This window comes from Arvicanthis niloticus, chromosome 1, assembly GCF_011762505.2.
Source record: "Arvicanthis niloticus isolate mArvNil1 chromosome 1, mArvNil1.pat.X, whole genome shotgun sequence".
NCBI lineage: Eukaryota > Metazoa > Chordata > Mammalia > Rodentia > Muridae > Arvicanthis > Arvicanthis niloticus.
This window is the reverse complement of record NC_047658.1, coordinates 56,105,321-56,211,267: the sequence shown is the minus strand read 5'-3', so window position 1 is coordinate 56,211,267 and position 105,947 is coordinate 56,105,321. Positions and strand designations below refer to the sequence as shown.

The window sequence follows — 105,947 nt, the reverse complement described above, 5'->3', positions numbered from 1 at the left end:
ACTTCAACTTACGCTATTGAATGCTAGACAGCATAAATACTATATTAAATGGGTCCCTGGCAGACATGATGTACACTAGTAAAACAGTTCCCCTTATAAATACATAATCAAAGATGCTATGAAAGAAAATTACAGGGTGCTATGAAAGCATCACAATGGGGCCCTGCATTGGTGAAGAGACCAGGGAAGCTTTCCCTAAAGAGATGACCTTTGAGGAGGGTTAAAGGATGAAGAAAATAACCTAACCTAGGTGGATAGGGCTAAGCTAGCCAAAGGAACCAGTGAGTATGGATGTTGTCAGATAGGAAGAAGCAGAACACATTGGGAAAATCCGAAGTTTAGTACACAGAAGAGCCTATCCTTTGTATCATAATTCCAGGACATAACACAAGAACAGCATGCCTGGCATTCAGAAAGGGTCCCAATAGTTTACTAAAGGAGAAAATGGATGGATAGGTGGGTGGATGGTAGAAGTATATGAGCAAGGAGATGAAGCTGTAACTCATGGCACAACCTACAACTGAGAAGCAGAGCTACAGCCTCCCTGCTCTCTGTCACCTTTAATCTCTACCTAACCTGACAGCCACTTATGCCACACAGGCACTTATCACATTGTATATAATTGACCGGTTATTGTCTCCTCTTCCTCTGTAATGAGTGTTTATAGGCCCTTGTCTTGTTTACCAAGAAGCCCAGCACCTAACCCATTGCCTGCACAGAGGAAGTATTGCATATAAACATTTAATGAGTTGGTAGGCATCAAAGTCAGGAGGGCAGGAGAGGGTGGAGTTGAGAGAGTGAGTAAGAAGAGTCAGCTGCCAGCACAGGAGGGGCTGAAAGCCAAGTGGAGCACACACATGCCAGTGGCATTCAGCGTTCATGTCTGGAGACAGGCCCAGAGCCTGTGGGTGAGCAAGGAAGCAGGTGTACAGGACTCAAGGAGGAGCCACAGGGTGGATCCATGCCGTCCAGGTTATGCCATCCTTCTGACTGCTCTACAGGACCTGGTTTATAGCTTTCAGGTTATACCACAACCTTCAGGAGGCCTCACCATTGACATTTAACCTTCTGCACAGACAGAGGGGGATGGAAGAGATTGTGTGTGTACACACATTTATGTGCAGACCAAATTCCCCCCACACCCAGATCCTCTTGACCTGTGCTGCTACCGCCCAGCCAGTTGACTGGCCTATTGGAGGAATGAGCAATTATGTACTAGAGAAGCCTGAGCCCTGGAGTAGTACCCTGTCCACCTGGATGGAGACCCCTCCTCTCCAGACAAATTGAACCTTGCTGCGAAAGATAGCAACACCGGGTATCACAGATGGTTGTGACGTGTCTGAATGCTTCCTGTTGGGTTGCTCTCTATGCTGCCTATTCTGGTCCTCTTGTTTTGAATTAATGACTTTCAAAATTACCAGTACCACCTATTTCATTCTGCCTCTTTGGCTCCCTGTTTCTGCAAAGACTATCCTGACTCTTCATGTGTTATTAAGTAGAGTCCTGAGTATGTCTTAGGAACTAAGTCACCATATAAGGTATTATTTGTTTGTTTGTTTGTTTGTTTTATTTATTTATACAGGGTCTCACTACTTAGCCCAGGCTGGCTTAAAACTCACAATCTGTCTGCCTTAGCCTCCCTTAAGGCTGAGTTTACAGATATGATCCACTGTACCCTGCCTGTACTATTTAACATTAATGTTTTCCTTAAATGTATTTCCTCATAGATGAAAATGACTAATGAACCAGAATTAGAGGTATTTAGGTCAGAGATGCTGCTAATTAATTGCTTCCAAAATGCCCAGCCATGTGGTCCTTGAGAGGAGCTAGACACAAACACCAACTTGGCCCAATTTGCAGGGATGATGAAGCCCTAGGGCTTCATCTTGGCACCATCAATAGCTTACTTTACACATGGCCACTTTTTACTCTTGTCAAGAATCTCAATCCTTGAACCTCATCATTTTATTCTAAAGAGGTTTCCAGGGATAGTGATAAAAACCAAGCCAGTCCCAGGTAAACCAAGACAGTTGGTCAAACTGAAGTCTGTTCTTTTGAAGGGGTTCATCTGGTGCTGCTTCTGTTTAAATGCTAAATGAAATGGCTCCCAAGATCTGGTTGTCCCCAGATGAGCAGATCCTCATATATTTTCCAATTTAAAACTATTGGTTAAATAAAACTGGTGACATCCAATTACTGTGGGGACTACAGAGAGGTGGAGTTCGAGTTATCCAGTTGGGAGTCATAAGTAGGCACTGAGGAGGAAGGAGGTGGGGAGGGAAAAGGAGCACAGAGAAGAAGATGGGAGAACAGGAGGTCTCTCCAAGAGTCATGATGGACTAACAGCATGTGCCAGAATGACATGCCTCCCCAGGACACCAGACTGCTGGAGCAGAAATGACCCAGAGAATTTCAAACAACAAGTATTTGAGGAGCAGAGTTGAGCCAGTAGATAGACTAGGATTAAGAGATTTTGAAGGGGTAATCCCCCAGTAATTATGCAAAGCCTAATAAAATATTATAGTTTGGATTTCATTTATTTAAAGTTTGATGGGGATAAGTTTAATAAATATCATTTTATATTCTTTGTTGCAACATGTTCAAGAATAGGCAGTTTGGACCTGGCAGAGAGGGAGAGACAGTGTCTGCTGCACAAAGGAACTGGCTCTTCAATCAGGCACCCAGTCCACCCCTATATGCAGGCCAGGCCACTCACACCTTGGGACCTGCTGACTCAGCCACAGCTGGGCTGCCAAGTCAGTCATCCTGGCAGCAACAGGAAAGGCAGCTTTGAGCTCTGGAGAGTGGAGACAGACCTGCTACTCTGGTTTATTGCTGACTGCCTCACTCTAGCAGAGACCACTGCACAGTCGAGCTCAGTGAGCGAGCGAGCAGTAACCCTAGTCTCTCTCTATATATAGTGAGAGGCTTAGAGTAGTAAGTCCTCGAACCATGGCCTCATGTGTCACTCGCCTCAGTTTTCCTTTCCTGCCATTAAGCCTCATGACAGTCCTCTTTCATTTTTACCTCAAGGGTCAGCCTAGGAATTCCTTGTTGCCTAAAACCCAGGCCACCATAATTATCATAGGGACTCTTTAAGGCACAGGTCCTTTTGGCCAGAATCCAACAATTTCCCATTGCCTTTTACCCCTGAAGTGACTGTGCCCTGTGTCAGCCAAACTTCCTGTGACCCAGGGCTGAGATTTTCACATCCTAGTCAGACCTCTAGTTGGAGGTCAGCTTCCTCACTCTTGGTTTTCAGGATCTGCTTCCAGGCTATGCATGCCTAGGAAATCTGCATGTTGACTTTTCTGAATCTCTGAGCTGGCATCATTTGTAGATTCTATCCCAACCCCCAACCAGCTACAACCTCAGGGTCAGTCATAGTTAGCCAAGTCAAAAGGTGAAAATTAGGCCCCAAGGGAAGGGCCAATATTTCCTCTTCCTAATGAATACATTTCCCATCAGCTAGCTGCCCCACCCCACACAATCTCTCTCCCTTCCCTACTCTTTCTGAGGGTGCAAAATGTCTGGATCCTCTTGACCTGTGCTGCTACTGCCCAGCCGGTTGACTGGCCTATTGGAGGAGTGAGCAAGTATGTAGTAGAGTAGTGGCCTGTCCACCTGGATAGAGACCCTTAGACAAATTGAACCTTGCTGGGAAAGATAGCAACACCAGGTATCACAGATGGTTGTGACTTGTTTGAATGCTTCCATTCAGACAAATAATAGAACCCTGTATGGTAACTTAGTACCCAAGGCATACTCTTACTAAATACTAAATACTTACTAAATAGCAGGAGCTGTTTGCAGCCTTACAGCTTCAAAGCTGGAAGGAACTTGGTGGGTCACTGAACCCTGTTTCTTAGCTGTATGGGAATCTTGCTATACTATACTATACACACCAAAGAGCTTCAGATTTTGCTCATCTCTGCCTTGATGAGTATTCCTTTCTTTTCCCATGGCTAGTTGACACTTGGGAAAACCTCCAGTATCCCATATTCATCTCTTTGAAGGAGACAGATCTTTGTGGTATGTGTTGTGTAATCCAATGCTTGATTCTGGTAAGCCTTACCCTATTAGTACCATTAAGAGTTGGGGTGACATCTCTCTCCCATGATGCAACCATCTACTGCTATACCAATCAGGATCCCAGCATAGTTCACTCAAATTAATTAAGACAATAGGAGGCAGGGTCCTAATTACAGTTCTATTGCTATGAAGAGACACCATAACCAAAGCATCTTAGAAAGGAACACATTTAATTAAAGGCTTGCTTACAGTTTAAAGGGTGAGTCCACAATAATAGTTGGAAGAATGGTTGCAGGCATGGTGCTGGAGGCATAGCTGAGAGCTTACATCTGATCCACAAGTACTTGACAGAAAATGAGAGACAGAGGGAGGAGGGAGAAAGAGAAGGAAAAGAGGGAGAGGGAGAGGTAAAGAGGGAGGGGGAGAAGGGAAAGAGGAAGAGGAAGAGAGAGAGGGAGGAGTGGGGAAGGGGGAGGGGGATAGACTTGGCTTAGTTTAGGCTTCTTGAAACCCCACCCCCATGACACACCTCCAACAAGGCCACACCTCCTAATCCTTCCTAAACAGTCCATCAACTGGGAACCAAACAGTCAAATAGACGAGCTTATGTGGACATTCTCATCCACACCACCACAGGTAGATTTACTCTCAAAAGGAATAGTGGTCAAGTTGAGGGAAGGCTATAATGAAAGCTCAGCTACCTTCCTGAAGTAGCAGTAGTCCTCAGGTCTAAAACCAGAGAAGAAGGCTGGTTACAAAGCCTAGAAAGTGGGTTAGTGGAAAGTGGGTTAGTTAGAGATGGGCTATTAGTACCATCCAGGGGCTTTCAAATATACTCTCTCCACCAAACCTACCACCCAGAGTCAGAAGACAATGGTAAGCTGGATCTCAGCAGGGAAGGCCTTTCCAGTAGAGTTTTCTAGACCAATTGTACACCAGGGGTTATGCTCCAGGGGCTGTGGAGCAGGGAGATTCAATTTTTGTCATTAGATCTAAAAGCTGAGTGGGGAAAAAAGCAAGTGGGAATTGTGGGAGTTTCTAATTCCTAATGTGATTGGCTACGGCAGGAAACCTGGAAGGAGGGCACAGAAGGGTCCCTGCCTATGAGAAGAGTGCCTGGGGCTTACTACAGTTGGCCTTCAGCTGTGGTCTGGCTGTGCATTCTCTAGGATTTCTTTGCTGCCCCAGGCTGAGGACCCATTTCCTCACAGAGACAACCTGTCTGACTGGACTCTCCATATCAGAATAGATGGTGACTCTGAGCTGCTGAAGTTTCTTTGAGCCTGGAGCCTTGTTTAAGAGGTCTGTACACTGTCCAATCAGCAATTCAAGCCCCATGCCTCAAAGTAGAAGGTGCATAAAAATCCTCCAGGGGTCTTATTAAAATGACAACACTAATCCAGCAGGTCCTGGTGGACTAGAAGATCCTGTTTCCAACAAACCCTCTGATGGTACTGATACTTCCTGGCCACAAGCCATCCTTGAGCAGCAAGGCTTTAACAGAGCAGTTCTCCAACTAGATAGAATCTGAACCACCTCGAGCTTTGAGGGAGTGAAATACAACCAGTGTAGGATACTAGGCCAAGCTATAGCTAACAAACCTTCGATAGCAGCAGTCCTTGCAGGAACTCTTCTCCTACAGTATCCACTGATATCCTCCTTGCTTCCTTCCTTCCTGTCTTCATGATAGCACAGACAGAGCTGGCCCACAAGCTTGGACCACAGGTGCTTTCCACATGAAATAAACAAACATATTCTGCTTACCCACTGATGACTAAGGTTCTCAAGTACAATGCTATGATCAGCAAAAAGAGTGGGAAGAGTGAAAACGAAAAGAAGAAGCCCAGAAGTGGGTGGCAAGGCATCCAATATCCTCTTCCACATCACTGAACCCCAGGTGGGATGCACAGAACGACCTTTAGAGCTCCTTCTAGGCTTCTGCTCAACAAGGCCAGAGCATCACTGCCGTGAACAACCTTAGTCTGAGATAAGACAAACAACCTTAGTCTGGGACTTGGTTCAATCCAAGGCTTTTTCTGGGGGACTCAACTTGATTTCATGGATATCCCATGATAGTTCTTGTCAGCCTCTAACTCTGGTTTCCCTCCAGCAAAGGTCCAGCTTAATAGTGACATTGGTAGTTCCCAGTACCTATCATTATTACTATTATCATTACTATGTTGTGGCATTTAAACTCTTGCTTTTTATTTACAAGTCTAAAACCAAAACTTACATGTGAATAAAGCAAAGTTAGCTTTTATTAGATTTTTTATGGTAGTCATACTAGGAGTTGAACACAGCGCTTCATGCACACTAAGCAGATGATCTACCGTTGATCTGTATTCTTAGCTACTGAAATTTTTTCTTTCTTTAAAGAAATAGACATTGAGAAACTGAGGCGATGGCTAAGTGCATGGAGTGCTTGCTCTACAAGCATCAGTGCTGCCTCCAGCACTCAGATTAAAAAGCTGGGCATTCCTGGAGTAGTGGCACACACCTTTAACCCCAGCACTTAGAAGGCAGAGGTACATGGATCTCTAAATGTAAGGCTAGCCAATTCTACATAGCTAGTTCCAGGATAGGCAGGGCTACACAGAAGGACCCAAGTCCTGTCCCAAAACAAAACAAAACAAAACAAAGGCTTAATGTGACTTCATGTACTTTAACCTCAGCATTGAAGAGCAGAGAAACTTGGATCCCAGAAAGCCTCAGGCTAGCCAACAGAACCCAAACAGTAGGCCTCTGGTTCTGTGAGAGACCCTGACTTAAGGTGATAGAGCAGAGAATAGTAGAGAAAGAAAGCTTACATTTGGCTTCCACATTTGCGTGCATAGGTATGTGCACTTGTATATACTCACATGTAACACACATGTATATACAAATACAAACAAACAAATAAACAAACAAAAGTATATACAATTGAAAACAAAAAGCATTGCTGGTAGCTGCCCCTTGAGAAGCTCACAACTATACTGAGGTATGGGCCGTTCCTTCCTTAAGCAATTCTCTCTCACACTAAAACCGTGTTAAAAACTATGCTGTGGTCTTTGCTTGATAAATTCCAAGTTGGCTTCATAAGAAAAGAAGGGCAGTGTTATAGCAGCTTTAAATACTATTAGAACAGTCTTCTAGTTTTGGAGGAGAGACATGCATACTGTTTTCTAGTTCCACTTTCTTGACTAACCAGTAAGGTTGAATAAGTATACAACTTCTTTTGCCAACTTTTTTCTTTTGGACCCATGCCTTACATATACTAAACCAACTGTTTTGGTTGCCCATCAACTATTTATTTATGATCTTATTCATTTATCTATTGTAAAAGACAAGCAAATTTTAGCTATGACTGAACTATATAAAACTGATAAGCAGGGTTCCGTCGTCCCACCATGCTAAGCACTTTTTAGAGATTGCTCACATTTAATCAACCAAGGGAAGAAGATATCCCTATCTGCACTTTAAAGATAAGAAAGGTAAGTCTCAGAGAACTCAAATCACTTAAATTCACCTGGGAAGTTGAAAGAACCACAATGTGAGCCTAGCCCTGGCGGTCCACCTCTCTAACCACTTAGCAACACTGTTATAAAGGTCTTATAATTTGGATTATATGAAGTTCATTGGCTGACTCATTCATTTAGCAAATATTGAAGGCCCATTGGGGCAAGCACCTATCTGCCTGGTATCCAGGGTAATGGTGAGGTTGCTAGGGAGACAGTGATAAACTCTCCCCACAGTGCAGGGCAGGAGCTGTGCTTCAGACTGATAAGAGACATCAGACTAGGGGAGTGAGCTGCTAGTGGATCCTAGAAGAAGTAGATGAATGGAGAGGACTGCTAACACACGCTATGGCTTTCATAGGACAATGTCCCCAACTTTCTGTGAGCCAGAGGAGTTAGATGTGAGAACAAATAAGCCAACTTCATACACACATACACACACACCTCCTAGAGACTTTTCTATAGACCACGCTTAACTGGAGGGCAAAGGTCATTAGTATTCATTGAAGAACTCCATGTGGCTCAGCCTCTCAGAGAAGTTTTGGGGGAAAAGAGCATGGAAAAGTTACCTAAAGAGATGATCAGGCCAGGCAGTGGTGGCGCACGCCTTTAATCCCAGCACTTGGGAGGCAGAGGCAGGCAGATTCTGAGTTCGAGGCCAGCCTGGTCTACAGAGTGAGTTCCAGGACAGACAGGGCTACACAGAAAAACCCTGTCTCAAAAAAACAAAACAAAACAAAAAAGAGAGATGATCAGAAAATGTTGTCTTTTGCACATCAGCACCAGGTTCACAGCACTGGCTGGGTATCTATTGTCTTCCTTAGTGTAAAGCAGCATTCATTAGCTTGAGACCAAAGGAGGTCACCAATACACATCTGTAGGAGACAAAATGGGTTAGTGGTGTCTGAGGTATCACTTAAATGAGTAAGTGAAATAAATGCATTCTTAAATGAAAATCTTATTTTAGAGGAATTTATATATTGAAATTTATTTAAGATTTCTAGATTTACAGAAAAAAATGATTATGTAGAGTTCTCATTTAACCTATTATTACTATCTTGTGGTACATTTACCACAATTAAGGAACCTACATTGGCACATTATTAACTGGAGTTGCACATCATTCAGATTTCCTCAGTGTCAATTAACATTCTTCCTCTGTTCCCAGGTCCACTCCAGGACATCAAGCATATTTCACCATCAATGCACCCTCAGGGTCTCCCAGAGGGTAAAGATTCTTGTTTCCCTTGTCTTAGATGACCTTAACAGTTATCAATATCAGTCAGCAATATAGTAGAAGACCTTTTGTTGGGATTGGTTTTATTGTTTTCTAGTGATTAGAAGGAAAGAAAGACTATGGATATAAAGCCTTCTCAAAGGATGGACTACCAACAGTGACTTTCCTGATGGACCTTGGTCCATGGGTTTGACTTATTTATTCAAGGTTGCCCACTGTGATTTCCCCGAGTTCCATATACTACTGTGACACGGCACACATGAGGACATGGGGATCCTGCTTGATCTTCTTAATGGTCAAATATCTCTATAACTTGTTTGGAATGTTTCCATGGAAGATTTGTCCATTTTCCATCACTTATTTATTTAACTATTTTTATCAGTGTGGACTTGTGGATAGTTTCTACTTTGGTTCTAATTCAATTCTACACTACTCACTTTGTTACTCACACTGTCCTTGTCCTGGCTACTGAAGACTCTTTCAGTCAGCCCTGCACTCCCTCAACACTCCACTAAGACGGGGATTCTGTAAGTAGCTTTACTTTCTGACAATTCAAGATAATCTACAAGTGCTCTGTATACTTCTGGCTTCAAGCTATAAAGAGCCTTACTTCCTAGTCTCTTGCTTCCTTTTTTGGGAAAAGCACTAACATCTAAGATCTGGGGTTAACAGTCCTAGTGGTTATCAGGGTGTCATGACTTTTATGTCTTCTCAGGTAAGAGAGCAAGAAAATATGTGTATGCTAATGAATACACTCATTACACATATATGTATACACATAAAGATATATGACTTTCCCTATATGTCCATCTGTGTCTATATTAGACATAAGTACACACTGCGTCTTAAATTTGATTTTTTTTAAACTTTGTTTTTTCGAGACAGGGTTTCTCTGTGTAGCCCTGGCTGCCCTGGAACTCACTCTGTAGACCAGGCTGCCCTCGAACTCAGAAATCTGCCTGTCTCTGCCTCCCAAGTGCTGGGATTAAATGCGTGTGCCACCACTGCCCGGCCTTAAATTTGAAACTAATCTAGTTCCCTATGTATCATTTTAGTTATTTTAACAGGTGCACAGAAGTTCCTCATATTTTATGTTAACTTATGTGTTTACACATATGTATACTTGTGTTTGAAAAAGAATCTCATACTGTATCCTAAGTTGCCCTCAAACCACAACCATGTCATCTCAGTGATTGCTGTGGTGGCTACAGTTTTGTCTTTATTTATTTATCTTTAATTTTATATTTTATTGCATTTATTTACTTATTTCTTTATTTAGGAAAGCATGAATATGCTACAGCAAGCAAGTGGAAGTCTAAAGATAAACTTTTGAGAGTCAGTTCTCTTCTTCCACTCCATGGGGCCCAATGATCTCAGTTGTCTTCTTGGTAGTAGGTTCCTTTACTCCATTACTCTGGCCTGGTTGCTCTTGGTTTGTTCTGTTTTGCCAATCTTTTCTCCAGATCTGAGGCTTATTTCTTCATTCACAGAGCAAAAGCTAATTTTAATGAAGTCCAACTAATCTATTTTTATATATGGATTTTGCTTTGGGTGTTATATCTAAGTCCACCAGTGAAGCCATCTTTAAATGATTTCCTCTATTTTTTTTTTCTTCTTAGAAGTTGTATGCAATAGGTTTTACATATAGGTCTATAATCCATTATAAGCAATTTTTTTGTTAAAGGCATCCAATACGTACCTAGGTCCATTTCCCTGACAGATTCTTCATTATTCCATCAACATCTGTTGGAAAACTCTACTATCTACACTTAATTACTTTTTCACATCTGTCAAAAATAGTTGATTATATTTGTGTGGGCATTGAGATGCTTTATCAAAGAATATAATGAATAAATATAATAAGAATATTTATAATATAAACACAAGTATACAATCAGGCTTAGGACTTGATTTAGACTAACATTAGTATAGTGTTGGTTTTTGGTACTCAACAAGTCTATCACTTTGGCAATGTTTTCAAATTACAATAGAATAATACAATAAACCATGATACATATGAGTGATATTTGGCCAGATCCCATTTTGGACCTGCTATAAACTACTTGTAGAAAACTGAGGGCTAAGAGAACAGGGACTCCACAGGAAGACCAACAGAGTCAACTAACCTGGACCCTTGAGGCTCCCAGAAACTGAACCACCAGCTGAAGAGTGAGCATGGGCTGGACCTAGGACCACCACACATATGTGGCAAAAGTGCAGCTTGGTCTTCACACTGGTTTCTCAACAATTGGTGTTGGGACTGTCCCTGAGTCTGCCTATGGATCCTGTTACCCTAACTGGGCTGCCTTATCTGGTTTCAGTGGGAGAGGAAGTGTCTAGCCCTTAATAAGTAGAGTTGTGGGGGAATATTGGGTTGGAAGAAAATAGAGGAAGAATCTGTGTGAGGGGGTACTGGGAGGAGAGGGGGGTTGATATTGGGATGTAAAATGAATAAATAAATACATTAATTAATTAATTAATTTCTTAATTAAAATATCAAGAGCTAACCTATGGAGATGGCTAATCAGTTAAGGTGTCTACTATGCTGGAGTTCAGACCTCCAAAGTTGGACACACATATCTGGAATCCCTGAGCTTCGAGGGGTGACAGGCAGATTCCCTGGAGCTCACTGTCCTTCAAGTGCAGCTAATTGGTGACTTCAGGGTTCAGTATCTCAAAGGTACTGTGAGAGCAATTGTGGAGGAGCCTCATGTCAAACCTCTAGCCACCACACACTTATGAGCACATACGTATATCCATACTTGCGTGTACACTGACTACACATACATGTGCACACATGCACACACATGCACACACGCATACACACACTTAGTGTGATGATTATTTTTAATTGTCAGCTTGATGAGATCTAGAATCATCTGGAAGTTAGGCAAGCCAAGTGACATCTTTGTTTTTCATGCAGTGGAGTGCTACAGAGATGACAATATCTCAGGTCATTCCTAGTGTCTGCAACTATCTTTTTTTTTTTTTTTCCAGAAATTTATTTATTCACTTTACATCCCAATCCCGGCCCTCCCATTCCTCCCAGTCCCTTCCACATACAGCCCCTCCCTCACCCCCTCCTTTTTTCCTCTGAGAAGAGGGAGACACCCCACCACCACCGCACCCGTATCATACCACTCTGGTACATCAAGTCACTGCAGTACTAGATACATCCTCTCCTACTAAGGCCAGACAAAACAGCCCAGTTAGGGGAAGGGGATCTACAGACAGGTAACAGATTCAAGGATGGCCCCCGATCTAGTTGTTGGGGGGGATCCACATGAAGATCAAGCTGCACATCTGTTATACATGGTTGCCAACTATGTTTATGAGGCATACAATGCTAAGTATTTTGAAGGTTTTTGTCCAGTGAGATTTGATTCAGGGAAGTACATACAAGAAGAAATACAATTCTGAAAATACTGATGACAGGAAGTTAGTAAAGGAGGAAAAAGAAAGCCAAAGATCTTCATGGGGTTTTCACACAGAAGAGACACACTCACAGCCTGAATGACTTTATAGATGAGACTGTAAGAAAAAAACTTGTACTTCTTCATCTCAAGAGAAGTGATCAGTGGGTAGGTACACCTTTAATCCTAGTACTAGGAAGGCCAAGGCAGGCAGATTTCTGAGTTCAAGACCATCTTGGTCTTCACAGCCAACTCCAGGCCAGCCAGTGCTACATATTAGGATCCTGTCCTCCAAAAATGGGGAATGGGGGAATATGTTCTGGCGAAACCTTTAGGCAGAAAGTAAAATTAATACAAAAATCAACTGGAAGCCATAAAAAAGTAGACTATATAAATAAATACAACAAGACAACAGAAACAGTTAATCTCTAAACCCCGATTAAAACTGGTAATAGTCACAACTAGAGAGAAGAACAGCCTTGCATGGGCAGAGTAGGGCCTTACTGTGTTGAGGATGATTAACATGACCACTGGCTGGGCCTGGCTGGTGACTACAAAGGCTCCATGGAGCAGCTTTTATGTAAATACATCAGACTATTGTTCTTGTCATTAGATCCATTTCTCATCAGCAGACTCATTTAAGCCAAGTTCATAAAACCAAATTATAAATCTAAGTTCCAATTTATAAATTAAAAATGAGAAATATAACTAAGACGAAAACAGGACCCAATCATGTTAACTCACAGCAACAAAAGTCTGTTAAATAAATTAGGCATGTAATAACCAGGAGAGCCTCAGAAAATTGAAATTGGACAAACACTCTAGCTAGGCAGTCTGGAGCATTCATCTACTCTAGCACTGACCCTGCCCACCCTGAGATGACATTGAACTGGCTACAACTCTCCCTTTCTTCCAACTGACACATGCCATCTTCAGATACACTGTTGTATTCAAAAAGGATATATTAAGCATAGTGGTACATGCTTATAATTGACACACTCTAGAGCAACGGTTCTCAACCTATGGGTCGCAAGCTCTTTGAGGGTGGAATGACCCTTTCACAGGGATCACCCAAGACTACTGGAAACACAGATATTTATATCATAATTCATAACAGTAGCAAGATTACAGTAACGATGTAGCAATAAAGATAGTTTTTGATTGAGGGTCACCACAGCATAAGGGATTGTATGAAAGGGTCACCATATTGGGAAACTTGAGAACCACTGTTCTAGAGGCTAAAGCAAGAAAACTCCCACAATTTCAAAGCCAACCAGGGCTACACAAGAACACCTTATCTCAGAAACAAAGTGTATGGCAAGGCTAGGAGCCTGTACTTAGTTATAGAGTCCAAAGATAGGAGTCTAAATCCACAGACAAGGTCTTGGTAATCTAGGAATTTCTAACCTACATGGATTTTTTTACTTGTGGTTCTTGCCATTATCTGGGCAGTTTGCAGCCAAATTCTTGGCAGACATTTTTATATCTTAGTGCTGAGAGTCAACTCATACTAGCCATGGAGTTCCGAGAATACAAAACTATAGTAACAATCATATTTTTAAAATCTCAGTAATACTAGCAATGTCTTAGTACGTATCCATATTATCGAAATTTATATCCAGGTGAGGCAACACATATTTCCAACCCTAACACTAGAGAGACTGAGGCAAGGGAATAATTCCAAAGCCAGCCTGGCCTCATAGGAAGATGCTGACTTAACAACAATAAAAACATTGCTACTCTGCTAGGGCCTGACAAATACAGAGGTGGATGCTCCCAGCCAACCGTTGGACTGAGCACGGGGTCCCAAATGGAGGAGTTGGGGAAAGGACTGGAGGAGCTGAAAGGGTTTGCAACCCATAGGAAGAACAATAATATCAATCAACCAGACCCCCTCTCCCCAGAGCTCCCGGGGACTAAACCACCAATCAAAGAGTACACATGGAGGGACTCATGGCTCCAGTCGCATATGTAGCAGAGAATGGCCTTATCTGGCATCAGTGGGAGGGGAGACCCTTGTTCCTGGGAAGGCTCGATGCCCCAGTGTAGGGTTATGCTAGGGCAAAAAGGTGGGAGCAGGTAAGTGGGTAGGGGAGCACCCTCATAGAGGTATGGGGAGGAAGGATGGGATGGGGGTTTCCAGAGTGGAAACTGGGAAAGGGGATAACATCTGAAATGTAAATAAATAAAATATCCAATAAAAAATAATATGTGAAAAAGACATTGCTAAACACAGAAAAAAGCTGGGTGTGATGCTAGATACCCATCAACTCAGCAGTTAGGAGTTGGAGGCAGGAGGATCATGAGTTTATGGTCAACTTTGACTATATGGTATGTTTTAGGCAGTCTGGTCTACATGAAACTCTATCCTTAAGGCCCAAACCAACCAAAAAAAAAAAAAAAAAAAAAAAAAAAAAAAAAACAAGAAACAACAAACAAACAAAAATCTATGGAGTGAAAAAATCTTGACCACACCCAAATCAAACAGAGATTGACACATTTATCATGAATAATATTGGAAACCAATTTTACATGTGGACGACTGACTGTAGGTGTGCTGGAAAAGATATAAATAATAAAAACACTAATTTTTAAAATTACCTATGGGTACCTATATCAGGCCATGGGTATTCCTGCAAGTCGTCTCAAAACCCTTCCTAGCTACCTCCAAATTAAAAGAGAGGCAACAAGATAGCTCAGTGAGTAAAGGTATTTGCTGTGCAAGGTTGGTGACCTGAGCTCAATCAGCAGTAACCACACAAAGAGGAAGGAAAAAATCAACTCCATAAAACTGACCCCTGACCTCCACTTGTACACAGTGGCTTGTGTAATAATAATACTAATACATTATTTTAAAAAGAGGACTAGTAAGGTAGCTCAATACCAAAGTGTTAGCCTAGCCAGTCAAGTTCTAGCTAAACCCCAGTACTAGAACAAAACATAATAGGCATAATGTAAGTGAATTACTGATAAAAATATAACATTCCCAAATTGTTCTCCTTAACATTTTACTGAATTATTATCAAGGAAATAAAAATGCTTGAGAAACATTTTATTTAAAAATCTAAATACCTCTTGAGAAAAAAAGAGCAGATTTCTTCTTTTGTTGAGGCAAGTTTCACTATGTATATAGCTCTCTCAGCCCTCCAACTCACAGTCCTCCTGCCTCAGCCTCCTGGATGCTGAAATTACAGGTGTGCATCCTCAGTCCTGGCCATGAAATAGAAATTATTTTATTTTATTTTATTTTATTTTAAGGCGGTCTCTATATAGCCCTGCCTATCCTAGCACTTCCTTTGTTGATCAGGCTGCCCTCTAAAACACAGAGATCCATCTGCCTGTGCTCTAGAGTGCTGGGATCATTGAGTGTCCCATCACACCAGCTGACAGAAGGTTCCTTAACAAGTTGTTGACATTCTGTGGAGGTGTAACTATTCCTCCCTGCTCACTAATTTGTTTTCAGCAAATGCAATCTCAAAAAAACTCAAAATTATTCTTTGTTTATTTAGTTGGGTCTCCCCAGCCCTACCCCCAGGAGGAACAACATAGGGTCCCATATAGCCCAGGCTGGCCTCAAATTTGCCACAAAGCTTCTCCTGACCCTCTTGACTCCATTTCCCAAGTACCTGGATAGCAGGCACATGGTATCATTCCTGGCTTTCAAACATTTTTGTGAAGTTAACCTAGAAACATAAACAGATTAAATATTCACATAAGGTACAGAAGAGCAATGGGTGGTGATGTTGGAGAGGTATCGAGAACATGATTAAAATGTCATGGGTGATAAGGGGGAAATGGCTGCAGCAGAGTACCAAGGCTAGAATACCAAGGTAGCTTAGTTTGAAGTTCATGATAGATAAATGTTACCATATGCTAAAGGCCTTGCAGGAAAGCATGGTAACTGAGACACCTGTTAGTACTGTTGACTAGAGACTTGGAAATGGACCATATCGCTATCATTACTTCACAACCAAAAACCCATCAAACTTCAGAAAGTGATTTCTGCTACATTAGGAAGGTGACAAATATACTGACAATTTTTATTTAACTCAGTAAGCACTACTGCATAAGAAAAAGAAAGCATGAGGACAATCAGGCCAGAACTAAAAACTTCTGCCCTGCTGACTAGCCCCCATCACACTGGCAGGTGCTTTGTAGGCTACTCAGGGACTTGTCATCAACAGTCTCACTCGGATGTGGACTCGGAATACTACTTTACCAATTGACCAGGAAGGTTGTGCCTACTGATGCAATAGTGGGAAGTCTGTTACAAGGGAAACAAACACTTTCTTCTTGGACTTGATGACCACTCCACTGGAGGGAATCCATGCTTAGCACTGAAGACCTTATAGTGGGGTAGGTGATAAGTCTTCATGAGGAAGTTACTGATATTGTTTTTTTTAATGGACATGCTATGCCCATCAATTTGCCTTCTAGATAACTGTATTGTATGGTCATATAGATTACTATTACTATTGGCTTTGGTCAGAGAAGCTTCTTTTAGCAGTGTCAGTGGTAACCGCGGAGACTCATAACTGGTCAAAGTGATGATAATAAGTGACTGTTGAAAATACAGGCATAAATGGGATATCTATAGCACCCTATAGCGATTTTAATGAGAAATGTCCTGTAAAGACTCAGATACTTGAACATGTATTCCCTGGTTGGGAGAGTTACTGGTGATGGGCTTTGAGAGATTTTTTGCTTCACCCCATTTCCTGTTCCATCTCTCTGTTTTGGTTTCTGTTGGGAATGTGATCTCTCAGCTTCCTGTGCCTGCTGTCATGTCAGCTGCTTGCTGCCATGCCTCCCCTGATCTTATGGACTCTCCCTCTAGATGTAAGCCAAAATAAATTCTTCCATAAGTATTATTGTGTTTTGTAAAAAGATAGAGAGGGAATATGGTTGGTGGAAGTGCAGTAAGGTGTGGGGAAAGGGGGTGCCTCTGTGGGGCCCATGCTGATTCCTTCCCCCTGAGGGACCAGCCAGTATAGTATAGAATGAGTTTGTTCAGGACATGGGGGGTGGGGGTAAGGGAGGAAGTTGAGAGGGTAGTTGAGACAGAGAAAGGGAGAGGGAAAGTGAGAGGGAGAGACAGAGAGAGAGAGAGAGAGAGAGAGAGAGAGAGAGAGAGAGAGGAGAGGCCAGCCATGAGCATGTGGAGAGGGGGGAAGGGAATGGGAGAAGGGGGAAGAGGGTAAGGTAGCAAGGGCAGGAGAATAAGAGGAGCAAGAGAGTGAGTGAGGAGGGAGCAAACAGCCCCTTTTATAGTGAGTCAAGCATACCTAGCTGTTGCCAGGTAACTGTGGGGCGGAGCCTAGACTAAATGCCAACACGTGTCTTTGGACATGATCTTTTATCACCAGATATCAACAGAAAAGTGATGAATACACACTCCCTCCAAGGATCAGGGAATATCTTGAAAGGACAGGTGAATGAAGGGAAGAGCTGGAGGAAAAGAGAAAGAAGGATGGAAGACTGACTTCTTGGTACAATATGGCTGTTGTGCTCCTAAACTCACTACAGCTGTGATCACCTGCACAAGAGCTAGCCTGTCAACATCCTGTCATGGGGTGGGTGAGGGCTCCTGGGCCACAACCCTACCTGAGGGTTTATATATCACTAATAATTGATGGTAGAGGTAGATGAAAGTCTTTTGACTTTCATTTAAAATTTTATTTTATTATTATTGTGTTTGGGTATAGGTTGGAGATTGGTGTGCGTGCATGTGTGCTACTGTGCACACATGAAGATCACAAGGCAACTTTATGGAGTTGGTTCTCTTCTTCTACCTTTATGTGGGCTCTAGGGATGAAACGCAGGCTTACACAATAAGAAACACTTACTGACTGAGGTATTTCACTGGCCCTAGGGCTTGAAGAAACACTTTCTTCAATGGTATAGCATAAGCTCATGATTCTTGTAATGGCTATTTCTTGTTGTCAACCTGACTATATCTGGAATGAAATACAATCCATAATTGGAGGACTCACCTGTGATCCCTATCTTGAGGCTGGAAGACACAAGTTTCTGACCTGGATTTTGGCATAGAGATGTTGAGGCATAGTGTCCATGAAAAGCTTAGGCCCAGGCAAGGTAATACACATCTTTAATCCCAGGAGACTGAGGCAAGGAGATCTCTGAGTTCAAGGACAGCCTGGGGCAAAGTCGTGGTGGTATACATCTTTAATCTGGACCACACCTTCTGCTGAAGGCCTACATAAGGACATTGGAAGAAGAAAGACTCACTCTTCTTCGACTGCTTGCACCTACTTGCCAGCACATTTGTTAGAACCTACTTCTAGAGAAGACCAGCTGAAACACCCAGCCTCATGTGACTGAGCAACTACTAGATTCTTGGACTTCCCATTCACAGCTGCCCATTGTTGGGTTAATTGGATTGTAGACTGTAAATCATCACAATAAATTCCCTCAATATAGAGAGACATTCCATAAGTTCTGTGACTCTAGAGAACCCTGACTAATACACTTCTATAACTAACACTAATGAAACTGATCAGATTACAAAAACAAACAAAAACCTCACCCAGAAGTGGAAGGTGGTTAGTTGGGGAAAGAAAGAAGGAAATCAGTAAGAGTGGGAGGAGGACAATGGGGTAATGGGAGAGGGTGACTATGACAGCAATACATTAAATACATGTATGCAAATGTCACAATGAAACCCATTATCCTCCACATTATCTATATATGATGATAAAAAACACCAGGAACAAAAATAAAATGTGTGAAAACAGGTGAGAAACCTTAATTTTGTCTATAGAAGTCAAGAAATTCTTCATCAAGGAACATGCGTTTACACTGGGTTTAGAGGAAAGCATAGGAGTTTAGTGGGAATAAGTAGATGCAAAGCAGTAAAGTCATAAAAAAGAGCAGCATCTGGAGTCGGATGAGCTGATGAGCAGATGAGCGGCAAAGGGTAGGTATAAGCACCTTACTTAAGTATATTGCCCTTCGACTATTTCAAAGTAGTATGTCAACAATGGTGGCAATTTAAACCAGTGGCCATAAATACCAGGGGTGGGGGGAGGTGTCTTTGAAAGATCAAAGTTAGCTGGATAAGGTGGCTCATGCTTAATTGCAAAACATGGGAGGTAGAGGCATGAAAATTGGCTGCTAAAGGTTAACCAAGGCTGCAATCTATAGTATTTTCTTTTAAGATTCATTTTATGTGTTTAAGTATTTTGCTCCCATGTACATCCATGCACCACATGAATGCCTGGTACCATCAGAGATCCTAGCAGACCTGCAGTTATGGACAGTTGTGAGCTACCACGTAGATGCTGAAAATAAAACCAGGTCCTCTGCAAGAGCAACAAGTACTATTAATGGTAGAGACATCTCTTCGACTCCAGAGAATATATATATATTTAAAGTTCACAGTTTGTCTTTTTTTTTTTTTTTTGTTCTTTTCATCTCCTGCTATTCAATGGTGATTATCAGAGGCTACATCCTATGTGGCACCATAAGAGAAGTATATCAGAAATTGCTGGCTGGAGAGAAGCAGAATGGTCACTAGAGCCCAGGAATTCCAGACCAGCCTGGGCAGCAGTTAAGAGATGGCAGCTCAAAGTTAGTTAGTTAGTTAATGAATAATATAAAAGCCAAGCTGTCTTATGTTCAATAGAATACAGGAGACAGAGATGCTCCAACACAATGGCATTCTTCCTACTAACATAGTCTAGAAAGTCATAGTTATGTTTCATTTTAAAATGTTCCTTATGTGAACACATAAATAGGCTATTGTTGCTTTTAAATGGATTAATATTTGAAGTAGAATTGATAGATATCTGTATAAATAAAGTGGGGTTGTTATTGTTTTTCAGTTCTCAATAATTTTTAGGAATATGAGGGGATTCTGAGAGTGGAAAGTTAGAGACCTGTGGCAGAAAGCATTAGAGGAAGTGAGATTGCAAGGTAGGTCAGGAAAAAGCTTTTTTAAAGGACAGCACAGGCTGAAACTATGCTCTGGGCACAGTCCTCCCTGTCCAGCCCTATTAGAAGTAGCCAGGCCCTTGAACATGACTGAACCTGAAGATAAGCAGAATAAATTAACATGCCCACAACTCTGTAAACTCCTGGCTTCAAAGAAGGGGTTCATCTCCCTGCCTCTTAAATCTGGGTCAGTCTTGTGCTTCTGCCCTAGATGTTGACTTGTCTGAATTAGAAAATTCTATATCCCACCTAGTAGCTCTTTAACTTCCTTAGCTGAGATGTCCCCACAAAATCAGTGAGGACTGGACCTCCTATTCTTAGAGCAGTGGGCTATGTCTCACATTGGGAGAACAATGCTGTTTATGTGCCAATCACTCAAGGGTAATAAAAGAATCGATACCTTTGGTTCATAAAAGGTTACAAGAGAGTAAGAAAGACAACAGGTCCAGAGCTGGTATGAGTCCTTCTTCAATTGGTCTCCATGGCTCACGACACTTGTTTCTACTTTAGTCAGACCCTTGGTTCTATGCATACTTACTCTGACATGTGGGCTCTGTGTTATTAATGCCCTGGTAAGATTTGTTAAGGAGCAAGTTTCCATTGTTCAACTCATGGTCCTAAGGTCCCAATACCAGCCCTTAAACTACTCAAGGATTTGAGATGGTCCCTTACTCAGTGGGAGGGAGGGGGGGAATGAGAGGACCTAACTCATTCCACTTTAGAACAGTCTGCTATGTTAGGCTTTTCCCTAGAAAGGACAATTTCCTAGAAGAACAGCCCAGGCTTCTCAAAAAAAAAAAAAAAAAAAAACATAGTTAATCAGTAACTGCCCAACATCTGGCCAGGGGCTTACAATAGATACAAAAAAGTCCCTATAAGGTAAAACCTATCTTCCTTGAGGTATGAGCAAATCAAAAGTGTACTATACTGTAAGCTCAACCAATCCTGATAAAGGTGACCCACAGCAACTGGAAAACCTCTAATTAGCTTTAAAAGGGGCCTGTGAGCTTTCTTCATGGTTGTCATTTTGTTTAGATGGTTGCCCTTGACATGTTGGCTGCTTCTGCAGAATAAACACTCTTTGACTTTGCACACTATTTGAGTCTGGGGTCTTCTTTCAGTGACTCCCGGACCTTCATACAACAACAAACATAACCTTGAAGACTGGGGATAGAACTCTACTGTGCTTACCTAGCATGTACAAAACCCTAGGTTTGACCACCAGCATCATATAAATTGGGCATTAGTACCCAGGATCAGAAGTTCAAGATCATTCTTGGCTACAAGGCCAGCTTGGAATACAAGATGCCTTGTCTCAAAACAAAACAGCCTGACATAATCTAGCTTAAAAAGGAGCAAGACCTGAAAAGACATTTCTTCGAAGGAGTTAACAAATAATCAATCCATAACTATGTTAAAAGATACGAGCATCATTACCCACTAGAGACCTGAAAGCAAAGCTACAATAATATGATATCACTTCATACCAACCTCGATGGCTAGAGAAGATTACACAGAAAGTGTTGGTGAGTATGTGGAGATACTGAAATTGTTTTGCTGATAGAAAGCGTAAAGGGGTTTGTGTGAGTGAAGATAAACCAACAAAAAGGTACCTGTGGTGGTTTGAATTTGCTTGCCCCAGGGAGTGGCACTATTAAGAGGTGTGGCCTTGTTGGAGAAAGTGTGTCACTGCGGGGGTGGGCTTTGTAACCCTTCTCCTAGCTGCCTGAGGACAGTCTTTTCCTGGCTTCCTTTGGATGAAGATGTAGAACTCTCAGCTCCTCCAGGACCATGCCTGCCTAGATGCTGCTGTGCTTCCTGCCATGATGACAATGGACTGAAACTCTGAACCTATAAGTCAGCCCCAGTTAAATGTCCTTTATAAGAGTTCCCTTGGTCATGGTGTCTGATCACAGCAGTAAAACAGTGTCCTTGGTGGGTGGAGGCCAAGGTATGCTGCTAAAAGACCAAGTCATACAACGAATCTAACACATGAAGTTTACAAGGGGAAAAGGAGTTCAAAAGGCCATCTTAGATGGGGACATGAGAGAGGGAGGAAGGGAGGGAGGGAGGGAGGGAGGGAGGGAGGGAGGGAGGGACAGAGACAGACAGACAGGAAGAAAGAGAGAATGAACAAGAAAGAGAGAGTGATCTGGGGTGGTCAGGACCTTTTAAGAGCGCACACTTCCTTCACAGTTCCTAAGGACAGTGGCAATGCACCATATCTGGTGGTGGTGGGTAATGACATAAACCCGATGAGTTACTGAAAAGCAGGCTGGCAGAGTGGACTATGCCTATTTACAACAGTTTGGTCCTTATGGAAATCATCCTGATAGTTCTTAAATGGTTAAAAACAATCTTACAAAAAAAGCAGATAGGCTGACTGCAGATCTTTACCTCTCCCTCAGCTTCCTCCAATCCAATCCCCCAGTCTCATCCTCATTGCTACAGTGGACCACGTGCTGTATCACCCCCACCCCCACCTCCAGTGGATCTTTCCCTCCTTGATTCAGTGCTTTATAGCAGCCCCCAACTCCAATGGGCATTCCCTGGGAAGCCTTAGGCAATTCCAGCCAGAGAAACAGGTAGTTGACTACACAGCACACCCAAACTTATGAGACACTATAAAAAGCAAACTTTTTGAGAGGGGAATCAGAAGAGGGCAGCATTTGGGATATAAGTAAACAAACAAGTAAATAAATAAAGCAAGTTCATATAGCACTAAGTGCCTACATTAAAAACAAAAACAAAACAAAACCCTGGAGAGATCTCATCCTAGTAATTTAACAGCACACCTGAAATCTCTAGAACAAAAAGAAAAAAAAATTACACCCAAAAGGAGATGGGAAAAAAATAGTCTAACTCAGGGCTAAAATCAATAAAATAGAAACAAACAACAAAAAGTTGGTTCTTTAAGAAATTCAGTAAGACTGACAAACCCTTATCTAAATAAACTACAAGGCAGAGAGAGAACATCCAAATTAACAAAATCAGAAATGAAAAGGGGAAAATAACATACGACATACTTTGAAAATCAGTATTCCATCAAATTGGGAAATCTAAAAGAAATAATTTTCTAGATATATAACACTAACCAAAGTTAAATCAAGATCAGGTAAGCAATTAAAACAAAGCTATAACCATTAGTGAAAAAGCAGTAATAATCAAAAGCATCCCATGCAAAGGAAATTCCTAGGCCAGATGATTTTTGTACAGAATTTTATCAGACTTTCAAAAAAGAGCTAATGGCAATACTTCTCAAATTATTCTGCAAAACAGAAACAGAAAGAACATTATCAAACTCCTTTTATGATACCAGTCACTCTAACCTAAACTATAAATAGACTCAAAACAGAAAGAATTACAGACCAATTTCCCTTATGAATATACAAACAAAAAATTGTCAATAAAAAAGTTACAAACTGAATCCAAGAACATATCAAAAAGATCATCTACCATGATGAAGTAAGCTTCATCCCAGAGATGCAGGGATGGTTGAAGATATAGAAGTTGATAAATGAAATCTACCCTATAAATAAACTGACAGACAAAAACCACATGAGCATCTCATCATATGCAGAGAAGGCCTTTGACAAAATCCAACATGGCTTTATGATAAAAGTCCTGGGGAGATTAGGGATACAAGAGACATCCCTCAAATAACAAAGGCAAATTACAGCACAACCATAGCTACCATCAACTTAAATGGAAAGAAACGCAAAACAATTCTACTTATATTAGGAATAAGAGAGGTCCATCTATTTTCTCCACACCTGTCCAATATAGCACTGAAGTCTTAGCTATAGCAATAAAATGACTGAGGGAGATCAGAAGGATATAAATTAGAAAGAAGGAAAAGAAACCATCTTTACTTGCAGATGCCATGATGTGTATACATAAGTGACTCTAAAAATTCCACTAAGGAACTGCTACAGCTAAGAAATACTGTAAGCAAAGTGGCAGCACACAAAATTATCTCAAAAAACCAGTAGACCTCCTCTAAACAAATGACAAACCAACTAAGAAAGAAATTGGCTAACCAACACCTTTCATAATAGACTCAAATAATAAAAAAAATATTTTGGGGTAACTCTAACCAATCAAGTGAAAAGCTTGTATGATGAAAACTTTAAGACATTGAAGAAAATTTCAGAAGACAGAAAGATTTCTCATGTTCATGGATCAGTAGGATTAATATATAGTTAAATGGCCTGGTCTACAGAGCAAGTTCCAGGACAACCAAGGCTACACAGAGAAACCCTATCTTGAAAAACCAAATTATATATGTATGTATGTATGTATGTATGTATGTATGTATGGTGAAAATAGCCATCCTACCAAACACAATTTACAGATTCAATGTAATCCCCACCAAAATTTCAGTGCAATTCTTCATACATCTTGAAAGAACAGTGTTCAGCTTCAAACACAAGAAACACAGGATAGGTGAAACAATCCTGAGCAATTAAGAAACAGCAAGACAACAGTATCTCTTATTTCAATTTGTACTATAGAGCTATATTAATAAAAACAGCATTCTATTGACACAAAACAGACACATGATCAGTAGAATCAAATTGAAGACATAGACATAAATCCATATGCTTATAAACACCTGATTTTTCATAAAAAATCAGAAATATACAATGGGAAAAAACCCAGCATCAACAATAGGTGGTCAAACTGGATGGCTATATGTTGAAGTATCCAAATAGCTCCCTCCATACTTATCACCTCGAACAAAACTCAACTGCAAATGGACCAAAGACCTCAACATAAAATGAAGTACACTGAACTTGAAGAAGAGAAAGTGAGGAAGAGCTTTGAATGCATTATGGAAGAAAATGACTTTGTGAACATATCACCATTAGCACAGGCACTAAGATCAACAATTACTGAATGAGACCTCATGAAACTGAAAAGCTTCTGTAAGGCAAAGGATGCCATCAATCAGACAAGACAGTAACCTCGAGAATGTGAAAGGATTTTTTTAATCAATTCACATCTGATAGAGTGTTAATATCCAAAATGTTTAAACATCTCAAGAAATTAGGTATCAAGAAAGTAAATAACCCAATGAAATCTGGAGTACAGATCGTAACAGAGAATTCTCAGAAAAGGAAACTCACATGGCTGAGAAACACTTAAAGAAATATTCAACTTCCTTAGCCATTACAGAAACACCAATCAAAACTTCTTTGAGATTCCATATGACGCCTGTCAGAATAACAAAGGTTAATAAAACAAGTGACAGCTCATGCTGGCAAGGACCTGGTGGGAACCTGTGGACTTTCCTAAAAATGGTGAAAATAATCTACCTCAAGATTCAATGATACCACTCTTATCTATATACCCAAAGGACTCTACAACCTACTACAGAGATAATTTATCATCCCTATTCATTGCTGCTCTATTCATATTAACCAGAAATTTGAAACAACCTCAATATCCCTCAACATATGAATATGAAAATAAATGTGGTACATTTGCAAAATGAAGTATTACTCAGCCTTTACAAAAAAATGACAACATAAAATCTGCATGTAAATAGATGAAAGTAGAAAAATATCATCCCGAGTGAGACAAATACAATATTTATTCACTTATATGTAGATATTAACTATTGTATATGAGTACACTGTAGCTGTCTTCAGACACACCAGAAGAGGGCATCAGATCTTATTATAGATGGTTGTGAGCCACCATGTGGTTGCTGGGAATTGAACTCAGGACCTCTGAAAGAGCAGTCAGTGTTCTTAACTTCTGAGCCATCTCTCCAGACCAGATATTAGCTATTAAGTCAAAGATAATCAAGCCACATTGCATAGAACCAAAGAGGTTCGGTAAAGAGTAAGGGACTAGGGAAATACATATCTCATCAGCAAAGGAAGATAAACTAATTATGGAAATGAAGGGAGGGAAAAGTGGAATAACGGAGGGAATATGGAGAGTTAAAATGAAGGGACATTTGAGGGATAGCCTGGAAACCTAGAACAGTACACATTTTCATATATATATATATATATATATATATACATATTACAAAGGTGATCTAAATGAAATCACTAAATAAAGGGGGAGTCTGAGTCCAAATGAGACATTTCTTGTCACCAGATGAGGCTTCACCAGTACTAGGATTAGGTTACATCTATTTGAGTTGGCCAAAGGGGTCTCATGGTAATTCTCATGCAATCCAGGACTACAGGTTGTTCTCTACAAACTTACAGCAAGACTCCATTGCTGAAGTCACCTACACAACTCATTGAGCATGGAGAAATTGAGATGGTAGCTACACAGAGCCTTCACCATTACATGCTTAGCATCTTTGGTACAGAAAGGTACTTTGTGCACTAGTAAAAAAGAAATGTAAACACCAAGCCAGCCACAAACCTCCAATCTACAATGCTGTCTGCCTACAAGATATGCTAGGTCAATGGTGGCACAATGTTTGTGGGAGTAACTGTCATAGTTAGGGTTTCTATTGCTATGGAAGACATCATGACCATCGTGACAGCTCTTATAAAAGAAAATATTTGATTGGGGCTGGCTAACAGGTTCAGAGCTTTAGTCCATTATCATCATGGGAGGAAGCTTGTTAGCAAACAAACAGACACAGTGCAAGACAGAGTAGGAGCTGAGAGTTCAACATCTAGATTGGCAGGCAGCAAGAAGAGAAAGAGAGACTAGGCTTGGCTTGATTATTTAAACCCTAAAGCCCACCCCACAATGACACACTTCCTCCAACAAGGAGTGCCACTCCCAGGTGACCAAGCATTCAAATATGAGTCTATGGGGGCCATTTTTATTCAAACCATCACAATAACCAACCAATACCTGATGTGAATAAGTCCCACTCCACAAGATGGAATCCATAACGAACATTGCTTATATGACCATGAACCTGTGACTAGATAGCCCACAGACCTAGCAAAACCAAATACTACCATTCAAATAAACAAGCAAACAACAACAAAGTAGCAATAAAATGACTCCTAATGACATTCTGCTATATTCATGGATCAGTGTCTTGCTCAGCCACCAGCAGAGAAGCTACATCCTACAGCAAATACAGAGAGTCACAGACAGACATTATGCAGAGAATGAAAGAACTTGCAACACTCAGTCAACATGGGATGCCAATGTCTCTCCAAATTCCTTTCTTCAGAGCTCAGGGAACTGTGTAGAAGAATAGACAGAAAAAATATAAGAGCCAGACAGGATGGAGGACACCAAGAAAACAAGGTCCTCTAAACCAGCACAATCAAAGCTCATTTGAATGCACATAGACTGAGATGCACGCACATGCACAGCACCTGCATAAGTCAGCACTGGGTCTTCGGCATATTAGGGCTTCCAGTTTAGTGTGTTTATGGGATTCCTAAGTGTGCCAACAAATGGGTCTCTGTTTCTTATGCCTTTTCTTGGGCTATTTTTTTTCTGTTTGTAGTTTTGCCCAATACCAATTTGTTAGTGTTTATCTTATTTTATTTTATTATATTATATAATTTATTATCCCTTAGAAGTGTGTTTGTTTTCTAATAGACAGAAAGGGACAGATCTGGATGTAAGGGGGTTTAGTAAGCAGGAGGAGGAGAGGGAGGGGAAACTGTAATTAAGATATACTATTTGAGAAACAATTAGTTTCAATTAAAAAAAAAAAAAAACTCTTACCATATGACCCATGAATTTGACTCCTACACTCAAGAGAAATGCATAGCAGGCCAGTGGAGACATATCTCTTTAATCCCAACACTCCACAGGCAGAGACAGGTGGATCTCTGAGTTTGAGGGGAAGTTTGCAGAGCAAGTTCTAGGACAGCCAGAGCTACACAGAGGGAAACCCTGTCTCAAAGGGAAAGAGAATTGGATATATGTTCCCAGTAAAACTTAGAAATATTCAAAGTGGCACTATTTATGTTGATTCTGAATGGAAAGAAGCAACTCAAATGTCTGTATGTTGATTAGTGGATAAATAAAATGTGGTATATCAACACAATGAGATATTACTCAGCATTAAAAAGGACATTTAGCACTGATACAAAGCATGAATGGACCTTGCAAACATCATCCTGAGTGAAAGCAGCCACATATCATATTATGATTCTTTGTTTCTGAAATATCCAGAAAAGCAAAAGTATAAGGACAGAAAGTAGGTTAGTAGTTGACTAAAAATGGAGTGTGGGAAATATTTGGAAAGAATTACAATTAGATTACTTTTCATGCTATGGCAAAAATACATGACATAAACAGATCCAGACAATGCCTTTAATTGACTCCTAGTTTCAGAGGGTTCAGTTCCTGATGTCTTGACCCTGTGAACTGGAACCAAATGATGTGGTGGTGGGAACATGTGGAGGAGCTTCATCCTCAGTGTGGGCACAAATCAGAGAAAGACATGAAGGGGGACAGAGGGCAGGGTACCCTCAAGGACTTCTCACCTCTTCTACTATTTCTAGCTGGGTCCCTTCACCTAAATATTCCAGAACCTCCCAAAATGCTGTTACCAGCTGTCTGTGAACTCTCAAACCCAAGCTTAGAGCTCATCCCTTACTTTTCTCCTCGGTAATTTTTCCATATCACATGGCTTAACTACTATGTTCTAATGACATAGGAATTTCTCTGACTCGTCTGTGAACCCTAGTTTCAAATATCCAACTACAACTCTCACCTTTCTACTTGGATGTGTGGCAATGCCCAATGCAATGTCTGCAAAAAACAAAACCACTGTCTTGCTCTACTTCTCAGTTACCCAAGCCAAAACCCAGTTTCACCCGATTCATCTCTCTTTCCCTCCACATTCCACATAGAGTGAAAATGTACCATCCAATCAGGAAATGCAGTTGCTCTACCATTAAAATGTATCCCGAATTTGGTCTCTTCCTGTGGCTACCCTTGTTGCCACCTAGGTCCAAGTCATCATTATCTCTTACATGGAGTCAAAAAGAACCTTCCATAGAGCGGTTTTTGCTGCTAACATTGGTGTTCTTGAGACTACTTCCAACATAGAATTATCCTTTAAAATCTATGGTGGTCCATGTTACTTTTCTGTTTAAAACCCTGTGCTGGTTCATTTAACTTATGGTAAGAGCCACAGTATTTACACCACCTCACAGGTCCCTTTGATTCCCAACTTCCTCATCTTCCCAGATCACAGGATCCACTAACATAAGCCTTTTCTATGCTTCTGGCTTGAGGAATGATGCTTATCAACCCGCTCACGCTGGAATCCCTGCCAGGATACTCTCACTACTTATAATTTTATTTAAACTTCCTCTTCCCCATGGGACCTATCCTGACTACTGTGCCTGGCCCAACAGCCTTCAAGCCTCTGTTTATATAGTTACCTTCTACATCTAGGTTACATATCACCTTATGATTCAAAGCATACAGATGTCTGCTATTAGGTTTATTTGCATGTCCTCCATTAGAATTAACCCTATAGAGGTGGGAAATCTTTGCTTCACTCAGAAAACTTAGGAACCTAGAATGATTAGAGATGGCTCAACGTAGTAAGTCAAAAAGTGCCTAAGCAACAATTTAAATTCTAGATAGAATTCTACACTCTTCTCATATAATTTTCCTACCCAATGACCAGAAACTAGTGAACCCTAAAAGAATCCCAGGCTGCAAAAGTAACTTCTGACACTTGAGGCATCTTTGAACAGTTAGAATCCATCCACCTTTTCCTTTCCTTCCCTCCTCAGTTCTAAGAAGTTTTCATTTCAGCCGGGCGGTGGTGGCGCACGCCTTTAATCCTAGCACTTGGGAGGCAGAGGCAGGCAGATTTCTGAGTTCGAGGCCAGCCTGGTCTACAGAGTGAGTTCCAGGACAGCCAGGGCCACACAGAGAAAAAGAGAAACCCTGTCTCGAAAAACCAAAAAAAAAAAAAAAAAAAAAAAAAAAAAAGAAGAAGTTTTCATTTCTTACTAAAGAAAGTAACTACTCACTTTGACCTTTTAGGCCTGCGATAATTCAGCCTAAAACAGTCCCCAGTCTATCTTATAGCCTTGTCTCCATCATTAAAGATCATCTTCTTGGGCAAAATCCTCTTAATGTTTTAGCCCACTGTTTCTAAATGTGTGTGTGTGTGTGTGTGTGTGTGTGTGTGTGTGTGTGTGTGTGTGTGTGTGTGTGTGGTGGGTTGTTCTTTTTGTTTTTGTACATACCCTTGCCTGTCTGGGAACTCGTTATGTAGATCAGATGGGCCTTCAACTCAGAGATCCACCTGCTTCTGCCTCCCTCATGCTGGGATTAAAGGCATGAGTCTCCACACCTGGCTTTAAAGATTTATTTTTTTCAAGTGTGTGAGTGTTTTGACAGTTGTGAGCCACCATGAGGATGCTGGGAACCCAACCTAGGACCACTGCAAGAGCAGTATGTGCTCTTAACTGCTGAACCATTGCTCCAGCCCTAAATATAGATTTTAAATGGAAGTTGAATGTGTCTACCCTTAGGCACTGGGTAGGGACTTTCTGTTCTGCTCTGATTTCACACTGTAAGCCTAGCTTTATTTATATTTATTTGGCTCTGAGTTTCACTAAGTAGCCCTGGCCAGCCTGGAACTTGGTATACACACCAGGCTGACCTCAAACTCTCAGAGGTATGTTTAGCTTTGCCTCCCTATGCTGGAAGTATAAAGGCCTGGGTCGCTGTGGCTGGCCAGGCTTAGCTTTGGTGATCTATTTTAGAATATCTTGCCCGAGAAACTTGTCTATCACCTCACAAGAGCATTGTGTGTTTCTCTCAAACCCTCTTCAGGAACACATCCTTTCGTTTTCCATGAAGTCATAAGAATTTTTCAAATGCCACCTCTTCCTCAAAGAATTCTACCTGACCTCCATCATGTCCTCTATTTCAACTGTCTCCTTCTTATTCTACAGGACTACAGAAAGCAGCCCAAACCACACATGGTCAGCTGTATCCCAATCCTCTGACCATGAGCCCCTCTTACTGTAAAAATAGGGCAGAAATAGGTAAGGGGGCACAGTGACCAAGATAAACATTTTAAACCACCCAAATTAATGCACAATCCCACGACTAACAAAACAACATAATTTCAGATAAAGACAGGACTCTGGGCACTCCTGTCTGGGTTGAGGAAATCTCAGGCGAGCTGCTCTCCACACCATGCTTGCCTGATCCCACTTCCCCCGCACGACCTGTGCAGATAGAATCTACGCTTCCGCGAGAAGGTCCAGGGGGCTTCGCGAGCCCAGGCGTGTAGATGTGCATTACACAAGGGAGTACACACGCCCCAGGTCTCGCTGTCTGTAAACTGTGGCTCAGGACAGGGCAGAGTTCAGACCTTGCACTTTGCGCTGGCCCACCAGATCTCCTAGGGGCCTGGGCAACAGAAGCTCAATCTATGTCATCTCTCAAACTACGCAGGTGGTACAAGAGTAGTCTCTCCCAGGGACGCTGCAGAGCCAGGAGCTACGTCATCAGACCACCCCCAGGTCTGCACTGGACCCTTCTGACCCTGAGGCGACCACAGAACACTAACCTTGCCCGCAGACCTCCCAGAGGCAGGGGCGTGGCCGAGAGAAGAGCAGCGCCTCTGTGCCACGCCCCTCCAATGCCTTGACCAATAATAGCACTCTCCGAGCTCCGGCCCCGCCCCCACGCCGCCTCCAGCCCGCGGCCCCGCCTGGGCCGGTCATAATTAGGCAGCGGGCTGGGACTGCCGCGTCAGCGCGCGTTGCGAGCCAATCGCGGGCGCTCCCTTGAGGCCGCGTCACAGGCCGAGCAGCCAAACAGAAAAGTTTAATAAACAGCGGACGGAGGGCCGGCGGCGGCGGGCCGGGAGCGAGTGGGGTTTCGGCGGCCTCACCTGTCCTCACTCAGCGGCGGCGAGAGGCGGCGGCGGCAGCGCGTCCGGCGGAGAGGGCCGCCGCCAGGTGAGGAGCGTGGGCAGCGGTGGGCGCAGCCTCCCGGCGGCCTGGGAGCCGGAAGCGGCGGGCGGCGCAGCAGGTGGCCTCGCGGCGGCGAGCGGAGGGCGCGGTCCCGGTGGGGCGCGGTCCCGGGCTCCCCGGGCGCGCGCTGAGCTCGGGGTCGGGGTGGGCGCGCCTGGGGCCAGTCCGGAGCCGCTGCCGCAAGCCGGGCTGCGTCCCTACGTCTTTTTTGTAGGCTAAAGCTAGGGAAGGCTCCGCTGGAGTCTCCGGGATTCCAAGCTCTCTGCTCCTCTGAGAGCGTTTTCAAGTTTCTCACTGTTTGATGCGTAAACAAGCTACACGGAGTGTGGCGTCTGAAGTCAATTTAACTATATCGAAGCTCAGTGATTTGCCGTCATCATCCAGAGTTGTCAGACATTTGTGGGAACTGGTGCCTCGGGGTCACCTCCAAGCCGTGCATGCTAACTAGCTTGGTAGTCAGCACCTAGGGGCTCCGAAAAAACGAAATTAAACGCCACTTTCAAACTATATTCGAAATTTATCTTTTCCTGATTAAAATGCCACGTAGGCTTTTGAGATTATTTATGAAGTATTTTGTGGCAATTGCTGTTTTATATATTATCTCTAGGCCTGCGGGGTAATTTTTTGATAAACCATGAACATTTAAATGGAGAAAAGAGATTTTCTTAATTTTCCTTTTTTTCTTAACATTTAAAAAGCATGTAAGAGGGGTAATAAGCACAGATAGGAAAATTTCGGGCTTGATTGCCGTATTATTCTGACTGCAGCCATACTTTCCTGTGTTAATTAATGTCAAAACTTTTAAATCTGTACAGTTTATTAAATATGAATTAGATTGCAAAGTTTTTAAAGTAATGGTCAATCCCGGGAGAGTACACAGCACAATGTACTATAAAAAGAGAAAACATGAAGAAAATTTCAGACTCTTCACTCCAAAGCCAGAGCTAGAACATTACCCAAAGTTGTAGTGCTCATGAGTTTCTTATCTGGCCTAACCCAGTTTACTGTTTCTTACTGAGGTAAACATTCTAGACGTGGTGGAGATGATCATTCTCTGGCCTTTTTAAAATTAGTTTTGTCACACACTCATCTTTTCAAACAGTATTATAATTTTTAGGTTCCTTTCCCTTTAAACTTTGGACAGATAGTATATGGTTGTGGTTCATACGTTTCATTGTTTTCTAATGCCGAGTTCTTCTCTTAACCCCCGCATTTCCATAATGTTTCTTGTTTTGCATCTAACAAGTGTACTCTGGGAACTTGTCGCAGCTTTTGTTGCACAAGTTGTCTTGTCTAAAAGTAAATACTGTAGATCCTCGGAGAATGTTGTAGTCATTCAGTAAAGTAGAAATGAAAACGTTACGATTTTGCTTCCATTAATCGGGAAGGCTCGTTGTTCTTGTGACTGGTTCCTAGTTGCTGTGTTTGCACGAGGAACTAAGATTTCTGTTAATCTCTACAAGGAATCCCTTCAAGCCGGTGTGGAAAGTCTAGCACTATTTGGTACTTTTCAGGGCAAAACCAGCAAGTGGGAGAAAACACTCCATGTTTTGTAAAGCCACCCTTTCTGTTCTCCACCACTCCTTCCCTTCCTGCAGTCTTTAGTAGATTACTGAGGTGTCTTCTTTGCCTTAAAACTCTCTTGCAAAAGAAACTTGTAGTAAGCTTTCTCTGCCTAGCTGGCACAGGCTTTGTTGGAGGGAGAGTCTGTCAGAGGGCAGATACTTTAAGGGAAACATTAGGGGCCGCTTGTTTCTCTGCCACTTTTGAGACGGACTTGTCAACCATACATTGAAGTTTTTTATGTTCCAGACAAAACACAGAGAAGTATTTTCTTAATTTCCCAAAGATTGTGTGTGTGTGTGTGTGCGCGTGTGTGTGCACGCACGCTCGTGTGTTTGTTTGTTTTCATACACTTTGAATAACTTGTTTTGTTGAAGGCATGAGAGAGGAGCTCTTTCATTTTTTTAGATAGGGTCTCACTATAAAGCCTAGAACTCTCTACATAGACCAGGCTGGCCTGGAACTCACAGAAATTCCCCCAGTCACTGCCTCCAGTGATGGGATTAAAGGCCTGTGCGACCACATCTGGCTGAGGGGCATTTTTGATGTTTAGCTTGCAGATGTTTTATAGGGTAGTTGATTCTACTTTTAAAACTTAGTTTTGTATTTTATTATAATCGAAGTGGCAGAGAATTTGGGGATTTCTCCCACAGTTTGAAGATGAATAGGAACACAAGTACTTCCACAAATAAGCATCATTAATTAACATTTTGTCAAGCATACCTGTGGTCCTCCTGTGTATTTTGTGTCTCCTGAGCTATTCATGTTTTTTTAGGATTCAGTCTTGGTACAAATGCTGAGTCAAAGCATATGAACATTCATTTTAAAGTTATAACCATTTCAAAATTTTTCTTAAAAATTTTATCAAAGTGTGTGGGTGTGTAGGGGTGTGTGTGTGTATATATATATGTGTGTGTGTGTGTGTGTGTGTGTGTGTGTGTGTTTATGCTACTGTAGTCCCAGCCACTCCAAAGACTGACACAGTACAGTGTGAGTCTAGGTGTTTTAAGAGTTCTAAATGTGGATAGGCAGGTTCTACTTTCAAAACTTACTCCAAATACAATGTCTCAACTCCTTTGTTTTATAGAAGATGATAACAGTAGTCATCTAATTATTACCCTTCCTTCAGGTTTTGCTCCCTATGGTCTGTGCTGGCTGCTCCAGTATCTAGAAGATGTGTAAATGTGGTTTTGTTTTTTGTTTTAATTCTGTGTGTGTGTGTGTGTGTGTGTGTGTGTGTGTGTGATGTGAAATGTGTGCATGTCGAGGTCAGGACAACTTTGTAAAGTAGTTTCTCCCTTTTCTGTTTACATGGGTTCTTGGGATCAAACTCAGGTCTCAGGCTTGCACTACAAGAACTTTTACCCACTTAAGCCATCTTGCCAGCCCTTACTGTGTTTATAGATTACAGTAGTCCTAGGCTCAAAGTCCTTCAGTCATTTTTCGATCTATGAGATAAAATTCAGACACAGTTTTACTGTGGTTTATATAACCTATACTGGTTGTGCCAATAGAAATGAATGCAAATTCATTTCAGAGCCGTGATAATTTAAAATTTTCTTGTGGCCATAGGACAAGAGAAAGGCAGTAGACTATATTTTTATTTAGCCTAAGATGCAGTACTGTCAGTATGTGAGAGATTATTTGTGGGATCGCTTGCACTTTTGGAACTGATGTGTACCATCCACCTGCAGTGTGTCCTAGTTCAGACTGGCCGTGACTCAGTGTTTATACTTGTAAGATCTTTTTTATTGTGCCTTTTATCTGTCTAGGTTAGCAGTCTTTTGCTCTGTATTGCAAATATTTTTCCTGGCTCTTCATTTCCCTTGTATTTGCTTACAGGCCTTCCTCTTTTCTCTTCTAACCCCTGTTTCATTCACTGAATTTTTAAAATATCTTGGTTAATACTTATCTTTTAAAAATTTATTTTGTTTGAAAAGTGTGTGTGTGTACATGCAGTGAACACTGGTTCCTTGGGGGTCTAGAAACGAGTATTGAACCCCTTGGAGCTGGAGTTATAGTCAAGTTGTAAACTGTATGATGTGGTTGTTGGGATCTAAAATCAAGTCCTCTGAAATTCATTCCTAGCCACTGATCCATCTCTCCAGCCCATTCCTTATATTAAAAGAAATTATTATTGCGTATATGTTGCGGGTGGTCAGTGTATGCATACATGCATGGTATAAAACATTTGTGGAGGTCAGAATATGACTTTGTGGATCTGGGGGATCAAATTCAGACTATCAGAATTATATAGTCAGTGCAGCACCTACATTTTTATGACTTTACTCTGCTTTTATATTAAAGTAGTCTCGCTCCCAGATAACTTTCCATTCTTTCCAAGTATCTATTTTTATTATGTTTTGTTGGGGGGAGGTATGTGCATGAGTGTGCAGGTGTCATTGGAGCCAGAGGCATTGCATTCCTGTGGAGCTGGAGGTACAGGTGGTTATGAGCTGCCCACTGTGGGCACGTGTGCTGGAAGCTGAACTCAGATCCTCTGTAAGAGCAATACTGGCTCTTCACTTCTCAGTTATCTCGCTAGTCCCTCTTTAAAGTTTCATTTTTTTTTCATTAATATTTTTGTTGTTCTGAGATGTGTTATTTACATAAATGTGAAATAACTAGATGTTTAACTAGTTACTACAATTCTATCAAAAATATGACTGTGGGGTCAGGCCACAGAAGTCTGGTGATCAGAGTTCATCATCTGTTTCCATGTAAAGGTAGAAGGAAAGAACTAACTCTGTAGAGTTGTCCTCTGACTTTCAGAGGTGCCCTCTGGGACATGCACCCCCAATCCCCACCCCACTTTTGGATTTGCACACAAACAAAAACTTTGCAGCAACACCTCACCCCCATGTTTCTCTATAAATAAAACACCTTTATTTACATGCTAAAATGAATACATACTTGTTTTGCTTTGTTTATTCAGTACCTCTGGTTTGGTACTCTCCCTCCAAACACTTGGTTGTTGGGTGTCAGACTCTGGGTCTAACTTAGTGGGCAAATGCTTTCCCTGGGCTTACTCTCAGCCCTGTGTTTAGAAAGTTCCTGTACTTGCGTTTTCTCCCTTTCAGCACTCTGAGCACCTGATACACACCAGACTTTGTGTTTAGTGTTGAAAGTACTGCTATGACAAGGATGTGTTCCTTGCTTTCCTGGAGTTTGTAAGTATAAGAATGGTAGGCAATTAAAGCAACAAACAGGATGTTTAGATTTTAAAAGTGTTTAGAAAGTACTAATTGGTACTAATTGGATACTTTTAATATGCATCACTACAGAGGTAACAGTTGATCAATGTTACCCACCTGGCTTTGGTAGTTGCATAGTTTCACCAACATGATTAGAACTTTTTAAAATTCTCCCTTTAAGACATGCTTCCTGCTGTGGAACCCAGGTTGGATTCCAATTTACAATCCCCCTGCTTCATCATCTTGAGCGCTGGGTATGTGTCATTGTACCTGGCAAAAGTTTTAAAAACTGATAACAATTTTATTTATTTATTTATTTTTGCCACCTTGATTCTTCAGCTCTGCCCTAAAGCTTGTCCTGTGGTTCTGAGAATGAGAAGGAGTTAGAGGAATCCCCAAGGAAAGGAATGGCTAGTGTAATAGATATAGATATAGATATAGTATTTGGCTTGACTTAACACTTGGGAAAATTTAGATTATCAGGAGTCTGCTGGTTGAGGGGTGAGTGGGACAATTCTTATTTTGGAGAACTCCATTAATCAAGGATGTCATTTTTGCCCTAAATGTTTTTCTTCATCATTTCTCATGAATTATCTGGTTGTTGTTGTCATTTGTTTGTTTTGTTTTCCTACTCAGACCTCTGCCCACTCATTGCTTCATTGTGATTTTCTTGAGAACCCTTTTCTGTTATAGGAAATAGGCCTTAATCTTTCTGTTGGTTGTGTGGCTTATTCAGAGTAGGCATTTGTTTTGAATTCAGTTAGCAATTGGAGTCCATTGACTAGGCATGGTTCTAGTGTTTGTTTCTTCCACCAGTGCTGTGCATGCTGGTCTGCTAACTCCCAGCTGCTCTGGCTGTTTAAGCATTTACAATGATGTCATAATAAACTGCAGTCCCTCATTTATATTGGTCACATGGTAGATGCTCAGTAACCATTGACTTACATTGGATAGGAGAGATAGGGAGTCTTTTGCATTAATAAAAATTAATCTTAATTTATAAGGATGTGGCTTATGGCCACATTATTTTAATTAAAATAACCATGCCTAGCTATTAAAATGTGGCAAGTCAGAACTGAAATACAAAATTGACATTTGTTTTCAAACAAGAATGAAAGTTTAAAACAAAATGTGATGACACATGATTTTAATCCTTAGCACACAAAGGCACAGGCAGGCAAATCTTTGCAAGTCCAGCATGGTCTATATAGCATGTTCCAGTATAGCCAGGACTGAGACTTGTCTACAAACAAACAACAAAAAAAGTATGTATTGAATAATATATTTTACAAATGTAGTTACAATTTTTATATTTTAATCTTTGACTCATAGAAAATTGGAAATGCATACTCTAGTTATTTTTATTTGGACATATTCTCATTCTTGACACAAGTTTCTAAAGAGGTAGAGACTATGTTCATTTTGTTGACCTTGTCATTCTCAGCAGGCAGTGGTACCCAGGATGATGATTAGATAGTGGTGAGATAGTAAGTGGACAGACAAGAGACTCTTTTAAAGATTTATTTTATTGTCTAATTATGTGTATATGTGTGCAGCAGGTGTGAGTGCAGGTACCCATGGACTCTGGAAGAGGATGTTGGCTCCCCTGGAGCTGGAGTTACAGGGATTTCTGAGCTACCCAATTGTGGGTACTGGAAACTGAATTTGGATCCTCTCCAGAAGCAAGATATGTGACAAGAGACTTATCTGTTCAATTTTTACTTTTCAAAAATTAATTGTAAGATTACTTTGTTTGTAGCAGTGATTTTTATTAAAGTCTTTTTTGATAGCTATCCAATAATTAATCTTTGTCTTTTAATCTTTTACTTATATTTTCTGGTTGAGGCAGCAAAGTGGGAAAAGAAAACAAAAACAGTTTCTTTTTCTCCATCTGCAGTTTCATTTAGACCCAGGAAACATTTATTTTGTGCATTCTTCTGTTTATTAAATAATATTGTTTGCCTCTAACCTGGACAGTATATCCTAATACATGAACTTATGAATGCTTTTACCTTACATTTTTGTTTTCTTATTTTGATCTTCATTTAATTTATGCTTATTGGTGACCTTGTTTAATCCTTTTACAGACCTAAAACAAAGCATGTTACTGACTCCTGTAAAAGAGTTCATTTCTATCAGCTTGGTTTATTCTTTCCTATCTCTAGTTTGCCTTAATTTTCTTAATGTCTCCATTGTGTGCAGTGTATGGTTGAGTGGGCCATGGCCAACCTCTAAGCATATACACTTTGTGCTCTCCTTCACGGCCAGTAAGAAGATAAAACCACACCAAGAGTTGCAAATTAAAGCACATCCCTCACTGCTGGGATTATATGTGTCTGCCAGGGGAGTATGTTTTGAAAATTGTTTTCCTTGTCACTTGGATAGTTGATTTCAATTCTATTCTCACTGATCCCAGCTTGTTACACTTAAGTCAAGGGTGGTCTTTTTTTTCCCCCTGACTTTGTAAATCACCAGCTCTGCCCAGAGAGAATGACAGGATTACTTTTGTAAGAACAACAAAGGATACAATTTTTTTTAGGTTTGTTTGTTTGTTTCGGTTTTTTTTTTTTTTTTTTTTTTGAGCATGTCTTTTGCTGTGTGGGCAGGCCTAACACTATATATTAATAGCCAAGGCTGACTATGACCTTCTGATCTTCCTGTTTTCACCTTCTGAGTAGTAGGATTGTTGGCATTCTTTGTATATAGTGCTGGAAGTCAGATTCTTATGGTTCTGGGGATCAATTCCAGGGCTTTGTGCATAGTGAGCAAGTACTTTCCAACTGTGCTTTTAGCCTCTCCCCACCCCCAAGCCCTGTGTAGGGTTGTTTTCATCAAAACAGGTCTGACCAAGTTGTTTATTTTATTCAGTGGTGGCTTAATGTTTTATATGTATATTTGAGCTGGTTAGGTTTGGAAAAATATCTGGACTCCTATAAAGAATATACAGTATATTCTCTGACTACTAGATATTTAGAAAATGGCATGGTCACACACAAAGCTTCTCAAGAGCTTCATGCAGACTCTTTGTTCTAACCATGCAATATTGTTGTCATGTAGTTTAGACTACATAGTTTCTGGGTTTAATATGGCTTCCTTGCACTTGTTTTGTGACCATCTGCTTTTGGACATAGCAGAAAATACCTTCATTTTAATCATGTACCTAGAATGATGATTATCACCTTGATGTTCTTTCTCTTCTTGATCACCAGGTCTACATTTCTCTTCTTTTTTGTTTTTGTGGTTTTGAGATAGAATCTTGGTAAGTAGTCAAGGCTGGCATTACACTTATGGTTAGCCTATTGGCTCAGCCTCCCTGATGTTGGGAGTACAGGCATGTACCAACCCAATTAGCTCACATCTCCCCTCTGTTGTCTCGGTAATAGACTAGTGTTAGTATTAGTGCTGTGCTAACATATGATTAGTGTCTTTCTTATACTTGAAGTGAAAATTGTCTCAGAGCAGTAGTTTGTTTGATGCTCACAATTGTTTACTAATTTCATTCTTGCCAAATTGTAAAAAAAATAAAATAAAAAAATAAAAAATAATCTTTGTTTATTTTATGTGATTGTATATCTTACTTTGTACATATGGAGGCAGAGTACTACTTGTAGGTGTCAGTTCTTCCTTCCACCATGTAGGTCCTGGGGATCAGACTCTGATGGTCAGTCTTGGGGCAGGTGCCTTTATTTTCTGGCGTATTTTACCAATCTGATCCTGCTTGCCAGTTTTTAACTTTTTTTTTTCTCCAACTTGTAAAAGTTTTGGTCTGTCTTCCTCAGTCTGCACTGTAAATTGGATGCGTTCTTTTTGCTGATTGTTCCTGTACTTCTCTTCCAGTGTTGTTTTGCAAGAGTGTCACACACTAGAAAGAAAACCTGAACTTGACTCATGAAGTGCTAGGCATTCAAAGCAATGAGTTGTTGCAAAGAATCTTGGGACTAGACCTCTGTGAATTGGCTCTTTCAGTTTGTCCACTTAAAGGGCATAATAGAATATGCAGCTGTTTGGGCTTCACCAGGGTATTGCTCCATATTCATGTCTAGTTGCAATTATGTGAATTTTCAGTTTGTTACAAAGACTTCTTTTTGTATTCAAAACAATTTTATTGGCTTTCTGTTCTAATATACAATTTTTTCTCTGAGAAAAAAATGTTGAAAGATTGTGAACTTTGAAAACTGCAAATTTAAATTTAAAATTCTTTAATATGTAAGCTTGTTGAAAACATTGTAAGACCCACTGTTGTAGCAGGCATGGTGCTACTTGCTTGAAATCCTGAAACTCAGGAAATAGGGGTAGGAGGAGGAGTTCAAGGCCAGTTTCACTTCGTTTCATAAAACAAATAAGAAGATCAGAAGGCCCCCCTCCCCGAATATGCTTTATTTTTATATATTTTTATCAGTTATAGTTAAAATATTGGTAGAAGTGAAAAAATGTATTTTACTAAACATCTTAAATGCTAGTTATTGAATCAGGTAGTGCTTAGAATATCAGAATAAAGTTTGGGCTAAGCTTCTAAAATGTAAGTAATTCTAATTAAACCATAAAAATACAGCAAATGTAGCCATGTATAAGTGACAGCAGGTCTTTTTTCTTTAAAAGTCAGGATCTCTGTTGTGTATGTCTCTTAAGAGTCTAGTAAAAATATCATTATTCACAGCTTCTTGGATAGTTTAAAGGGAACACACATTTCATCTACATTTGGTAATAATAATTTCCTTCCTTCCCAGCACTTGGGAGTCTAAGGCAACCTCCTCTTAGAAGACAACTTAGTGACTTCTGGGCCAGTCTGAGCTGTATAGTAAGGACTCTGTTCGAAACAAACAAAAAAGAAGTAAAAGCAACACTGGAGAGGAGTGACATAAATCCCCTGAACTTTCTCCCTGGGACCCATGGCAGGGGGCTTGCCTTGAATGTTTGAGGCTCTGGGGTAGATCCTTAACACTGAAATAAACAAATTAACTTTGTTCCTAAATGTGCCATTAGACAAATTGCCTTATGTCTTTAGATCTCCTTTTGCCGTGAATAATCAGTTTTCACAGGAAATAGCAGTCTTTTGGGTCATTGAGAACTTTATAATGTGTTGTGATACCTGAGACTTTGTCAGTGAATTTGACAGATAGCTTAGAAGTGACTTTTAGCATTTAGGGTTTATCTTAGAAATGAGTGTTTAGTAATTAGGGTTTGTTGTTAAATGCTGTTTCTTTTTTTTCTTAAGTTAATGGTACTCTCACTATGTATGTCTTAGAGACTTTGTTCTTAGCAAAATTTATAGTGAATTTTGTATAGATCTTTACCATTTTTCAGACAAAATGTGAACTCTGTTAAAAGGGAAAATCTGTTTAAAGCATAACTTTATATCCGTGGTTCTGTAAAAATGCCACATTATTTATATTAAAAATGTGTATCTTACGTAGCTTATCCCTGAGTAAATGAAAGTTGCGTCTGTGAATTTTCATTGTACTTTAATCCAAACAAAAGAAAGCAAATTGCTTATGATGGGAAAACTGAAACATTACAGCCTGTTTCTTTAAGAAACCAGCTTATCCAGGGGTTTAGTGTGTTTAACCTAACCTGCTAGCAAGGAAAAGTTCTTTAAAATAATGGATATTAGTCGTATCCAATCACAGTTATCAGCCTTACTAACAGGGAGGAGATTTGACTCTCTGGCCACTAGAATTGCGGGAGGTGGAGCTTGGTATTCAGGTTTGGTTGCTTTGGAGTACAGCTTCAAGTGAAGTTAATCTGAGGTGAAGCAAACAGAAAATTGTGGAGGTTTTGTTGGTAGGATTTTTGTTCTAATCTTTTAATAATCTTATATTTTATACTTTGGCTCCTTTATGCTTTTGTGTATACTCGGCTTTGTCATTGTTTCTATTTTCTGATGCAAACTGAACATTAAAATGAAGCCGGGAAGCAGAACAAAAGGGCTGTTTGAACAGGAAATAGGTGCTCAGAGCATCAAACTTGACTTTATTATTATTTTTAGTTTAGATTGTGAGTGCCAATAAAAACCTTTGAATCAAAATCATCTTCATTAACAGGCTTTTCTCTTGAATCAGATGTTGAAGCAGTCATTTGTCGGTTTTTATAAATGACATCTTCAGGAGGTCTATTTGATGTCATTTTCCTTCAATCTAAACTGTTAATTTGCTAAGAGAATGAGAAATTTGTTCTTTTTAAAAAATTGCAATGCCAAGTGTTTGAGTTTTTTACTTAGTGTACCACTCCTCCTTTAACTCCAGTTTTTTTTAATTTAGCAGTATGCTGACATTTTAGTATCTCACAATTTTAGCTTTGTCTGTTCAAAAGTCATTGATAGATGTTACATATAGTAAAATAAAACTTCTTTCTTTAGAATTCATTTTTTGAAGGCTGAAGGGATTAGTATCCTTTTAAAACAGGAAACAGATAGTGTTTTATTTCAACAGCTATAAATGGGCTATCAAAACTTGAAAAAAGTATCTGTGGATCTATTAACCTTTTTTACCTAAATAATTGGAAGTACCCTTCAGTATTTTTTTTCTTTCCTCTTGTGCCCTTTGCTCTCAGGAATCAAGGTGTAAAAAGTCCGCTTTAATAATCAGCACAGGTGCCAGCCCAGCCCTCCTAGCCAGGGTGTTTGTGTTTGCTATGCTGTTCGTTCCAGATCATTCGAAACGTTTAAAATCAATGCTTTTCTCCTATGTCTATTGCTAAAACAATACTGTAGTATAATACGGAAGTCACATGTATGCTCACAGTACAATGCATGGCTTCATTTTCCCTCTATGTCTGTAGCATATATTCCTGCATTTTACAATAATTATGAATAATTATGTATACATCTTATGTTAAAACTATTTTAGTTCTAATAGCTGTATAGACATCTAGAGTTGGTATGGTGTTAATCTAGTCTTTTATCTTTTCCTTTAGATTGTTGTTAATTTTTCATTATCTTAAATGGTATTGCAGTGACTGTATGTCTGTACATACTACAATGCTTTACTTCTTGCAAAATAGTAATTTATTTAGGAAAAAGTCTCCCGTGGAGTAGGCTTACATAGATAATGGATGTCAACACTCACTGGCTAAATTGCTTTCCAGGAAGATTTTGCTTTTTTTCTATTGCTGCCCACAGGACATCTTCAGAGATCCCTGAGAGTAGCCCCTTAATTTTTTTGTTATATTGTGCCTTTGGAGCTCTGAGTTGTTGGTTAGTTTTTGTCTAAGCAAATAGCCTATTTTAAACTCCATTTTTCAAGACACAGATGAATCTAAGCCCATTTTCTTGATATTGAAATTAGCTGAAAGAAATTGGGAACATTTTTGCCCACTTTGGTGAGCAATTGTATATCTCTGTTGGCTGTTTTATTTATTTATTATGAGTCTTGCTCTCAGCATGTTTGGAGCTTAATATTTTATACTGGCTTTGTTGGTGCTAGCTCTCCTGAGTATGTGCTGCTTCTGTAAGCGTATACCAAAAAGACCATTTTCTTCTAAGAAAATATACCAGGAACATTTTTAGAGAAGGCCTTGAGGAGAGCAATTTTTACCTGTTTCTGAACTTGTAATAAGTAAATAGCCTTTGTCACTGTGTTTCTGTACTTGGAGACTTTAAAAGTACATGTAAGAAGAACTATACTGTATAGTTCCAGGTTTTAAAATAATGTATCAACACTTCTCCAGCATTTACGGGTTTTTAGTGGAAGGTAAAGAAGAGAGTTGTTCACACACAGTGGCTTCAGACATGCCTGTGCTTAGAGCAGGCTTTGTTTTCGAATGGTGCTGATTCTTGCTGTCCTGAGCTGATCTGTAGGTGTGTTAGCTTTATATGCTTTAGGAGCTAGTAGACCAATGTTGCAGAATAAAGTTGTTTTAATTCAGAATTACTGACTTAATAAGGATAATGATAGCTGTACTTGAGCACATGCAAGCTTGACTTAGTCAATTTCATTTTACATTGTAAATGAACTGATTTTTCTCTAAATTTTTCTTATACTTTACTGATGACTTAGTATCATTATTTTCACAGCTGCTAGTGGTATTCTTGTTTCGTGTTTGTTTCCAGAAAGGTAGAAGTGTGCTGGTGTGGGGGTGGAGAATGGGGGGGAAGGATCAATGCCAACTTTTTTTTTGTTATGGTTGGTGAAGAATGATTTTTTTTCCCCAAACACTTTTTATTTCTTCAGGTTTGGAGTTAGAAGAAAAAACTTTATATTTCTATCATAAATATTTCTCTTATTCTGAACTAGAGAAAAATTTGATTTTCTTAAAATGAAACCATACCACATTAAGTAGAGATGAACATAATTATATACATAATAATTTTACTAGCAGCCATTTAAGCACTGCCTGTTGATTACATTTTAATAGTTACTAAGGTAAGGATTTACTCATTTATGTGCTCTGGGGAACACTGAAACTTCGAGAAATGATTACCGTGAACGGTTTCTCAGTTTCTCTCCTGCATCTCTGCTCCATTGGTCTCTGGTTGACAAGAAGGGACTGCCCTCTTCATTCAGTAGCTTCAGAAGAAGAGTAAAATTTTGTGACTACAGAGAAAAGAATTCTTACATTGACTTAGATGTTGGAGAAAGATGATCTAAGCCAGTAGTCATATTTTATTCTTTTAGGATAGAAGGAAAAATGATTAAAAATGTAATGTTTTTTTTTCCTCAATGATACATAAGGAAAATTTTAATGGGTAGTAAGTTAGTAAAACTTGAGGCAACCTAGAAACTCGATAATTATGAGGTTTCTTTGTTATGTATTGATTTTAGAGTTCTGAAATGTCTTTCCTAGGTGGCTGGTAGGAGGTAAGCTTCCTGTTAGTAACATAGGATGTATTTGTTTATGAGCTGATAACTGAGTCTACTTGATGAATGAGATTTTTTGGTGTGCATGTATTAGAGTTCACTTGAAGCAGTTTTGTGGTTAGTGTTTTTGTACATGAGAGTAGATCCATCTGTTCCTCTCTGTACATTTCCCTTCTGCTCTACACAGGCACCTGGATCTAGTCCCTTCCTAGATTTTTGTCCTGTACAGTAACATTTAGCACTCTTGACAGCTTTGGAAACCTTCCCATGAGTTTAATGACACTATCTAAGCTATTTGTGAACTTCTGTGTTCTTTGCAAATGTGTCTCTTTATAACCATCAAGTAAATAATAGAGCATCCTAGGATTCTTAACCCTTTACTCATTCTAGCCCGTGTCCTTTCTGTTATTGGTTCCAAAACCTGAGTCTTTAAAAACTGTGTGTGTGCCTATATTTGCGTAAGCCTGAATGAAGTTCTTGAGGCCCCTTGTCATCCAGCTCATCAAAGGTACCACCTATGCTAGCTAGAACCTGTATGTCATTTTCTGATCATGTCTTTTACCCAGTTAACCACAAAGTTTAACTGTAAACCTGTAGTCATCTCTAGGATCGATCCACCTATTTTCCTTACCTCTTTAGCACAAGCCACATTGATTTTTGTATAAATTATTAGAATAGCTACCTTGCCAACCTCTACATCATTCTTTGCAGTTAGAATATATGATTGAGTGTACAATCTTGTCTAGCTGGGGATTCCTTCTTGCCTTTGAAGCTGTAACTACCTAGGAATAATAATAATGCCAGATAGTTCTCTGGGTTAAACATTCTCTCTGGTAGTCTCTAAGCAACCTTAAAAGCCATGGATATTTAGAAAGGTTAGCTATTTTGTCCAAAGTTGCCTTAGTTAGTGAGTAGCTAGCACAATGGGATCAAAACCAAAATACTTTCCCACCACTAAGCTGTGTTCTCTTGTTGTTTTGACTTAGGGTCTCATTGTAACCCAGGGTATCTGTGAACAGTCCTCCTCCCTTGGCCTCCAGAGTGCTTGGGGTTAGAGATGTGAGACACCATGCCTTGCTGAGTATCTCTTTGTAGAGCATGTAAGTGTACCTTCGAGACTTTTTTTTCCTCACACTACTCCACTATATCCTTTAACTAGCCATTTATAGTTCTACCCTTTAGGAAAGGGTAGATCATCCCAAAAACATCCCAAGCCTAAAAATGCCTTAAGGAAAACAAACATTTTCAAAAAAAAGTATTTTTGACATTTTTTTGGAGGAACATTTCCAAGAAAGACATGACACATTAGTATCTCCATGATATAAGAAGAACCAAAAAAAAAAAAAAAAAAAAAAAAAGGGAAAAAAAGAGAGACATAGGAAAGGTGTAAAGATAGTTTTCCATATGTGGCCTGTTTTGAATTTGTAAACTGTTGAATTCTCACATTTAATAAAAGCTTGAAACCAAGCTGTGTTAAGGGAAGATTAGCCAGAGTGTGAAAGCCCTGTATCTGAGCTGTGGAAATGCTAACGACTGTTTCTGAAGCTGATAGACTGGGCCTTGTATAAAAGTTTATCATGCACCCAGCTGTGCATAGTGTCGTTTGGAAGCACAAGGGAAACAGCCTTACTGGGTAATATACTGTTGGGTAGATGAGGCTTCCTACCAACTTTTCTGTATCAAATAAGACATTGCCACAAACAATATCACTTTTAAAAATGGAAGCAGACTCCAAACAAATGGAATAATTTTCATTTCAAATATTTTTTCCTTTTACCATACTGTGTCATCTACCTTACAATGTATATATTGAAGGCAAAAGGTCCTTAATTGAGGAACAACAAAAAATAGCTTTTCTTTCCTAATTAGTTTTGAAAGAAAAGGTGAGTGGCTAGTACTTATTTCTTTTAAAGGAAGTGATTTTTAATTATTGGAAATAAGGTGGTTACAGTAAATGTCCACTATGAAAGCCAAAAGATTTTTGCTTTTACGTACTCCTTAATTTTTTTGAAACAGAAACTACCATACTGCTCTCCAAAATTTTAAAATAGCATGTTTACTATCCAAACTAATGTTTAGCTAGTTTTTAATAATAAAAATGTAAGATAACACTATATATTATAACAATATGACAGTATTTATGTTGTAATATATTTGATGTTATATAATAATGTAGTATGTAATTTGGAAAGAATTTTGTGTAGATAAGTAAAATACAAAACCTTTAGCCAGTTCCTTGAAGTATATATAGTTACAGAATTTTGTAAAAGTATATTTTATAAGGAAAAATATTCTCAGACTATCCTCTGAGTGATGGGATTGCAAGCTGCCCCACAATGCACTCAGTAGCAGATTTGACTGAGTAGCTCTGAGAGATCTTAGGTCACACAAACCCAGGTGAGTTTGCAAATTGCGAAGGTTTCCTAAGGAAGTGCATGTTGTTTGACTTTGGAAGATACAAGAATATTTCTCATTCTGTCATTATTATATATACCAATTGTGGCTTTAAGTTACTGCTGCAGCATCTTAGCAGAGAAGGATGGTTTTTAAGCCAAGATGACCAGAAAATTAGAAAATGGGAAATCTGACATGCCTTGATAGTTTGTTATATCAATTTGCCTCTGTCCAATATCAGGGACTCTCCTCTTTTTTATAGTTTGACTTATAAATCAGATGCTCTGTGTTACCTGAAAAGGAGTGACCCTAAATGGAGAAAAGAATAGATTGTGTTTTAGAAAAAAATAGCTTGTTTTAGCTTATTCCATCTCTTCTTGTTGCTTAGCAGATGCCATCTGTATTACATTTGCCCAGTAGCTTGCCTCACTCAAGCAATTCTTGGCATAAGGAAGAGGCTCCTGAGGTCCTAGGATAATGGATGGTGTGAGCCATAGTTATCTGTGAGAGCTTCTATGCAGAAAAGTAGTGAAAACAAGATTAGGAGAATTGGTTCAGTGATTGCAGCTCCTCTATTGAACACTGAAACAGACACATTTGTTCTGTTTTTGCATGCTGCTAATCTAGCCACAGTGCTTTGAGCCTGCAGGTTAGTTTTCTGCCACTAGCTACATAACCAGCCAGCCCCAGAAATCTCTCTTTTTAATTTAATTTAATGTGTGTTTTGCCTGCATTTGTATGTAATGTGCCTGTTGCCTGAGGAATTCAGAAAAGGGCATCCGGATTACATAGCTATCATTTTTCTGTAATTTTTAGATATTTTACTCAATGTAAAACTTTTTGTTCTGATTGTATTTCAGACTTTCATGCAGAAGTTGTAGGGAGTGTTCAGGAGCTCTGCTGGCCTTATGTTCTGTCCTCTGTTCAAGTTTGTCTTGCTGTGTCCTATTCAGCGTGTGTGTACATGGGAATCATTTCTCAGCAAGTTAAGATACATGTACCCCAAGAACTTTGTGCTGTTACCTATGAACAGAATATTCTCTTAGTGAAATTAAGCTATCAAAATCCATGAGTTGGTGTTTGTGAATAGTTTTACCTAATCTCTATTCAGCCTTGTCAAGTATCCCAACAATATCTTTTATAACTTGTTTTATTTATTTATTTATTTATTTGCCATGGATCTGAAAGAAGGAGGGAGAAATATTGATCTAAATAGGAGAGCAAGATTTTGACCAGGGAGAGAAGTGGGGACATTCTGGCCAAAATACATATATGTATGAAATGGTCAAAGGATAAAGTTACACTGTGAACTTTATAATTCATACCTCATCCTTGGTCCTGCTTTTTCTCATCCTACTGTTGCTGCTTTGAAAGACTTGACCTCCGTAACGTCTCTCATTTTATAGTTACTGTCCAGATTATTATGGGATTTTTTTCTCAGCTTTCTGACCCTACCATCCTAATTCAATACCTGTACCTTAACTTCATCCCTTTCATATGGGAGATACCCATTCCTGTTGGCTAAGGAAATTACATGTACAATAGGCCAGTGTTGCTTAACACTGTAAGTAATAATAGCTTAAATTTAAATTAATTAAAACTAAGTGAAATTGAAAATCTTCGAAACACCATGTGGCTCATTGATAACTGTATTTGACAGCATATATTTAGGTTCCTTTATTTGAAGGATTTTAGACTTTTTCATCTATTGGCTTCATGTGTCAAACGTGTCCGTGTGTGTGTCCGTGTGTGTCCGTGTGTGTGTGTGTGTGTGTGTGTGTGTGTGTGTGTGTGTGTGTGTGCGTGTGTGCGCGTGCGTGTGCATTTTAATCAATGAATTATATCCATTCTTTCCAAATACCCTGTCTCTTGTCTTAATTACCTTTACATAGTTCTGTTGTATAAATAGACCTTTAATATACTCCTGACAGGAAGACACTCAGATTTTACAACTTTTTTCTTCACTCATCATACAGGGTGGTGATAACTCAGTACATTGCCTTTATGCTAAAGCATAGTACAATAGAGACCATGCAGTACTTGTATTTGTTTACTTATATTTCACATTCAAATATATATTGAGTTGAAATTAGTCTCTACCTCTAGATGTTTTCTTTGGGTTAATATGCCATTTATATAGCTGTGGAAGTGACTAGTCTTCCCTGTAGCTGCCTGAGCTCTGCTTTTTACCTGGTCTCCTTTGATCTCTAGATGCTGATGTCTGCATAAAGGCTTGAACTGTATTTTACTACTCTTTTGGCCAGCTAGAATCTAGCCTGTAGGTATTTATGCACCAGAGTAGCAGGCCACTGTGGCTCTGCTTACACTCAGTTGAATCATAGCATTGTACTTTCTTAAGTCCAGAATGTCTATTTTGGTTTAAAATACTAACCAGGCAGCATCCTTCATAAACAAAATAATCCTCTGCTGTGACATAGCAAGTCATTATGTTCTGCAGCTTCCCTTCCTTGGTTAGGTTTATGTGGGTTTGTTTGTTTGTTTGGTCTGGTTTTGTTTTTTTATATTGTATTGTGGTTTGCTTACTTTCTTATCAGAAGATAATTGTGACTATTTCTTATTCAAGTTACACAGCTCTGAAACTTTTTTTTAAGTTGCTTATCTATTAACTGGTAGAGTAAGAATTAGAATCAGTGCTTGTGTGCACACACACTCATTGGTGTGTGTGTGTGTGTGTATGTGTGTGTGTGTGTGTGTGTGTGTACAGTCAACCCAGGGTAAGCTTAATATTTGATCTTCAGAGAAATGTCTCTTGAAATGAGTAATTAGTGATGACCATGATTCATGTATCAGAATCTGTGTCTCATTCTTTAGTTGCTTGGTCATTTAGATGGAATCCTTGTGTTCAGCTCATTGCTTGCCCCTGCAGTGGTTGGACTATTGCTTGAGTTCTACAGAGGTTCAAATGTAAGAAACTTAACGTGTACCATACTGAGAAGTGTTAGATTCTTTAGAAATGAGGGATTTGTACAACGTAATTGGGTCACTGAGGTCATAATTAGGTCAGAAGGGAGTGAATTGATCCGTGGGAGTGAAGTCCTCTGAGGGTGGTAGTTATAAAAGAGCAACCATGGCTTCATAATCTGGCTTCCTGTCTCATCATGTGATTTTTTTTTTCTGCATGGCTCTTGCCGGTTGTTGTGCCATCTGCCATGAGGCCCTCACCAGAGGTCAAACCTCTGGGGTCACCTACTCTTGGACTGTTGGACTCACAAGCTAAGTAGCCTCTATATAAAGTGTGCATATATTTTGTTACAGGGACAGAAAACTGACTACTACAGTGGTTTGCCAGCTGTGTGACATGAGCCAGTTCTATGATTTCTCTAATTTCCTCACCTGTGAAGTTTCTACCTCCAAAGGACATTGTGAAAATTAGAGGGACCAATTCAGGCAAAGCATTTATCTTGAAAGTCTTCTGTTCTGATCTTGTCCTGCTATGAGTTCACTGGTAGCTTCTTTAGCCTCTTCTATCTGATTGTCTTTTTAGTGGCAGAAGCAGTAAGATAAGTGAATTTCTAGAAAAAAGTTTTGCAGAGAGAACCCAGCCAGTCAGACATGGAGATACATCTGTAATTCTAGTATTGGTGTTATGTAGTGAGAGACCCTCTCTCAACTTCACACCCCAGGCACACCCCCCCCCCAAAAAAAAAGAACCTGGAGAAAAAGGATTTAATAGAGATCTATTGGAGAGGTACTTGTTCCCAGCTGCTAGTTAGAACACTGAAACCGGAGCATGGAAGCATAAAATGACAAGTAGTAGCAGGTGAATGGGGTGTTTGATTTTTTTTTTTTTTTTTTTTTTTTTTTTTTAAGTTCTAGGAGCTGTATCTCTTTGGACAGCAGAGTCTTGATTGTTTATGTGTATGAGTGTTTTGCTTGCATATATGCTTGTGTAATATGTGCGTACTTGTTGTCAAGGTTGGAAAAGGGCATTAGTCCCCTGGATCTGCCATGTGGATGCTGAGAACTGAACTTGGTCTCTCTGCAATTGTTTGTTTGTTTTCTTGGTTTTTGGGGTTTTTTGTTGTTATTTCTCAACATATTTTTATCAATTATCTGGGAATTTCATACCTTGCACCCTAATCACATTCACTTCTCAGTCCTTTTATGTTTGTGTCCTACCTTTGTGATCTCTTCCGCAAAAAGTAAAAATAAGAATAAAGAAAAAAAGTTCAATTTGTATTATCTATGTACTCATTGGAGTGTGGTCAAATTCTCATCTGGCTGCCGCTATAATAGAACTGAGTCCTTCCCGACCCTGCACTCCTGCCAGATACTGTCAGTTCTGAGTTCTTTTCAAATACCATTCAGGTAAGGCTGGATCCTTGACTGCAGTAAGAAATTTGAGGATGGACTAATATGAAGCTGGTGTGGAGTTTATTCAAAGGATATTTTTTGTTTCTGTTTTTTAATGTGATTTTAAGCATAGAGAAAGAGACGCACTCAGGGAAAGGATAAATCACACCTAAGTGTATGTATGAGCTTCTCAAGGTAAAGCTGTGCTTTATTGTGTTCACAGTAATCATACATGTGACTCTGTGTGAGTTTTAGAGCTCTTGGTCTTCAAAGGGTTGCTGAGATATGGAAATGAGGCCAGATGGTGGAGGTGCTTCCTGCCAAGGCTGCTGATGTGCGTTTGCTTTTCAGGACCCACATGGTAGAAAGCGAACTGACTCCTCTGACTTCATAAGAATGTGCATCTACACACCAAATAAATGTAATACCTACATACAGAAAAATTCCTGAGGTAAAAGACAGGATTAGAGTCGATAAGGTCACATTCTAGATCACAGGGATGTTAAAAGTTCAGCTGTCATTACTATAAACAAAAGTTAATAGTCTTAGTGAAAGTCCCAGAAAATATCCAAGAATAGAGTAAGACTATACCTAAGGTCCTAAATTCCTAGACAATAAATCTGCCTCCGTGATTACTGCTTTAACATTATTTGAAAATATATCTGTGTAAATCGAATGTTGTCTGCATAGCAAATTTTGTTCTGTGTGCTGGAATTCTTGATTCTTGGCTGACAATAGACTTCACGTAGTCTCCGAAGTAAGGGACTCCTTTTCTTTCCCATATCCCCATAACTTCCCCTCTCCTTCTGCCCTACCTCAAACCCACCACTAAAAATTTTTGGGTTTCCGCTGAAGTATTCTTTGATGTTAGGTTACACTTCAGTAGGTTTTGATTTAGAAGGCCTTCTCCTCATATCTCTGACTCTATTTGGCAAGCTGAAGCAAGCTGGGATGATGGTTTTCTGGTCCAGTGACTTGGGAGGTGGGCAATGTAGACCCTATTTCAGGGATTGGAGATAGGCTCAGAAAGATTTCACTATTGAACATTAATGTTGTTCTAAGTGTCAGGTGGTTTTATGTCAGAGGAGGGTGAGGAGGAAGATGTTGCATATGAGCTAGAGAAAGGAGGCATTCATTGTAGGTGCTTAGTGACTCACATTTTGTTATAACAAGTGGAATAGTTTTCTTAGAGTAATCAAATGTCCCTTAAAACGAAATAGGTTACCAGGATCTTTTTGTCCATTTGTTTTAAGAGTTCCATTTAGATAAAACTATGTTTTTAAAACCAGTGTTACTTTGAAAATCAAGTGAACTATTTTAGATAAAAAATTAACATTTAATGTTACAGATTTGTCCTCAATATACTTGATTCATTCTTCTTAGTAAGAAACACTCCAATTTTAATACATATTTAATTACATCCTCAGTATAACCATTAGTATTAGCAACTGATTGCATTCCTGAGTTTGAAACTTTGTTCTGATAGTGTAGAAATCTTCTCAGACTACAAACAAATCATTTACAGAGACTATTTAGTTGACAGATTAGAAGCTAGTTTGCATTTTCAGTACCTTAACTTTTTCAGAGAAAGCACTAAATAGTTTCGTCAGTATAGAGAGAATGATAATCCAGCTCACTTCTGTGTGGTTATTTGATCTAGATTTATGGTATCTCTTAAAATAAGTTATGTTCGGAAGAATATTTCGTACTGGCCAGAACTTTTGCATGTTAATTGAGAGAAGGGATAATGTTGATTGATAAAAAAGAGGAAAGATGATATTGTACTGCAAGTAAGTTTGTTAGGACCTTAAACAGAGTAAAAGAGATGAAAAATTATTAAATAATGTTCCAGGTAAATAGAAAGTGGGTAAGATAGGTATACCCTTAGCTAACATGTTATACATGACTCAGCACTTTTATTCCATCTTTTTGGATTTTTGTGGGTGGAACCAAGGGACTTGTACATGCCGAGGAAGTGTACTGTGCCACTGATTCACTTCTCCAGCTGCACTGAGAATTTTTCTAAAATCATGATCTCAAGAAATCTGAATTATTTCATCATGTAGTTTTTATGTCAATTTAACATAAGCTAGAGTCATCTGAGAGGAGGGCGCCTCAATTGAGAAAATGGTCCCCATAAGTTCAGGCTATATAGGCAAGCAAGCCTTTAGGGCATTTTTTAAATTAGTGATTTATGTGGGAAAACCTGTCCATTGTGGGTGATGTTACCCTTGGCTGGATGCTGTAAGAAACAGGCTGAGAAAGCCATGGGGAGCAAACCTGTAAGCAGCGCTCTTCTATGGCCTCAGTATTAGCCCCTGACTCCTGTTGCGTTTCTGCCCTGATGTCAATGTTGAACAGTGATGTAGAATCACAAGCCAAATAAACACTTTCCTCTGCACCTTGCTTTTTGGTCATGGTGTTGTTCACAGCAGTAAAGCCCTAACTGAGACACATCCTTTACATCCTTTACTTTATCTGAAGGTGATTTCTGACTGGAGCAAGCAACCTTCTGATGGACTTCATGGGAATTGATTTTAAAGTTCAGAAAGACAAAAAGTGGGACACGGAGTGACTTAAAGATAGAAGTTCTCATTTCTGCAAACAGTGAATGTCTTGAAATAATCTGAGCACAGTCCTTTTGTAACTTTGTTCTGTGAAATTCTGATTTATTATGCCAACCAAAGAAAGCTGTGAGAGTGGAGTACCCATGGAGCTCCCAGCTTCAGGCTACCTACTTGGTGTATATGGCAGACCTTTCTGGGTTCTTTACCCAGTGTGGGAGAGAAGCATGGGCAGAATTCTCATGTGGACCAGGTTCTCACCTTTGGAAATAATTAGGGCAGAGAGAGTGAATGAACCTAGGAGTTTTTTCCTTCCTACGAGAGGTAAGGGGTGTGTGTGTGTGTGTGTGTGTGTGTGTGTGTGTACCACAGCTTTTCCACTTAACCTTAGAAGTAGGACCAAAAGAAGAGTGAAGCCAGAGAGTCCTGGCTTCACTGGTTATGTTACACAATAGACATTTTCATAAGTGCAGTGAATTAAATATAGACCAAAGACTTAAATGTGGCATGTTGAAAATTGTGATTCCTCAAACTTTAGGTGATTTTGAGAAGTTTTCCAGGTATCTGTTATACTACCTTTACAGAGAAGGCTATCAGAGTTCTGTATTTTCACTAAAATCACCACCTACCTTCTCATGGGCAGCTGATTTCACAGTGATGCTATTTGCAGGAGACCATGTCTTTTATAGTCTCTAACAGTTTCTTGGAAATCTGTTTCCTTGCTCCATCTATTTTGCCCAAGAAACTTAACTTTTGTTTGTTCTTTAAGTCATTTCACGTGAGGAGAGCATAGTGAACAGAGGAGGCCTAGGTTTTCTATATACAAACTTCTATTTTTCTGGATTAGAAAGGAAAAAAGGACTTCTTGCACAAGCAGGAGAAATCTGATGTCCAAGCACCACATAAAATAACAGGATGCAGCAGTCCACCTGTAACCCCAGTGCTCTAGAGAGATGCAGTCCCTGAGGTAAGGTGACTAGACAGACTACTCAAATAGACAAGGCCTGAATTTTGCTTTAATACTAAAATGGAAAATGATCAAAAGAAGCATTCAGTGTCAGGCTTTGGCCTCCATGTGTGATGTGTACACAAATGCACACATGTGTATTTATACCCAAACATGAATGTGTACCAACACATGCACCACACCACATACATACATATATATCCAAAGGGGTGGGAGGACTTTGATTTTTTTATTTTATTTTATTTTATTTATTTATTTATTTATTTAGACAACTTCTGAGTGTGTGGAAATGGCTTACATTATTTTGGGTACCTTTCTGCTCATTCATTGGCTTACGTTTGACTTTTTTTTTTCCTTTTGCCAAGTCATTTGCCATCCTTTTCCCTGATCGTGTACATGATTATGTTTATTGGAGATAAAGCTTCTGCTATTATTCTGTGTAGCATTATGTAGAGGTCAGAGAACAGCTTTGTGGAATTGATTCTATCCATGCATCTTTATTTGGATACTGGGGATCACAGCCAGGCTGACTGTCACTGGCTCTCATAATTTTTTTTTGTCTTGTTTCATGAATTTAAATTTTTCCTATTTTGATTCTGTGAGTTTTGAGAGCAGCATTTTCCTCTATCATATTGAAATTAGAAATCCCTGTGCCCTTTCATTTAATGTTACAATAAATGTCCAGCAGTTTAGAACAAAGGGTAAGAAATGGACCATTATCACCTAGGAGGAGAGTACTACTGCATTAGTTCAAGATAGACCATCTTAATAACTTCTTCATGCATGCTTTAATCTCCGCCTCCTTGAATTTGTACCTAATTTCCTCTTAAGTTTGAGTATTGTTAATTTGAGCATTATCATAAAGATTTAGTTATCCATCTAAACAGTAAGATGGTGATAAATACTGTTTGGTCCCTATTAGCTATTGATAACTAATTAATAACCATAGTTTTCAAAGTAGAGTCTTAGGTTCCCTCAAACTTGCTGTCTAGCCCAGGAATGGCATTGAGTTTTTCGTCCTTCCTTTGAGTATTGGGGTTTCAAGTGTGTGACCCTGCCCATTTTATGTTTTGCTTGATGTTGAGCTCAGGGCTTCATATCTGCTGGTAAGATACTTTACCATTTGAGCTACATCACAGCCCCAGCACACTTTGTTATATTTACCTAACTAAAAGTATTTATTAGCACTAAAATTGCAAATACTATTTCTCTAAAGTATACAGTGGGGTTCCCACCTCCACCCCCTTGACAGAAGTCTTTTGACTCAAAACTCAAAGAAACAAGTCTTAAAAGCTGGCATTAGCTAGGCATGGTAATTGCATTCCTATCTCAGAACTCTGGAGGCTTAGTGGTTTAGTAGTTCAAGGCCACCCTATGGTACTTATCGAGACAAATCAAAAAACAACAACGAAAAGTTGGGAGTTTTCCTGAATCACTAAATTTGGGTTCCTTTCACTCTCTCTTCTTGTGTTTTGTTTTTGTTTTAAGACAGAATTTTACTGTGTAGCCCAAGCTGGCCACAAACTTCTGGCAACTTCCTACATTAGTCTAGCCTCCCTGATAGTGTGAGCTAACATTCAGCAAACATCAGTTTTTTAATATTACATCTACATAAATATGTTTGTTTTACATTTTACTTGTTATTTTGTATGTGATGTGTGTAAAGGTAGGTGCCCGAATACTGTGTGTGAAGGCAGAGGAGAACGCTCAGTTCACTCTGTCCACCAAATTTGCATCTGCAGGCGTGTACAATGGCTTTACACAGTGAACCACTGTTCTGTTCCTATATTGTTTCTCAAACTAAGGATTACCAAAGGAATTCGTTCTTGTATTAATGTTTTTCAAACTAAGATTATACCAAAGATATCAAAGAAGGGTATCTTTTGGAAGTGTACACTTTGGTCTTTTTGTAGACTGAAATATTTTGACGTTAACACCTTTATGATAATTTAACACCATTTTCATTTCCACTATAAATATGTACTTACTGTGTTCTGTGGTAAACATTACCTTTCCCTTTTTATAATTCATGAAGAGTCTTAAGCATCCCTGAGAACTAGCTAGGAAGTGCTAGCTATGAATGGTTTTCAGAAACCAGTTCTTTAGGAATAGAGTAGGTAAGGGGTTTACATCTCTGATGCTTTTGATTATGGGCTTTGCAACACCTATCTCAAGGTCACATAGCAAAAGATGTTCAGTGATCATTGCAAAAGATTCCCAGTGTTTTCAATTTTATCTCTTGAACTTTGACTCCCATTCTAATTTATTTTAAATAAAAAACTTTGTTTTGACTTTGGTTTTTCACTTACTTATTGGTGGGCAACTGTGTGTAGAGGTCAAGAACGTTTTAGGAGTTGATTCTTGTCCACCTTCTTGAAGCAGTCTCTCTTGTTTCTGCTACTCTATACTCCAGGCTAGCTGGCCCATAAACTTCCATAGGAGTGCTGGGATTGTAGGTATATGCTATCATACTCAACTTTTAAAATGTGGGTTTCAGGGATTGAACTCAGTCTTGAGACTTGTACAGCAAACACTTTTATCCACTGTTTAATCTTTGGTTCTACCCAATTTAAAGGTTGGTCTTTAAATTTGGTCAGACTTTAGCATCCGTGTATTTAGGCCAATGCTGGAGTCCAGTGGATTTCAACTTTAAGACCAATAAAGAGCTATTCCTCAGCCCTGAGCTAGAGAAGTAGAAACTGTGTGCTAGCTGACTGGAGAAAGCCCAGCACCTAGCAGTTCATGTTGTGGCTTTTCAAACCACAGACAAATCAAAAGAGAAAAGCCTGGTTTGGGGGTGACAGAGTTAGACATGTTTGGTCTTCCTACTTTAGGAACTTGAGTTATCAAGGTTGTGGCCTTGCAGTATAGAGGTCAGGTCAGTTTAGATCAGTCTGATTGACTGTTAAGTAGTTTCAGAATTAATGTGTTTCTACTTTTTCTCCTGGTTAAGGGAAGCTTCGAAATTGGTAAAAGTGGCAATGACTTTAGCATTAAAAATAGTGAAAATATACACATTGTGCATCGTAATTGGTTGGGAAGAAGAGACTGCCTTGTCCCCCACTTGTAATTTTTGTTAATTTCTTAAACGGCTTTTGAGTACCATTAAGTCCTTGAAGAGAATATAGTATAGACCAGAAAATCTTGTCGATCGAGGACTTGTCATCTACTGTACTACATTTAGACTATCATAGTTTAACTTTCTGCTGATTATTTAATGATCCAGAAAAAAGAAGGAACTAATTTAGACAAGGTTAGTGTATGTTGTACTGTTACATCATTTTGTCACTGACCCTACAAAAATTAACGGTGGGAAAGACGTTGGTAACTTGAGTTTTGTGAGAGTGATTGAATTTGGTGTACTTGATGTGTAAAGGGAAAGAATGTAAATTAAGTGTTACTCTATCACATAAGCCCTCCAATGTGTGTGTTAAAATGCCTGTTTGAAACTGATAGGCTAGAAATGCCACACAGTGATGAACAAGACAGAGTGTAGTGGGTTGAATTGTAGAATACAACGTATTGATCACTGCTTTCTTTTTGAGAAATATCTATAATTCTATATTTAGTTTTCTCCATAAATATTTATCCCATTCCCAGAACATAGCATTTGTGAGATAACTGTCAGCCAGGATGAATGGTGAGAGGGACTTAGAAGTTAAAAAAAGTTTAGTAATTGTTGGAAGCTTTTAAGAAACCCAACCATGATGTTTAAGGGCACTGTTACTGCCTTCTGTTGTTGCTGTTAGGTAAGTGGTAGAGTTTCAAATTTATGTGGTGTCCTAATTGGTTAAGACTTGGGTAGGGGCTTATTGTTCACACAACTGGATTGGTCTTGCAGTTTATTTACTTCAAGACTGCACATCTTACATAATGAGTGATTTATGTTCAGGAAGGTGATGAACCTGGTATGTATGTATCTGGGCAATAATAATATATTCATAATTTGGAGCTGAGAAAACTTTTTGAGCTCAAAAAAACCCAACTGCTGTGATATTTCCATATCTCTTGCTTTTAACCATTTACAATGTTCTGTGTGTAAGTCATATTTTGAACTTTTTAAAAGAATTTTTAAGATGCAAATATAATCATAAAATACAAGAATTCAAAGTTCAGTTTGTTTCATATAAAAAGATGGAATAACCTAATTAAACATGTATTATTACTCCTTTCAAATACTACATGTACAAGAAACAACCTCAGTTTTTCTCAAAAAATATATTTTGAAAATTTTAATATGAGTATTATATTTATATATTTCCCTCCTCTTCCTCCAATTTTTCTGCTCCTTTCTCAAATTCATGGGCTCCTATTCTTTGATTGTTATTGTTATCTATACATAAATTTATAAACATAACCTGCTGAGTTCATTTAGTATTTAGCTCATGTATCCGTATTTTGGACTGATGGGTTGGGACTAGATCAGCTATTAGGGGCTTGTCTCTTGACAGACAGAGTCTCTCTCAGTCCTTAATTACCTGTAGCTTTTCAATTAGGGGTGGAAACTTGTGAGATTTCCCCATCCACATTGGCAAAACACCTTGTTTTTAAAGTTTAGTATTAAGGATACAGTAATCTTATCATTTAGAAATGAAGTTCTCCTTTAAAAAGTAAAACACGTGATTAGTAAAGTCCTATCTCTCCCCATTTTTTACTTTATTTTTATTTAATTGTAAATTCATAAGAACATAGCTTGTCATTAGCATTAAAATCTTAGGAACAATAATTTATAAGTATACAATTTTATTTTGATAAAAATATTTTCTTCCTAAATATAAACATACTAGTAAAATGATACAGCAACACCAACATTTCTCCTGTGAAGGAGATCTATTTTAGTATGTTTGATGATTTGTTATTGTCTTTTCCCTATTCTAAAGTACTTCAGCAAAAAGGCTAAGGCTTTTGTTACTGAAAACTTAATTCCTTCACTCCGATACCTTATTTTTAAATAGAAAACCATTAGTTTGTATAGAGTTTTGGCTATTGGAACAAGCCACACAATAGCCCTAAATATCTCAGTCATTTGACTACAGGAGAGTTTTCTTGAGACCGGAGGCAGATTTTTTTGGGGGGGGGTGTGAGTTTGAAGACATTCCTCAATGAGCTTTATCTCTGCAGTCTTCTGAGGAAAGACAGAATTTGGACTTGGGAATGACTTATCTAACTGGAAGCTCATCCAGCAGGACCTCTATGTAACATTCTGCATGCAGTACTCTTAAGTTCTACAGCTCCCTGAGAGACTTGGATCATCTCCAGGTTGACTCCTAGTTTGAGCACAGGCCACTCATGTTAACCCCAAAGGACATAGTGTCAGAGCTGGAATTTGCCTCTTGCCTTAGCCTCTTAGTGCTTTGGATATACAGGTATGGAACTTCATACCGAGAGAGGGGGAGGGGGAGGGGGAGGAGGGAGGAGAGAGAGGGAGGAGAGGAAGAATGAAGAAAAGAAGAAAAAGGAAGAAGGAAGAAGAGGAGGAGGAGGAGGAGGAGGAGGAGGAGGAGGAGGAGGAGGAGGAGGAGGAGGAGGAGAAGAGGAAGAGGAAGAAGAAGAAGAGGAGGAGGAGGAGGAGAAGAGAGGAGGAGAAGGAGGAGGAGGAAAGAGGGAGGAGAGGGAGAGGAGAGGGAGAGGACAGGAGAGGGGAGGAGAGAAGAGGAGGAGGAGGAGGAGGAAGAGGAGGAAGAGAAGGAGAAGAAGAGGAGGAGGAGAGGAGAGGGGGAGGAGAGGGGGGAGGAAGGGAGAGAGGGAGGAGAGAGAGAGAGAGAGAGAAAAGGAGAGGGAAAGAGAAGGAGAGAGAGAGAGAGAGAGAGAGAGAGAGAGAGAGTTAGTTTTGTGTGTGTGTGTGTGTGTGTGTGTGTGTGTGTGTGTGTGTGTGTACACACATACTTGTATTTCTTAAAATCTGGTCTTTTGGGTTACAAAATAGCCTAAATTTTAGGTTCGAGTTGGTCTGGTTTTATTTATGGTGTATTTTATTCTGATTATTTTAAGATGACATCATCTACCTGCTGCATTCAAGAAAGTGATCATTAAATTTAGATCTTAGAGAAAAAAATATAAAACCTGATAGAGAGGTCTGGCAGAGATAGCGGATTTAACCTGCTTTTACTACCTGGGATAGGAAGAGAAGGCAGAGATTGGGATGGGAATAAAAAAGTTTTGCTATTGAGTATTCTGTAAGAACTGGTAATATGCAATGGACACATTAGATCAGATCAGTCTGTTATAGACCTGCCTAAAAGAAGGCATGGCATAGCTGTAAAGCAGCAGCCTGAAAGTAGCTGAGGTATTGGTAAATGCTCTTGTCCTAGATGGCCTGGTGAAAGCTGGATCCAGTTTAGCCCAGGAAACTGAATGCTCCCCATTCTTGTCAGCTAAGTGAGATCTAGTTCTTGCCTCTCTTTCCTCTATGAAACAAAGCAGGGTACACAGTTTTACTACGCTCCTGTCTACTGTGTTCGTTGGAAAATCTCACAATGAATACAGCAAGTTTTAAGGGAAAGGAATTATGAGCAGTGTGGTCATACATACTGTCTTTGATGCTGAAGATTGAATCTGCAATCTGGCAAAGCAGCACTCTACCTGGGCTATACCACCTACCTACCCTCCTTCACTTTCACTCTTTTTTTTTTTTATGTCACTGAAATGGTTATGATTTGTCACTAGTGTTTTTATGTCAATTATCAACATTCTTTGTCTTTCTTCTCCAGATGCAGGATGCTCTGTAGCGAATGTGTGTTCCTCAGTCATTACTGGTATCATACAATGTTGTCTGTTAGGTAAAAGGTGTGTCTTGGTATTTTCCAAGCTGCTCTTGATTGATCATTAGCTGTTGCTTTGGTTCTGCCTTGCTACCTGGCAAAACTAGAAATTAGCTGAATTTAGAGTTTTTAGCAAAGGAGACATGCTTGCAGATTATGAAAGGCAGCGCACTGGTAGAGAGGTTTACCTCTTGAATTGTGACGTATGGGCAAGGTTGCACCAGTACAAGAAGAGAGGGAGGAAGGGAATTCCAAATCTGTGCATCATAGTTTGTCTTCATTATGTGGCATGGTCAGTAAGCACTCATCTGTGGTGTTCTCTCAGACTGTTTCCTGTAACTCATTGAGTGATGATCTTAAGTCAGCTCAACTTAGATGAGTTTGAATATAGTTGTAAGATAGGAAATCTGTTTTTTTTAAATAGATGCTTGGGATCATTAGAATATCTCGTTCTAATATTTTTTAAATATTGTGAAATTTAAGCTTATAGAAAGTTACAGCGACCTTGTAAATAATTGCTGTGTGTCATTTAGCAGAGTCTGACCTCTGCTAAATATTTTTTCCAAAGTATTGTAGTATTCTGGTCAGAATGTTCTTTGATTCTGGTTGTTGGTTTTTGTGGTTGTGTATGCCTCACAGTTTGTGTGTGTGTGTGTGTGTGTGTGTGTGTGTGTACACACATATGTGGAGACCTGGAGACAACTTCAGAAGTCGTTTCTTCGGAGACATCCACCTTGTCTTCTGAGGCAGGGTTGGTTTCCCCGACTTCAGGACCAGCCCAATGAAAGGGGCTGTCAGGCCAGAGAGGTGTAAGGGTCCTCCTTTCCAGCTTCCCATCACTGTGTCCACTCTTTCCTGTTATTTTTGGTTTGCGGATTGGTTGGTTGGTTGGTTTATTTGTTTGTTCGCATGGATTATAGGGTCTAACTCAAGTCCTGTTCTTACATAGCAAGTATTTTCCAACAATTAGTGTTTTCTTGGGTTGAGAATTGACTTAAGCACATCATATTGTATTCTTTTATTATTATCTTTTAGCATATGAATATTATTATAAACACCTAAAACAAGGATACCGTATTTTATAAGAACTTTACTGTTGCCAGATTAAGAAAACATAAAACCAATATTCTCTGCTTTTACTGGTTTTCTCAATATTGTTTATTTTGGGTTTTGTTTTGTTGTTGTTTGTTTGCTTGCTTGCTTGCTTGCTTGCTTTGTTTTTTGAGACCACGTCTCACTCCTAAGCACAGACTGGCTTGAAACTCATTACAGTTGCATGCCTCCATGCAAACAAACAACAAACAAACTACCCTGAAACCAAAAATAATAGGAAACAGTGGAACATAGTTCCAGGACGCCAGACAGAAGGATCCCTACGCTTCTCTGGCCAAGCAGCCTGCTTTAATGGGCTGGCCCCAGGTCAGGGAAACCAGCCCTGCCTCAGAAGATAAGGTGGATGTCTTCTAAAGAATGATTTCTGAAGTTGTCTCCTGGTCTTTACATGTGTACATATATGTCCAGTTGTACAGCCCAAACAATAAGTTGGTGCTAGATGTATAGGTATGGACCCCACATTCCCAGCTCCAGTAAATGTTCATTAGCTTGTATGTTTCAGTCCAGGAAATCTAACCTGGACCACTCCATGTGACATTTTCTGCCACGTCTCTTTGTCCTCACTCATGTTCTTAGGGACATTTCTTTCATTTTTATTTGCTTTTACAGGCATTGAGGTGTTTAAAATGTGTGGCAAACATTTTTAGTCTATCCATCAGATTGGGCTCATCCGTGTGTTCATGACTGAAGTTAGGAAATATCTGTGGTATGAGCTTCTCATTGCACCATGTCAGGAGGCATGTGTCCACCTGTGTCAGGAATCAATTTTTATTGTCTGATTAGTATGAGATCTGCTGGGATCTCATACTAATCTGCTGAGAACTTCTTCAGAGTTCTAATAAATCACCTGTGGAGATGCACCTTGTTACTTGGTGTGTAGCAGCCCTCATATAACATTCATCCACAAGCTTTAACCCTCTCTGATAATTTTGCCTGAATTATTAACTATAGTTGTAGTGATTCGGGTGATTAGTCTCAAGTCTTTAATTGTATGAGCTCAAAACTGCAAGAGGGTGTCTCTTTGATTTGAAGAGTTTAGTGTTGGACAGGAAGCTGTCAATCAACTTGTAGTTTGTTTTAAGCACTTTTGCACCCTCTGAGATAAACTTGCTCTCTTCCTTTCTCTTCAGTTGTCTTCCTTTTTTTCCCCTTTTTTGAGGTTGCTTTTTTCAGTTTCCCATAATTGTTATTCCAAAGACATAGCTTTCTGAATTTATAACCATCCTGTCATGTTCTTTATAAAGCTAATTTATTTACTAGTGTTATACTTGACTATATGATACTCAATTCCAGAAGTGGCTTGCTGTAAATACAGTGAATCACTGTGGCCTGTCATCTAATCAAACCTGAGGCTCAAGAGTACTGGGTTTAGGAGACAGAGAAAGATCCAGCCTCACTTTCATTGTCTGTAAAGAGTGTGTAATGTACAGATGCTTGTAGGAAAGGGAGGGGAGTGCATCTGCAAAACTCTTGTATAAAAGGTTTTCTAAGAAGTTACAAACTTTATGAAATGTTGAATTATTTCTTAGAGCTTTTGTGTTTATATATGTAGATTATAAATAAGTATTTGTTTTGAATAAACTCATTTAGTCATTTTTATAGCATAGCATATGTGCAGTATTTTAGCATTAGATAATATAAGTATTATCTAATTTGTTGGTAAAAATTACCAACCTTAAAAGTTATTATTGCTTGTGGTTTTTTTTAAATCATGCTGCATCTGTTAAGTATTTATCTTACATTCATGAAATAGTAAAGCTTGTCCTAAACTCTACTATAGATAATGAGAACAGTATAGGTATATTGAAGCCTGTGTGCATAGAAGAAAGATAGTTATCTGGATTTTTAAGGACAATTTTATTGAAATTTATTTTGCTTAAAGATTATTGCCAATAAGAAATAAAAGCATTGAGCCATATAAGCCTAAAGTCTGCCCATGTGTCATAGAATTTTTTTTAGTACTGTAATTACTAATTTTATTTTATTATTCAATTTCTATCCTGGTCACAGTCCCACCCTTGCAAATCTCTTTCCCCATTGCCGCCTCCTCTTTAGAGAAAGGAGCCCTGCCTTGGGTACTATCCCTTCCTAGGACAGACATCTGGTCTTAGCAGAACTGAGCATATCCTCTCCCACTGAGGCCCAACCAGGCATCCAGGTAGGGAAAAGAGACCAAGACAACCCCAGCTCCACTTGTTAGAAGACGATGACCTGCATGCAGACCAAGTTGAACGTTTGCTACAAATGTGTAGGGGTCTAGGTCCAGCTCTAGCGTGCTCCCTGGCTGTGTGTTCTGTTAGCGCCCATGGTCCCAGGTTAGTTGACTCTGTAGGTCTTCCTGTGGTGCCTTTGACCCTCCGGTTTGCCCAGTTCTATCCCCCACTCTTCCACAGCCTGATGTTTGATTGAGGGTCTTTGCATCTGCTTCCATCCCCTGCTGGATGAAGAGTAAGGCTAGAATTTAAAAAATAAATTGGATAAAGATATGGGCAATAATGCCACTTAAGAGTACTCTGCTTCAGTTTTCTTACATTCATTTATTTATTGTGGGGAGCACGGGTGGACGAGGAGTATACATATGTCAAAGCATGCATGTGGAAGGCCAGGGACAACTTGAATCAGTTGTTTTGATCAATGAGTTCTGGGGATCAAATTCAAGTCTTCAGGCTTGGCTGCAAGAGCCCTTACCAAGTGATTCATCTTACCAGTCCCTGCATCAAATTTTAAAGTAGTGCTTTTTTTTTTTTTTTTATCTAGAAGAATAGTTTTTTTAAAATGGAATCTTCTAACTAAAATATTTCTGTTTGTTTCTGCAGTACAAACTGTCATTATGACTGCATATATATATATATATATATATATATATATATATATATGAATGAATGAAATGGAGATAGGATTTGATCTTAGCTGTAATTCCCTCCTAATTTGTAAACATTGTGATTTTCTTGTGTTTATTTGAATGGTTCAGTTTGAGTAGGATTATGTATTTCTTACAGAAATGCAGTCTTCTTTTCCAGAGAAGCCTTCTCCCACCTTGTTCATCTGCAGCAGTGGTGGTACTGTAGGACAGAAACTGGAGACCTGTGCTGCAGGTCTTCATGGCACATGGCAGACAGAAAGGTAGTAACTCCTGCTGTAAGAATAAGACTATGACTTCTGTCTCTTAAGAGCTGTTACAGAGCTGTCTGTCCTTGGAGCACTGAAGGCCCTTGACCACTTGTAAAGATGTGGCAGTTATTCTAAACAAACTAATGTGGCAGTTATTCTAAATAAATTGCTAAGCTTCAGAAAAATTAAGGAATACCTAGTTTAACTTTGGGTCAAATGATTATTAAAAAGTAACTCTCACTTACATAGCCTCTGTTAGGTTATGGTTATGTATTAACTACATTCTTTCATTAGTGTCAACAAGCCCTTTGGTGTCCCTGAAATAATGAAAGCATTCCTTTAACTTTTAGATGATTAAAATGTTAATTTACATTATAAGTTTTAACTGTCTCAACTCTGTTTCATGTTAAATGTGTTACAGGAATGAATCTGAAGTCTGCTGCAGTAAAACACTGAAGGCTTTAAAATGTTTTCTTGCATAAAAGTCAAACTTTAAGTAGCTGCTTATGAGGATAGGGAAGGCAGGAAGCTAATGTCTGTCTCAAGACACAGGACAGCTGTTTGCTCATCAACCTCAACTGTGTGAGTAGAGACCTAAGCCTGTAACCTTATGTAAGTGGGCATAAAACTTAATTTAAAAAAAAAATCTAAAGTATGTGAAGATATACCTAAGTCAGCATGATAAGACTTCAAGGCCTCTTATTTCTGGTAGGTAGGATTTGAGGGGTGGAGTGGGTAGTAGGTATTTAGTCATAAGATACTATTAACAGTAACACAGTGCTAGTGACCATACATCTTTAAGAGATTATCCTAAGTTAGCGTCTGCATGATTAATTTTCTTGTAAAGAAAAACATGATGTTTTTTATATTGCTGTTTATTTTACAGTTAATTTCAGCCAACTATAAATAAAATTTATTTTAGGAATTAAGTGATATTAATATGGAACTTTTTCCCTTATAATTTAGTAATATAGAGAGAGCATTACCTAAAACTAAAGGAATGCTTATTTCTTAAATGCAGTTTGAAATGTTTTAATGTATTTTATTATTAAAGTACTTAGAGAAGTTAAATTCATAGTGATAGGGAAAAGGAGTTCTGACTTTTGCTGAAAATCATCACCTCAAGAATCCTCTTAGGAAGACACCTTTTTTCCTACTTCAGTTTTTGTTGTTAATGATGGATTTTAGGAATGAGGCTCTAATTTGGATTTCCCTCTCTTCAGAAGAATGTGTGGTGTGTGTGGATGGGTTTCTGGAAGGATGCAGGGACTGAGCAGGGTGGTCAGCCTGTCCACAGACAGCGTTTATCTGTGGGTGAGGCAAAGAGCATCAGCAGTTGTTTGCTTAGTGTATTTGTATCTAAGATGAGTCACTTTCTCTTTAATGTCACAAATGGCCTATCCTTCAAAGCAGTGAACTAGAAGACACAGAAAGCAGTGATGAATGCATACTGAATATGGATAATTCCTTTGAAAAACAACAAAGGTTTCTGTTTGCTGATTCTCTTTTTTATTGGTTGGTCAGGTGATACACAGATGTGTGCGTCTGAGATGCTTCAAAGGAATGATATAATCCCTTGTTTTAAGAATGACAAGCCTCACTGTCCTGATGGTCTGGCCTATTAAACAGACAATTTAACTCTTTAGCCAGTCGTCTGGTACTTCACTGGTAAAGCTAAGATAAATTATTTGGTGTTGCACTTTTAAAAGAAAAAGGGAGGGGGGAATCGGGAATCCAGCACTTTTTCCTCTCTTTTTAGAGCCAAAAATAAAAAAAATTAAAGGCAAAAGAAGCTTTTGGGGCATGATCTCTAAAGTAAAATTAGGGAGAAAGGAGAATCAGTAGGAAAGCATGTTGGAACAAAGTGACTAGGTAAATGAGTGTCAGGTTTCCCTGTGGCTTCTGCCACTCTGGAGTGAGTCTCTGATCTGTAGTTCTCTTATCAAGGGTATGCAGGGCAGAGCTAAGGAGCTGTACTGTCTATTTCAACCAAAGGTCTGTGCAGAGGATGTGCACGTTCTTCTCTTTCTCCCCTGCCCTGCCCTTTATCTTACCAGGAAGGTATATAGGCTTGTTGATCCTGGTCTCTCTTACCCAGATTTATTTACTTTTACATTTATTATGCAGTGTGATTACGATGGAGTTCTGGCTACATGAGAATTGAGTGGTCATTATTAAGTGCCAAGACTATAGAGTTAGGCTGTCCTGGATTCACAACCTAGGTATCACTTTTAATAGCCAGATGTTAGTGAGGAATCACTTAACTTCTCCATGCCTCTGTAAAACAGTGATAATTTTCCACCAAACACAGTGGTAAAGTTCAGTGAGTCACAGCACTTACCAATAATCACCATCAATACTCTGAAGCCTCTGTTTCTTCTTTGAGAGGAATAATACTAGGAAATATAAATCCTCAAAATAATAGTTTGGTTTTCTTTGGTTTTTGTCATGTTGAGGATTTAATCTGGGGTATCATTCATGCTAGGAATGTACTCTTTTCACAGCTACATTCCCAGCCCCCAAATAATAGACTTTGGAGGGGGGTCTGTGTGTGTGTGTGTGTGTGTGTGTGTGTGTGTGTGTGAGAGAGAGAGAGAGAGAGAGAGAGAGAGAGAGAGAGAGAGAGAGAGAGAGAAAGAGAAAGAGAATAAGAATGTGTGTTTCATGTGTTTCTAGAGATCTAACTCAGGTTGGCTGCAAGCTCCTTTATCCACTGAGACATCTCTTATCAACCCAATATTAAGAATTCAGAAATGATGGACATATTCAGCTAAGGTTCCGTAAGAAACACCCCAAGCACAGTGAGTGATGACCTTTACTCATCTATCCCCCATTCTGAGCTGCTGCTAGTATCCACCCATTTCACACTCTCAAGTCACACAAGGATTAGTGATTTACTGTTTCAAACAGTGTTCTTCTATAGGATAACACTGGGTGCAGTGTTCATATAAAGTCTGATGTTTATTGATGGTGTCATTCTGTTTGTCTTGCCTGATGTGGGTGCTGGAAACTGAACTTGGTCCTCTGCAAAAGCAGTATACCAATGCTTGTAACTTCTGAGCCATCTCTCCAGCCCTGCAGTAATAGTTTTTAAATGTGAAATTGGTAAGTGAGCAAGCAAGTACAGCTACTGAGGTTTGTTAGTGACTATATTTTAGATTGACGTTCACCACCTGACTTCTTTGTGTTATGAAAATGAAGGCTAACCACATCCAGGTTGGGTCTTAGGGGCATAGAATAGTGTTTCCAAATGCATTTTAGCCATTTGAACTCCTTTGTTCAAATAAAATCATTCCTAGAAATTGGACATTGTGAAAATACCAAAAAGGAACTATTAGAGCAGATCTGTGGTGCACTCTGCCCCTTCAGTGTTGTTTTTCTGCACCCTTTTCCTCCAGCTGCCGATTTGATGGAACAAAACATACTGAGATCATGTAGACCTAAGGAAGAATTCCCTAAGTGATAAGAATCACAAAAGCTATGCACATTGTTGTGTTTTTAAAATTTTTTGAGTTTGTAACTCTGGCTCCTAATAAATGGGCTGAAGCTAGGTATGATACTATAGATATGAAATTGAAAAAAAATGATATCAGAAAACAAGAATTGAGTCCCGTGTTTCGTTTTATAGATTTGGCCATATTATATTTTTTTCTACTTATAGGCTACATGAAGTCTGCTGTGTTATCTGGGTAAAGGTTAAAGTTTGTTTCTCTTGAGTAATTTGTTTTTCTTTAGAATACTGTGCCTATTAAGTATTCAAGTAGTAGTTTACTAACTGGTGGGAGGAATAACACCAAGTAGTTTCAAATTAGCAAGTAGATCATATTGACTTCATTTTATTTAGTGACAGTGTATTGGTTGCTTTTCTCATTTCTGTGGGGAGAGGGAAAAATCCTTAGGCAACTATTGCTTAGCAGGTAAAGACACTGCCAAGCCTAACAACCTATGTTTGATCTCCAGGATTCACATGGTAGAATGAGAAAACTGATTCCTATGAGTGTGTCCTCTGGCCTCCAAACATAAGCTATGGCACACACTACTCTCTTTTTCTTAACAAATACATAAATACTGTCCTAGTTAGGGTTACTATTACTGTGATGAAACACCAGGACCATGGCAACTCTTAAAACAGACAGTATTTAATTGGGGCGTGCTCACATTTGGAGGATTAGTTCATTATTGTCATAGTGGAAGCATGGCAATATGCAGGCAGACATGGTACTGAGAGGTAGCTGAGAGTTCTACATCCGGATGGGCAGACAGCAGAAAGACACTGGGCTGGCTTGAACATTTGAAACTCAAAGCCTACTTCCAGTGACACACTTCCTTCAGCAAAGTCACACCTAATAATGCCACTCCCTGTGAGTTTATGGGAGCCATCTTCAAACCACCACAAATACATTTTAATATTTTAGGAAAGTAAGTTATCAAATCTTCCCATACTCCCTCCTTTCCAATTTCTTCCATTCTCCATAATTATTGTCTCCAATTTCATGTGCCCTGCCACTGATTTAAGTGTGTGTATGGGGAGGGGTATGAGAATGTGCATGTGTTCACAGGTATCCAGGAACCACAAGAGAGTATTGCAGTTCCTGGAGCTGGAGTTACAGGCAAGAGTGAGCTGTCTGATGTAGCTGCTGGAAACCGAATAGAAGAATAGTACATGATTTTAACGATGAACCATCTCTCCCTTGTACCTTTTATTTTTTATAAACTCAATGAGTCTACTTAGTACCGCCAGTATCTATATATGGATAGCCTCTTAGGGGCTACACACATGGGATGAATAAATGTTATGTTTTATAAATTGACAAAAGCAACTTAAAGGTCTATTTTGATTGACAGTTCAAGGGTACAGTTATGATGGCAGTAGTGAAGTGCAGCTGTCACATTGTATCCATAGGAGATAAACAGAGAGCAGTAGTGCTGGTGCTCTGGGTGTTTTGTTTTGTTTTGTTGTTTTGTTTTTTTTTTTTTTTTTTTGGTTTTGGTTTTATTTTTTCCCTTTTTATGCAGTTCAGGATGCCAGCCCATGTGATGCCTCTACCAGCTTTCATGGTACATCTTCCTTCTACTGAAAACACCCTCGTAGATATACTGGGAGGTCTATAAGTGCAGCTGTCACATTGTATCCATAGGAGATAAACAGAGAGCAGTAGTGCTGGTGCTCTGGGTGTTTTGTTTTGTTTTGTTGTTTTGTTTTTTTATTTTGTTTGGTTTTGGTTTTATTTTTTCCCTTTTTATGCAGTTCAGGATGCCAGCCCATGTGATGCCTCTACCAGCTTTCATGGTACATCTTCCTTCTACTGAAAACACCCTCGTAGATATACTGGGAGGTCTATATGTCCAGGGTGATTCTAAATCCAGTCAAGTTAACAATGAGGTTTAACCAACACAGATACTATCTCTGACTTCCTTTGATAGCCATTTTTATTTATTTTTGATGTCATGCAACATTCATTTTTTATCCCTGTGAACTCTCTTCAAAGTAATATGAAATATGTAAGTTAAATGGTAATGTGTAGTAAGCAGTACTTTTTAGAGCTCCTTCCAATATTAAGTTGGTAGAATTCCCTGTTTTCTGATCATTTTACTGCAAACTCCTCCTTGACATGGATAAGCTTTTCACAATGTTACCTTATTCTGTTTCTAAGGTCATTTCCAGTGTTTGATATTCCAAGTACATAGAATTTTCCCCCAGTAAGAATGCAGTCGTGCATTTGTTAGCCATGGACACACATGAGCATATACTAGTGAAAACTGAGACAGCGATGGGATCGCCAGGCAATATAACCTATGGAAGTACCAGCCATTTACTGAAATGCCATTGTGTGGATGTGTCTGTCCTTGTTTTTATCCTTCTGCAGTGGCAAGTGCCAAGTGCTCATTATAAACAATTAGTTTGTTTTAGCAAAATAACTCACACATTGTTTTATGATCTTTGGTTGTAAACCATTCCCTGATATTGCTGACTGAGAAAGTAGTATCATTTCAGGTAGAGGTGAGGCATTTTCAACTAATTCCTAACAAGTGATCTATTATGTGGTAAGCAGGCCTTTGAGGCAGTGTCCTTGTTAAACCATGGGCTGCAGACAAATGATCTTGGAGTAACTACTGCACTCCTCCCTCTAATTATGAACTGCAGTTGCTAATGTAAAAGTCACCCAGTTCTAATGTGAGTTTTGTACTTCTTTGTGTTGTAGTGTGTTTTCATCATTGTCATCTAATGGGCTCTTTCTGAGAATCCTGTGGGGTAGAAAAAGACAGGTATCACACCTACCTCTGTGTGAGGGGCTTGGACTAAGCACTAAGAAGACAGTGCCATAATCAAAGCTGGTTTTAGAATCAAGCTAAGCCCGTTGTTCTTTTCACTGTGTTGCCTTGTACATAAAGTTGACCCTTTATATATAGTTGTTCTGCTGAGAACTATAGTCAGGCCACTTGTTAGGATGTTTGTTATCCCTTACTTCAAGTGACTGCATCTTCACCGAAAGAAAAATCAGCCTCTGAAATGCCATGCACTTGTTATTTGCCTGCTTGTGTTGTGGTGCTAGGGATCCTGTTAACAGGAACTCTACTACTCTTTTCAGCCACTGATCTTCATTTTGGTCTTAAAAAAAAAAAAAAGACAAAAACAAAACCCCTCTGAAGTTAGAATGATTATATTTCTGAATTTTGTTGAGTACTTGTTAGTACTTTGTGGTTTTGTAGCTGTCTTGATTTTGAAGGTAGATGGCTGTGTCTCTGTAGTTACATGAAAATCAGACATTCATGTCTGTGTCCTTGTACCTATGGGATTGAATCCATGCCAACCATATGATCTGCCATAGAGCTACACTCTCAGCTCTCTACATTGACTCTTTTGAGCAGAAGCTGTGGCATAAAACTTCTATTATAGTAACCAGCAGAACAGTAGGCAACACAGGTCAGTGTATCATCCTTGAATAAAGCTATAACAAAAGATAAACTGATTTGCTGTCAAGAGTCTTGCTGTGTTTTTCCTAATAACATTTCTAACCAAAGAAGTTTTGAAAGCATTCATTTATTCATGGCTTTTACTTGAGTACCTAAGTGCACTGAACCTGAAGCAGGAATTGGCAAACCCTGGCCCACTAACCCAGTCCTTCTCAGTCACCTTTTTTGTAAGTACATTCATTTGTTAACATTTGTGTATGGTTTCTTTTCATTACCAAGGTAGAACTTGAGAGTTCCTGTAGAGACTGTATAGCTCACAAAGCCCAATATATTATTGGTGCTTAGAGGAGAAGTTTGCCAACCTCATCCTATAGTAATTGAAAATACAGCTCTGAGAAGAAAAGAAAATGCTTTGTGTATTAAATCTGATTTTTCTCTTTTCTTTCCTCAAAAGACAGATTGTCTATCATTCATCTTTCAATGTATCCTAAAGGCACTGCTGCTGATTACAGGCAGCTATAGCTGTAACAATCTGCCTCTGGGTTTGTAGGAGTCTCTTTCCTCAGCAAGCAGGCCTGTTCTCTGAAATGAAAGCCATGAACCTTAACTCTGTCCAAAGGGACTTCCGTTGGTATCATTTGGACAGGAAACTATCATGAAGAAGGCTTTATTCCAAGGTGCCATTACCTCAGAAAGGATCAAAGAGGAATGAACTAAGGCAGAATCTGCACCAAGATTAAATATAGTTAATAATTTTACTGTTTGATTAGAGACTACTGTTTGGAGATAGAGAGAGAGCGCCCAGTGGTTAAGAGTACTTGCTGGTCTTGCAAAAGACTCAGAATCAGTTCCCAGCACCCACATGGCAGCTATCCTAGTCACTGTGGAATTATGAAGAGACACTATGACCAAGACACATAAAAAAAGAAAGCATTTCATTGGGGGCTTCCTTACACTTTGCAAGGTTTACTGCATTTTCGTGGTGGGGAGCATGGAAGCATAAAGGCATATATGGAGGAGCTGATCCAAAGGCTGAGACAGACAGACTGGGCCTGTTGTGGGCTTTCTAACCCTCAAAGACCATCCCCAGTGGCACACTCCTTTCCACCTCCTAATCCTAATCCTTTCAGATAGTGCCATTCCCTGATGATTAAGCATTCAAATATGAGCCTATGGGGATGATTCTCACTTAAACCACCACAGTGACTCACAGCCATCTTGAACTCTAGTTCCAGGGGATCCAGCATTCTCTACTGGCACCAGACATGCATTCAGAAATAATTCCAGGAAAAGCACCCATCTACATAAAGTAAATGAACCTTTAAAATAAGAGAAATAGATTTTTTCCTTTTTATTGTTGAGATTATAATTACATCATTTCTCCTTTTCCTTTCCTCCCTCCAAACTCCCATATTACCTACCCCCAACTCTTTCGAATTCACGATCTCTTCATTAATTGGTATAACATGCATACACACACATACACACACACACAATCATATATTCATTCCTAAATATAACCTACTCAGTGTATATGATGTTACTTGTATGTATGATTTGGAGATTAATCATATGATATCCAGTAGTCAGTTGGTATGTTTTGCCCTGGGGAAGACTTATTAGTCCTGCTTATTAGTCATCATTTCTTAGTTGAGAACTAACACAAAAGTAGTTGTTTATGTAGGATTAAGGCCTTATGAGCTTTCTGCCATTCACGTTGGTGAGACTTCATGGGTTTAGCTTTTGATATTACTAGGAGACAGGACAACCTCTATGATCCTCTAGCGCTTACAGTCTTTCTGCCTCCTCTTCTGCAATACTCCTTGAGCCTTAGGTGCAGGTGTTTTATAGATACATCCAGTGGGACTCCGTGACTCTACATTTTGATCGGCTACAGTTTTGAGAGCATGTAGCTAGCTATTGAATGGAGTTCTCAACTGCTTACCAATGAGCCTTTCTTTATGATGCATCAGCCAGTTTCTTCACAGTAGCATGCATATGGATAAACATTATGACCTGCAGTAAGCAGAAAAATGGTCTTTGGGTTAATTATAAATGAGAAAAATATGAATCTTAATCTTGCATTATTTTACATTTTTTAAAAATGTTAAATTCAGATAAATTGCCAGTGAAAGAAAAAATAGCCAAGTTCAGCCAGAAGTATGCAATATCTTCATTCTTTTGGAATAAACAGTGGCTTATTAAATAGCACCTAACTAAATAAGGACATTGTTAACATAACTAGGTATCACTATGATGAGATAACTGATAGAGAAGCTTTCAGTAAGAAAATTTAGTTTGGCTCACAGTTTCAGGGCACCTCAGTCCATCATGGTAGGGAAATCCATGGGATTAGAAGAGTGTTTTAAAGACCCCTCATATCACAATGGACCAGGAACAAGAGTATAAGCCTGAAACCAGGGTATCACCTTCAAAGGCCTATTCCCAGGGAACCATTTTTCCAGCTAAACTCTATTTCCTAAAGGTTCTACAGCCTTCCAGAACAGTGCCACCTGCCAGGGAACACACATTTAAAGCATCAGCTTGTAGAATCAAACTACACTTAAAATAGAAAAGACAAGGCACGTAGAGGGGAAAATAAGCAAAAAGATCATACAACAGAAAACAGGCGGTGAAGATGAAGAGGATGCCTAATAGCCATTCAGAGCATCCAATGATGGTGAAACTCCAGGTGGCTCTGAGATAAGACATGGAGGCACAGAGTATTTAAATAGAAGGGTTAATTTCTCAGGGTTTCTGAAGGCTGCTAATACAATCCAGGTAATAAATAGCAAAGAAAATCATTCTCTTGATTTTAGAGTCCAGAAATCAGAAATGAAGTTGTTGCTGAGCATCTCAAAGCTTGCTGTGCCTCTGTCTTTTAAGGCTCGCCTGATTAATCCAAGGTGAGATCTCCTCAGATTCTTACTCTGTGAAAATACTTAGAGCTTCAGGGAATAGGGTATGAACATCTTTGTATTGGACATACAGCCCAATACAGGAAACAGTACTGAGGATGGGTAAGCTCAGGAATAAGCTGGGGCTTTTACTTCCAGGAAAATGTAAAGATATGTAACTGCTTTGCGACACTGTTTAATGGTCTCTGCTGAAGTTGAAAGTCTGCATTCCCAATGATACAACATTCCCACTCTTAAGTATGTACTCAGGCTAAGTATGGATGCACTTTAGCCAGAAGCTAAATAAATAATATTCCCAACAACTGTGTTTCTGGAAATCCTAAACAAAAAAGTTTCAAAATCCCCATCAACATTAGATAGTCCTTTACACCATGTAACATTCTGTGTAGGGATGAGAATAAATACACCACGATTACATGAAGAGCTTAGTTGAATATCAACAATATTAGATACTATATAATTCCTTTACAGAAGTTTAAGAGCCAGAAAAGCTACTAAGTATAGCATGTACTCAGGCATGAACATACATATACACTAGACACTTCCCCACTTTACCCCCTACTGTTGGCCTTGAACTTGCAGAACTGGGAGTAGAGGTATGTGTCATCATGTGGAGCTACAGTGGCCCCTTTTGATGAGATTTATCATCCAGGCCTGTGGAAACCTCCCTGGAGCAGTAGCTGGGTAAGAGGAGGTTCCACTAGAACACGTCTAACACTGATGTAATGCTGTGCTTTATGTTTGCTAGGAAAATAGCCCCAGAGCTCTTACCCATATGTTAGATAGACTCAATGGCCTTTTTGTTTTTCAGTGCAAGCAACAGCAGGAAAGACAACTCGACTTAGGGATCTGGGGACTGCTATGCAGAGAGTTATCAAGCCTACAGTACAGTAGGAACTTTAACCTAAGTCCCTGTTCTTTCATCTGAGTGAGCAGCTTTCTTCCCAAGTGCTTTCTGTCAAGGTGTGTTTTCCATTTGCTTTGTGATCTTCCTGGATCTACAGAATATATCAATAAACCAATCTCTCTCTTTCTCTTTCTCTCTCTTTCTCTCTTCCTCCACCTCCTCTCTCTCTCTTTCTTTCTCTCTTCCTCTTCTCTCTCTCTCTCTCTCTCTCTCTCTCTCTCTCTCTCTCTCTCTCTCTCTGTGTGTGTGTGTGTTCGTTTGTTCGTTCATTCTCACATGGATTTGGAGACCCTGATGCTCAGAATTCACTCACTGTTAAAATTCTTATAGTAAGGGGTACCTTAGATTCTATTTTGCTATGTCCTAGGATTCTCTTTCTTATACAATAACAGAGAACTAGCCAACTCTGGGTGGTTAGCTTTCTAGTGACTAAAGAGAGACAGCTGGGCGTGGTAGTGCACCTTTAATCCCAACACTCAGAAAGCAGAAGACATGGATCTCTATGAGTTAAGGCCAGCCTGGTTTACTGAGTTCCAGGCCAGCCAGAGCTATAAAGTGAGACTATCTCAAAAAACAAAAACAGACAAACAAAAAAAGATGCTAGGAGGGACTTCAGGAATTTGTACTAGAATGATAGCCTACTGTAATTGGCATTTTTATTTAATTTGCTACATTATATATGCGCCCCCCCATGCCTAACTTTTTTTGAAATTACTAGTAAAGGTTCCAAATTCAGGAAATCAAATTCTGCTTCAAAAACTCTGATCAGGGGCTCAAGGGATGACTCTGTTTTAAAAGCCTCCAGTTTGGTTCCTAGCACCTATGTGGTAGGTCTGGAACCCCATCTGTAACCCCAGGTCCAGAGGATCCCTTCTGGCCTCTACAAGCACCAGGCACACATATCTTACATGTACATATATCTAAGTGTGTCTATAATTTTTTTTTAACTACTCCTAGGAGAGGAAAGGTCCAAAGAGTATGTCTATAGCATCTGATGAGTTGAGCATGTTCCAGTGGATGGCCAGCACAAGTTGGCCTTGATGAAGTGGAGTGGGAGTGACTCAAAGTAGAGTTGGGTGGACTTCAGAACAGTTGGGGAAGGAGGGTGAATATGATCAAAACACTCTGTCTAAATTCTCAAGGAACTATATATATAATCTGACAAACAATAAGACTGATGAGCCAGTGGGCAGACATATAGAGGTTATCCTAAAGAGTTAAGCCTGCCTAGCGAGCTTCAGTTTTGAGAACATGAGCTCACTCTGTGAGGTCTTCCTATTTTACTTGGAAACCTGAAATTTTTATGTGACATTCACCAATTTTTGAAGATTAATAGCTAAGTAATTTTAATATCTGCTGGTCAACCAGACAGGGCTGAGTGACATTAAGTTGGCATTTTACTGTTTTTCTGGACAGACTCCTCACTGTAAACTATTTCTAGTTTCCTTTAGATCAAGGTAGGAAAAACAGTAGGGGTGTGTGTGTATGCATGCATTTTATAACCAATTTATGCTGCTAGGCATCTGTTCTGAATAACATTTCCATATTACTTTCATAATAAGATGTGGTTAGTCAATAAATATTTCATAAGATTCATATGGGCATACAAGGGATTTGAACACGCTTCCTATAGCTGAGATGTGAGTTGCTATAGGTTGCCTATGGTAAGATGTAAGCATCCTAAAGAGTACCACAAGCAGCTTTCCGCGGAATCCAAGAGAGACTGATTTCCTGAAATAGATAGGACTGTTGGGCAGAGTGCCACAGCAGACAGCATCTACAGGAAAGGAGAAGCAAGAGGTAGGAATGAGCAGTCTGGATGGTCTGCCCCTTCTACTTCAAGGCACAGCTGAGTTAGAGCAGTGATTGAGCTGTAGGTGTGTGGTTGGCACTGTATGCATCATTTAATGTGATGGATAGGTAGTGCATGTATTCTTAGAGCATCAATCCTAGGGTAGCTTAGTGACATGTCCAAACTCTTACAAACAAGAAAAGGGCAAAGTTGGTAATTGCACTAACTGACTGCAAGAGTATTCTTATTTTACACAGTATACTTTGTGTGGCAACTAGGCTGAGCTGGGTATATTATGCAGAACATGTATGCTTGGTTGAGTACTCTTCAAGGGCAGTTACTATACAGTTAACTCAAACTAGGTGTTCCAGGAGAGCTAAAGTCAGAAGAACTGGAAGCAAGGTAGTAAAACAGAAAAAAAATAGTGCAGCTGTTGTGTACATAGAACTTGATCTCCAGGCTCCTCCCCCTCACCCCGCTTAAAGGAATGAAAATCAGCATTGGAATGGGAAGTAAAATAGCATGAGATTCCCAAGTGAAATCACTGGAACTGGTGAGTTCACTGTAGGAAATGAAACAAAGACATGTCCTTAGAATTGTCTCTTGCCTTCATTTATTGCTGTTCTTTTGTAGGAATTTTAATTTCTAATGAATTTTCTTGCATTCTCAGATTATGCAATCTTGAATTTTTATACAAATAAAGACTTTGTTAGGGAAAAAGACAAAATGGAAAAATTAATTATTTTGAGTACAGTAGGTTGTAGCTAATTAAAGTTGCGTATTAAGACTGAACAATTGAGTAAAGTTTAAGCTGATTTTTAAGTGCAAATAATAAAAATTCATGATAGTCTCAAAATTAAGTTTGTTTTAAATACAACAGACTGTCATTCTTCTAAATTTTTTAATATTAAAAGACTGATGTGTGGGCTGGAGAGATGGGCACTCACTGGGGTCTCATAGCACCATTTTAGAGAGTTGTTTAGAAATAAATCTCATAAGGACAAAACAACAGTCCTATAATAAGTGCTGAATAACTGAAGTGTTAGAGAGCATAGGTTGTGATTTTGACCAAGACAAGTCCGTTCAACACTTTGGAGTCGGTTCATGAGCTGTTTTATTACTAAACTGTGCTAGGCAGTGTTCACATTTATGTCTGGCCTTTCACTGCTCTTCTCCTTGGTTTTCCATAGTACCCTTGCTGTGCAACTGCCTTCATAGAAATTGTTGCTCTTGGGGATTTTTTTTTTTTTTAGTCATTTTGAATCTTTACAAAAGGTACTTTTTCAATGTTTTGAAAATGAATAAGTAATATTGAATCTTTTTATAAGCAGTTCCCTATATCTCCTGAATTCTGAAAAATTTGCTACGTTGCGGGACAGTTTGGCTTAGGAAATAGCTGGAGTTAGATGGGCATTGAGTTTTCATGTTGGTTTTGAAGTTAAATGTGGCAGAAAAGCTTGATGGTCATATTTTACTTTTATCTGTCTCTTTACCTAAGTATTCATAGAAATATATCCCTCTCTTTTTTGGGTGTTGTGGCCTTCAGTTATACTGGCGTGCTTGTCTCTATCAGGAGGAAAACCTCCTTTATTATATTTTACTTTAATCTGTTGCTTAGTGGCATGGTATAGTAACAGGTTGAACCTGTATTTCTAAGTCATCTTTTCTCTATTAGCTATCCCAGGGAATCTTTTTACGTGCTCTCCCCACCCCCGAGTGATCTCCACTTACATAAAATTTAAGTCCAGAGATAATGCTGTACAAATCAGTTTTGTGCCTCTTTTAACAACAACAACAAGAAAAGTCTGTTAGCCCTCTGAAGTGCTGTGCCCTGTGTTGAGAAATGTACCATTTTCCATCAATGAATTCTCAAAATGGTGGTTCCAGAATCTTAACGTTTTTCTGAAATCAATGAATAACATGAAGAGATTTTGTTTTAAATATTATTTTTAGTGCTATTTAGCATATGACAGGTAAAACTGAAGGGAAATTTTAATACTAACTCATTTTAAACGTTTTAATGGAAAATACACCTGCCCCTCCACACATTTCTTAGTGATAAAAGACTTAATAAAACAAGATTTTAGTGGTTGCTTTGAATTTAATATATACAGTGCCGTAAAGAAAATCTGGGCTCCTGCAGTTGAAAAAAAGAATGTTTTACTAATCTTCCCAGATGATAAAAGATTGTGACTTTAATACTACACAAAAACTTGACAGTTGATCGTTTTTTTCCGGGATAATTGCAGCTTAGACTCTGGTAACATATAAAACCTCTTTGTCTTCTTGTTGGTGTGTCTTTCCATTTGAATGGTTCTTTTGTTCATGAGTGATTTTGTACTGGCATACATTGGGTACTTGATTCACTGATTTAAGGGGGTCTTTAAATGTTGGACCAGTATCATTCAGTTAATGCCACTAATCTCACTAAAACATTCAAAATATTGGAGACTTGTGTAAGCCCTTTTCTCTCTGAATGCTTAAATGCTATCCGTGGTAGTGGCTACTTACAGTTGGTTGTTTGAAGTAACAGGTGCACTTCCTTTGTTTTTAGAAAATGTCTGCCATATACTCATCTTAATAACCACTTTATCAGTCATTCTTTTAAATAAAATTGTTCATTGAAAGGATAATTCAGTTACCTCACAATTCAAATGGTTGCATAACCATTTTTTTTCTTTAGACATATTTCTCCAAAATGTAGAAATACTCCATAGGTGACCCACACCCCAGTTGGTTATACAAAACATATTAAAAAGTTGTAGTGTCACATGCTTGTAGCCCCAGAAAATCCATTCTCAAGGAAAAAAAAAAAAGTGTGTTGGGCAAGAGTTAGCAAATCAATTGCTTTTTGCTCTGGGTGTAGCATGATGATGCCTGCTAGTCCACTTTGTTCCACTGCCTGTTTGGCTCATGGAAAGAAAGGCTCTGGCTGAAACACACCATTGCTTTTGCAGCACTGCAAAGGGATCATTGACAGTATGTGTTGTGTTGTGCTTTGCTTTGCTTTGCTTTGCTTTGCTTTGCTTTGCTTTGCTTTGCTTTGCTTTGCTTTGCTTTGCTTTGCTTTTGTTTTAAGGCAGGTAACTGGTTAATGTTGTTTTGAGAACAGTGTTGACCTTCATACAAGCTCATGGACCACACTTTTAAAACCACTAGCTTAGAACCTGGACTTTGGTAGAGCCAGGATATCTGGATGAATCCCAGCTCCATTACTATCATGGTGAGCAGTCAACCTGATTTTTAAAAACTAGACAAACACAAAGAACGAGCATAGGGCTAGGGAGATGGTCCAGTGGATAAAGTATTTTATACGCAGCATAAAGATCTGAGTTGAGATCTCCTGCAGCCACATAAAAAGGAAAACACTGCAACATGTGTCCTATGTAATCCCAGTATAGGGAATGGAAAGACAGAAGGATCCCTGGTGCTGGTCGGTATTGGTGAACTCCAGGTTCAGTGAGGAACTGTTTCTAACTGTAGGGTTAAAAAAGTGTCTGAGGAAAACACTCCATTTTAGTTTTAGCCTCTGGCCTGGCCTCAACACTGATCTACATACAAAATAGGCATCCACCTACACACATATATTAACACATACACACTCAAAAGAGAATAGAATAGTGTCTCTCAGGAACATCTTGCCATCAAACTGCTTCTCTACATCATAATTGTCTATTAATTTGACATATGAATATACAGGACTGCAGGAGAAAGATGACTGATACAACACATGATATTCTGTGTCTGTCTCTCTCTGTCTGTCTCTGTTTGTCTGTCTATCTTCTCCCCCCTCCCCATTAATTCAAACTAAGGGCCTTGTGGTTATTAATTATTAAATTTGATATATCTTTACCCTCATTAATATATATTTAGCTTAAATATATATTTAAACCACTCAGGAGAAGAAAACTCTAGTTCTTGTGAACAGTGAATGCTTTCCTTAGGTGTTTACCAAGTCAAGGCAATTTCAGTGACAAAGTGTTTTCTCTTTTGAGTATCTATTCTTCTTTGGTCTGTAATAACCTTCCTTTAGAAGGGGTTCTTTTTAATAAGCTCGCTGTTACTGTTTGCTGCCATGGCTTGTTTGTGCCAAGTCACCAGTTGCTTTCTGGAAGAAATAGCATGTGAAATTCTTCCATCTGCTTTGATTGATCATCACCTTCAAGTGGTTCCCAAATACTTCCTGAGTCCCAGCATGCAGTGACTAATGTCTCTGTCCTATTAGATTTTAATTTTACTCTTTAAAATTATAAATGCTTTAAAAAGTAAACATTTTTCTTAGGCAAATAATATCGTCACAATTAAGAAAAAAATTAAAGTCAGGCATATATCAGGGAAAACAGTATTGCCATTCTTGGATATGTTTTCTACTTATATTTTATAATTAATAGCTGTTCCATTAGCACTATTTAGCAACATGCACAGTTCACTGTGTACGTTTTCTCCTTGAGAAAGTCATTTGAAATGTTAACGATTCTGGAAATTTTTGTCATTAATATTAGTATTATAATGTTGGACATTCAGGGTTTTTTTTTTCAGTTTATCTACATTATAAGTATGCCATGAGCCACATCTTCATGTAGTCTTCTTTTTCTGGTTATATTATGGATATTCTATAGATTATCATGGTTAAGGGGGGAAATTGGCTGGTTCAGATAACAGTATTTGTCTTCTACAGGACTTTTGAGATGAATTGCTTAATTCCAAAATGATTAAATCTCATTTCTCATTTCAGCAACCTTCTGCCCAGTTCTCCATATTCACCAGAACAAAAATTACATTAGGTGGTAATCTTTAAACATAATAAACCACAAGTTAGTGCAGACTTGAACAAAACTTTAAATAGCTAGAAATTAAATAGTACACCTTATAGCAAAACTTAAAGTGTTGCTCATTACTTTTAGAGTCCAGACTAAAGTTAACCTTAGAGTGGTACAGACTCTTCAAAAAGAGGTGGAAAGCTTCCACTGGGGAAGTTTTATATATTCTGAGCCAGCACAGACCTGCTTACAGAGAGTAGCTTGAAGTAGGAGTTCACCAAGTGTCCTTTGCTCTTTACTTTTGCCTTGTGCCTAGGAACAGCATAGCATGCTTAGGGAAAGAGCATATAGATGGTTTTCCCATCTTTATAGAAGCAGGTTTGGATAATGCAACATTGAAGTCTTATGTTGGAATTCTTTACTAATTCTTGGCAAATTTCAGGTGTGCAACAGAAGAACATGGCTCAAGAAACTAATCACAGCCAAGCACCTATGCTTTGCTCCACTGGCTGCGGATTTTATGGAAACCCTCGTACAAATGGCATGTGTTCAGTATGCTATAAAGAACATCTTCAAAGACAGAACAGTAGCAATGGTAGAATAAGCCCACCTGGTAAGTAATCCAGTAAAGCACAGCAGTATTCCTTATAACACATGAGGTATATGTAATACTTCCGTTCACTTTCTGTCATACGTACAATGCTACATTCATATCACTAAAACAAAATTAAAAACAAAACAAAAACAGGTAGAGATACTAATGAAGGGAAACCTATATACTATGTTTTGTGGGGAATTGATCTTCCTTTGCTTTTATCAGGCCTTGGGCTGCTAGAGTATTAACCTGCAATGTGGTTGTGTTACAGCAGCTTCTGTCAGCAGTCTGTCTGAATCCTTACCAGTTCAGTGCGCAGATGGCAGTGTCCCAGACGCTCAGTCAGCGCTAGATTCTACGTCTTCATCTATGCAGCCAGGGTAAGGTGACTTTCTGAAAGATAACTGAAACTGAAGAGTATTGATCTTATGATAGTTTTTAATCACTTCACTAAGGAATGCTTTAAAGCTACTGCAGGATTTACTAGCCTAGAATTGTATCTGACTGCTTGCTACTCACTAGTTACAAGGTGCTTTGTACTGTTCTTTGTTGAAGGAGAGCTCTTTCAAGTCTTCAATCCCCCTTTCAGATATATTTTCCTTTATTCTTCACACTGCATACTGATCTGCTACCGAAGTCCTTCTAAAGTTTTTTTCACACTGTAGTCCTTGGTCAACAAATGTTACTGCCTTGAAACAAAAGAGCCTTGGCTCAGATTCTTTGTTTTTCTCATGAGGCAATACTAAGTTTTCTGGTTTGTATTATATTTTTGCTTTTAGCTCTGAAGTTAGAGACAGAGGGATGCAAACAGAAATACATGTTTTAACCTCTGAAAGTCATGGTGCATGCCTCTATAATCTCAGACTTGAGAAACAGGCAAGAAGACTAGGAGTTCAAGGCTAGGCCACATTATACAGACAGTTTAAAGCTCCTCTTAGGTGAGGGGGGATAGGGAGGGAGGGAGAAAGAAAGTAAGGGAAGGAGAAGGAAATACTTTTTTCCATCTTATTCTGTTGTAAAGTAGGCTGTTAAATTTTTGCACTGTGCTTTCTTTTTAAAAATTCATCGTAGGTGCTCATTTACAACTTTGTTTTAATGATTCTGAAGCAAGGCTGCATTGTGCTAGTTTTCATTTAGAGCATTCATGTGATATTTGGGATGTGTAAAACAAACAAACAAACAAACAAAAACCAGTGCACTGTTGCTTTGGTTTCCAAAGCATAAACTTCTGGCCCTAATTAGCCTGTGGCTCCCAAGCCATATGGTCATGTTAGGTTACAAGTGTCCCTGTGTTCTAGAGGAAGTGATATATATCCTTTTAGTTTGTATGGATATTTAGAAGATGATCTTTTCAAACTGAAATGTTGTTGAGTGCAGTAGCACTTATCTGAAGGAAGCAAGAGGTTCTCCTGAGCCTGGAGCTTTAACACCATCCGGGGGAACAGAATAAGCCCCTCTCTCTAAAATTAGAAAACTAATTTTAAAAAGCTTTATGTTAAAAAAATAAAAATATCTTTTGCTTTTCTAGCCCTGTATCAAATCAGTCACTTTTATCAGAATCTGTAGCACCTTCCCAAGTGGACAGTACATCTGTGGACAAAGCAGTATCCGAGACAGAAGACCTGCAAGGTTTGCATATGATAGCACGTGTTTGCTTTACACTTGAGTTCTGTAGGCCGAGTACTAGCATAGATGTGGGTATTTAGAACAGTACCTGCTTATCATATATGCTTTGTTAGTTTTATTATGAAAGGAATATTTTATATTCTCAAATATTTAGTTGACTAGAATGTAGGGATCCATTTTCCACTTATATAATTAGATCAGAATAAAGAGAAGATTCAAATCTGCTTGAAAAATGTAATTAGAGTGACCAATAGAAGTATTATACTATTATGTTCTGTTGTGTTAGACAGTTAAATACTAAAACTCTCCTCTCCAAGCACTGGGACTACCTGCTGGCTTGCAGGAACCTTGCTGATTTTGGTTTTGACTGATTATCCAAGAGGCTTTTCTTCTTGGTTCCCAGGCACTCCTCTCCCCATGTAAACTACAGTGCAGTGGTCACATCTAGCTACTTGCATTCATAGTGTGGCACCCCATACTCTCTCTCATCCTGGTTCTATGGATTCAAGTGACCCAAGAACTCTGAGAAACTTATCTGAATGCATTTGCAATGGGGAGGCATTAGGGAGGTTCCTAATCTCTGCTAGGCTTTGTTACCCTGTCAGCCAAGGGAGCGTACTATGCAAAGATAAGTTCAGGATTGTGTGACACTGTGGCAAGGTTTAAGGAGACAGCACACTGACTTCTACATTATGTATGGTATAGGCATTCTGGTAACAGATGATCTAGAGTATTCAATTTGTTTGTTGAATTTTATATTAAATAATATAGAGATCCTTTATTTCTTACCTGATCAGTACTTGACCAGATTTACCTATTTTTGCGATTTTGCAGCAGGAAGTGAATATACTATGTGGCCAACATAAATATTTTAATCTAACCCACATATTATTATAAATTCATAAAGAATAATTAGTGAACAATATTTTTGTAAATAGAAAAATTTAAGAAAAGTAAGGATATGTTGGATTATGTTAGATGCAGAAAAGGGGAAATGTTATCTACTAGTTATAAAAACAAACAGTGCTAAAAAAGCTTAGCTTTATTACAGTGATAGTGATATTGTTGCTTTTGACAGAGAGGCTGAGAGAAAGGTATTGGTTACAGAAAATTTTTTTTAAATATGTAATTTTATGTGTATGTATCTGTGTATGACTATGGCATGTGAGCACCAGACACATCTGAACCTCCCAGAGCTGAAGTTGCATACAGTTGTGAGCTGCTCATTGTGGGTGCTGGGAATTGAAATTGGGGCCTCTACAGGAGCAGTATGTGCTTCTGAACACTGAGCCAACTCTCTAGTCTGTTAAAGAAAAATATTGTTGAGTGAGGCAGAAGTGATAAATGTAAAATTTGAGAGAATATTTGGAAGGTATAGGTAAGTAAAAGAAAAGTGATGAGAATTGTTCCCGAATTTTAGACGGGCTGGTATAGGCTGCTAAAGTGAGAATAGAGCTTGAAAGCAAAGCAGGAAAGTAAGGAACAGAAAACAGCCATCTGGATGCTGATTAGTTTCAGGACATAGACACAACCAACCAGAGATCCCAGGAGCAAATAGTTTTGAGAGGGAGGTTAACAGAAAAAAAGAGAACAAAGCTGCTACTCACTCAGGAGAGTTATGTGTGTCTTAAACAGAACATGTTTTAAATTGCTGTGTGTGAAAAGAATTCATAAAAATTAAAGGGTGTGAAGCCACATGCCTTTGATCCTACAGCAGCAGGCAGATTTCTATGAATGCAAGGCCAGTCTGTTCTGCATGGCAAGTTCCAGGACAGCAAAGGCTGCATAGTGAGACCTTGTCTCAGAAAGACAAAACAACCAAAATGAACAAACAGAAAAGATTAAAGATGCAGTGAGAGTTGAACAGTTTGATAAAGGTAGGTAGGTGAGTTAATAACACAACAATGTAGGTGCTTTATAACATTCTGATGTATGGAGAACATCAGAGTTTCCTCTAGCTCACCCTGAGTGCATTAACCAAGAAAGTAGTTATGTCATATTAGGAAGACTGCAAAATGTTTTTAAAAGTTAGACACTCTTATTACAAGTGTGCTTTGAATGACATTTAGATAAGTATTAACTTTTAAGTTCATTAAAGACTTAGCATTCATAACTTCAGCATAACAGAATCTTCAACAAATCATATGTAAGTTTCAGTTTCACCCACATTTAGGAAGGAATTAGGTTTCAACTTGTAAAGTTTCTCAGTAGCATCCTTTGATGTGTGTGAGTTAGTGTATGTGTGGAAGCTGGAGCAGAGGGTGTCTGTCCTCAGATGCCATCCACTATTCTCATTTTTAGATAGTTTTTTGTAGCCAGAATTTATCACGTTACATAAAGTGAATAGACCAATTACAAGGCCCTGCCACTGGACCTAGCTGTTTTGTAAGTATAGGTTCTGGGGACTAGCGCAGGCTCTCGTGTTTACAGAACAAGCATGTTACAGATAGATATCTCCTCACCCTGAATAAAAAAAAAAAACCACTTATTTTTAAGTTTAAAATATTTTCTTTGTTTTGTCAACACAAATGTAAATATGCGTCTTTGTATATAGATACTAACTACACATACTTCCCCTACACATAATTTGCTTGCTGAGCAAATCAGAGAATGATGCTTCATCATTTCATCTATTGAATGGCAGAAAAGAGACAGAAAAGGCCTCTGCAGCAGACACATGATACAGGGAGCTGGAACCCCAGCACCACTGTAACTGTGTTCCCTCAGTGTGATGCTTGTGAGCTGGGATTCACTGTGTGCATCTTGCTGGCATATTCAATCCCTTTGTTCCCTCAAGTAGGTAGGATCAGCTGGTTAGGCAAGCTGCCTGGTATCCATGTGTATTCCAGTATCACTGGAGCTTTCAGAATAGCATTTCCTGTGTTTATTATGTTTACTCTGTTATGGTGCTACCAGGTAGACAATGGTGCTTTCATTTGGCATCTTGGCTCTAATTCTCATGCTTAAATGAAAATTTAACCCATTGCTATATGTTGTCTAATTATCCTTTTTAAAAAAATTTAAAAGATAGCAGTTTCTCAAACTCTTAAAAATCTAAGACTTCCAGTTCACAAAAACTAGCTTAAAGGTAAAATATATGTGCATTTTGGTATATTTAACAATACTGAACTAGAAGGCTGCCTTGAAGGTAGAGCTGAACTTTGGTTACTGTTGTAGTCCTCCGGATCTTGGGTGATACAGACTAAAAAGAAGATGGGGTTTAGATGTAGAGCTTCTGGTTTCATATCTTCATCCTTTTCTGACATTTCTGTGCTGCATTCTCATTATTTTGAGTCATGTCCACCCTGTAGGAAATTTAGAATTCAAACCACAGATCCAAAATGAGTTGTGCGAACAATAAGGGATATATTCTTGTTTTGTATATTGCCCTATTGATTTGGGAGTTAAAGGAAGCTTAGTATAAAATATGCCTGTTGTAAACCATTTCAGTGTGGAATTAATCAGGTTTTTGGGGGGTTGGGCTGTCAAGGATAAGGCAGGAGGAACCAGGATTCTTAGGGAGTGTTATTAGATCAGTAATTCAGTGAAGCCAGAGGAACTGTTGGTTAAAATGGGACTGTTATTTAGAAAAGCTTACATGGGGTAAAAATCAGAGATTTCATCTGATTTTGAAGAATGGTTGAAAACAGCCAAGACAGTCTTGGAAAAGTTACAAATAAGTGTCCAGCTTCAAACTTTATTAAAAGATACAGTAATCCAGACTGAAGTGCTGTTGTGAAGGTACTCGCACAGATCAGTGTAATAGTATTGATAGTCCATAAATACACTCAAAGGCTTAAGGGCCGTTTATATTAAACAAAGGTCTCAGGTCATCCAGTAAGAAAATGAAAGTCTGATTATAGAATGAATTCATAAAATAATGTAAAAAGTTTACCCACATGTGCAAAACCTACATATATATAATTGCTGAGCCTGTAAAAACTCTCAAGGCAAGTATAAATTTTGTGTCCTTAGAAGTTTCATAGATAAGACACCTAAAGCAATAGCAACCAAAAGAATGAAAAGAATGGAAAAGTAGCACAGAGAATGTTTTACATCATCTGTTTAATAAGAATGGATAAAGAAATAAAATTTCCTGCTGGAGATATAGCTCGGTGGGGAAGCATTTGGGCAGCATGCATGGGATCCTAGTTTAAATCTGTGGTAGCTATAAAAATAAAGAGTGAAAGAAAACAGAAACAGACAATCCAATGAAAAAATGGTTAAGTTCTCAGCATCCACATGGTGCTTGGCAACCATCCATAATTCCAGTTCTAGCTAGAAGTGCACAAACATGTACGTGGTGCACGTAATACATGCAGGCAAAACACTCATAAAAATTGTATGAATCTTTAAAAAATGTACAAGTCTAATAAACAATTTTTAATGGAGCTTTGGAAATTCTCAACGAATTAATAAGTTGTTTTTAAAAGAAAGAAAAAAAGGCAAAGGGTCTGAATAGATGTTTTTCCAGGGAAGATGTACAAACTGACTGCCAGCAAGTGAGAAGATGCTCTGCATCAGTAGTCACCAGGGAACTGCAAAAGCAAAGCCATAGTGAATTAACACATGCCCCCAGCAGAGTGCTGCAAGCAATAGCAATAACAAGTGTTGTTTTGGTATGTGGAAATTAGGACACTTGCACATTATGGGAATTCAGAATACTATAGATGATTTGGAAAGCAATCTAGAGTTTCTCAAAACTGTAAGGATAATTATCAGGTGAACTAGCATCTTCACTTTTAATTCTGAAGAGAATGAAAGCATGTCTTCGCTTGGTGAGGAGCTTGCTGGAGTTGTTCTTGCCTTTCATTGTGTAGCTTTTAGGGACTGGACTCAGGGTGTCAGGTGTGCCAGCTAGAGCCTTACCTGCTAAGCCATTTTTCCAGGCCTAGGATTAAGGGTATTCCTAGAAAATAATAAACATGGCACTCGTTTAGCTATTATCAGTGCTAATGTGAGTTTTCTAATGGAACTTAATTTTTAAACTAATAAGAGCTTACATTTTACTTAATTTAAACCCTCATCTAGAGGTCCAGATTGAAAAACTAAGATTATTCCAGTAATTGGTTATAACTGTCTGCATTGAATATCTAGGGAGCATTTGTTCTGTGTCTTCACTAGGTGCATAGCAGAAATAAGCAGGATGATTTGAGCGCCTCAAAAACTCTACTCTGATTCTTCATGGGGCTGAACTATGGTAGAGTTCTCTTACGTGTTTCGGTCCTAAAAACGCTTCATGCCAAAAAAGGTTTCTAATTCTTGAGAATTGCCAAGATTGTCTGAGGGAAAATATATCATATAGAGATACTGTATCGACTACCAAGAGAAAGTAGATGTATTAAGATAGTGTTTGGAATTACCTATCAGTGTCATTTTAAATTCAGTTTAGTTTTTAACTGTGTTTATGAATATGCCCCAAACATAATTAGTGTTTAAATCGTATTATATACTTACTATTACATTTCTATTCTTTTTCTGTTTACAGGACCCAGAGCAGAGGGCCTTGTTCCTCTTGAATGTGATCCTCCATGTGGGTAGTAAAACCAATCTTACCTGTCCAGTGTTTTTGTGATGTATCTTACCAATAATGGCCAGTAGACCATGTCAGTAGCCAGGATTCCAGTTAGCAATTCAGCTAGAAAGGATACTACACGGGGTTGATTTTTTTTTTTTTTTTTTTTTTTGGTTTGTTTGTTTGTTTGTTTGTTGTTGGTTTTTTTTTTTTTTTTTTTTTTGGGGTTTTGGGTTTTTTTGTTTTTTGTTTTGTTTTGTTTATGTTGTTACATTGGCCTCTCCACAGACCTGCATGGCCAGTGGGTATGACTAGACAGTCATGTGTTCTTAATTACTAACAGGCAGTATATCTCTGATTCTCATTTTCCTATATAAAAACCTATCAAGTTCTGAAGAACCAAACCTGCCTTTACTTTAGCTTTAAACTCAGACTGTGGTTCTTTGGCTTCTTTGGGACCATATAGCTTTCTATTCGTGATTGAATAGTTCCTTTACTGTAAACAGAATTGGATAAGGCATTCTGTGGTCTTCAATCTTTAGTATAATCTGAGGAAACATGATTTCTTGGAATCAGTCTTTCACAGATTCCTAGAGTCTGGCTTGTGAACTTATTTAAAGTTGAGCTGTTGGTGGTTTAAAGTAAAGCTGTACTGAGAGTTGGGCTTGAGAAGATGTTCCCATCATCTCTTGGTGCTGTGTACTCAGCAGTCTAGATTCCAGCCCTAACTCATGAGCATTTTCACACTGCTGTCTGGTCTTTAACTTCAAGGTGCATCTGTCACTGGTGATTTGTCTTAGGTCTTCAAGCCAAATGGCAAATTTACTGTTGAGGTATGTGACACCTCTTGTGGTCAGAGTAAGAACATGAATTTTTATTCTTCTCCATTTCCAGATACTTCCCAAATTTGTCTCAGTAGTTAAACCAGTTGTGTTTAGAATCTGCCATCCTGTTACTGATATTTAAGAATTAATTTTTTTGACTATTACATTTTTTAGAGAACAGGTTATTGTGACTCACAAATTTTAAAGACAATATTCAGGCTTATTCCTGAATACAGTTTAAATATTTTTAAGTTCTGTTTACAGAGTCAAACCTTACCTAATATTTTTCTAGAGGTGGGGATTTAAACAAGATATTCATTTTTCATCACAAGTAAGCTCACATTTTAGGGGTACTTGTTTATAGAAATTAAAAAGTTTGTGAGCCTATTTTGTTTGAAAAAAATACAGTATAGCCAAATGTTGTAGCTCACACCTGTAATCCGAGCACTTGGTTGAGGCAGGCCGGAAGATTACCATGAATTTGAGGCCAGCCTGGACTGCAGAATAAGAACCTGTCTCAAAATCCATAAATAAGAAATAAGGATATATATTAATATAAATTTCTCTGGCCTGGCTTTAGCTTGTCTAGTAGAGACTTTGTATGAAGAATTCTTTATTACCATTCATTCACTTATAATTTATGGTGTTTGTGTCATATTTTTAAATATTAGATGAGTTAACATAAGCAGGTTATAATCTACTCACTTATTTGAGTATCTGCTATAAGTAGCTTTTCTAAGGGGAGCTGTACTGCGGCTGTGGGAATGTCCTCCATAGATATAGTAGGTAATACAGATCCACTGACAGTTATTTCTTGAGTGGCAGTAGTGCAGGTAGGCTCTGGTAACAAGAATCATGAGCCGGGTTCCTGCCTTCAAAGAATCCCGTTAAGCCAGGTTAAGTCACATAGATATAGGAGCTTAGAAAGTACCATAGGAGCTCGGAGAGGGTTTCGTATTCTGAAACTGTGGGTTACATCCCTGTAAACAGGAAAGACAAGATGCAGTTAGTAAGTAGCTAAAGATCACACACAGCAAGGACCTCACAAAAGCTTACAGGTGGGAGAGAGGTATGTCATTGGAACTCTGGCCCTCCCATGGCTCAGGCATATGGCAGCTTAAGGAATGACGTAATGTGGCCAGAGAGAGTGGCAGGAATGGTGAAAATCCCTGGACCTTAAACTGGGGAATGGTGTGGAGCCATCAGAATGTTTTAAACTATTTGCTTTTCACCTACAGCAGAGAGGTTGGGTTGGTGCCAATAGCAGGAGTACTAGAGTAGAAAGTGTGTGTTGATGAGGGAAGGGCATTGGATATTGACGTTGAAGAACACATATGGCTGAAATGGGAAAGTTTTTTGGAGTGGCTGGTAGAATTAAGCCAGAAGGATATTTTCAGTCTAGTCAGAAGAGCAGTGACTCCTGGGAGAGGCTCTGGATGTGACAAATCGGGCAAGCTGAACTTAAACCATGATAGGCCTTTTACTATTTTCAGGTGGTTGCAGACTCTGTCTCTGGGGCACTCAGGAGGTCTAGAGTAACAAGTAACAGGAAAGGACACATTTATAGGGTTTAGTAGCAACCATTCAACCTGAGTCTCAGTGCATCTGCTCTTGATTTTAGGATGAAAATGCATTGTTTTTAGTTTTCATTGTAATTACATCATTTTAAAGTTCCCATGTTCTGACTCTTTTTCCTAGCATCTTAAGTGCTTTTGGAGGTAGGGATAGTATTGAGAAAGACTTTCATTCTGTTGCTTTGGCTGAACTTTTACTTATTCTGTAACCAAGGCTCCAACAGCAATCCTCTAGGTACTGGATTATAGGCATGCGCCACAACACTTGGCTTAAGTGATTTCACATAAAAATGTGAAGTGTTTTGAGAACATTAATATTCCTGTTTTCTGAGAAGTCTATTTAGATCAAACTGTGAGCAGTGTTAGGAAGTTTTCATATGCTGTTTTCTTTTTGTACATTCCCTCAGACTTCCTGAGTGTCAGGCAGTGTCTTTCTCTGTCTCTCTCCCTTCCCACTACAGATAGCAAAAGAAGAAAATCTGTGAGTGTTTAGAAGCACCATTTGTCTATTACAGATTACCTTCTACCTGTTTGTACACGTTTAATGAATAGAGGGCCATGTTTTATAAATAGTGGAAATTTATGAGTATCTTTTCTACAGTTCCTCAGAAAGTCTTTAAATTACAGATGCATGGGATAATATGGGATGAGGGTCAACCACCACCCAAACACCAAATCTTACTAAATAATTAAATTTGCCATCCTCCTGTTTTTGTCAGCTTCAGTATCAGATACGACACAGCAGCCATCTGAAGAGCAAAGCAAGTCTCTTGAAAAACCAAAACAAAAAAAGAATCGCTGTTTCATGTGCAGGAAGAAAGTGGGACTTACTGGTAAGGGCCTCCTCGGATGGTTTAGAGTTAAGATCATGTTTTGGAATAACTTATGCTCATGGTTATTAACCAGTTAAGATTGCTGTTACCTCTGTGAGCATTGGTATTGGGTACATGCCAATTTCAGGACTGACTTTTTTTTTTTTTTTTTAGCTTTTAAAATTATTTCAGTTTTTAAGTATTTGACAAGTAAGGCTATTTTGGTGAATGCTGGAAAAGAGCAAAGATGCATCTCTTGCCTTCAAAGAGATAGTATTTGGGGGGGGGCCTTTGGTTAGCTGTGAGGTGTTCTCTATAAAACAGTGTTGATCATAGACCAGTGAGCTAAAAGCAAAGCAGCTTGGCGCTGTGTAGAAGACACCACTGGCATATTACTACTGCTGTAGCTCAACTGTCAAAATTGTTAAAAGGGGGAACTGTTCAAAAGTATTTAGCAAAGAATGTACATTAAGCACAGTCAGACTGCCCTGGACATTCATGAACAGGAGTTCTATGGCCAGTTTATATAAACAAAGGGAAGTAGAGACCTGTCAAGGGGAGTACAGCCTCCACTCTGACAATGGAGCTATGGGTGTGGCCAGGGCAAGCCTGGTAGTGGGATTCACTGGAAAGTGGTGCAGCTACAAATAGTTTTGCTGATTGTTTATTTAGGTATAGTGCCAAATACTTGTATAAAAATCAGGAGTATAAACAGAGAACAGTAAGATTTTGAGTGAAAATTAGGCTTTAGAGTTGGGCATGGTGGCACGTGCTCATAATCCCAGCATGTGGGAATTGGGGGCAGAAGGATCAGGAGTTCAAGGCCAGTGTTTGCTACATGAGATCCTATCTCCAAAAAATAGAAAAGAAAATCTTGCTGAAACATGGGTTGGCATGTCAAAGATAACCTAAACTTCCCCATTCCTCCAAAATTTATATAAGTTAAATATATATAACTTAAAATGTACATATTTAATATCAAATACATCCTTTAAAAGTTTCATGAAGTTTCAGACTTTCAGACTACAAGTCTAGAACTTAGTTTTCATCTAATTTCGCTATGTTTGCTTCAATTTTCTATTACATAAAGCTTCAGAATACGTTTTTAAAGTTAAAATGTGGTAAAGAAAGTGAATGTCATTGTTGATTAGAATATTGATTATTCCTGAGCTCTATCTTCCCACATCCATAACAACATAAAAGCCTGATTTGGAGAAAGCAACACTGCCACTCTCCGTGCAGCTCCACTTGAGTTCCAACTCATAGGGCACGTCCCTAAAGTTAAGTAGCTTTTACTGGGTGCTCACCTGATCCTTAGAGTAATTCATGACTTCTTACAAAGTACGTATGTGAGACTCAGAGAAGCTTAGTGAATTGTCTCTGATACTGAGGATATTGACCCACAGAAACCTGCTTCAAGGGTCTTGGTGTCTCCAGACAGAACTGTTCACATCTCCTGAGAGCTTAGCAGAGAGGGAAATTAAAGGTGTTGTGTTGTTCACTCAGCAGTAGGTCCTCTGGACTCTGGTCTTAAATGTTACAGTTGCCTTCTGACAGTAGGCTTGTTTCTGCACTGTGTATTTTAAGTTTAAAAAATGCTCCATTTTCAGTTTAACAGCCTTTTCCTAGAAAAAAATTGTGAACATATCACAAGTGAAGAAACCAGCTCAGAAGAGCAGTCAGGGCTTGCCCTAGTACAGGTTTATGTAGATGGGAGCAAGAAAGGAAGCCCTATGATGATGAGTTGAGCAGGACACTCTAGGAACTTTACAGCAGTCTTCCTAGACTTAAAGACAGGGTTACTTAGCATTAACTATGGGAAGAACTTAATATCTCACCCTCCTGTCTAACCCATGCTGTACACATATTCATCCATTTCCAGGGTTTGAATGCCGGTGTGGAAATGTTTACTGTGGTGTGCACCGTTACTCAGATGTTCACAATTGCTCTTACAATTACAAAGCTGATGCTGCTGAGAAAATCAGAAAAGAAAATCCAGTAGTTGTTGGTGAAAAGATCCAGAAGATTTGAACTCCTGCTGGAATACAAAATCCTTTGACTATCTGCAAACTAAACATTGACTTGAGGTTTTTTTTCCTAGTCTTGGGAATGTAGAGCACCGTATCTTGCATAGACCCTTGAATCATGCATGTCATCAGAAGAATAGATTTTTGTTTTTGTTTTGAAAATGACTCTGAACATTTATTTCCATTGCAGTTTCTGTGGCTGAAAAGAAGTATTATACTTTTAAGATCATTTTAATTTTAGTTAAGTGCAGAGGGCTTTTATAACAAATGTGGAGAAATTCTGGAGGGCTGTGATTTTTCCAGTATTAAACATGCATGCGTTGATCTTGCAGTTTATTTCTCATTGTGTATGTATATATAGCTTTTCTCTGCAGCACGATTCCCTTTTGATAAGGCCCTTCTGGGTACAACTAGTTATCAGTAACTGAATGTATCTTAATCATTACGGCTGCTTCTGTTTGTTTTGTTTTCATTAACAAAGGTTATACATATGTTAGCATATAGTTTCTTTGTACCCACTATTTATGTCTGAATCATTTGTCACAGGAGAATGTGTGCTGACAAGATTCTAAATTTGTGGTTTTTGGTTTTTTTTTTTTTTTTTAAGCAACGGAAAGAAAAGCTAAGTGCATTTCACTGCTGACTGCAAGTTTCTTTGAGATTACTGTTCATTGGTCTGTGTGTGCACAATATGAAGAATGATCTGGTAATTGTGCGGTATTTATGTTTATTCACCAGTCTTTGATTAAATAAAAAGGAAAACCAGAAAAAAAAAAAGTGCTACTTTTCCCTCTTCTTTCTAGTAGTTAATTTTGTCATGTTAAATCTTTTAGGGTTTTGCTCTTCTAAAATGGTAAGAGCACCACTGTTATTGTCTCACCTCTAGTTATGGCTAATTCGTCATGGCAAATTATATTCCTATGAATATAATATTGAAGACCTAAGAATTTTTTCAAAACCAAATTACTGAGATGTGATATATTCTGGCTCTCATCTAACTGTCCTGTTGTCAGTGGGAGAATTATATACTAGAAAGACCCTGCAAAGACCAATTCGTCCTCTGATTTCCAAACTTTTCTAGAAGGTAGCCTGCTTAAAAATGATAATAGCTGTTCTTTACAGTATAAATTTCTTGGTGGAAAAATGTTTAATTCTAATCAATAATGTATATAATATGGTTTAATATTAAAATGCTGATCACATGAATAAATTTAAGTGAGGATTAACCACTGTGTGTCTCAGTAGATTCAAATAGAGTAATCTAGGCATAATGGTGTATGCCTGCAATCCCAGCACTTACCAGACAGACCACTGCAAGCTCAAGGCTAGTCAGGTCTATATAATTAGCTCCAGACCAGAGCTGTATATAGTGAGAATTTATCCTGGAAAGAAAAAAATCTTATTCATAATTAGCAAAATAGCAGGATTAGAAAGAGATTGATTAGCTGGTTAATGGCCCAGACCTTTAATCCCAGCACGTGGGAGGCAGAGACAGGTAAATCTCTCTGAGTTCAAGGCCAGCCTAGTCTACAAAGTGACTTCCAGAAACCCTATATCAAAAACCAAAGGGGGCATGGGTCAAGAGTGTCCTGTACCAGACTTGGATTTAATATATAGCTGAGGACATCTGCCACCATGCTTAATTTATGCAGATGTATGTAATGTTGGAGATGGGGTCCAGACTGCACGCTAGGCAAGCACTCTACAGACCTATATCCTCAGACCCACATCTAGGCAGAAATTGGGGGAGGGAGGGGTCGGCAACTGAGATAGCTAAGTGTGAGAACGTGCTTGCCACAAAAGCCTGATTTCAGAACCAAACTCTGGAGTATACACGCACACGCACACACACACACACACACACACAGAGTTAAGAAACAAAGCTATAGAAAGAAATGTCTTTAATCTGATACTGTCTAAAAACCTCTATCATTCAGAAATCTACCAGAAAGTGGAGACCTTTTCATAGTGAGGAACAGACAAGCTGCTCCATTGACTGGTTATATTTAGAGTGGTGTTGTTCTTTATCCTAGCTACTGAAGCAAGACACTTGTAAGCCAGAAGAAGTATTCAGTATTTGAACATTTTATGATTTGTTTTTTAAAATGGCAAACCTTAATAAGTCTTAATAAGAGATCACTAGATACTATAAAAGTGGCAAGATAATACCAGTTGTCACAGTTTTACCCCAGTTAACTGAAACACCAGAATATCTTCCTGTAGTAGTGTCTGAACTGCACCAGTCACCTGAGATTGCAGTGGGATGCACTGGATCAGTAGAAAAGGACCAAAGTGAACTCTGGTGTCAGCTAATGATAGTGTGTTGCTTCCGGGAAAGGAGACAAATAGAGCTAGATGAAACAACTGGCTATTATAGAAAAAGGAAAGCAATCCTTTCACACTATAGGGGAAAATGTTAAATGTAAATCAATATTTTAAAACTGAGAGAATAAGAGCTGGATTCTTAGACTGTCTAACAGACCTTAAGCTACTTATCATCAGAATACTTAGGAAGACAGATTATGTAGTGGAAGAATCTATACTGCAAATCAATACCACAAGGAAATAATGACTTTATACCCAACCACTTGCCCAAAAAATTTGAAGCCTAGCAGTAGCAGTTGTTTGTGAACAATGGTTTGACTCTTGAAAGATTGTGGGATATCTTTAAAAGTTGTTTTTTTTTTTTTTTTTTAATTCATCCTGTGCTCCAGAAGTTTCACTACATATGCACAACTTACATATGGATTAAAATAAAGAAACTTAAAACCTAGAAATAACCTAAGTCTTCACTGGAGAGGGTTGGTGGGTAGAATGGGAGATCCATGCAAAGTGTGGAGTGCAAAATAGGAGCTGGAGAACAGCTCAGTGGAGAACAGGTAGCTAGCATGCTCAGGGCTTTGCGTTGAGTTCTCTACAATGCAGTGGGGAGAGGTATGAACATGCACTTCTTACAAATTGTAATAAAGTTTGTCTGTAGAAGGGGTGCCAGTGCAAAGCTAAAACACGGTCCCGGATTAAAGGCAGCAGGGGCTGCTGAATGACAGTGGTGGCCGCAGCCCCAGCTTTTGAACTAGCAGGTACAAGATATTCCTCTAAGCAAAAGCTGGCTTTTTGAGCCAATGCAGAGTACCATGAGCCAATGATTATGGTAATCCTGTTTTGTTTACCTGAGGCTGAGTAGTCAAAAGGAAAATGCTAATTATAAAGCTGTTCGATGACCTCATTTTAAAATTGAGTGGTGCATGAAAAAACTCCTGAGCCAGCTTAAGTGTTACTTTTATTTTCAATAAAATTCTAGTCGTCCAGCTTCACTTTGCTAAGTAGTAAAACTTAAATTACAACTTCTGCCATTTCTTGTCCTTCCTGTGCTGATGTGTAGCTTCTGTGTCCCTTAATTTTTCCAGCTGTTCACTTGTATTGCATGGAATGTTTCCTTTACTCCAACCATACAATACAAGAGCCCCATTTTCCTGATGTAAACGTAATTTATACAAATCCAGTAATGTCTAGAATTCTCTTTTCTTACAGAATTTCTAGAACATTTAGCTGAGTATTCTTTGGATTTTTAGGAAAAGATCCATATACTTTGATCCTTTTTCATAACAGCTTCTTAGCTTTATGCTTTTCCACTTTTATAAGATTATTAATTGAGAAAGATAAAGAGGTGTCTCAGCAGTTAAGAGTATTTGTTACTTTTAAAGATCTAGGTTTCATTCCCAAATGTTACATGGTGTCTCTGTAATTCCCAGGTACACAGTCATATATACAAAACAAATCTTTTTTAAAAAATGTTTTTAAGAGAGCAAGTGGAATGAGGCCGGGGAGATGAGATGAATAGAATACAAGTGATGAAAGACCTTTACAGCTAGAAACCGCTGAGGGCCCCCAGTGATCACTAGCATCTGAATTGTTAAAAGGGGTAGGGGTTGCTATCAGGAGGGATGAATGGCCATCAGTATAAATACCAGGAACATAGAAAGATATTTTAAAATAAAAAAATACTGTGAGCCATTCTATGCCCATAAAACTGGATGAATTAGATGACTGGCCAGTTTGTTAAAGGCTCCTGACCTGATTTGTTTCCTGTTGTGATGAACAGCACAACCAAAGGCAACTTGGGGTGGGGAGTGTATTTGGTTTATAAGTCCCAGATCACAGTCCATCACTAACTGATGGCCATCAGATCAGGAACCGAAGAAGAAACAATGGAATAGATGCCTTGTTCCCTATGGATTGCTTGGATTACTTCTCTTCTATAATCCAAGACCATCTGCCCAAGGGTGGTACTGACCACACTGTGATGGGGGCCTGGCATCTCCTACATCACTGATTAAGAAAAATGTCACACTGATTTTCCCCCTGGCTAATCTGATGGAGACATTTTCTCACATGAGGTTCCCTCTCCCCAGATGATACTGTTGTGTGTCAAGTTGATGAAAACACAGCCACAGGAACAAACTCTTAAGATTCATAGATAGAACAGAGTTTATACATTAAAGAGAATGTATCATTACCTTCCAGGAAAAGAAAAAAGTCCCTAGTGAGTAAGCTAGTGAATCCAAATATTTAAGAAAGAAACTATTTTTTTTTTTTTTTGCAATGTCTTGTAGAATATAATGGCAGAGAGAATGCTTGCTTTTTTTTCTTTTTTTTTAAGATTTCAAAACTTTATGTGTATGAATATTTTGCATGCACATATGTATGTGTACCTGTCTTGGGGTTTTACTGCTGTAAACAGACACCATGACTAGGTAACTCTTAGGAGGACAACATTTAATTGGGGCTGGCTTACAGGTTCAGAGATTCAATCTAGTATCATCAAGGTGGGAGCATGACAGTGTCCAGGCAGGCATAGTGCAGGGAGAGCTGATTGTTCTACATCTTCAGCTGAAGGCTGCTACCAGAACACTGGCTTCCAGGCTGCTAAGATGAGGGTCTTAAAACCCACACCCACAGTGATACACCTACTCCAACAAGGCCACACCTTCGAATAGTGCCACTCCCTGGGCCCAGCACATATAAACCATAACAGTACCTCATGCCATCCTACTACCTGCAGAGGTTGGCATTAGGTCCTCTGGAACTGGAATTACAGGGAACCAAATTCAGGTTCTGTGTAAGAGCAACAGGTGTTTCTAGCCACTGAGACATCTCTCCAGCCCTGAGAGAATGCTTTCTAAATGTATTCTGTCAAATAACACTGTGAGATAACAGGTGCTTCTCATAAATGCCAATACAAAAGTCCTTAACAAAAATTTGAATGTAAAAATGTATTTTAAGAACTAAATACCATAATCAAGCAGGATTTATTCTTGGCCTTCAGTAGGGCTAATTGTATGTCTGATACCACATCAATCTGAGAAGATCATCATCATATTGATAGATATAGTTTTTAAAAACTAGGGATATAAAGAAACTTTAAAAGAAAAGGAAAATATATCCCAAACCTACCTAATATATTAAATGATGAAAAAAAAATGGATACCTAACCTCTGAAGCACAAGGAGGTAAAAATGTTCCCCCTTTCCATACTATTTCATACTGCTCATTTATTATACTAGGAAAAGCTACTCAGATTGGGAAGGAAGAAAGAACCTGTATTCATTTGCATTTTGCATGCCATCTATCTAGAAAATCTAAAAGAATTAGCATAATTCTGGTAACTAGAAGCAACTATGTTAAGATTAAAATATACAAACATGTCAGGATTCATAACAGCATGAACATTTTGAATAAGGAATTAAGTTTGCTTTACCTTCAAGAAAGATACATAGTTGTAAGTCTAAAGTAAGTGTAAGATTTATGTCTGGAAAAACTAATGAGAAATCAAAGATGAATGGAACAGGAGAGCTGGTCAGTATTCACTGGTGGGAAGACTCGGTCTGTTCTGCACTATGGTTGGTAAATTCAGTGCAATCTCAGTAAGTTATATTTTGGATCAGTATGATTTAAAAGGTCTAGAATAACTAATTTTAAAAAAATTGCAAGGTTAAAATTGACACAGACTCCAAAATTTAATCACACTGATTCCATAGTGAAGACTGACACTGGTGGAAGACTATCTGCAACCGAAAATTTCAGAAATACACCAATGTAACAAAATAAACTGATCTCAGAGAAGAGAAAGACCCTTTGATGAAGAGCCTTCTCAACAAGCAATGAGATGTGACAGGGCATTTAAACAGCAAAAGTGAGTAGAGATATAAATCTTGAACCTTTCATTAAACATCTAGAAACTTCTAGAATCTAGTAGAATAATTTGGAGTTGATGGGCTGACAACATAGTTCAGTTGATAGACTACTTGTCCTTTCTGTCCCCAGCACCACATCCCCAGACTTGGTGGCATACACTGGCAATCTCAAAATTCAGAAGGTGGAGTTAGGAGGATCAGGAATTCAAGATAGTCCACAGATACATTGTAAGTTTGAGACCAACCAACAAGGATTACATGAGACTGTCATACACGTGGGAGGAGGGGAGGAATAGGTAAAATTTTGGGTGAAGGTTTGAAAAGTTTACATGTGAAAAATGATTAATGTCTGTCTTCAAGGAGTATAGAGATAACCAGATGAAGGAAGGAAATGCTTTCAGAACCTGGAGAAGAGTCAGCAACAGAGATGAGAAAGTAAGCAAAATGGATGAGAAATTCAGCAAGAGAATTGAGGGTTTCTCTGGTTTTTTTTTGAGATAGAATCTCATTAGATAGCCTTGACTGGCCTGGAAGTCACTACATAAACCCAGCTGGTTTCAAACTCAGATCCATCTGCCTCTACCTCTCAAGTGCTGAGATTAAAGACATGCTTTAAAAGAAAAAAAAGTAAAAGCATGACACAACTTACCAGAACTCTGGTAAATAAGAGATCAAATCTAGGAATCCATGGGGTGGAAGGATCGGAAGTAATTAAAAACACAGAGAATGTACTTAATGAAATTACCAGGGGAAAAAATTATACTACATTAAAAAACAAATTCAAGGGGCATTTACAACTCCCAATTGGCCAGAGAACTTCATTATACATTATACAAAAGTAACAACATTGAAAGAAGTAAGAAAAAAGTATCAAGTCACAAAAGCAAATGTATCAGAATAACATCAGACCCTCTCAACAGAAACCCTGAAAGTCAGGAAAGCATGGAATAAGATTTCAAGTCCTGGAGGTAAACTGCCAACCTATCAAAACTATCTTTTAAAACTGATGAGAAAATACGGCCATTTCAAACAAGGATAAATACTAGCAATTAGTGACGACTAAGCCAGCAGCACTACAGAGTAAAGAAAGACGAGCGAAGCAAACACAGTAAAGAATAAATTTCATGAGAGAAATACATTAGCAAAGGAAAACTAAGAAACAATTCATTGTGTCCAACACAGTAAGTAAGCAAACTGCTAATCCAAACGGGAAAATGAACATCCCACCCTATCAGAAAAACCACCTACAATATTAATAGGAATTAGTATGCCTCTCTCAATAATAGCCTGAATTGCTAAGCATGATGATGCCTGCAGTCCCACTACTCAAGACGTTTGAGGTAGAAAGGTAGCCACAATTTTGAAACTAGCCTGGACTACTTAGTTCCAGACCAGCCTCCGCACCAGAATAAGAACCTTGACTCCAAAAAAACAAATAGTAATAATAATGGTTATAACAATCACCTAAAGTAAATTATGTTTAATTCACAGTTCAAAGAGGTAGACTAGTTGATTGAACTGAAAAACAAGATCCAAAACTCTCTTGTCTCCAAGAAACATACCTGTTTGGCACCACTCAGTTTACCAAGTGAACAGAAGCAGACTTTGCTATTCTGATACCTGATAAAGTAGATGTCAAACCAAAACTAGAAGAGACTAAGATACTTATTAATAAAAAGATTACTCACTTAACTACAGATTAATAGAAATTATGTAAAATATAACAATCATAAACATATGCACCAAAGTTTGGATAGAGTTCTCAGCTTCATAATACAAACACAAATGACTTAAAAAGAACAGATAGATTCTGATATAATAGTTTTGGGTGATTTCTAAAATTCAGTAAGTTTTGGGGTTCAATTTAGGTGAAACCAACCTAACAAACATCTAGAGAATATTCCATCTGTATTAATTACTACTCTCATTGCTGTGACCAAAGACTTGACAAGAGGTATTTAAGGGTGGAAAGATTAAGTGTATAGTTTGAGGAGATACGGCCCACCATACTAGGGAAGGGACCTAGGATGGCATGGCCCAGGACTGGGAAGAAGGCTGATCACATGTGATTGCATCCACAGGCGGGAGGCAGAAAAAGGTAGATCCTGCTGTCCAGATCCATGTTCATTTTATTTATTCAAGGCCTCCAGTCCAAGAGGTGATACTGCACACATTCATTAACCTTTTGGAAACACACAGACACGTGGAGGTGTGTTTCCATGGTGATTCTAAATCTGATAGTTGACGATATTAAACATTGCACCCTCCAACAGCTAGAAAGTACAAATTCTCAATAGAGCTTTCTCTAAAATAGATCACAGTTTAGGACATAAGGCATGTCTCCACAATACAAAAGAATTCAAATAACCCCCCTTTCTTTTATTGTATCAGATCGAGTTTCTGAAGCATTTGCACTAACACAGCCACAGTCTCAGGGGTACTCCCATGAGACCTCACTTTAACTATCATGGACACTCGTTTCTAGTCAGTGATTAGCCATACTTCTAACATCGCTGGCCCCAGAGTCCGTAGGATTTCCTCCCTCCTGCTCTTTCATCTGAAAGTCAACTAACATTAACTAATTGAATTGTATCTACTATGAAGTGGAACCTCCCACTAGTACTGTACGGAAGAAAGCAGAGGCAGAAGAACCCCAAGACGTTAAAACAGG

General features: G+C 39.0%; 1 protein-coding gene across 9 annotated transcripts; it reads left to right on the top strand.

Moving 5' to 3' along the window:
- The first annotated feature begins 31,814 nt into the window (after positions 1–31,814).
- On the top strand, positions 31,815–98,308 carry Zfand6 (zinc finger AN1-type containing 6). Of its 9 annotated transcripts, XM_076937250.1 has the most exons (9): positions 31,863–32,026; positions 67,239–67,399; positions 76,552–76,638; positions 84,552–84,722; positions 84,976–85,084; positions 86,233–86,333; positions 91,819–91,863; positions 94,963–95,076; positions 96,938–97,684. In XM_076937250.1, exons 4-9 carry the CDS (start codon positions 84,569–84,571, stop codon positions 97,084–97,086), a joined length of 672 nt encoding a protein of 223 aa, XP_076793365.1. In that variant the 5' UTR covers positions 31,863–32,026; positions 67,239–67,399; positions 76,552–76,638; positions 84,552–84,568; the 3' UTR covers positions 97,087–97,684. The 9 variants fall into 9 exon arrangements, with proteins under 9 accessions (XP_034364024.1, XP_076793349.1, XP_076793365.1 ...); XM_076937234.1 differs by lacking the exon at positions 76,552–76,638 and having other exon boundaries at positions 31,861–32,026; XM_076937228.1 differs by lacking the exons at positions 67,239–67,399; positions 76,552–76,638 and adding an exon at positions 46,580–46,693.
- Positions 98,309–105,947: the final 7,639 nt, after the last annotated feature.

Excerpts from the sequence above, each read along its gene's own strand:
- Zfand6 (XM_034508133.2), top strand. The coding sequence starts at position 84,569 with ATGGCTCAAGAAACTAATCACAGCCAAGCACCTATGCTTTGCTCCACT. Across the intron at positions 84,723-84,975 it reads TGGTAGAATAAGCCCACCTG|CAGCTTCTGTCAGCAGTCTG; the intron begins GTAAGTAATCCA and ends GTTGTGTTACAG. Across the intron at positions 95,077-96,937 it reads GAAGAAAGTGGGACTTACTG|GGTTTGAATGCCGGTGTGGA; the intron begins GTAAGGGCCTCC and ends ATCCATTTCCAG.